The sequence below is a fragment of the Typha latifolia genome, chromosome 11, assembly GCF_019914945.1.
Source record: "Typha latifolia isolate L0001 chromosome 11, TyphaL0001v2, whole genome shotgun sequence".
Lineage (NCBI taxonomy): Eukaryota > Viridiplantae > Streptophyta > Magnoliopsida > Poales > Typhaceae > Typha > Typha latifolia.
The window spans coordinates 993,410-1,115,735 of NC_133096.1; the positions used below are offsets into that span (position 1 = coordinate 993,410).

Sequence of the window (122,326 nt, forward strand, 5' to 3'; positions counted from 1 at the left end):
TTATTTTAATGGGAGGTGAGCTCCTCCTCCCCCCTCAATTTATGCAAAATATCCACACGCTTCCTAGGCCCACCTATATATTACATAACTTTTTAAGTTTTTTTTTCCTTTTTCTCTATAACATTTGCTAAGCTTACTTGATTTCCTTAAGCAGAGGTTTCTTTCCTCCACACAGGTCCCACTTTGAGATTTCTTAATCTATCTTTCTAACCCAACAGAAAACTACATATAACAAAGATAAGGAAAACCATGTAATTATCTTTCATCGGCTATAAACTGAAAAAATTTACTTTTAAAAGAGGACAAGGACTCAATAATTCCATAGATAGTGATGCATCAGCACAAATAGCAACAAAATTAAAGCATTGGAGTAGTGCGCCAAGGTTATGGGTGTTTCTGTTGCTATTATGGTCGTTGACATATGTTACACCATGGTCTATGTCTGAGGTTAGTTAAGTCTAATATGCGCAGATAATTAGACATGTTGTTTGCTAAGGTATGTGCATGGTAAGTTATCCTTATGTAATTTTTTTTCAGCTAAAGTTGTACACTAGTCTAGATTAATAATTGATATATGTTATGATTGACATAATATAGATTGAGCCTTCGGATAGGATTGTAAGACCAAGTACTGAGTGTATACTATACACGGTGACCTAATATTGTTTTTGTTATCTAAAAGTTAGCATGATGATCGTGATGTTGTGACATGCATTGATCTTGCTCATTTTGACTCATACTCCTATGATTTCTATCAACTATTATACTGATGTGATTTCATGATTTTTTTTAGAATGAGTAGATCATGTAATTATATGGTATTTTAACGGATCATGCATCATGGTATCCATAATGCACTTATCTAATACAATATCAAATTATACCTTTTCGGAATTTAAGTAATGGAAGAGCAAATGAAAAATATGCACAATATGCATATTTTGATCACCTCTATGTCACATCTACATATTTGAAATCAACTGAGCCAATAAAATATAAACAACATGCATATCTCTAATAATCTCTAGATACTAAGGTTCTAAGTATCGGAATCGGGATCGAATGCTTGAAGAAATTATACGTATCGGCCATATCGACTATATTGACCTTCTATTTCAGATAATTTGAATTAGGGATCGGCCGTATCGAGAGATCCATTTCAGTGATACGAATTGAAATCAACCAATACTTCAATCCATGATACATACTATCAAGTATCAACATAATCATGTCAAAGGCTACCAAATGTATCAACACACAGGTTTATGGCATGTATAATAATACGATGGAGACAGCAGTTAATTAAATCACTTACTAATTTTAAGCTGTGAGAATCATAAGGGAGGGGAATAAGGATAGATGAATGAGGTAAGAAGAAAAAGAAAATGAGAAAGATAGGAAGAGAGGAAGAAATGAGCAATGAAGGGAAACAACATTAAGGACAGACGACACTATGTAGCAGTGCAGATGACACATTGCGTAGATAAAATAAGATATAGGAGAAGAGATAGGTACAATTTAGAGTGACAATGGATGAGACATGAAAGTGATCATGCGTTAAGGTGTAAATGCATACAATCATTTTTTTTATCTTTACTAACCGATAGGTAGATACCCATCAACATATTTGTATATATACACCTAAATTATATGTTACGTAGAGAGGACTTCAAAATGGAAACTTGGTGAGTATTAAGATATATAATCATGTATCATATTTGTAATGCATATTAGCATGTATGCATGTCTGGCAAATTATTATTATCACTACATAAGTGTTTATCTTGTTGCTCGATAGCCTATAAAGTTTCTTATTAGCGTTATAATGAACGACATGAATATAAATGCCCATTTAAATCCATGCAACAATCCCATATATATGTGTGTATAAATAAATAAATATAAATACGTGTGTGTGTGTGTGTGTGTGTTTATAAAAGTTTGTGTGCCTACTTATGGGGACAAATATGTATTGAATATATTCAGGTATATGTATGATAAATAGGTGTGTACAGGTATATGTATTCATGTATCTAGACATATAGCGAGACATCAATATCACTTTTAACCATATATAAGCTGCTTACATAAATCAGTAACAGGAGAGCTTATATTTATATTATTTGACTCACTCCCAACATGTATCAGTTAGTGTGCATATAAGTGTTATGCCAGAACGCTAGAAATCAAAGCAAAGCGATGCAATACGACCTTGCGAAGCAGAAGAAATTGATTTTACTTGATGACCTAGTCATCATAACTTGCAGTAAGCACATAGATGCATAGAGAGTTGTAACTACAATAAGAAAGTGGGAAGGAGGTTTGAGCTAAGTACTTAGTAGCTCATTTGGGTTGTCGGGTATAAAGTATCATTTCCAAAGCTTGTTGTCTTAGGGACTGGAATATACACAATTGGATGAAACCAACGAGGAACAAACAATTAATGGGTTCGAATTGTGTCACTAGATTCATAACATATATTGTTTTACAAGACAACTCAACTAGATGGGAGAAAGTAAGCAAATGGAGAGTAGGAAATAAAAAGGGGGGAAATAGTCTCAGCTTACTCGGTGAGTTGAAATTCTAGTCGGCGTCCACCATATCATCGTGGCATGGCTATGGGAGAGTAAGTCGTACGCAAGAAAAGTGAAGGGAAGGCCGCAGGAATGGCGGCAAATTCCGCCCATCCTCCGGTCAAGGATGGAGCGGGAAGGCATGATTTCATATATCAATTAGAAGAAAAGAGAGGAAGAGAATGCGAAACATAGAGCGAGAGAACAGAGCTTACCGGCGACGACGAGATACTCCGATGGGGTTGATTCTAGCAGCAGATCAGTTGCCGGAGCAAGGGGAAGGAGCAATTTACAAGGCCAGTCGCCGCCTCGGGAAAGCGGATCGATCCATGGGTAGTAACAAATCCAAAACTCTAGATTTTTCTTTCTTCTTTTCTCTCAGTTAAAATGGAAAACAGATTTAATAAATAAAAAAATTTAGTAGATCATTAGAAAATCCTCTGTCTCAAATACAACCATAATCTAATCTATAGTTCTCCCCTAATTAGCCAGCTAATTCATTTCTTAGTTGGTCTCACTAATTTGTAGAAGTATTAGTAACTTTATAATTATGATTATAAAATAGTATTTTGATATCATCCACAATAGCATCAGTAGACTAAGTAGCTTTAATTTTTGGCTTTTTAAATGTTGACCAGGAGGGAGTGAGTTTGACTCAATCCAGATGTTGTTGATCTCTTCATCTTTCAAATAGAGTAAAGCTTAGAGAAGTCTATTTTTGACACGTTAGCCGAAATAAATCTCAAATATTATACATATATATATATATATATGAGAAAAGTAAAAAGAGTGAGAAGATTTTATTTGTAATTATATCATTCAGAACTGGATCTAATTTTTTTCTCTAGTTTATCTAATTGTAAATATGATAAATCTTTCCAGTTTATCCACTCAACAAATAATCTTCTCACCTTTCATACTCATCTTTAATGTGAATAAAGTGCAAATAAAGTTAGATTTTTATAACTTAAATAAAACAATGGTAATTTTAGTGTTTTTCTATTAGAATTATGAGATGACATATGATATGTCCAAAATAAATCTTTTTATATCAAGTTTGAAGGGTGATCTCTCATCGTAAATAGCTCAACCACACTTAATTATGCTATGAAATAATTGAAAATTGAGAAAAAGGAGATCAATGCCATCTTAATAGGTTGCCAAAAAGTATTACTAACTATGTATCTTCACTATGACTATGTTTGGTGGTTTGGTAGCTTGGCTTGATTCGGTTGATGGCTTGACAGTGCGGTTAGTTGGAGGAACAGCGCGACGACTTAAAGTAGGTCTTAGTGGCGTTTGGTTCGGAATAATTATTCAGCAACATATATGACTTGAAGTCTACACTAGACAACTAAAAGCTTGATGTGACATAAGTGTATTTGTATCTAAGGAGGGTTGACCATTTATCTAGTCTATATCTAGTTTTCAGGCTTATGAATGATATAAAAAAAATCTATAGGTATTGAGGGATAGAATATTATCCTTCGCCGATAGGTGCTTTTCGCATTAAAATCTTGTACGTGTTTACATATTTTTCTTTGGTTCTTCAATTTTGAATAATTATTGTCTTCCACTAAACTTGTTTAAATTAACTCATGAAACTCATATTATATATTTTTATTGCATAAATCTTTTATCAATCATGCAACATTATTGGACTCGTGTTGGGTAATAGTATCACTAGTTATCTATTATTTGTGGCGTGATAATTTATAAGAGTGTATAATATGATATAATTTTAAGGCTTGGGCATGTAATATAATATATAATTTACTTTTAACATTTGACATATAAAGTCATTATTATCATTACAAGTGTGTCATGATAGTAAATTATTGGTTAGTCATGTGATTTTAAGTTACATATTTTATCATATCATTTTTATATTCATCATCTTTTTATAGAATTTTTTTTTCTGAATATCAAGCAGATCGTGGAGAAGCGACCTAGAATAGTTAGATTCCATTTTTATTTTTATTTATTTATAATCTAAATATAAGAGCTTTGATATTTGTTAGATACATAGATATGTATTTTAGAGACAAGCAATACACGGTCTAAGATTAGATATGGTTTTGGAGCAATGCTAAGTCCACCAAATGGAGGAAAGAGCAGGAGATATTTATTTAGCATTTTTGAGTTTAAAAAGGGAGAAAAGAAGGGAATTTAAGGCAAAAAGAAAACTATTTAGAGGAAAGGAGATTATTTAGACAAGAGAGGAGAAGAGGAAAGATTTAAAAAAAAAAAGGTTAAAATAGTGAAGGATGGCTAGGGTAAAAAAGAAAAAAAAAAGATACTAAAATAAGAAAGAATTAGAATGTAATTTGGGCAAGAGGGGGTAGATGGGTTGGGAAAGAATTTAATTTTCTAATATTTTATTTTTATTTTTATTTTTTTGGATGTGACTTGCCATCTTCTTTCTATCTAATATCACCCAAAAAATTATATAATCTCCCTAACATTTAATACTCGAAGATATTCTATTTTATAGTAGAAGGGTAATCTTGGTATTTAAAAATATTGGGTAAATATGCAATGGTAAGTTAAAATGTGTAGAAATAAAAATCATATTAATTAGTACAAATTTATTTTAGAGTTAGATAAAATATGCAATTTTATTTTATTCACAAATTGCTAAATATAAATATAGCACTAACTTATGTGTTTTAAAATAATATACTCAAAATTATGAAATTTGAAAAGTTTTAAATGACACCTATGGAAAGAAACCAAAAATTATATATAACCAATCTTATAACTTATTATTAGAGATTATTTTTGTGATCAAAAGTTGGTAAAAATGGTAAATGATGGTGGAGGGCTTTTACAATTTAATTGCAGTTAGTTTTTTGATTGAGCATATAAAATTGACTATATATTGTGCATATTAAAATCTATGATTATATATTAAAAAATTACATGTAATTAAATTATAAAGCCACTGTGTCAGCCATGCAAATTGAATTGACTCAAAGTTGGGATTTCTAATCTTTATTGCTATTGTTCATTATTTGTTTACTTGTGAATCTATATATTTTTATTATTATTTAAGAGCTTGAAGGTTAGATATGGGCTAGCCAAAAGGCTAACCATCTCAGAGGCACTTAGACCCCCACTAAGTTTTAGCCAATATATTAAGTCGCTTAGTTTAGGCTTTAAGCTATGTGCATCGCTGATCTATTGTTCCAAACTAAACGCCGCTGAGACAATACTCTAAGTCATCATGCTGCTGAGTTGTTTTTGAGCAAAGCCATAACATTTGTTTGTGGTCAAAGTTGATCCTTGATTATATGCACTAAGTCGTCGCACTGTCAAGCTATTTATCCAAGCTAATCACCGAGTTATTAACTGAACTAAACTATTTGGGCAAATCGTTAAATAATTTTCTTTATAATAATTTTTTGGGGTTGGAGTTAATTCCATAACTTCCTTGGTCATAAAAAATGATACCAATCAACTCTACAAGAGTTGATTAATGTACCAAGAACCCAATATTTTCTTTTGTTAATTAAGAGCTCAAAGGTTGAATCTGTGTTAGATAAAGAGTTAACTTTCTATAGATACAGAGACACTTAGGCCCCACCAAACTTTAGCCAAATAATAAGTTGCTTAGTTTAAGTTTTAAGTGTGTGCATCACCGAACTATTACTCTGAACTAAATGTTATCAACCGAGTTGCTCCTCAAAGCCAATCGCACTTTTAAGCCATTAACATAGTCAAACCGTTGAGCCAAGTCATCAAATTACCAAATAATTTTTGCTATAATAATTATTTGGAATTGAATTGATTTCATTAACTCCTTGTGTCATGGTAATAGAAAATGGTACCAGAATGGTTGGTACCAAGAACCCAATGTGGATCCAGCCCGGCCCAAATCCTGTTTCCAGTCTAATTTGATTCACTGTTATCCAATATGTGCGAACATTTTACTACTTTGTTTAACCCATCCTTCTCTCCCTCGATCTCGAGCAGCTCGAAGACATGGCGGCGTCTCTCGCTCGTCTCTCCCGCAAAACCCTCCAACCCTCTCGCCTCCTCCCACTTCGCCGCCTGCTATCTGCCGAATCCGCCGCGGCGGCCGCAGTGGCTTCGCCTCCACCGCCAACACCAACGCCGGCAGCGGCATCAGAGGATCGGGTGAGGTGGGACTACAGGGGCCAACGCCGTATCATCCCCTTGGGGCAGTGGGTCCCGAAGATCGCCGTCGATGCCTACGTGGCACCCAATGCCGTCCTAGCCGGCCAGGTCACCGTATGCGACGGCGCCTCCGTGTGGAACGGCTCCGTCCTCCGCGGCGATCTCAACAAGATCACCGTTGGTTTCCAATCCAGCGTCCAGGAGCGATGCGTCCTCCACGCTGCGTGGTCCTCGCCCACAGGTCATCGATCTCTCTTTTCTTTATATTTCTCTGGATCCACCGAAATATATCGCTTTTCTAGCTCCAAAATTTGATCTTGATACCTAGTTTGAATGATTGGGGGGACATTTCCTGGGAAAAGATTGTTTTTTTGCTACAAGGATTGTTATAAGTATGCAGTGTGGTACATCTTTTAGATCTCCGTTTTTATTTAGGTCACTGTGGTAGTTCCGTCCCTTTGAATGACCTAATTGGTTTAGATTAGATCGGTAGACTTGCCTAGAGTTAGAAATTGTGGTTGGGAAAGACAGCCATGAAGTTTTCCATATAGAACGCAAAATTGAAAGGAGGAAATTTGTTCCTCTTGAGCCAGATTATTTTTTGCTTTGTTTCAGCTATTAGAACTCTTATTAGTTCTTGGCAAATATTCCTGATTTCCCTCCCAGTTAATAATTTGACCAACATATCCCTAAGTACAGCAAAAATAGATGACTGGAATACATATTTAGATTTTCCTGACCTTACTTTACCAAAATAACCTTTAGAAAATTTGCCTAAAGATTCTATTATTCTAAACTGATGCAAGTATATTTAGGTCTCCGCTGTCTCATCCCTGAATCTAAGAGAGGCTAACATCTCTTGCCTTCTCTCATTTACTACTCAAATATAAAAATATATAATACAAAAAGAAACAACTCCAAATTTTTTTTGACAAACAGGCCGCAACCCCTGTTTTGTTGAAACTTAAAAATGTGGTAATCTTCCCGAAACAACTCCAAATTGTAGCATCCGTTTCTATTGTAAGAAGCCCCTTAGCTTTGCTTTCCAACTTGCGTCAGTTTAACATCTTCTCTTTATGTTCTCCTGCCAGCTGTATTGGCACCAACTTCAAAGATCCAAGGTTGGTAGCAGACTAGATCCTACAAGTGAGATTATAAGGATGATACCAAATGAAGCACCTTAAGTCCTTATGGTTGGTAGATAGTAATGATAAAAGTAAAGAGATTACCCACTTTAGGCTGAGAAGTCACATGTTGACAAGTTCAAGAAATCCTAAATTTATCAGTGAGATTGCAATGTTCGTGAGGTGTTGGACATACATCTGCCTAAACATAGGACCTTTCTTTGGACTTTATTTCCTAAGGATTAATGTTTAAGCCTTTAAGGCCAAGGGGCAAGGATGTCCTTACTCCTTATAATTTGAAAGTCCAACTTGTGAAAGATGCACTTCTTATTCAGTGAGGAAAGCTCTTCCATTGCAACATTTAATGATAGATAACAAAGGGTGGCAGTTTGATAACAGTAGAGGATAAGTGGTCATAAAAAGAAGTTAAAAGGCAATAATGTGTAGCTTAAAGTTGGCCAGCCTAATATTTCCAGGGGCACATGCTTATGAATTAGAGTGCTCTATGTTGTGTAAGAAATTCTCAAGAAAGTTGAGCCAGTTGCAAGGCATAGGTTGAAATTCTAATGATACAATAAGGTTAGCTTAAGAAATAAGAACAACAAAGCTCTTTAAGGTTAATGAAGGATCTTAGTGCAGGACCTGGGAACCACTTGATATGCTCCTAGTCTAGTCTGTGGCAAAAGATTCCATTTTGATGTGTGGCCCTAGTAATTCTGAAAGAAAATTTATCAAATAGAAAGGCAAGCTCTAGACAAAGAACAATATAATTCTGTTTTCCATTTTTTATTGGATCTTTTTTATCATAATTTTTACTTTTTAGCAGCCATCCAGTCATTGAAGAAGATCATTCAGAGAGTTATTACTTATTAGCATATGAAGTTTATCAATGTGGTACTTTAAACTTTAAAGTATATTAATGTGGTTATTGTTGGACAAGTACTTTCCATTTTTTATTCAAGATTTTCCCTATTTTTTGTGAATTTCTTCTTATGGAATACAAAATATAGAAACCATGTAAAAACTTCCATGTAACTTCTCCATATACTTATTTTTTATCTTTATTTTTAGAGGAAATTGTGGATTGGAAACATGGATTTTCTTAGCCATAATTATCCTTGTATTCTCTTAAGCTTATGCTAGAAAAAGATAACCTATAATATGGATAATACCTAATGAACTTTGGTTGATTGAAAAATTTATTGGCCTTTTTGTTTTAGTACTATAATGGATTAGGTTGTTAGGATTATTAAGGATTTCCTTTTCATTGGCATGTGCCATGTTAGCCGGCCGTGTTGACACAAGAAAGTGCCAAAAAACAGAGAGGGCGGAGAGTGATATTAGAGGAGAGGAGAGAGAAGACTTACCGCCTCGATCGTCATTCGCTAATACTGACCGTACCCTCATTCTTGACATGTCACTCTTTTTCCGTCATGGACTTCATCTGATTAGAAACAACACCTTAACCTTGGAATGCTTTGAAATTTCTGTTTATGATCTTTAGAACTTCAATGACGGCTTCCAGCAGTCTTTGTCTTTCTCTTAGACGATGTATACTTTTTATAGAGCCCAAAAGGAATTGAAACAACCCTGAAAACTTTTAAAGTCGAATCTAACATGTTTCCTTTCTTGCGATGCGTTCGAATGACCTGAAGACTGTTGGAACACCTAAGGGATCTATTCAAACTTGATAGGAATGCTCTTTGAATGATCAGCCTTTTTTCTCTCTAGTGGAATCCATTCAATAGCCATTCAAACGGATTTTGAATGCCTTGTCCACTTTGCTCTATGTTGGAAATTGCTCAAAGTTCGTTCAAACAGGTTTTGAACACTTAGCTCGCTTTGCACTCTGTTGAAAGACATCCAAACCACATTCAAACACATATCATACGCACCTTCGACACTTCTAGTCGGACACCTATGGGGCTATTCGAATGGCTCTAATGAACTTGATTTGATTTGCTTCCTTAGTGATTCCAGACATATTTATACCACAACTCATACAAGAAAAATCTAAACAAGAATACATAATTAACTTGGTTTGGCCATAAATTTACAAGAATACTAACAACGATAACCGTAATTGGCAAACAATACAATCTCAATATAGAAGTCGAAGAGAAAGCCTAGACTTCACTTGGTCTAGCTCTGAGGCTTTCCCTTGGCATCCAAGGGATCATGAGTTCAATTTACGGGAATAATTTCTTCGGTGATGGTGGTAAAGATGTCACTTCTTTTCTTTCTAGACCTCACATTGGCAAGAGCCTCACACATTGAGATGCCCCTTTTAAGTCCAAGAGAAAACTTAGGAAGAATTTATTGGCATGTTATCTATTAATAAAAAGGCTATTGTGTATTGATGATGGCAAGGTTGTCAGATATTCCCTTTATAAACCTCATGTCGGTAGGAATGTCATACATTGAGATGTCCCTCTATGTCCAAGAGAAAACCTATGAAGAATTTATTGTCCATGTCATTCATCAATAAATAGGCTTTTGTGTATTTTGACTGAATGATTTATGATTTCTAGTCAATGATTTGTACCAAATCTAATATTGATTTCCATTCTCGTTTTGGAATTTTGGACTTTAATTAGCCGCTTGATAGCAGGCATTATGCCTTTTCTGGTGAGAGAATTTATCCTAATATGTTAGTTAATGGATTGAAGAAAATTTATGCATGTATTTATGATTTCTTTGCTATTGATGAGTGCATCATTGATGTAGTTGTTGAGACATTAGATATGTATACATTGCTTAAACAGAAGAATCTTCACAGTTGTCCTCTATTAAGGATGTCTTGTCACAACTATGGGAGCTTGTCAATTGAGTTCTGTTTACTTGTGCTTTGAGTTTAGTGCTGTTTCAGGAGGTTGAGCCCAGTGTCAAAAAGCCTATCAAGGCCCAACTGGTACTCATTTTGACATGGCTAACTTTTGCAAGAGAGAACTTGCAAAAACATCCTGCATTGTTTTTTTTTTTATGAATATGCAGAAGTGCATTCCTCTGCCATACATTATATGCTATTTAATAGATGCTGCTGTCAAGGTCTTAAAGTTACCATGTCACTTTTTCTTTTGAGGGCCTTTCTCCATTAATTCCTGTTGATGATTGAATATTTTATTAAATTGTGACTTCCTTATGAAATCCTGTTTACAGAAGATGCATAATCTCATAAGAGGTGTTTCATACCTTTTGTTTTTTCTTGGATCCTATTACAGCTATTTTTTCCTCCTGACTTTGCACAGCTAATTCGGTATATCCAGTAAACATCTCACCCCCAGCACTCTCTTCTTTTACAGGACTTCCAGCTGAGACATTCATTGAACGATACGTGACAGTTGGTGCATACTGTCTCCTTCGGTCTTGCACAATTGAGCCCGAGTGTATCATTGGTCAGCACTCCATTCTCATGGAAGGTTCCTTAGTGGAGACCAACTCCATCCTTGAGGCCGGATCTGTGCTCCCCCCTGGACGACGGATTCCAACCGGTGAACTTTGGGCTGGTAATCCAGCTAAGTTTATTCGGAAGCTAACCCATGAAGAGATCTTGGAGATCCCAAAGCTTGCCGTCGCTATCAATGATCTGATGCAGAACCATTTCTCCGAGTTCCTTCCATATTCGACAGTTTATTTGGAGGTAGAGAAGATGAAGAAAGCTTTGTCTATTCCTCTATAAAAGCTACATTCTCGGTCGCTTTTGTTGGAAAAAAATAAGCAGATCAGGACAAAATCTTTAATTTTTGTAACTTAAATCATTATCGTTTGCTTTGTTTACGAATCTGCAACTATGAATGCTTGTGAATGCTTTTCATGAATGATGACTAGAGTTTATGCACTCAAACTGCTTGAGAAAAACATCATTGTTATTATATCGGTGATGGCCGATCTCTAGCAGAGAGCTTCTGACGTTATTTCAGTTTCTGAAGCTTCATAGGAATCTGATTACGTTGGTCTGTAGCTATATTTAGCATCCAAAAAGAGACCAGGAATGGTGAGAGAAAGAACGATATACAGATTGAGTCTCTTTTATAATCACATTACCAAACATATACTGTTTGCAAACAAGATCTATTTATTAATCATATGTTGTATAAATATGTAGTGCATACAAACACAAAGTGCCCAAATATTTCACTGCATTGGGAATGTTTAGTAGGGGAGACTACTCATGCTAATATACATATATATAATGTATGCACGATTAATTAATTCACACAAACATAATGGAATAATGCTTAGATGGTTGAATTCTTAGATTCAAATCTCAATAGTATCAGTTTAAGTGGGACATATATATATATATACCACCATTAAGTGCCTGATTGTTTAATGGTTCGACAGAGTTTATTGATTGAATTATATACCCCTTTATGCTTGTCAATATTAATTAATCTTTACCTAGATGAGCATGTTTCTTTAGATACAACATCCAGGGAAACATGTATTTTTTAATGTTCTAAAGATCCAGATTACTCAAATAATATCTATACCATTACTTGTCTTACTAAATTTTAATTTTATATGGACAATATAGAAAGGTTTTATTCAAAGTTTTGACATGTCTATCAAAGTAATAGACCCTCAATATCTTCTTCACATTTCCTTGTGGACCACAAGACTAGCATCTACCTAATATGGACCAACTTACTCTTGAATCAAATTAAATAACTAATGACGTGATCACGTCTCTTCTTTATCAAGGTGATTTTGTTCATGGTCTACCATCTCCAAGCAGTAGCAAGTCAAATAAGGGGACTAAATCTCTGAAATATATATATATATATATATATATATATATATATATATATCAAAACTTATTAGTACTATTCTTTTTAGCCTACACTCTACTATGCAAGCTCGAAGCCATGGAATAAGAAGGCATCATACGATGAACAAAGTGATGGAAATCTTCTCCCAAACTACGATCACTTTCCCAAAGCGATGCAAGTGTTCAGAAGTCAAGAAATATGGCCCAATCCTTACAGTCAAATCCTAGGCACAGGAGGCTATGCCACTGTGTGCAAGAGGACTGCCCTGATGGCGATGCAGTGGACGTCAAAATGTTGAAGGAATCCAAAGGAAACGAGCAACGAGGTCGCAACTCGCAAGTAGCAACTTAATGTCTCTTGTGGAGGCAATTTGGAGTTGTAAATAGCAAGTGGATGCTTATATTAAAATATAAAATATAAAAAGGGTTAAATATAGTTTATCACATTTTACTTACGCCTCAAATTACTTTACCGTTGTACTTTAAAAAGTATCAAATCTATCTTTGTACTTATGATTAAATTGTGACTATTAATTTTTTTTGTCAAACCTAATTGACATCGTCAAAATAACCAAAATATTTTCACGGTGTTTGTTAGATAAAATATACGAATTTTTAAGAAACTACAGCTAAAGACTAAAATAGTCATGACGCTTAGTTAAACTTAGCAGAAAAATTAACAATTTTATTTTAGTCATAAGTACATTGACTAGTTTAAAATATTTTAAAATACATAGAAATAAAATAATTTTAGACATAAATATATTTAATTTATATAAAAATTATTATTTTTTAACTACTTAAGTTTTTTGAAGTAGTTTTTGAGTTAATATATATTGTCACGGGACGGTGTTTAAATACTGTCATATCTATATTTGCTGGAAGATATAAGATATAAAAATTATCTTTTTTTAAATACTTAATTTTTTAAAGTGGTGGGTGAGTTATTAGTTTATAGTGATAATTGTGAAAGTGAGGTACGGATGTAAGGTGCCAAAGAATACTAGCAGTAGTGAAGATTATTTTCCACATGCTATATATGAACATCTTGAGCAACCTAATTTTCCCATGTCAAAATGCAAGTTTGATTCTGAGCAAATATTTTATTTTTGATACATTTTACTAAGTGTTTTTCTAAAATTAAAAGTATAAAACGTGCATGCATGAAATATAAAGGTGATTTACACCAAAAACATAGTGTGCTTTTATTTTTGTGGTCAAGCCCAATTTGGTTTTCTCTTGTATGTTATGTTTTTATTTTTCTATTTTTTTTCTTTGTCCTCACTGGGTGGTGATGATGAATATTTTATTAATCTAATCAGATTTATTTTTTCCTACTATTGATGCTTGATGATGACTTTTGGGATTCCAATGGGCATAACCCAACGTTCGAAATGCCTCAATCGTGTCTGAACGCCTGAACCGAGAGTGCAGCCCATCCAATGGTGTTCGAATGCTGAGCCAATATTGTTTGAACGCCTGACATTAAGCCACTATGTTAGGGTTAATTTGAATTATTTAAAATTTTTAGTTAGTCTCTAAATATGTGGAAATTAGCCATTTACGATTATAAAAGACTGTTAACATTTCTATCTTCTCCTACCTCATCTCTCTTAACATTCTCCTTCGATCCAAGACTAACGTTGTCAAGTTGACGCTATTCCCTTCCTTTCTAACTGTCGATGCCCCTAGTCTAGTAAGGCCGGCAATCTTCTCCCTCCTCTCTCATACCTTAGCCACTAACTAGCTCTTCCCTCCTCATCCGTTGATCCATCTTTTTCTTTAGAGCTGATCATCTTCTCTCTCTTCTTTCTTTCTAAATCATAGATCTATCTCACGCCAACATCATCTCTATTATTCATTTCGCTCTCATACTATAGATCTCACTATCTTTATTAATTCTACTACCAAATCGTCCTCACCATCACATCAAATAAACCATCTTAGCCTAGTAAATAATAATTAGTATCAAAGTAGTATATCCTCAGATTACCATGGCCACCACTAAATCTATGGCAGTAAGGCACCCTAAGGAGACGTCTATGACAGTCTTTGAAAGGAGAGAACCAAATCCCAACTCACTAATAGTAGTCACTTCCATAACGTCGAGGTTTGTAGATTTGGTTCAGATGATGAGATTGATGCAAGCCTCATTTCTGGATTCACAGGCCTGGATTCTAGCGTGGCAACAAGCTATACAAGCCTCAATTGAAGCATTGATGCAAGTCGTCATTGACTCGCGGCTTTATCACAAGGCATCAAAGATTCTTCTTCGCAATCAGACCCCACCACCACCTCCTTTAGGTGATGGAAGATTATTGAGGCATACACCGCCACCAATGAAACCCTTGCTGTCCCCACCAACAATGGGCACCAACCATAGGCCAACAATTGTGATTGCTCCAATCTGTGAAGCAATTTTCCCACTTCCACTACCATTGAAATCTTAAGAGGATCTGGTGCAGACCAAAGACCCATGTCTGGGTAGCTTTATCTTGCCCATGCCTATACTAAGCCAATTTGGATCATCCCCTTGCATCAAAGCCAAAACCTCCACCACATTGACCCAAGTTTGGATGCAAACCAACCGAGGGTCTTCTCAAACTTGGCCATATTGAAGATCGAATAACACTTACCAACAATGGATCTGCACCCATTGGCTCTCCAAGAAGTGGACGTCGTGCTTGACACCCCATGACCCTATGTTTGGGACCAGTCACTTTTTACTTTGCAGAGACGTGGCTAGACTAAAACCGGAATGGGCAGCACGTGCGGCTCGATGGGATTGGACACCAACGATGCCACCTTACAATAGATGGTACGACTGCCTAAACCACCTTGGCCAAATGAAGAAGCACTGGAGTTGCTACAACCACAGGCAGTCCACGAAGGATAACTTCTCTAATTTTTTTTTTACTTTGAGGACAAAGTGAGCAAAAGCATAGTGGAGTAATGTAATCCTGGCCTAATCAGGTTACCTCATAGGGGAGATTAGATTCAGTAAGACAAACTAGGTTATCATTGTGATTTTTATTTTGGCAATAGTAGTCTCAGGCTATGACATTCAAACGGTCACATCCCGGGGTTCAAACGTCACAGCCTTGTCGAATAATAAAGCTCTTGATTTTGGTCTTCGAACGACCACAATCTAGTATTTTGAATGACATAGTCGCTAAGTGCTTTCAAATTTTGGCATTCGAATGCTGTTAGGCCAATGTTCGAGCACCACAATCACTGATTGCTCTCCCTGAACCTAGGTTTAGCTTGTCCAATTGTGTTCGAACACTGAGCTAACGTCGTTCGAATACCTGATGTTGAAGTGGTGGTGCTAGGGTTAATTTGAATTATTTTAAATCTTAGTTAGGTTCTAAATATGTGGAAGGCAACCATTTGTGATTATGGAAGAATAATAACATTTATGACTTCTACCTCATCTCTCTCAACCTTCTCCTTCGATCCAAGGCTGACATCGTCAAACCAATGCCATTCCATTCCTTCTCGGCTGCCGATCCCCCTATTCCAATAATGTTGGCCATTTTTTCATTCCTCTTTCAAACTGTTGCTATTGGCTAGCTCCTCCTTGCTCATTCGTCGATCCCCCATCTTCTTTAGGACCGATCATTTTCTCCTAATTTTTTCATTCTAAATCACAGATCTACCTCACGCCATCATCATCTTTATTATCGTTTCCTCTCCCATTCTATGGATCTCACTATCTCTAATAATGAATAACTAAGAACAAAATTACAATACTTTAAACTTTTTATTTATAGTTTCTACTTATATCTTTCTCGTTTGAGATCCGATTAAACTCAGTTAGAATCATAATTGCCTTATTTATTTCATCTTCGAGATGGCATGTTGTATGTCCAAAATAAACTATTGATTATAAAGTTATGACCTTGTATTTGAATTGTTTAATATTTTATTTAAACACCGAGTATTTTAGCATTTTTAACAATATAAGTCACTTAATTGTATAATATTTTATTTAGAAAAAGATAATTAGAATTTTTTCAGATATATTGCTTGCCAAAATAAAAACATTAATAAAATCAGCATCTTGACTTATAAGCTAAGCATTAAACTAGTCAACATTTCATCTTCTAAGTATAACGCAGACGATGCCGACATAGCAAACCTACACCCCTCTTGTATTAAGTTTGAGGTAGATTTAATTTGGTATATTAGAAGAGTACTAATCTGGTCAAAAACTCTCGTTTGTGTTCCTATTTGGTAAAAGTAAACGCTCTGCCTTCTCTTCAACTGCCGTGCTCTCTGCTTCACGACCTCAGCTATAATTAAAGCCAAACGACGTCAACTCCTCCATACTCCATTGTTGGCCTAAAAATTAATCGACCAAAGAGTAAGACAATCCTCCTCCTCTCTTTGACTTCCAAAACATTACAATACCTCCAACGTGAAACAAAAGAAAAAGAGTGCATGATCACCAAATTATATATTAAAAAGTTTTTACTACTCCCCCAAATAGATTACATCAAATGCACTCACAAACTCTTCTCCTCCTCCTCCTAGTCCTTCTCCTCTATCTATCATCCATACCACCTTCTCTATCCCAAAGCAACTACTTAAAATGTCAACCAATCCCCTACTCATGTGGAGATATCCACTTCACCCCCCAGTATCCTTTCAAACTCCACGGCGTTGGCCAGCCGGACTGCCGCCACGGGGATTTGTACCTTACGTGCAACAACAACTCGACGTTACTCATCAACATCAACGGGTTCAGCTACCAAGTCAAGCATCTCGACGAGGCCCTCCGAATTATCACCGTCGTCGCCGTTCTCTTCGTCGACCAGGCTTGCCCTCAGCCGTACTACACCACCACCTTCAACACCTCGGAGTTAGAGTACACCTCCGAAGACGTCAACCTCACCGTGTACTTAAACTGCACCGAAAGGCCCACGTCGACGTTGCCGTCGTATAACATCACATGCTTGTCGGGCCTCGTCGAGCACCCATCGTACTACGCGATCGGCGAAAACGGCAGTTCGGGTGCGGCGAATAAGTGCAGCAAGGTGACAGTAGTTCCGATGACCCGGAAGGCAGCGGAGAAGTTAACGAAACCGAATTCGAGCTTTGGAGATGCGTTGAGCGAGGGGTTTGTGCTCAGATGGATAGCTGGTAAGTGAATGGTGCGATGTTTGTATTAATTCTGGTGGAGTTTGTGGTCGCTATTATATCTCTCCGAGTAATTTTACTTGTTTTTGCCCATATTGGTCGTTTCATCGATCATGTCCTCCAGGTAATAGATGCTTTTATCCAGAATAAACTACTTTATTCCGGTTCTTATTCCACGTACTCTTTGTTCGATCTCTACTACTAGAAGACAAAAGATCACTTCAAAATTTTCAATCTTTTAATTGTGTTTGTTGATGCCCAAGGAGGAGTCCTGCTTTAGGGGACTCTACATGTGGATTAATTTGAACATCAACAAATTAATGCTTATTCTTGCTCTTTTATAATTTAATTGCATCACTCGCTAAGTAGATTATTCATGTGATCATTGTGCCTTTTTTTAAGGTGATCCTCCTCTTCCCCCACCACCTAATGGGAGTACTACTGACAAGCCAAAGAAGAAGAAAGTAATAGGTAACAAAATTTTCTATATTCTACCATCTCAGATCATTTTCATTCATCAATTAATCAGACCCAATTACTAGCATAAGTGATTGTCTAACCTACAGTAGTTGTATACGTTTCTATTCTAATAGCTATATATATATTTTCCTCTGCTCAGGTCTCATAGTGGCCGCAGTTGGGAGCTCATTGCTTTGCATGCTATGTTTTGTGATCTATATACAAAAGAAGAGAAGAAAGCGTTCCCTCTCGTCGAAGCTCCTCGACAGGGATTCTCCCCGGGAGGTTCATCCCAGTGACGTAGAACTGGGCAGTAACCATTACCAGACCCGCCTCTTCTTCTACCCCGAGCTCGAGGAGGCCACCGATGGCTTCCACGCCTCCAGAGAACTCGGCGAGGGAGGCTTCGGCGCCGTCTACAAAGGCATGAGCGATTCTAATAGACGTCAAAGGACAATTACAGAGATAATAATGTACATATGTATAAAATATGAATATAATGAAGTAGAAAATCTTAATTAGATATAAGCTGTAGTGATTCTATAATGGAAGTAATAACTATATAAATTTTCTAAAAGATTTAACTTATTTAGTTAGTTCGAACCTCAAAGAGCTCCGTTTGTTTGTAATTGTAGGGAAGCTGCGAGATGGTCGGACGGTTGCAGTGAAACGGTTGTACGAGAACAACTACAAGCGAGTAGAGCAGTTCATGAACGAGGTGGAGATCCTCTCCCGCCTCCGCCACCAGAGCCTCGTCAGCCTGTACGGCTGCACCTCCCGCCACAGCCGCGAGCTCCTCCTCGTCTATGAGTTCGTCCCCAACGGCACCATCGCCGACCACCTCCATGGCCCCTTCTCGGTCAAACGCGCACTCACCTGGCCCATCCGCATACGCGTGGCCGTCGAGACCGCCGACGCCCTCTCCTACCTCCACGCCGTCGACCCCCCCATCGTCCATCGCGACGTCAAGACCAACAACATCCTCCTCGACGGCAGCTTCCACGTCAAAGTCGCCGATTTCGGCTTGTCGAGACTCTTCCCGACGAACGTCACGCACGTCTCTACGGCGCCGCAGGGCACGCCGGGATACGTTGATCCGGAGTACCACCAATGCTACCAGCTGACCGACAAAAGCGATGTCTATAGCTTCGGAGTGGTGCTACTCGAGCTGATCTCGTCGAAGCCGGCCGTGGACATAACGAGATCGAGAGACGAGATTAATTTAGCAAACATGGCCATGAGGAGGATTCAGAAGTGCGAGTTAGAGAAACTCGTCGACCCGGAACTCGGGTATGACTCGGACTTGGCTATAAAGAAGATGATCACCATGGTAGCAGAGCTAGCTTTCAGATGCTTGCAGCATGGCGGGGATATGAGGCCGCCTATAAGAGAAGTTCTTGAGGTGTTGAAAGGGATAGAGAGGGAGGGATATAAGGTTGAGGATGGTGAAGCCAGCGACGAGATTGAGAGAGATTGTGCGGGGTTATTGAAGAATACGGCGCAGTTTTCGCCGGATTCTGTTATTCATGAGTGGGAGAGCAGGACAACTACATCAAACAATAGCACGTAGGAATAAAATATAGCGTAAAGTGAAAAATTATGAGTAAAATGTTCGTTGTAATGAATTTCGAGATTAACCATACTTAAAAATTAATATAAATATTCACTAAAATAACACTAAAAATAAAGAATAAGGATATACTGTGCTCACACTAATACTACTTGTTATACATAACCTAACACTAGTAGTCGAAAATATTCTTACATTTCATGTGTGATATTATCTTATGAAATAAAAAAGAGATTAAAAATAATAACAATAAAATTAGAGTTTTATATGGTAAGCCTTCTTAAGAAATATAATTATGAGGTAATAAGAAATATAACATTAAATCATCTCGTATAAAAAATTCTAAAAAAATTTATATATGACATAACATCTCTATGTATCTCTCTATGAACTATTGCATATCACCAAGTACTCTCAGTGTGCAACCACAAACCTTTGTTTGCCAACTAAAAGATTAGCTCTCTATAGTTTTATTTAAGATTCCAAACTCTATGTCCTTCTCTTAATTAAATTGAGATATACTTCTAATCCTATTAGTAAACTCCTAAAGATATTTATATAAAAAAAAACTACCTATTTTTAGGGATATACATACAATCTCATCTTTAGAATAATATACTAGCAAATAAACGATTGTCTAAAAGTATATATGCACACACAAAAAAGATATTATTTTTATTATATCCATTCATGTACAATGCACTACTTGAGGTGCATCATTGCTCATTTTATATTTCCACTTGTATAACTCTCATCTCTGTGAAAAATTAAGGATAAAAATGCCAACCACTGATTTTATTTCATGGGCAGCATGCTTTTCACAAGGTATGTTAAAAATACAATGTGTTTTTGCAAGCGTAATCTCTCCGTAAGAGTTTGTTTATTGTTAGAATAATTTTATTTTCATCCCCTAAATTTATAATAATTTTCTAAACTTCTTTTAGTAGTACATGATTACCCTTTTAAACTATTAAAAATACCTCATTTGATTCATACCTTTTTTTAGTTCACGAAATTATTACGTACCAAAAAGATTTAGTGAGTCGTTATAAAAAAGAATAATAATTCAGGGGTTGAAAAAAAATTTTATCCCTATCTTTTATATAAATATTGGCATGCATTTTTACCGGCTAAAACTAGCATGACACATTATTGCATCATATTTAGGCCATCATAATTACGACATCACCTTTAGGGTATATAGCATGGGCAAAGTCACATAGCGGAGCCGCCAAGGGCCATCATGGGACTCTAAATTAAGATTTTTATTTATATTCAATATAAGAATTTTTTAAAAATATTTCTATTGATAATGGGTCCTCTCTAAATAAAATAAACACTACTTGGAATCAAACTTATCTTCAAAATAATTTCACATCAAGTTTGATTATGAGCGATTCAATAAGATTTATAAGGCTCAAATAATTTCTAACTCGGTTCGAGCTCGAGCTAAAAATAAGTCCTTTATAAGAAAAATAAGGGGTCATATTATAAAATCCTTCAAAATAGGGTTTTAGTCAAAATAATAATAAAAATGCAGTGTTATGTGAAAATTTTTTATTAAAGAATTTGATAATTGTACTTGGACCCTCTGAACTATTATTTATTCCCACATAGACCTCTACTCTTTTTTTTTCATGACATATCGACTCCATAACTATGAAGAATCTCTAAAATGCCCCCTTTTATTAGTAACTCAATAGCTTTCTCTTTTCGCAACGCATCGCCTTTCCTTAACTTGGGCGATCATGAGCTTCTTCATAGGGTTGCTACTAGAGGCATTTGAGAGTTTTAGAGTTACCCGGCAGCCTTAGTTGAAATCTGGGCTCCACTGCAGTTATTATAAAAGTAATATGTGAATGGCATGCCATTAATTTTAAGTACTACAAGCAATTATTTTACTTTTATTTTGAGAGAAAAGCAAGAGAAAAGTTTGGAGTAAAAGTATCATTTTATATTTGTTTTGTTAAGACAGGCTGCGAACCGAGAGATTTTTTATAGTTTAGGATGTGTTAAAAGAATGATGAAATGCATGCGGAATGGGCAATAATTTAAGTGAGATCTTAGTGTAAATATTTTTGAAAAGAAATGGCTGTCTAACTTTGGAGAGGTGGAGGAAATGAATTCACTTGCTCGGTTATGCCTACATTTTTAATATACACATAAACTCGTCCATATACATTATCGTTGTATATATAAAGGAACGATGACATTTATGGAATGTGAAATAATAAGCAAGACATTATCGTCAACCATTCCAAATTAAGTCCTCCATTTATTTAAATGACAGCCAGAAGGCAAATAATAGTAGTCTTAAACATAGTATATAGGTTGTCAATGCATGACGGGATATATCCTCAGAGCTCCGGTGGTTTGTGATGTCCACCACCGATGGGCGGCTGTCCTTCTCCCGGCCCATGGCCACCGCGCATCCACCCGTCTTTCTCGTACTTCTTCTGCAAGTAGTTGATAAAGTCCACACAGTAGGGAATAAGTCTCTGCGGCTGACCATTATGGGCTTTAACGAGGGGCCGGGGACCGACTTCGCAGCGCTTGAACAGCTGGTTGACATGATCGGATGTGGTCCAGTTGTAAACGGAGAAGATCATGATTTCCGGGCACACTCGAGGGAGTTTGCGGAATTCTTCGCAGGTGCGGGGTGAGGGCTGGCATCCCCACCGGAGGAAGCCCTTGAGGTCTCTAATAGTTTCCGGGTGGCCGACGTATCCCCCGCAACGGTATATGATCTGATTGCGGTCGACGCGTGGCGTCGCGTTCTCTCCGATGGCTTTTGGGTGCACCTCCACCATCGGCTGAACCGGCTTGGGGACAGAGGGACGCGGCGGAGGTGGTAGACTGCTATAGTCGGAGAAGGCGTCGCCGGCGACGTGGATATTGACAACATTGGGAGGGAGCTGGTATTTGAAATGATGGGCAACACCAGGAGGGACCTTCTTGAGACCCAGTAAGGTCCAGCCTGCGGCAAAGAGGAGTCGCCAAGATAAGCTCCACCACATTTTGACTCTCTCTCTCTCTCTCTCTCTCTCTCTCTCTCTCTCTCTCTCTCTCTCCCAATGGTATGTTGTTTAATTACAAAGGAAAGATGAAAATTACGGAATGAGAAAGAAAAAAAAACAAAACGGCAAACAGTCTCATTAACCTTCCAAATTAAGTCGTCCATTTATTTAAATGCCAGCTAAAAGAGAAACGATAGTAGTCTAAACATGGTATATATGTTGTTAACGCATGATTGGATACCCTCAGAGCTGCGGTGGTTTGTGATGCCCTTCTCCTTGCCCGTGGCCGCCGCGCCGCCGCCCGTCGTCCCCGTACTTTTTATGCAAGTAGTTGATGAAGTCGACACAGTAGGGAATAAACCTCTGTGGCTGGCCATCATGGGGAGTCGTGAAGGGCCGGGGACCGGCTCTGCAGCGCCGGAACAGGCGGTTGACGTGGTCCGGCGTGGCCCAGTTGTAGATGGAGAACATGACATCCCCGCACACTCGGGGGACTTTGCGAAATCCCTCGCAGGTGTGGGGTGAGGGCTGGCATCCCCACCGGAGAAAGCCCTTGAGGTCGCTGATCGTCTCCGAGTGGCCGAGGTATCCCCAGCAATGGTATATGATCTGCTTCCGGTCACGCGGCATCACATTCGCTCCGATGACTTTCGGGTTCACCACCATCGGCGGATCCGGCTTGGGGACAGAGGGACGCGACGCAGCTAATAGATTCCTATTGTCCGGGAAGGCGATTGATTGGTTTTGGGCTTCGTCGCCTGCAACACTGGGAGGAAGAAAGGTCCAACATACGGCAAAGAGGAGTCCCCAAGATAAGTTCCACCACATTTTGACTCTCTCTCTCTCTCTCTCTCTCTCTCTCTCTGTGTGCGAATCGATTGTAGATATTTTTCATTCTTAGAGGAGTGCTTGGAGTTATGTATATACAATCTACGTTATTTGAAATCAATTGCGGTACAAGTTTTTTGAGTTTAATTTGTCTGCAGGTATGCGTTTAGTATCGCAATGACTTCATTTAAGTCGAGTATTATAGTTGATCTGAGAGAATCCGGCGTTCTCAATTAAGCTAATCACGAAATTAAATTGCTCATGATCAAAACAAGCTTTTAATTTGTAAGTATGCGTATATAACTAGCACAATGCTAACTTAATATAGAAGGTTAACATTAACTAAGCCTATGGATATCGGTAACTAGTTTATTAATTGTTGAGAAATAATACCTACTCACTGTGCCCCTTAAAAATCCAATAATGAACATATCCTTTTATTACTTACTAAAAATCCTATTTACATATCTATGCATATACCCCCTTAACCCATAATATGACAAATCTAAACAGCTAGCCACATTTGAAGAATGTCCATATATAATCCAAGGAAAAAGGAAAAACATATACAAAGCAAATATCAGAACTTTGGAGAGGTATAAATATGCATGCAATAACCCTTCTTTTTGTTGGGTTTATTTAGCCACGTTGGTTTGGGCTAGCCCCATGAGGTGACGTACTTGGCCAATAATTGGTTGAGTGAGACTTTTATGAAGGGGTACTTTTTGCTCATGCCACTTAGTGAAAAACAAGACAAGAAAAATGAGATTTTTCTCTACATACAACAAGGGTTTGCAACTAAAAGATTTCTTGGTTGGGATCAAGACACAAAGATTTTCTTCTTCACATCTACAAGGGTTTTCTTACTTCAAGAAGGTTTGGGTTTCTCTATTGGAGGTGTTATCTAAACTTGTTAATTTGAAGCTAGGGGTTATTGGTTTCTTGTGGATGGTATTCTTGTGACTTTGATATACTTGTTGTGGTGATCTTCTTTGTACCAATTCTCTTGATAGTGGATTCAAATTCATGCTCTGTGAGTTTTCCCTTTGAGAAGGGTTTTACACATAAACATGGTGTTCTAGCTTTCTTTGAGACTTGGTGTTGTTAATTGCATATGTTTCTTAATTGGCATCAATTTTAACTTTCATTGTCATAGATCTCTTAGGTGGGAAAGAGAGCTCCTTTCCAACAAATGGTATCAGAGCCTTAGTTAGTGCACATAAGGTGTTTGATAAAATTCCCTAGAGAGCTATGGAAGTGAATACAAGTGGAATGATGAGCTTAAATGGTGCCAATTGGAGGACATGGAAGGGCAAGATGCTAGACTTGCTTTATTGCAAAGAAATGCATGCTACATTGGAAGGTGATGATGCTAAGCCAAAGGATATGTCGGAAGATAAATGGAAGCTCTTGAACCGACAATGTGTTGGTTTTATTCGGCAATGGTTGGAAGATAATGTCTACCATCATGTGGAGAATGAGATATCGGCTAGCACATTATGGAAGAAGCTAGAAGACTTGTATGAGAGAAAAAATGCAAATAACAAACTTTATGTCTTTAAGAAGTTTGTTAATTTGAAGTACAAAGAGGGCACACCAATGGCGAATCACTTGAATGAAATGCAAAGTTTAGTGAATGAGCTTGCAACCATGAAGATGGTATTGGATGATGAATTTCAACTACTTTTACTCTTAAGTTCTCTTCCGGAAAGTTATAAAACATTGGTGGTTACTCTCACAACAACGGCATTGGACGGAGTAGTGACAATGAACATGGTGAAGGCTAGATTACTTGAGAATGAAATAAGAAAGAAGAATATAGATTCTTCATACTCGCAAGTTCTTGTTTCGAAAAATAGAGGGAGGAGCAAAAGTCATTTTTCTCACAATCGTGATAAATCTAAAAGTAGATCAAAGTCAAGAAAAGGTATACATTGTTACAATTGTGGCAGACCCGGCCATATGAAGAGAGATTGCAAATTTCCAAGAAAGAAGAATGAAAAGAAAAGTGAAAGCAAACAGAGGATAATGATACCACCGCGGTTTCGGATGAAGAATTGATGATATTATCCGCTTGTGACGAAACTTGTATTGCCATTGCAAACCAAGACTTGAATTGGATTATTGATAGTGGAGCCTCATGTCATGCTACCTCAAGGTTGCATTTCTTCACTTCTTACAAAGCGGGAGACTTTGGTTTTGTGAAGATGGGCAACAATGGAGTTGCAAAAGTTGTGGGCTTGGGTGATATACATCTTGAGACTAGTTTAGGCAATAAGCTAATACTCAAGGATGTTGGGGAGATTGGATTAATTCTGAATTTAATCTCCACCGGCAAATTGGACGATGATGGTTTTGAAAATCGGTTTGTTAATGGAAATTGGAAGCTACTCAAAGGTGCACTTATCTTAACAAGGGGGAGAAAATGTTGTTCACTTTATCAGACTCAAGCTAAGGTGTACAATGGGTAAATTAATACCATAGAGAAAGAGACATCTATGGATCTATGGCACAAACGGCTTGGTCATATGAGCGAGCGAGGCCTCCAAGTACTTACAAAGAAAGCACTCATTTCCAATGTCAAAGGTATGCCATTAAACCGGTGTTCTCATTGTATTATTGGAAAGCAAAGTAGAATTTCATTTTCACATACTTCTAGTAGAAAGCATAATTTATTGGAGTTGGTACATTCCGATGTATGTGGACCCATGAGAAAACAATCTATGGGTGGTGCATTTTACTTTGTCACTTTTTGTAGATGATGCTTATAGAAAGGTGTGGGCATATACAATGAAGCACAAGAATGAAGTATTTGGCATTTTCAAGCACTTTCATGCAAAAGTTGAAAGGGAAATCGGAAAGCTTTTGAAATATATTCGGACGGATAATGGTGGAGAATATAGAGGTTCATTTGAAATCTATTGCAAAGAGCATGGTATCCGATGTGAGAAAACAGAAAGCGATACTCCTCAACATAATGGTGTGACGGAGTGGATCAATCGCACTATTTGTGAAAAAATGAGATGTATGTTGTCATATGACAAATTATCAAGATCATTTTGGGGAGAGGCAATGCGGACCGTATGCTATTTAATTAACCGGTCTCCTTCAAAGCCTTTGAATGGTGATTATCCGGAGAAAGTATGGACCGGTAAAGATGCCTCTTTCAAGCACTTGAAGGTATTTGGGTGCAAAGCTTTTGTTCATGTTCCAAAAGGTCAAAGAAGTAAACTTGATGACAAGTCAAGGCCATGTATCTTCTTGGGTTATGGAGGTGAAGAGTTTGGTTATCGACTTTGGGATCCAAAAACTAAGAAGTTAGTTAGAAGCCGAGATGTTGTGTTCTTTGAAAACCAAACTACTGAAGATGTTGACAAGGTTGAGAAGCCACAAGCTAGTGAAGGTGAACTTATTGATTTGAGGCCTATTTCTCCTCCGGTGATTCATGATGAAGGGGGAGATATTCAAGAAGATAAACATGAAATGTTTGGTGAAAATCCTCTTGAAGATTCTAGTCAACAAGGAGAACCTACACATGAGCAATTTTCTCAAGATCAACCTCCACTGGTACCGCAAGTTAGAAGATCTATAAGGGTCTCACAACCATCAAGAAAATACTCTTCTAATGAGTATGTGATGCTTAATGATGTTGGAGAGCCGAAAACATTTCAAGAAGCAAATATGCATGAACAAAAGGACAAATGGCAAAAGGCTATGCAAGAGGAGATTGATTTTTTGCATAAAAATGAGACATATGATTTGGTGAAGCTACCAAAGGGCCGAAAAGCTTTGAAGAATAAATGGGTGTTCCGATTGAAGAATGAAGGTTATAATCAAGTCAAATACAAGGCATGACTAGTTGTTAAAGGCTTTGAGCAACGGAAAGGTATTGACTTTGATGAAAAATTTTCACCGGTTGTTAAAATGTCTTCTATCCGGATTATTCTAAGTCTTGTTGCATGCCTAGACTTAGAATTGGAGCAATTAGATGTCAAAACCGCTTTCCTTCATGGTGATTTGAAGGAGGAGATCTACATGGAGCAACCCCAAGGTTTTGTTCATAAGGGCAAAGAAAACTTGGTTTGCAAACTAAAGAAGAGTTTGCATGGATTGAAGCAAGCACCTCAGCAATGGTATAAGAAGTTTGATGGTTTTATGATGAGCCACAAATATAAAAGAACAAATGCGGATCATTGTGTTTATGTTAAGAGGTTTGCAGATGGTGATTTTATTATTCTTTTGCTCTATGTAGATGATATGCTTCTAGTTAGCAAGGATGTAGAGAAGATCAAGAAATTGAAGAAAGATTTGGGTAAATCCTTTGATATGAAGGATTTGGGACCGGCAAAGAAAATTTTGGGCATGGAAATTAAACGTGATAGGAAAGCAAAGAAGTTGTGGCTATCACAAAAGAAATATATTGAGCAAATTCTAAAGAAATTCAATATGAATAATGCCAAGCTGGTTGGAACACCATTTGCGGGTCATTTCAAATTGAGCTCAAAGCAATGTCCTTCAAATGAGAAAGAGAAAAATGAAATGAAGAGTTTTCCCTACTCCTCCGCCGTAGGGAGTTTGATGTATGTGATGGTTTGCACAAGGCCGGATATAGCATATGCGGTTGGTATGGTTAGTAGGTTTCTCTCTAACCTAGGAAAAGAGCATTGGATAGCCGTGAAGTGGATAATGAGATATTTAAGATGCACTTCTAATTTATGTCTATGTTTTGGAGGTGGAAAATCTCACTTAGTGGGCTACACGGATTCCGATATGGTCGGTGATGTCGACACTAGACGGTCTACTTCGGGGTATATATTTACTTTTGGAGGGGGAGTCGTATCATGGCAATCAAGGCTTCAAAAGTGTGTTGCTCTTTCTAGTACCGAAGCGGAATATATAGCCGCTACCGAAGCTTGCAAAGAAATGTTGTGGTTGAAGAACTTTTTGCAAGAATTGGGTCTGGAGCAAGATGGATATGTCATCCATTGTGATAGTCAAAGTGTCATAGATCTTAGCAAGAATGCAACTTATCATGCTAGAACCAAACACATTGATGTCCGCTACCATTGGATCCGGGATGTTTTGGAGAAGCAATGGTTGAGGCTTGTGAAAATATCGACGGACTATAATCCATTGGATATGATGACCAAGGCTCTTACAAAGATGAAGCAAGAACTTTGTAGAGACTTGGTGCATATTGATGTTTGGTGAGTATTGGCATTTGGCATGAAATTCACTAAGAGAATGAAGACTCCCCTCATGGGTCTAGAGGGGGAGATTGTTGGGTTTATTTAGCCAAGTTGGTTTGGGCTAGCCCCATGGGGTGACTTACTTGGCTAATAATTGGTTGAGTGAGACTTTTGTGAAGGGGTACTTTTTGCTCATGCCACTTAGTGAAAAAGAAGACAAGAGAAAATGAGGTTTTTCTCTACATACAACAAGGATTTGCAACTAGAGGATTTCTTGGTTGGGATCAAGACACAAGAATTTTCTTCTTCACATCTACAAGGGTTTTCTTACTTCAAGAAGGTTTGGGTTTCTCTATTGGAGGTGTTATCTAAACTTGTTAATTTGAAGCTAGGAGTTATTGGTTTCTTGTGGATGGTATTCTTGTGACTTCGATATACTTGTTGTGGTGATCTTCTTTGTACCAATTCTCTTGATAGTGGATTCAAATTCATGCTCTGTGAGTTTTCCCTTTGAGAAGAGTTTTACACATAAATATAGTGTTCTAGCTTTCTTTGGTGCTTGGTGTTGTTAATTGCATATGTTTCTTAATTGTCATTAATTTTAGCTTTCATTGTCATAGATCTCTTGGGTAGATCTCTTGGGTGGGAAAGAGAGCTCCTTTCCAACACTTTTTTAAAAAAGTCATCCATTAATTAATACATCAAGCAAGGAGATCGATTTGTAAAGCCAAAACCTAATAACTTATAATATACAAAGAGATTCACACTACGTTGATGCTAATTAAAAACAAGAGAAAGGAACGAGAGCATGCATGCATGCAAAACTTAACGACGTCTATTAATTCCCCTCAGTCCGCCTTCTTCGCCTCATCCGGCTTCCGACTCTCCGCGGTTTGGGCGGCGGAAGTGTCAGCGTTTTTATCCTGTGAGGTCTTGGCGTGGGCTTCGTCTCTCATCTTGAAGTACTTCTCGAAGGCTCTTGGCAAGAACTGGGGGATCAAGAAGCCGAAGAGGTTGACGGAGAAGTAGATCAGATTAGCTACGGCCAGAACCCTCCCAAACCATAGCCAAGCTGCATCCTATATGCACAGCCCACCAACAAAATATCATACTTTTTTTTATAACTATATGTTCAAATCTGAACCATTTAATAGATTAACAAAAGAATGCATCATTTACCAAGTGTGATTTATATGAATATCAACTTTGGAAAAGTATACAGATAAATTAAAAAATATATTAGAGGGTTTACATGCAAGAAAAACGAAAAAAATAAATAAATAAAATGACAAGAAATCGTAATAAAGAAGAGTTATATTTTACTTGGATGAGAGCGGAAGGAGGGAGAGTCTTGTTCATGCAGACGTCGAGCACCCAATCCACGATCACGAATGTCCTCCGCACCGTGTACAGCAGCGGCACGATCGCCCGGACCGGCGGCGAGAAGACCCCGAGCCCGCTGATCACGTTCTCCGTCAGTATCTGGCAAGACAAGAGGAAGAGGTGCGGCGTAGTCGACCGGACGGCGTGGTCGTCGCCGCGCGCGAACCCGCCGAGCACGTACGCCAGCGGCAGGAACAGCCCCACAGTGGTCCCCAACACCACGTAGGCCCGGAAGAAGAGGCCGTGTTTTCCAACTCCGCCGGCGGCGTGGAAGATCTCCTCGCGGCCGTGGGAGCCGGAGGGGGAGGGGAAGGCGAGGCGGGAGAGGAGGAGGGCGTAGAGGGTGGCGAAGACCGGGAAGAGGAGGTCGAGGAGGGGGACGAGGCCGCTCGCGGAGAAGACCATGATGAAGGCCACGAGCTGGATCTCGATAACGCGGAGGGATCCCATCACGCCGCCCATCAGCGTCTGCTGCTTCTCGTCCGCCGCCGTCTGATCCGGATCCGACCGCGGAGCAACCGCTAACGAAAGACCCGACATTTCTCTTCTTCCTTCCTTGTTAATTACCTTACTCTTTCCTCCTCCTTGATTCCTTTCTTCGTCCTTGGAGACCGCCGGAGAGCGAGATTAGAGGATGGAATAGGACAGCAGAGGAAGTGGAAGAGGAAGAGGAAGATTAACGGCATGTGGAGCTAAGTCAAATTACGGAAATACCCTTATGTTTGAGGAGAATTTTCGTTTTGCACCCTATATTATTGGAGTATTTGAGATCAACGCTATCTTTTCTTATACTTTTGTTCGTTAAATTACTTTCAGAAATATGGCGGAATAAAATTATAAAAATAACTCTTTTTTTTTTGCCTTTTTTAAACACAATTTCATCATTAACCTTAGTCAATTTCAACCTGATGGAGAGACGAGTAATTAAACTCTTGAGTGTAAATAGTTACAAAATAAGATTTGAATTCCATAATCTCAATATAAAAGTCCAATAACCACACCAACGAACCATGTTAATTGATCGTAAACGTAGGACTTCTTAGAAACTAGCAAAGATATAGTGTGGTGGGTGTTTTGTAGTTACGCGAAGTTCTGAGGGCCTTTTTGGCAGGGCTGTGGTGGGTATCTTTTTGGAAGGTGTGTCGTGTCGACGCGCATAACTGACACGTGTCGACGAATGTCATACGTGGCGGTCAAACAGGGAGAGAGGACGAATAGGCGGCGTGTTCGGTAGCTTTGGTCGGCGACCGGTTAAATTCGACTTCTTTCTTTAAAGTTTGAATATAAAATTTGAAACCTAATTAGTGTGCTAATGAAAATTGAGTAAAAACTATTAGAGCTAGATATCTGAAATATGGGTAATTACTGTAAGATAATAGAGAGCTTCGAAAGTTATTTTCTTGTCACCTTTTCATATCTTTCCGAAGGAATTGAGAAGATTTTATTCGAACTTTGGAGCTTTATTCTGTTCATCTTGCAAATGATAGTGTACTCAGATTATTAAAGAGTTCTTTTATTGTACGAATATTTTCAAGTTAGAGGTCAAATTCTAGTAACAAAATTTTTTTTTACTATGTTCATCTAATTGTTATTAATCTGTTATTTTTTTGGGGTAAAAAAAGGTAATTAATTATACCGGCGTAAAAATAAATCATGTATCAATACTAATATCTTGAATATCCTTGTACATAAGTAGTTGCAATCAGCTAGGTTTGCAACTTCCACTGAGCAGGTATCAAGTGGTTCAGAGTTTGAATTAAAGCAGTCGAAATTCAAACCCTAGTAGAATTAGTTTATTTCGAACACCGCTAAGTTCTCACTTCTCTCTTTTATAAAAGAAATATCAACAACAACCATTACTCTGTTCACACATTACTATCAACAAGTTCTATAGAATGACTTTATATTGCTCAGTCCACAGAATATAGCAATTATTAGTCATTCACCAGCTTAGCTAATAGCCTAGTATTCATATTGGTAGTGTACTAGTGTGTGTAAAAATATTTCAATATATGTTCTACAGAGAATAACTGCCCTTTAATTATTAATGTTTGAATGTCAATTTGTAATTAAGCACATCCCATTCGAGTTCTAGGCATAAGCATCAAAAACTTGAGCACTGACATTGATTAAGTACTAACACTATAGTAATAAGGAAAAGCATTAAGTACATAATCTCTCATGGTTGGAGCAATTCCACTACAGAAAATTATACAACATTGGATCAGGGCAGGATTGCCTGAATGATAAAAGAAAGGGATTGTCCTCCCGGTGCTTCTGCTGCAGAGCCAACTCCAACCTGCTACAATAAAATTCTATTGTAAGTAATTTTCAAATAATAATGTGGCTTCAACCGATAACTGCTACATACTTAGAGAAGTACACTTCAGATATCGGTCGATCGTTCTTACCTGAGATCTACTTTGAAGACAAATTGAATAACTTGTCAAAGCTATTGATGATACAAGAAGGCAATGATCTAAACCAGCAGTCTTTTTCCATTAGAAATTGTATATACATAGTCTACAAAAAGTACTTCATCCTCTCATCTCTTCTCATGGCATTGTACACAGCTTGAACCTGGAAAAAGGCATACAGAGACAAGTCAAAAGACTACAATAGAGAAGCAAGCTTAACACCAAAGTTGTGAAGCATCATGATTCATGACATAGGATAACCTTTCACGCATAAATCAGCACTCTATGGTAGTGTCCTTGTGTGTGAAAAATAAGATACATACCTGTTCACTAGAAATGACACGAATGGGTCCAATGTTTACAGACACATATTTCCCCCTAGAAGAAAGTTTCTGAGACACCCGACCCTGTTTGAAACCAACCAGAAAGAAGCATAAGTTTATAAAAATAAGAGAACTATAAGAATCAAAATAAGTTTATGGCTGGACATAATTTGGAGGAATGGCAGGCTCTTTTTGGCAAACCAGAATTTGTAGCGTTGAGTCTACTCTCAATTTTTTTACTTGTAATGCCCCTTCTTTAACATATTGCGATCATACCTTCGTGCTTAGTTTATGTTTATTAATTAAAGTTCCCTAAACAAACTAGCTCCTCTTTCATAATCCAATTTTCTAGCTTATCCATATATCCTCTTTACATACTGAATAATTGAAAACACTATTAGGGTCACAAAACTGCAGTAGTATATCTCTGTAGAAAGTCAATTAGAGGCATGCACAGATGAAACAATCAACTTTTCATAAGCATATTTGTAGTAGCCCACAGACCTTTGGTATTGGTTCTTGAAGAACAGATTCAACAGCGACAACCATAGCTTGGACAAAATCATCACCTCCCGTGCCAATTGCAGTAAATCCTCTAACCATGGGATATGAATTTACCTGTAAAACCAACAATTCCCTGCCACATAAAATTTAAAAAAGCAAGAGATTTGGGCTGCACATACTTCTAAGTTGTGGGTTTTGTAGTATTATCTCACTTGACTACCTAACAAACTTAATTAAATATAAAGTGCAGCATATTTTGGAAAGCTCAAGGGTCCTTCTGACTTACATAGGATGGCCTATTAGAACCAAGATATGCAATAATATTAAGTTACAAGAATAAAACGAGGATGGTGTTGTGCTGTTCTGATATTGTTGGTAGTTAATTTCTCTTCTAATGGGTGTATCTACAAACACATGCATAACCACTAAGAAATGCAACTAGAAAGGCCCATTGCACGAAGCAGCACTTTTTATGAGAAAAGTAAAGTGCACATGTTAAAATGAAACACAAAAAAGAAGCAAAAAGCCAAAAAGCATACCTTCTGATCCAGAACAATCCATTCATCAGTAGCATCATCTGTGACAGTGCCACCAATAATAACATTTGTAGTTTGTGCAACCCTTCCTTCAGATTTTGATACTTCTGGATTTAAATGAAAAATTAGAAAGAGAAATTACAACATATAGGAAAGGCATTCATCAAAAGCTTTAACATTCTAACAAGGAAAATAGAAAACTACAGAAGCAACCCGACATTGAGTTGATGTACTAAGTTGAGACGATTTTATAAGTAAATGATCATTTCTCTATATTTGTGGTACATAACTTTGTACCATTTTATTACCCCACCAAAGCCTTTCTGCGCAAAACTTTGATTTATTAAAGAGTTGCAGTGCTGCTCAATAATAGAAACAATGTAAATGATGACAGTGATTCAATATACATATAGAATCACCACATCTACCCGAACTCTGGATTTACACAACCACATAGACGAGAAGGTTGTTCATCTAGAAGAACATATCCATGCACAATATCTAATAACTGCTACTCTATACAAAGCTTTTGGACTTGCCCTAACTATTAGAAGGCTATGCCACAATAACTTGAAGATTCCAAATTTCCAACAATATTAAGTTTCCACCATAAATATTTCTATGCACTCATATATTGGTGTATGAACAGATATTGATAACCCAAGCCATTTATGCGCAACTCACACAAGTTAATCCTTTGATAACCGTCTGCTCACTGGCAGTTTGAAGCCTTGAATCAACATATCTGCCGCATCATTGGACATCACATAATACATGAAAATACAGATCTACAGATTACAGTATCAACACCAACAGAAAAAAAAAATGCTGTGAACAAGGGATGTTCATCTATGGCCAATAGACAGAGAGGACTCCCTCATCAAATTCCAAATTATAAAAAACTTAGGATGTCTGTGCTAGTAGTATGAGCCTAAAATATGCATAACAAGGTAGATTGCCTCACCATTCAAATAAACCCATAAGTTCATTATAAGCCCTTCCATCCACAAACGGTATGATTTCAAAATTAGTCAACAAGAGGGTTGTAGTAGGATTAGTAGTGCTCATATAAATGAGCTAAAACTTTAGAAGAGGCCTTGTATATGTCAATCCATTCTCAATAACTAACCATGTATTATCAGAAAGATACGTCTGGGGAAAAAACAATATAAAAAAAATTAAATCCAAATGGCAGACAATAAAAGAGGCTGACAACATAAAGGAATGCTTCATAAAAGATAACCTCATGGAGAAACTTGATCATCTTCCGTTGACATAGAGCACGTCCAGAATTATTATAAGATAAAAGCTAGCTGCACAAGCAGACTGGACGAAAACTGATGTAGAACAACTAGTACGAATAAATAATACTACTGATCTGAACTTTGCTTCCACTGAAATCATTGTCTCAAAAACTCTTTATCTGAAGTTGTTTCCTTTGGTTCTTAGGCAACTATCATCCGAACTTATCGTTAACCTATCTAATTGATACTCATTTTTCTAGCATTTAAACACCAGTATTCTGTTTTAAATTTCATACCCAAGATTAAATAGAAGTCTAATCTGAATTGACATTTTCTTTATGCTCATGTCTTAAAGCCTCATTCATATAGAGATTAAGGGAAATCTAAAATAAAAATTCTAGATTTTTATTCCTAAAAGTTACCTCTAATCTAGAGTACGGTATTTAAATATTCAATGACGGCGGTATTGTGCCTTCGGCACGACCCTTGCAGATCTGCATGCCCCTGACAAACCTTTAACATAGTTTTAATAAAAAGTAAGGATATTCAAAAATGTTTTTAAGTCTTCGACACATCAGTCTTTGATTTTTTGTCTGATTATATGTATTAAAACTTACATTATAGTCTTTTACGTTTAGATTATTTTTATTAATGACCTATTTTATTAAAGATATAGCAATAGTTAAATATAAATATTATTCAATATATAATAATATTGAATATATTTATTAAAACTATTATTAAAGATTGAATACTCCATAATATAATTAAAAACATAATAACATTCAATACATAATATTAGTTGATAATAACTTAATAATTAAAAATAATATCTAGTTAAACGTAAAATGACGGGAAAAATCAAAGATTTTATTTGTTGGTACAAGAATAACAAGAGAATATTGCGTTAAATACTATCGATAATCTTCAATCATATTGATAACAATAACTGCCAGCACAAAAATAATATTAAAGTTGATTAATGATGATTGATGAAAATCAAAATAAGTTAAAGAAAAGGCTTTCACATTGGCATGGGGTGTGCAAGTTGCTAATGTTCACTTGAAATCTAGAATAGTGTTGTAATAATTACCTTTAATGTGACATAAAGTTGAAGTAAAGTATAAATAAGAAGTAAAAAATTAACTAATATGCCCTTGATTTGACATATGATTATAAATTAAATGTTCTCATTTATTGTATGTATGCAATGAGATATGTGGATAGCATGAGAGAGTAGATTGTTGGGAAAATTGAGCAAGAAAATACAACAGAAAAATTGAGTGAGAAAAAATAGGGTGGAAAAATTAAGTGGGAATTTTTGGTTTATAGAATGAGATAGATGGGTAATAGGAGAGGACAGGATTTTTTAAATAATTTTAGTCAAATCAGGGGTAAAATTGTAATTGATCTTACGTGTGGAATAATTTAAAATAATCTTTCTAATCTAGAATAGAGATAATTTGATGTTATCGTTCCAATCTAAAACAGAAAAAAGATAATCCCAAAGTAAACGGGGGCTAACAGATTTGAGGTTATTGTTAAACGTCTGAGTCCTTCTCCTTAAGCCCTTGGAGATAAACTTTAAAAAGTTGGAGATGGAGTCCCAACATTCAGATTTCCAATGCCATATCTCCTCCCCTTTCCTAGAATCTTGTGATTGTTGGCAGTCATCCACTAATCGAATTGCTAAAATGTCAAATATGATTAGATAACGTTGCAAGAATTGAATCATAACAGTTACCGTAAGGTTCATTTTACAGTGGCCTTGCTTGTGAAAACATTTTCACTGCTACTCTACAAATTTACAGATACCTTCTTTCCTCGTAAGTCTTAAAACTTAATACACTACTTAACAACCTCAAGAAATAGTTGTCCTATAATTACTAAAGATTCTACACACAACTTCAAGAAAGAATGGTATTTTAGTCATTTACATGTTTGTTAACTTTAACAATAATCTTCAGTTTAAAGATTGTCCATAATAGCAATTCCTAAAGACTCAAAAATTTCAATGAAAATTGTGATTTTTTAAAGACTGCAATTTAATTTTGATATTTTGAAAGTGTTCAGTAGCAATTATGCAGAAAAACTAACAACAAAAAACGCCCACATACTTTTCCTCACTTCGCATCAACCAGTTTCGACCATAAAAACACAATCTTGAAAACATAATTCATTACACAATTAAAAGATGGAACTTTATTTCTCATCCAAAGCATCTCGGATCCAATTTTATAGCTAGATAGAGAGCGAGGGGAAAAAAAAAGTCTTTCTTCAAGTGATACGATGCAAACAAACTCAAGGAATAAGGACTAACCAGAAATTGCCTTGAGGACGGCCTCCTGAGGCGGCCCCTGGTCGTCAGAAGCGGAAGACGGCGAAGGGGCTGCATCCGAACCACCAGAGCAGCGCAAAACCCTAACCCTAGATCGCGGAAGGAGGGGAAGCGAAGGGAAGGAGGCGAGGTGAGATGTAGGGCGGTGCTGAGGAGGACGCCATGGCTCAGAGAGGAGGACGGAACGCAACAGGGTTCGACACGCCATTGTTGATATTATTCTTGTTTTCTTCTTCCCTTCGAGATGATTTAGGAGCCGTTTGTTCTCAAGGACCGTATTTATACTGATTACGGAATTCCGCGGTTATTTTTTTCCCCTTCTTCCCTCTCTTTGTAATAAGGAAAGTTTTTGGATAAATGTTACTTAAACCCCTATATTTTGCGATTATTAGTGTACACGCCTGTCTTACTTGTAATAGGAAAGCTCGAAAGGGACTCAGCTAAAAATAGACATAATAATAATAAGACATATTATCAAGCAAATAACAACTATAAGTAGGGCTGTCAAAATAATCGAGAGTCGGCTCGAGCTCGGCTCGAGTTCGGCTCGATATTGCTCGATCAAGCTCGGCTCGAAAATAGGCTGAGTTGAGTTTGATCATTAAAGTTAGGCTTGAAATTAAATTTGAGCTAAGTTTGATCCTGAGCCGGGCTCGATTGATTCGGCTTGAATATATATTATCTTTATTGTTTATAATTTATATTTTGGTTGTTTGTAGTTTTTTGACATAATTATCTTTATTACTTATAATTTATATTTTAGTTGCTTGTAGTTTTTTAACCCATTTATCTTTATTGCTTGTAATTTATATTTTAGTAATATTTATATCTTTATAGTTGAATTAGGTTTTATTTCAAGCTTGATTCAAGTCTAAATTAATTCAAGCTTGCTAAAATGGTTTGAAATTGATAAGGCTTGAAATTGCTAATTGAGCAACTCGTTTAAGCTCGAAATTGGCTCGAGTTCGAAATTGGCTCGAATTGAAATTATTTTAATTCAAGCTTGATCATAAAGACATGCTCGAAATTAATTTCAATCCTTGATTAGAGCCAGGCTCGATCAAGCTCGGCTCATTTACACCCGTAACTATATGGCACAATCATGCACACAATCATGCACACTTAGAAATGAAGAAGGTAAGGTGACAGACCTTAGAAAACTTGATAGGCCTGAATAATACTAACCTTAAGTAGGACTTATGTTTGAATAAGTCCTAGTCTTTAAGGCTTCTTGTTTAGTGTTTTCCTGATTTTCCTAGCTGCACTCTTCATGTTGAGTAGTTAAAAATGTGAACTAGTTTTCCTCTTTCTATTAAGTTTGTAAAAGATTAGTTATATGTCTGAGATTGGTCAATAAGATTGTAAGTCATTTCTAGAATTGTTGAGAAATTATTATTCTTGTGTTTCCATTCTTAATACTCTGGTATCAGAGCTCCCACTGGGCCTAAAAAATCAAAGCAGCTTCAAAGATGACTACCAAAGGGAGTTTTGCGCAGCCATCGAAGTATAAGATGATAACTTATGGGGAGTGGATGCAAGATGTCATCGTGGTGGAGAAGATACTCATATCAGTGACTGAGAAGTTCAATTATGTTGTTTGTTCGATTAGAAGGTCCAAAAATATCGATAAACTCTCTATTGATGACCTGTAGAGTTCTTTGATTGTTCATGAGCAAAAGTTCTAATTATATATGGGAGAGGAACAAGCACTCAAGATCAGTTATGAAGACAGATTTGGTGCAGGAGGACGAAGACAGATTTGGTGCAGGAGGACGAGGTCGAGATGCATACAAAGGTAGAGAAAGATGATGCGATTCGAACTAGATCAGATCATCTCGAAAGATATTGGGTTCGATGAATTGAGTCTAGTTATTTTATTTATTATTTTTATGTGGTTTACTCAAAATCTTAGTATGTTAGGACTTTATTTAATTATAATTTAGATATGCGCAGTTTTGGTAATTATTCACAAGATATTCTATAGACATCTGAATAATATTAAACTAGTTGAAAAAGGTTGATGACTTCCTCATCTATAACTTTCATATTCGGAGTTTTAAGAGATTCGATATCTATTTATAGAAAAATAAAGGGTTAATCCGAGAAGATAAGGAAGACTGATTTAGTTAAGTTATTTAAGATTGTTTATATTTAATCTCTATAAATAAGGCCTTATGGCTTGTATCTTAGGCACACTTTGAATGAAAAATTAATTGGCTTTTGCCCGACATCTCTCTCAACTAGGCTATCGGTCTCTACATCTCCCTCCTCTCTCTTCACCAACTAACGCCATCTCTTCTGTTGGTAAAGTCTCGTTTAGCTTTTAATCTCTCTTTTTCGTCAATCCCCCTAGTTTTATAGGACAGGTATATTTCTTCCCCTTCGTCTCTCTATCTTAACTATCTCTATCTCTTATACGATTTTTATCTTTACTACTACCATAGCTATAGACCAACCATAGCCTTCAACTATTTATCACATCCGCATCTGCAAGCCACCACAACCATTATCTATTGCCGAGCCACCTCCATTAACTATTCGACCTCCACTCCATCATCACCTCCATCATATACCTAGGAATCCGTGCCTCCACCCACGGATTCTAAATCCCGTGCATACCTAAATCTCGTAGGTTTGACTTTCCGACCCTTGTCTACCTTTTTAAAATTATCTTCTAATCTACACATCCGATTTATGTGAAACTAAATTCATTAGAAAGTTCTCTCTTAGGGCTAACTCGTATAAATTTTACGTTGATCTAACGGCTAGATCCTTCAAAATTTCTTTTGAAAATCACATCCTCAAACCGGTCCAGAACCGTTACAGATTAGATCAAGCCCGTTCGTAACAAAAGAGGGAGATCGCAACTCTACAATAAAGTAACAGTGGAATGCTTTAAGTGCCACAAGCTTGGACATTTTAAATTTGAATGTCCATGGTGCTTGAAGGAAAGATGTCTGGTTCTTAGACTCTGGATTTAGTAATGACATGTACAATTACAAGAGTTTGTTCTCTAATCTGGATGAGGCTTAAGACAAATGGTAAAGCTAGGAAACAAAGTAAGGATAGATGTGTTGGGAAAAGGAAATGTGAGATTAAAAGTAAGTGTCTTTACACATGTTACTAGTGAAGTATTTTTTGTGCTTGAACTAAAGAACAATATGTTGAGCATTGGTCAACTACAAGAAAAAAGGTTGGTGATCCTCATCCAACAAGGAATGCTCAAGATATATCATCTAGAGAAAGGGCTTATAATGCGGATAGAGATGTCAGGAAATCAGATTTTTGCGTTGCGAGTACAAGAATTACCACGGAAGCGAGCTTGCCTCTACACCTCTACACAAGATATGATACTTTTAAGGCATTATCATTATCGGCATTTGAGCTACAAGTGGTGGAGAACTCTCCAGTTTAAGAAGATGGTGCATAGGTTACCTTAGTTCAAGACTTCAACAACCGTGTGTGCAAACTACATGATTGGGAAGCAACATAGAGACCCAATCCCAAAAAAGAGCACTTGGAGGGCTACAGAAAAGTTTTAGCTTGTTCATGCAGATCTCTGCCCGCCAATCTCTCCCACTTCTAACATCAAGAAGAGGTACGTTATATGCTTTATTGATGACTTTACTAGACAAACGTTGACTTATTTTTCAGTAGAGAAATCTGAAGCATTAAGTATGTTCAAACATTTTAAAAATTGTGTTGAGAAAGAAGTAGGAAAATATATTAAATGTTTGAGAACAGGTCAAAGAGGAGAGTTCATATCACTTGAGTTCAATGAGTTCTGCACAGAGCATGGCATCAAGAGGCAATTGACTGCAGCGAATACTCCACAGCAAAATAGAGTAGCAGAAAGGAAAAATTGAACTGCGATAAACATGGTTCCACAATTAAGTTGTCAAAAAATTCTGTGATACATGGTCGAAGCAAGCACATTAATGTGCGTTTACATCTTCATCTTCTTCGTGATCTCACACGAGAAAGAGTAGTTGAATTGGTTTATTGTCGAACACAAGATCAGCTAGCAGATGTGATGACAAAGTTCTTGATAGTGGATGCATTTCAGAAGTTTCGAAATCAGTTGGGATCTGTCAAGTTCTTGAATTAAACTAGTTGTAGTTGGTAACTAATTTAAGGGAGAGAATGAAGAGAAAATTTAGCGATTCTATTAGAATTGTTGAGAACTCATTACTCTTGTGTTTCCATTCTTAACAATGCTACTGTTGACATCGACAACTGCTACAGTGGCAAATATAGTAATTGGATTGGGTTTGAGGAGCGATGCGGTCACTAGAGCGTAGAGGGAAACATAATAGATGGAGGATGGCAATAGGTGATGGGCAGCTTAGGCTACCCTATCCCTAAACTGGGTTGGACATCCATAATCAAAAGATGTTGCCGTGGTGAAGGATGCTAGAGGCAAGATAGATGACATGAGAAATGCATGATGGGATGAGATCAACGAGGTGGTTACACACGTAGATGAGTGGGTTCTCCCAGGCAATGCAAATGAAAGAGATGAGATGAGATCAGATATCTTAGAGATGGGGAAGGGGCAAATATGAAAGATAAGAGAAAAGAGGAAGGAGAGAAAAGAAGAGGAAAATAGGACTCTAACAAAAGGAGAATAAACTTCTTTCCTTCTCCTAGCCGAAATAGCTAAGAGAGGAGAGTGGGAAGACTACTAGTGATGAGGAGAGGCCCTCGAGGAGAGAAGAAGAAGAGTCAAAAACCTTAGCAAAGCTTGCTAGAGCCAATAATCTACTTTGCATTTTTTACTTTTAAAATTTTAAAAACATCCTAAACTGAACTTAAAATATCCATTAAGAATAGGATTTTTATATAATTATAAAATCATTCAAAATTTTATAATTACTATTATATTCTTTAAAATATCATAATGGTCACTAAATGCTTTTGACTTTTTAACAATTACAATTATAATAGTTTTTAATGAAATATTTCTGACAAACACATAAATAATTAGAATATTGAAGTTTATAACACATAGAATATTTATAAATAATTTTTGTCTTGTATTAAAAAGAATTGTGATATTGCATAAAGTACTTAAATAGTTTCTGGAGCATTTTATATAATCTATATAAAGGTAAAATAGTCTTTTTTTAAAATCTAAATTTAGTTTTAATTGTGATTAGTTAAAAGTTTAAATAATATTTTTAATATCGTACAAAAATTTCAGTAGCAATTATAATATTTTAAAAAAATTTAGGGGCAATTATGTAAACATCTCTTAAAAAAATAAATACGCAGCGCGCCAAATGCAAAACGCCGCGTAATCATCCAATCATCAGAACCACGAGAGCCACTTCTCATAAAAATCCCTGGAAGAAATAAAATCCGCTAGAAGTCCAACGCCGACGGGTTTTTTTTTTAACTGTGATTCTCCCGAAGGTATCCAGGAATACGACGACGGCAGCAATGTACGGCGCCGAGACCACCACGTCGGACTCGGAGCGCACCGCCTTCCGAAGAGCGGAGAAGCAATACAAGCTCTACAAATCACAGCTCCCCAAGTCCAGGTCCGAATGCCCTTAAAACCCTAACCCTCTTAATTTCTCGTTAGGGTTTTCCAGGTAAACGTCCTTTCCTTGCCCTAATTTGTTGGGCTTAATCGCAGGAAGAAGAATGGTATCAAACCTACCGATCTCTCCGATGTCGTCGATTTCCGGGCCGTTCTCGATTCCTTCGAGCGCGGCGAAGGTCTTCCTCCCGGGATCGTGGAGTTCGATTGTCCTGGATTCGATCTTCCCGTGTTCTGTTTCAAAGATCGGCCTGGTAATGGCTGGATGCTCTGTTTGGTTGTTCTGATGATGCTTGTTGTTATGTTTGTTGAGAATTATTCGTATTTGTATAGATTGAACAATGTGGTTTGGTTGGTTAGTGTGATATTTGTGAAAGTTTTAGCAAGGATGCGTAGAAATATTCGGAATTTATGAGGATTTTCTAGTGATTTAAGCGGGGGTTCGTGTCAAGGGAATTAGGGGATATTAGGCAGGAAAGACAAATCACGGCTTCGTGTGTTTATTCTTATGCAACTAGAAATTTATTATATGTTGAGCATCTAGGTTAATCTAATCCGTACATTTGGATACTCAAATTTGGTGGAATTTTATCCCACCAAATTTTGGATGTTTTCTTTGATTTCTTTTTCTGAATTTAACATCTCTAACAATCTCTTTGAAGTTGTTGGGATTTTTGATATTAATGATATTATATGTTTGATGAAAAATTTGGTGCTGTTCGTGGGTTAAACAAGTATTGGTTTCACTATAATGTAATGTAGCTTATATATTTTGGCTTTCTTTCTTTTTTCTTTTTTCTTTTTGTAGGTTTTTTCTTCATTCCCAGCGCACTGACTATTGAGGAACAATGCCACTGGATTCAGGAAAGTTTAACAACCTTTCCTCAGCCTCCCAATAGGACCAATCTTACTGCTATATATGGCCCTATCTTGGACTTATTCAATGCTGTCCGAAGTCAGAAGGTTTTGATTGAAACAGAAAATACGGATAAACTTGTGGACCATGATCTGAAGAATAGTGAAAACATTTTACATTCTCGTAAATTCCTATTTTATGAAGGTGCTAACATGTGTGGCAAGCAGTCTTGCAAATCTGTAGCAGCATCAGTTCTCTTGCAGAAACTTCGTTGGAGCACCCTTGGGTTACAGTTTGACTGGTCACAGGTACATCTGCTAGTCTATCTTATTTTCTTTGTTAAACTAACAAGAGTTCAATGCTCCTTATTCTTTTGCTTTTGTGCACCTCTCTATTTGTTATCAGTTATATGAGTTGAATAGAAAACTTCCACTAGGGTTATTGGTATTATTTTAGGGTATTAGGCTATTAACCAAATTTAATCTCACTTTGTTGGAATAGGTCATGTGTAAAAGTTAGAGATAGCAATTTGTTGTCCAACATGTCAACGATATGAAAAGGAGGACTACATGTTTAAGTTTAGCTTAAAAGGGTTAAACCAATTGACTCATCTAACCGGACTGCTAAACAGATCATGTTCTGTACTTCTTTATTTATATTTTTGAACATGTACGTCCACATGTACAACTTAAACCGGTCGGTCAACTCTTCTATTTGATGCAACGATGGTACAATAGTAAAATATATGAAACATCATCCATTAATTTAACCATAAGCTAATGACATATAAAGCTAGAATTACTTGATAGATATTTTCGCTAAATCTCTACGCCATTCTCATGCCCGAATTTCATGTCACTGATAAATTCTTCTTCTCACAGTGTTCTCCCTATCTCACATCTCAAACTGCTCATTCTCCCTATCTGCTTGTCTTCACATTGATCTTCAACACAGTGTGAAAGAAAGATAAAGAGATTCTTGAGTCCTAAATCATTTGAAACCACCCAAAGGGACCTTCTTCTCTATCAAATACCCACAATATGAGTTCTTCTTAAGATCTAGGGCTTTGACTTTCCCCATTTGGGTCTTTTGATTATATCTTGTCCATGCACTGTTGGTCATTCGGTATGGACGGGGACCGAGCACAATCTATTCTATTTTCTCATGGCTCATGGGGCTGCTAATGTTCATGAGTCAGCAACCTAGGATCATTGCCATAATATGGCAGCTGATAACTAGCTACTTCATGAGATTTTTAATCATTTAAATTTGCATTTAGCATTCTATCTTTTCACGGATTTGTAGTTTACACCCTTTATTTTCGATATTTGCAAATCACACCTTGCATTTTATCAAATATTTGCAAAACACACCCTATGTTAGATCCACTAACTAAACTTAACAAAAGTTTTAGGTTAAGTTAACTACACTTAAGGACATTACTAAAATACGCTTACCTAGTCTAAAACCCACTTTCACACTAAAAAATCATCTCCTCTACAACATAAAACCAAAGTTACAAAAATTGGGATTGACCTTTTGAAAAAACGATATGTATTGGTAGGTCGGCCGTATCGGTCACCTGGATCAAATCGGACTTTGGTAGGGTGTTAAATGCAAATTTCCTTTTAAAAAAGTTGGATATACTTTATCGAGTTGAAGTCATGTGAACAAGTATTTATATCTTGTATGAACAGATGCGTGCTGATGTGTTATATAGTTTATTTGAACAACGGCAAAAAGAGAAAAGGATTTGCAGTTATTGGATATTAGATGAAATAAAATCATAATGTTCTGTTCTTCTGAATAGTACCTCTTGTAAGAGTTCTAGCTAGATGTCCTTCATTTGACACACCTAGAATTTTATTGCCTCTAATATTTTCTTCATACTAGGCAACTTGAACCTGCGAGGTTTTATTCTACTTTATCACAACGGTTGTCTTTTGGAAAACTGATATCCGATTACTAGTCCTATTCGATCACAATCAGTAATTACTTGCCTTTTTGGAAAGATATAGTGATATTCGATCACAATCAGTATCTGATGTCAGTTTTATTGTTTATTTACTTCACATTACTGTTCGTGATCCTTTATCCTTTTGCACTGTCTCAGCGCAACTATGATGTGTCTCTTCCGCATAACAAGATACCAGATGCTCTCTCTTTGCTAGCAAAGAAAATGGCAGTTCCTGCCTTGTCGTCTGGAGAGTTCCACCCAGAAGCTGCAATAGTCAACTATTTTGGTCCAAGTATGTAAGATATTTTCAAGTCTACTGCTTGTACTAATTTTAATACCCATAAGGCCATAACTACAAAATGTTCTTATAGTTGGTAAATCCACTATGTTTATGAGTAATCTGCTGGAATTAAGTAATACCTGTTGTTTACTTTAATTTAGTGAACCAAATGGATTCTTTTAATTTCACAGGTGATATGCTTGGGGGTCACCTTGATGACATGGAAGTAGACTGGACTAAACCAATTGTAAGCGTAAGGTATTGTGTTCTGTTCCTCCTGTATGTTAAGCTTCTATATTGACTATTCCGACACCTAAATGATTTTTTGTTTCTTCTTTCGTAGCCTGGGATGCAAAGCAATATTTCTCTTGGGAGGAAAGTCTAGAGATGATAGCCCGATAGCCATGTTCCTTCGCAGTGGTGACATTGTGCTAATGGCTGCGGAAGCAAGGGAATGCTTTCATGGTGAGTTTGATATCTAAGCAAAATAATTGAGTAAACTGTTGCTATATCCTGAATGAGTAGCTGTTTTGCTTGATCAAGAGTCTGAAATTATTCATTGTTTACCATACAGTGAACTCACATACTAAACTCTCCACCCTAACACAGATCTTTGTTGATGATGGTTTCACAACTAGCTAATAACTGCTTAAGATATTTATTGGTCAATTTAGATAATATTGAATTTACTGCTTCTTTGTGCCAGCACATTAAAATTGTCTATAAATCTATATGTGCTGATATATTTGGAATGTAAGTATTATTGTATCATTTTGATATCTAATGGAGTAAATGTGGATTCCACATTCTCTGGAATACTTTTTAGCCTTTTGTAGATTTCTACCTAGGGAATGCCGAAAATGATAGGGCGCCCTGTTCCTTGGGACCTCATACATGCCTTGGAAATGAGTTCCATTACAAGCTGCTATGAGCACAAGGGATTTACTTGTTCTAAGTAGGATTTAAATTCTAGAGCGCAATGGTTATGTTTTTGATTGAGATGTTTCACCAGAGTATACACAACTATATCCTTTAAAACTTTGGAGCTTAGAGCTTTGTTTGGGGGACAAACAACATTTCTGTGGTTTGTCCCTTGCACGTTTGGCAAGGGAAGAAATCATTATCTGGTGAGTTCCCCTTCATATCTCATTGATGGAAGCCATCATTGGTTCTTAACACCTACTTTGGTTCCTACAATAAGTCAAGCCTCTATGTAATTTCTGAGCACTTTGGTGCATTATTGTCTGAAAATAATATAAGGTTATATGTTAAAACAAGTGCATCCAACACTTTTTTTTGAGGTTCTGAGTATTGGTGTAGAAATCAAAATTGACGGCCCAAACTAACAATGCTTCTACTGTTTAGATATCAAACTACTTAATAACATAAAATTTTATTTCAAAATGCAGAAAATATTAACAATTTAGGAAAAAAAACTTAAAATATAAATTATTCACATATAAAGTCTTAAACTAAAAAGAAATAAAATAATCTCCAATTCTCTTAAACTATCCCTCTCTCTCTCTATGATGCTGCTCCTCTCTACTCTCTCTACTTTCTCCCTTCTCTCTTTCCCCGCCACTGTCTCTCTATTGCTGCCGCCACCGTCACCTTCTCTTGCTTGTCTTTCTCTCTTTCCCCGCTCTCTCTCTCTCTCTCTCACTCCCCCATTGTCTCTCTCCCAATCTCTCTCTCTTCTCTCTGTTGCTGTAGCAACATATAGAGAGAGGGAGAGAGAAAGGGAGAGAGAAGGAGGAAGAAAGGGAGCGAGAGAGAGGGCAGTAGAGAGAGAAAGAGAGGGTTTTCCAGAGTATACGACCTTGTCGGAGAGAGAGAGCAGAGAAGAAAAAAGAAGAAAGAAAAGGAGAAAGGAGGGCTCAACCTTGGGGACATCAATTTAATTGATGTCCTCGGATCAGGTCCGGGTCAGATCATCCAAATCTGGACCCATTCTTTACGGATTATTTCGTCCCGAAATGCCCGAAAGCCAAAACAACCTGATATGGGTTGGGTTTTGGCCAATCGTTCAGCAACCGACCTGAAGTGGAATTGGGATTGACCAAAACTTATATCCATGCTTTTTTGTGTTCAGTGAGTTTGATTTTCTTTACTTTTTACCATTTTCCTATTACAATATCTGTTTTGTTATGATATGGTATATCCATTGCTAATCTGGAAATCAATTGTCGGTATTAAAAGAACATAGAGTAATAAAGTTTCATATATAATTTGTTGTTTGACTGTGAAATGTGATCATGGTAAACAAAGCGGACAAATTTGAAAAGATAGATCGCATAGCTGTAAAATTGTTAATGCAATTAAGAGGAATCAGTTAAATTAAGTTGTTATTACTTTTTACTCTTGATAGCAGGCAACTTGTTATTCTATTCTTCATTGACCTAAAGGAAATAAGAAAGATGCCTTGCAATATGAGCAATGGTCCAATCTTCTTGACTACTCTCCACTGTTGTATGTAAAGAAAAAAATCTACCAGTAATTGTAGATTTATGTCAAGATCCTTTTTTCCTGTTACTATGTTAGATATAAAGTCATATCTCACTTGAAAGTACAAGCTAGAATAGGACATAAATTGGAAGGTCTGTGGAGTGGAATTTTGCTTCAAACTTATTTTATCTGATGTTTTCAAAGGTACTTAATAATTATGTGTTATAATTAAGATGATTTTATTTCACTATTGGTCCTTATGGTTTTGACTCGAATAGCATGCAAAAATTGTCCATAGATGTTTTGTCACAATTAGCTTTTACCTATGTAATCATGGAGTGGAATTCTATTTCTGCACTTGATATGAGCCTCCATATTGTTGCTTGGTTAATCTTCGGTTGGAGTAAGCAACTCCTGGGGTTTCCAAATTGTGTTGGCTTATCTAACTTTGACTTGCAAACTTGATCTAGATTAAGTCATGTGAATTGCTCTTAAATTTAGTACAATTTAATAACTTATTGTAATCAGTACGCATACCGTTTCTGATGAATTTTTATGCCCCTCCTTTCATTCTTATGTATATATATATATGTAAATATTGAGAGGCATTACTGTCATAACTCATAAGCATCTATTTGTTTATAATGGCGTATAGCCTGTCCTCTAGGATGCTGACAATTTTTCTCCTTGATGCAGTTCTTCTTTTCATTCATTATATTTCTCATTTAGTCTTTTCTTATCCCTTTTTCCCTCTTGTCTCCAGAAGTATAGAACCATGATGTCTTTGAGTTTTCTGATTGTGTCTCCATTTTATGGTTTTATTTTCTTCCTCAAAACTTTGTTAATTACTCTCCATATTCTTGTCATCTTACTTATGGTAAGTGTTGCACTGTGGTGTAGTTTCTATGTCGTTCATCTGTTGCTATCATTTGCAATTTGCAAAGTTGAGTTTATAGCATCATGAGATTGCTTATACTGTTTCCTTGATTATAACAAAAATAGGAACATTTATAAGAATCGTATATTAATCTTTATGGAAATCCTTTGATGCAGGTATATTTTGTCTTCAACTATCATTTGTTCTTACTATGGAGTAATCCTATATAATCTTTCTTTTTTTCTTTTGATGCCTACTAGGGTATTAGTCTGGTAGCCTCTTAGATAGATTTTCGCAAATCTTGATTCTACCAAGGTTTGTCGGATTGGCCAGACCCAATCCCGATCCATGGCCGATCCCAGTCAAATGATTGGAATCAGCCAGGATCGGCCGATTTTGATCAAACTGGGCCAGATCCATTATGGATCTGACTCGAATCCAACTCCGAGACATCAATTATTGATGTTCCCGAGCTCTTTCCTTTTTTCTCTTTACTCTTTTCTTCTCACTCTCTCTCTTTCACTTCTTTCTTCTTTTATTCTCACTCTCACTTTCTAACGGAGAGATCTAGCTCCAACGAACTTTGACGAACTCCGGCGATGCAAATCTCACTCCAACGAACTCTAACGAACTATGGTTCATCAAGTATTCATTGTTTAGAACAATCACATGATCCATATGCTAATTATTATCCTCCTCAGTATCCTCAGACACAAGATCTACATATTGATTATTATTCTCCTTTGGAGCACCAGATCTTAGACATCATTATTTTCAAACTTATTGTGATTATGATGACGACCACAGAGATTTATGAGAGCCAACTCGGTATTCATCGACGTTTGACTTTTGAGTAAGTTAGTACTTTTGTTTAATTTTTAAGGCTCACATGTGAATAATTATTTTTTTTTGTCATGTTTTATAAATTTTTAGAAATTTTTCTGTATTTTTAAATAATATTTAAAATTTATGTAATTAAAAAAATTCGATCCGATCCACGCGACAGATACGACCGATCCGGTTGATATTTATCGTTTTCTCGGAAGGCTGATCCCGATCCCGATCCCGATCCCGATTTTTCGAACCTTGGATTCTATAGCCTCATAGTATTCAATAATTCCATACATGATTTTTCAAGTTGATTATTTGTTTGATTAATTGTCTATTCATTATATTGTCTTTCTATAGTGAGTAGTGTTGGATGATCCCAGAAAGTTTTACCTTGGATGGTTTGGTGATTTGTTGACGGTCCTGGATTTCAGTTTTTTTTGGTTATGAGGATATGCATAACATTTTTCTTGAAACTTGTAATCATGGTTAAGGTAGAGAAGATTTGTCGAGCAAACAATTCTCTGTTATCTTTTGCTACCATGTTGACGCTTTATATATTCATTTCACATGTTTGAAACTTCTCTTTAGGGTCAAAGTCATGGTTTGAAATCTCAGCCAAAATATATCTATTTTGGCTGAAATGGATCGGGATCGGCTCAATCCCAAAAATCAGGTGATATGGATCGGGTGCACACAGTAGTTACTGGCTGAAACTTGTTAGTTTCAGTCGAAACAGATCGCATTTCACACAAAGTGGGCGAAATGAAGCTATTGTGAATTGTTTAACCTGGATCTGACCCGATTAACTTAAAAATTAAAATGCCTCGTGATGGAGTATGCTTTTGAGTTGGAGACTACCTTTTTTTTGCTTTCCTAACCGTGACCTAGCCCTATTAAAACCCACCTGTGGCCTTCTCTCCTTTTTTATTCTCTTCCTCTCCAGTGGTCTCTCTCTCTCTCTCTCTATTTTCTTCTTTTTCTTCCCCACAATCTCTATAGTTTGTGCGCTCATCTCCTCTTTTGATTTTTGCTCTTTTTTAGTTTTTTTGTCTTTTTGCTGCTCTAGAGTAAAGTGGAGAGAGGAAAGGAAGTGGGGATTGGGGAACTGCTCCTTCTCTTCCAAAACAATGTTTCCTTGTTGTCATAGTTGGTTACTTTTATAATGCAAATACAAATTGTGTGTAGGCATGTATTTATCTTACATGGGTGTTTTCTTACTTCCTATCCCACTAGTAGTGATTATTTGATTTATTTCTACATAAAATGTGAGTGCTAGATTTTTCTTATGACTTCTCTTAATTTATAGGGAAAATTACATTGTACCTCCCTGTGGTTAATTGTAAATTCATTTTATCCCTATGATTTTATTTGTGTCAATTTATTCCCTTGTAGCTTAGATTAAATTGTAACTGCCACTTTTTTTTCAACATATTTTATCAAACTATATGTTGATGTCGAATTTGATGATCATTTTCTAAGACAAAGTTAGAGAATTGAATAAGCTTTCATAGCATTTGAAATAATATCGATAGAATTTATGATAATAAGATATAACAAATATATTGAACAAATATATTTTTTTATTATATCTTTGTCATTTGGATTTTAATTGATATTATTTTTAAATGCATTGGAAAGCTTATCCAATTCCCCACAACTTTATTTCTAATAAGTATCTTTAAATTCAACTTATGATATTTTTAATATGATGAAAAAAATAAGAATTTCAGTTTAGATATAATCATATGGGGGTAAGTGACATAAATAAAACTATAGAAGGTGAAGTAAATTTAGACTTAATCAGAGGGGCGGGGGGGAGTGTGGTTAGATATAAATACCTAATTTCTATCATTTTTAGAATTTTTTGATTGTTTCCTTAAATTTCTTGCATTTTTTAGAATTTTCTATTTTCTTATATTTATTATTAACCGAAAGAAAAAAAAATGAAACTATGAAACCAACTTAAACTCTGAAAGGTTTCGTTTTCTTTGGTGCCAAAACTAATCGAAACTTCTAGAATCATCATGTGAGAATTTTGTAATGGTATGCAAGGTCTTATATTATTTTTTGAACATTGAACATTTTCTCAGTTCGGGCATGCTACCTTTTTCTCTTTGTATTTTTAAAATTTTTCTTTTGTTTTCTTTTTTGTTTGATTTTATATTTGACTGTGATCAGCTTTTTCTAATGTTGTGTCCGTACTATTTGTGAGATAGTGACGGGCGCTTCACATTTAGGTATCATTCTTTGAAACTTGATTTTCCTTATTTTCTAAAAGAATAACAGCCAAGCCTTTAATCTAGTGAGCTATATTATTGTCCTAGAAGCAGGTCATATATATTTTTATTTCTGAGCAATTTGATTGTTAAACTATATCTGATATTTTCTTGGTGCTAACTGTTAGGACTTGCAAGTTTGCAAGTTCATCCATATTATTCATTTGGTCTTAGATATTTAAAAAGGTATGCAAAATCAACAGAGCGTTATCTCTCAAAGTAGCAAATGCAGTAAAATAGAGAAGTAAATTGCATCTTGCATTACTATAACAAAGTGCGAATGACCTTTTTCCAAAGTTGTGTAGAAGTTCTGATATGAGGCCAGATCCAAACTTGCTCATATATAAGGCATTTATAGTTTGTACAGAAATATGCATTAAATAGTAGCACATTAGCACTGTATGACAATTTATTACCTTGTTTGCTTCTGTGTGCATCAAATTCAGAACTCGTTTGACATCTTCAGGATGTCACTTTAAACAGGCTATTTAGTGTTGAAAATAAATTGATAAGATTTCGTCCCATTGAATCTAGAAAATCTTATTTTAAAATTTGTTTGACATCTATGACTTTCACTATCTATTGGGAAATGGTAATCCATATTATACCTGCCATGGTTTGAATATCTGGAATTACCTGACAACTAATATCTGTCATGATCACGTCGAATAGGCTGGGGCAGAGGGAGATACTAGTCTCTTTGGCACAGGTTTCTGGACAGCTAGCTTTGTTTCTGTCTCATGGTTGTAGTCCTTTTACTCTGTTTATCTGTGCATTGAATTCAGCACTTATTTGACATCTTCATGATGTTACTGCAGACTATTTTACTGCATAAAATTTGTTTTACATCTACCACAATTACTGTGTGTTGGAGAGTAGAATAATAGTGCTGTTAGAACATCATTTATGGTGCTTTACATTCCATCTTGTAGCAGCCATGAGCTGAACATCTGGAATTAGTGCACGACCAACTTGTGCTTTGTGATCACCTGGAATAGTCTGAGGCAGAGAGAGATACTATAGTCTCTTTGGGGCAGGCTTTCTGGACAGCTAGTTTACTCAAGTCCATTTAACTATCTCATTGGCTTCTTAATTTGCAGGTGTGCCACGAATCTTCACAGACAATGACCATGCAGATATTTCAGCAGTTCTATCACAGTTTTCAAGTGAGGATGATTGCTTCTATGCAGATTACATTAGAAGTTCAAGGATAAACATCAACATCAGACAGGTCAACTAGTATATCACTTCCATCAACAAACCCAGCACGGGGCTATATTTGTGCAAAGCAAATTCTTGGGCTTCAATTTTAGCTTGAGATGCGTGGTTTTTGTTAAAGTTTGATGGAAGGAAGGAATCAAGAGGAGGCTATATTTTCTCAAGGATTCAAGCAAATGCTTTGCATTCAGAATATGAACTCCAAAGAATAACATCTAAAAACAATGCGATTGCAATTATAAGCTGCAAGTATAATTGCCATAGCAGAACTATTCAGTTTCTACTATGGAAAAAACCTTTTCATGCAGGTGTGGCAAGTAATCTCCAAGGAGTTGGAACTGATTCTTCTTGTGGCCATCTCTTTCATCCTCTCCACCTTCTCCACTTCCTCTCGTGCTTTCTTCCATAACAATCTAGCTTGCGCAAACTCCTTTTCAGCTAGTTCCAGCTCCCTCCTCGTCATCTCCCTCACTCTCTCAGCATAAGCCTTCTCCACAGCAGCTACTCTTATTTGCTCGGCAGTTTGCTGTTTCAGTACTTGCAGATTTCTTGCACTTGTCTCGGATTTCCCTTTGGATGGTGGTCGGTGTGATCCTATACTCATCGACAGATCCAGATCAAGGTAGGGATGATCAGAAGGATTGGTTGCCGCTGCTGCAAGTTCAGGTATGCTGCTGTGAAGATGACTTTGAGGTGTGGGAAGGAGTAACTGGAGTGCGCTCTCGCCCTGCTTCTCCATAGAAATGAGAAACTTAGAATGAAGATAGAACTGTGGGTTGTGGTAGTGTGGGGGCTTTATATACTGTTTACCAGTTGCTAATTTACTAGCATACCCATGTTATCTGCCAGTCCTTTGGAATTCTGACATATAGGTAAATCTTTGTCAGCATTACTAGCATACCTGTTGATTTGGATGATTTATCCAACATTTTAGGACCTGCTCTTTGTGAGATTTAATGCTTTTTTATTTTTCAAGCAAATCTTTTGAGCAGCCTCATTTGAAAAATTTGCACAACATCAACTCAAGCACTGGAAACCTTTTTCTTTTTTTTGCTCCAGTAGTACAAAATGGTATCTTTGTTCGAAACTTTTATGGACTTTGGAGCCCTGCCGGCCAAATCGGTTAGTAGGGCATGTAGATGAAAGTGTTCTTTCGTGCTTTTCTTTCCATGTTCCATGTCTGACCCTTTACAGAGTGGTAAAGGGCATGGGTGCAATTATTGCCTTGTTACATGTGTGAATTGGACCTTAAAGAACCTTAGCACTTATCATCAAACTTCATTCAAGCTATCTGTTTTTATTCTGAGGTTTCTTACTTTTGGTTGTGATAAATGACCCCATAAGATACATTTCGGGTTTAGGGTTTGGGTTATTTGCTGGGATAATTAGATTTTTCGATGCCCTTTTCTGAGGTAATATATCTTGCCTTTTCATTGAGTGTCTCATTTGTTTTATTATACTGTAGGTTTAGATTATACCATATATATACATTTTTTTATTATTCATGAGTTATAGGCTAAATATGGGTTAGACAAAGTATCAACCCTTCCTAGATATAGAGTCACTTAGATTTCACAAAGCTTTTAGCTGCTTAATTTAGACTTCAAGTTATATACGTCGTCGAACAATTGCTCTAAATTAAACGCCGTCAGAGACCTCGTGCAAAGCTATCAAACTATTAAATAATTTTTTATAATATTATTTTGGCTTAGAGTTGAACTCATGACTTTTATGATAATGAGGAAAGTACTTACCAACTCTAGTAGAGTTGGTTGATGAGATTATACCATGTTTATTATGGCACCTTATCGGATCTGCTGCTATGTTCATATCAAACAGATAATTTTACCTACTGAACTCTCTATTTCTTATTCATTTTGTATCTGGAAAAAGGAACTGTTTTCTGGAAAAGATGCCTACGGACAAGATTCCGCCACTCCCTCTTTATCTTATCTTTATCCAGTCTACTGTCATTTCTTGTTTAACTTATCAAAAAGCATTCATAGTGTTACAGGGAATGGCTTTATTTTTGTTTTTCGTTTTACGTAAGCTATAATATGATGAGCAGATTAATTTCATATACCGGAGCATTTCTGGAAGATAACAGATCAACTGGTCCAGTTCATGATAAATTTATCATGAGGATCTCAGAAGATAATTGAAGCTTGGCATGCAAATGGAAAATTTGTTATGCAATCAGAGGACAAAAAGGTTGTTTTAGGGTAAATCACCTTTCATGGTTAGCAGGGAGGTAGGTACATCCACAGCATCTTGAAATTGGAAAAATAGAAAAGCACCAAGAAATTTATCGATTGCTGGGCCATCTACACAAAGAACCAAATTTGTTTTTTGTTTTGATGGATCATCTATTTTTTTCATTTTACTTTGCAGATAAAACCAAATCCAGTTTTACTTATTATATTTATGAATTCCATATTAATTGATCTCAGGTGAAAAATCCTGTCACACAGGGTAAAGTAGAAAATTATTTACGACAAAAAGATACATATGTTTAATATATTTGTTATCTGAGATTCGATCGGTATTAATATAGATGCATCCAAACTTTATTCAATCATACTATGTAATCATAAGAGGATAAAATGATGAATTATACTATAAAAATGAATCTCTGTCTAAAATGCAGAGGGTAAATATACCTGGAAAATAAAAAGTTTTGTGAGTTTTAAGGTGACGACGTTGCAAAATCAAAAGTTGTTTTGATTTTCAGTGCAATGAGCCTTGAAATTCTTACCACCCTTTACACTTATTCCCACACAAAAACAGTGATTTCAGTTTTTGTCAGAGAACATTACATAGTGGAAACAAAAGATGAGGTGACTCTAATTCACCACTGCACTGCACTGCACTGCACTGCAACACAACTCCAGAAAGGAATCATCACATCACACCTACAATAGTAAAGCTGCCTCTTATCTCAACTCCAAACTCCCAACTCCATCTCCAACTCCAACCTCAAATTGCTTGGTTTGAGAAACAGAGCTAAGGGAGCAGAAGAGGACATGAAGCATGTGTGAGGAAATGAATTGTATCCCACCATCTGGCCCAGCTTTTTGGCTGATGCCATCCTCAAAAGTCCTTAATGTGGGTTGTGAAAAATGTCACCTCTTTTGGTCAATAATACATACATCATGGATGGCCTCCCACTCATTAGAAAACAAAAGCATCAGTAAATGGAAATCCTGGTGCTCCATTGCACCTCAATTCTCTACAGGGGCTTAGAGATCACAGTATCAGGTTGTAGTTGCAGAATGGTCAGGACGATCAATCGTGCTCAGATGGTTAAAAAGGCTCATGTTTTATAAATATTTTAGAGTTCAAATCTCAGCGGCACTTTAAATTATGACACTATTAGAATTTCACTTCTCTCTCGAGAAAGAACAGGTGTAGTTACAGAATGAATGGCCTGATTGCGATCGCGAGGATGGCCGGTCAATGTTGCTGATCAAGAACTCAAATCCATCTTGAATGATCCTACTATCAAGTGGATCTCATGGTGAGGTATTATAGCTCATAGCAGGGAAAGCACATAGACTATCTTTGGGCTGAAAAAGAATTTATTCAACCTCAGGATGTTCACTTGGATAATTTTTTCTTCTTTTTATATATCTGTCAAATATAAAATACAAAAAATTATTTATTCTTTTCTAACGAATTAAAATTTTAAAATAGTTAATGAGTATATATAGTATCAAAGTCAGAGATTATGAGTTTAAATTCTATGATAAGGCTTAGAGAATGTGGCTTATAGTATGCAATACAAAAGAAATACTTAGACAATTTTTATTCTTCTTAGATATTTGTCAACAAATCATTCACCATTCACAGTCATCATCAGATGAGTATATATATATATAAAGCACACTTCAAACCATGTCGACCTTAAGTCAAGCTTGAATTATATCAAGCTCGATAACTAAATAATCTCAATTTAATTACATCTTGATGTGTGGAGTAGATATAAACTTTTAGATTTTGATGTAATGATTTTACTCTCTCTATATATATTGTTATGATCCGACCATGAGAGTTGACACAGTTAGGTTAAGCCAAGTCGAGTACAGTTAGTTAATTTTGCTTATATTTTTAAACTAAAATTAAAATGATCATATGTGAATGTAAGCCCAATATGACAAATTGGATGCAACCCGCTATGACTCTACTTTTATAAATTTGAATGGTAATAGGTTAATTAGGAGCGTGGACTGAATATTAATTTTGCCTTTATCTTTTAATCATAGCTATTAAATTATTTTCGCTTTCTTAGAAATAGATCATAATCTTAGAAACCCTACCAAGTTACTAAAACCTAATCTACAACTCTTCTCACAAGCTACTCTTTCCCATGACCGATCTTCACCATCTCATGGTCTTCTGCCACTCTCTGAAGACCATCCAATGTCGGTATTTTTTTTTCTATCCTATTTCGACCTTTCTCTACTGTTACAGCAATATTTTTTCACTCTAACCTTAGAATCAATTTATTCGAAAACCATTAAATCTGTGACTTCAGAAGACTACTACCCGTAATAAATTTATAATTTCTTTATGAACGAATCATTTCAGATCTAGATCGAAATATATATATATATATATATATATATCTTTGGAGCCTTATTAGCTTGAGTACGAGTAAGCCTACATGCGATCATAATCAAGTTAAGCTTGGATTAAGTCTAATCGACCCGAGCACAAGCAGACTTGATGATTTCGATAGCCCTAAACATACAACTTATTTTTTCTTTTATCAAAACTTAAAAATAGAGGACTCAAATTATAAATAGTGAAAATGTAGCGTATAGAATGTTACATCCTAAAAGATTGGTACATCCTAAAGAATGGAGTTGTTGACCATATCCAAATCACCTCTATTCGGCTTTGAAGAATTTTTCTTTTTAAATAATAATATTTTAATACAAATATACTTCAAAGTTTAAAGGAGATTTTGATGGATTAATTAAACATATCATTAATTTCCCTCTAAAATTAACATATAATTTTTTATATCACAGTAAAAATAATAACTACTCTTATGGCTCTGGTCGTAACCAAACAACTCTTTTTTTTTTAAGACTAATTTAATCTTGCAATGAATCTAACTATCGGCATTTGATTCTTAGACTCAAATTGAATGGAGATTTTGCAGGATAAACCTGATATTAGTTTCATCTTGCAACTTTTCCCATTTTTAGAGAAATAATTATGCTTTTTATTTAATGCAAATTTGTTCTTTTCAAAAAGAATTCAATATTTTCGAGTTAAATATTCTTCTTCTCGTCTCTTTTTTTTTTTACTAGTATTCTATCTAAACAAATTTTTATATCAGATTCACATACCATATATGAGCTCATAAGACTGTTAATAAGAATTTTTTTAATTTAATACCATTTGATACTCAAATATTTATCTAAAGATATAACTAAAATATTGAATTCTATTTATAACAATAGATTAGATATTTAAAAAATTCATATTTATTATATAAATTCCAATCGGTTCTTTTTTAAATGTGTTAGAATTCTTATCCAATCCTCTCTATTTTTATCTCTCCGAAATATCTTCAAGTTTCATTTATTGGGTCTAAAAGTTTATTAGAAGATGGGAACTATTTAAAAAAATATATCTATTTGATATTTTCACATATCTTTTTAATATGAACTCGATCTAAATTTTTCTAAATATGTTGGAAAGTCTATCCAATCACCTTCATCGTTAAGAATAATCTTTAAATTTAACCTAATTTTATTGCTAAATGACATAATACAATGATGAATGATATTTTTTGCTACTAAATAAATTAATTATTAATTACTTCTAATTTTCAAAGGAGGCTCTCATTTTATGTTAAACTTGACTAGATTACGACACAAGCTGCAGGACGGGATGATACAATTTCCATACTCTACCTTCCTGCTCCTTTCTGTTTCTCTTACGTAAAATTTTATAATCTAATATAATTTTTAACGTCTTACAACCGTCGTGACTTTTGTATTCTTCGTCGCTTGCCTTCCATGGAATTCCATCTCCATTATAAGTCCAGATGCAGACTTTCCCTTCAATTCTATCCATAAATTCAGTGCTGTTAGGCAACAAAAATACTTTGGGCCTCCTACTATTTCCAAGGATTGTTGAGAGGATAAAGTGAAGTCCAGAAGTGATCATCTTCCAGAAGAAAAAGAAAGAAGGAAACCATGGATTTTAGATTTCATGGGTTTAAGAAAAGAATTGGGGGCTTTTGTGTGATTAACAATGGGTTACTCTTTTAAGAGGACATGAAGATCTCCTTATTTTCTAGTCAATGAGAACATATATAATGGGATCTATGTGCTATGTGCTAGTTAATGCAAAATTAGGGGAAAATATTATATTCTTTTTTGTGTTTCCTCTCCTAAAATTCTACATCAATCAAAATTTCTATAAGTCTGATCATTTTCAATGTCATGTCACATTGCAAGTCTTCATTCTAGCGAGAACTAAAATTATGAGTCACTGTGATCATTTTCTTTTGAACCAGGAGGTCATGACACAAGAGAATCTTGATGCAGAAATTCCACAACAATTAATTAACAGAATTGTCCTAATCTACCTTCTTGTTCCCTTCCTTTCATAGAAGTTCACAAATCAATACAATTTCTATTCCTTTCTTTGAGTTCCACATTCATTAAAATTTTTATAGTCTAAATTATTTTAAAAATCATGTCATATAGCAAATGTTTGTTTCTAGCTAGGACTAGGTTGCGAGATAATTTATTTTAACCATCAATGTTGTTGCAAGACTTTTATTAAGATCTTGACTCTTGACTTTAGATTAGCGAGGAAACATGGCTTAAAACTATCCTTTATCCTGCTTTGTTCCTCAACTCTTCAGATATCCGTCGACTTGCTATTATTTGTGTCAAGTCTGTTATGAATGTAAGCTAAGTTAGTCAAGTCAAATTGATTTCGTAAGTTAAATTTATCATATTATTTAAATTTTAAAAAATTAGATAATCTGTATGTAGATCTAATGCACTAGGTTTTTACTTCTATAAATAGGAGTGATCATTTGTTGATAATTATGGTGGAACGAATATGAATTTAGCCAAAATTATTCTTTCGCCTTTATCTTTTATTATAGCCATTAGATCGACTTAATCTTCGTAAGAATAATTCGGAACTCTAAATCCACCTTCGAGACTTGGTATAATTTTAATGTTGGGATTCCACAGCCATTAACAATACTCTTCTTGTTCCCTTTCCTAGAATTCCCTATCCATCAAAATTTCTATAATCCATATCATTTTCAAAGTTAACGTCACATTGTAAGTCTTCATTTCTTGCTAGTACTATAGCTAGATAAGTCATTGCGACTATCTTTGTCATTGCAGGACATTGACGACTTAGATTTGAGCAACCATACAAGTACTTTTAAAAAATATATGTATTGTGATATCTAATCATCAAGACTATCTTATGATTTGAGCAACCATACAATTTCTAGTATCGTATGACTATTCTTATTTTCTTTCTTGGAGTTCCACATTCATTAAAATTTTATAGTCTAAATTATTTTCAATATCATATCATATAGCAAATGTTTGTTTCTAGCTAGGACTAGCTCATTCGAATTATTTTAACCATCAATGTTGTTGCAAGACTTTTATTAAGATCTTGACTCTTGACTTTGGATTAGTGAGGAAACATGAATTAAAACTATCTCATCCTTTATCCTGCATTCTTCCTCAACTCTTAAGATCTCGGTCGACTTGCTATTATCCGTGTCAGGTCGGTTATGAATATAAGCTCAGTTAGTCGAGTCAAATTGATTTTGTAAGTTAGATTTATCTTATTATTTAAATTTTAGAAAATTAAATAATTTGTATGTGGACCAATGCACTAGGGTTTTTACTTCTATAAATAGGAGTGATAATTTATTGATAATTATAATAGAAGAAATATGAGTTTAGCTAAAATTATTCTTTCGCTTTATTTTTTATCATTGCCATTAAATTGACTTAATCTTCGTAAGAGTAATTCAGAACCCTAAATCCACCTTCGAGACTTGGTATAATTTTAATATTGGGATTCTCGAGACTTGGTATAATTTTAATGTTGGGATTCCACAGCCATTAACAATACTCTTCTTGTTCCCTTTCCTAGAATTCCCTATCCATCAAAATTTCTATAATCCATATCATTTTCAAAGTTAACGTCACATTGTAAGTCTTCGTTTCTTGCTAGGACTATAGCTAGATAAGTCATTGCGACTATCTTTGTCATTGCGGGACATTGACAACTTAGATTTGAGCAACCATACAAGTACTTTTAAAAAATATATGTATTATGATATCTAATAATCAAGAAAAAAATTTATATTTGCAAAGTATGTGCCCCACTAATTGTAATTTTTTTTATATAAAAAGAAGTTTAATGACTATGTTCAAATCCTTTATCCGATCGATGTTTTTAATACTTTGGCTTTTGGTCGAATTACCATTAACAGTCTCTCACAAACCTGACAGCAATTGCACTGCCAGTGAGAGGAATACACTTCTCTCCTTTAAAGAGCACATTATGATTATTGGATGTTATCTCTCCTTTAAAGGGCAAAGACTACTACAGATAGAGTGCATACCTTAAGAATAAAGTAATAATATACATCAAAGAATAAAAATCTAATCAAGTTTAGGTTCTTGTTGAAAAGAACTTCTTAATGCGTGAGAAGAATTAAAATTAGATTGATCATCATGAGATAATTTAAGAGGAAGCTGTCATTTTCTTTCAAATTCGACTTAGAGTATAGAATAAGTTTAACAAACAGAGAATCTTCCACAGCAATTAATAGAATTTTTGTACTCTTATTTTTTGTTCATTTCTCTTCTTTTTGTTTTCTTCTTTGGAATTCTACATCCATCAAAATTCTCATAGTTGGACATTAGTTTCAATGTCACCCTATTGTAAGTCTTCATTTCTAGGTAGGACTATAACTTGATAGTTCTTGTGACCGTTAATGTAGTTGCAAGACCTTGACTATTTGCATATGAATTGGAGGTTTGTGTGATAATAATATGTTACTATTAGAAGAGGACATGTAGATCTTCTTATTTTATCATCAATAAGTACATATTTACAAAAGTCACAGTAAGCTTATTTCATCTTAGAGGTTATTTTCTTTTGGAGTAACCATGGGATAATTACCCAGGAGATTGTCATTTTCCTTTGGACGATGTCATGGCACAATCTTTGTGACTAGTGAGAATTTTTATGCTGGAATTCCACACTAATTAACAAAATTGTCATAATTTATCTGGTTGTTCCATTCATTTCTATGTAATCTTACAAATTAGATTTGGACCATTTATTTGTCGAAAAATTATGATATTTTATAGCCTCATGTTAGGGATCTTTTGGCTCTAGGTTTACGTGAATCCGAGGTCGAGATGAAAAGATATAATAGAAATGGTGGAAAAATGTCAAAACGGACAGCTTGGTAATCTGTCCGTTTCGACATTTCTTAGAATTTTCACATCTATCAAAAAATTTATAGTCCAAATTTTGTTCAATGTCATATCATACACCAAGTCTATGTTTCTAGCTAGGACTAACTCGATATTTCATTTTGACCATCAATATCGTTACAAGACCTCGACGACTAGAGAGAATCTTGATGCTGGAATTCTATAACCATTGATAAAGTTTTCATCAACTAAATGTTTACAAACTGTTCCTTTTTCTTTCTTCCTTTTCTTTTTAAAAAAAAATAGTGGGAACATAGAGACATTGATTATTCCTTGTAGGTAGACCTTGACTTGGAGTTGGTCGATCCTAGTGGTAAAGAACATATGCAAATGATATTTCCCGGGATTGTATAGTACTACGTGAGGATTAAGCACATAATAAGGGAAGTTGCATGGTATTAATCCATAGAACCAAATATAAAGTATTCCACCTTATCCAATCAATCCTCAACCTGATATATAATTCATCACATTTGTGTTCATATAGGTGAATACGTTTATTACACATTTAATCCAAACTTACTATGTAGAGCATCTTTCCATGGATTATTGTGAGATTTTATAGGAATCAGTCCCAAATTTATTCTACATTTAATGATTTTGAGGGATGATTTTCTAAACCAACTTCGGCAGGAGGAGTTCACAAGAACATCATTATTACGATTGTGATTATGAAGGATATTTATTACTGTCAATGAAATATTGGGCATTGAAATATTGGAATATTAGATCTCAGCTCCAATGTCATACGAGATACCACACCGTACGTGGAAACAATCTTGACTCCAACTTTTGATTTGGATTATTTAGTGAGGAAAAATGCATGCATGATTTATAGTTTATCTTCCAATGTCATATCACACCATGGAATTGATTAATTATTTCTTATGCCGCTTCAACTACTATTCTATTGTGTTTTTCTTTCTTGGAAATTCAATTTGTCACTATTATTGCTTGACTTAGTGGACTTCATATCTTGTCACGTAGTAGCGGAAGAAAGAAGAACATCATAATAACAATGCAATGTGATATCTCTTAACACCTCTTAGTGATTGTATAACGTACTTCGGCCACTATATATGTTTGTGTGGGGTGGGAATAATAAAACAATGGCTAAGCTTACGTCCTCCACCACCCATGGAGTTTTAGTTCTACCTCTCTGCCTTCTACTCCTCTACATCTTCTCTCCCGCTCTATCTCTAGAGACCACCAAACTACGAGGAAGTTGCCTTGCAAGTGAGAGAGATGCACTTCTCACCTTTAAGGAGGGCATCAATACTCTACATGGGAGTTTATTATCTTCTTGGGAAGGCCAAGATTGCTGCAGATGGAGGGGTGTCCTGTGCAGCAACAAGACGGGGCACGTTGTCAAGCTCGACCTCCGAGTCGACCCCGACGAGTTTTCATGGGCTTCCATGAGCAGCGACATTAGCCCTTCTATTCTCGCTCTAGAGCATCTTAACTACCTCGACCTAAGCTTCAACAACTTTAGAGGTCGGCAAATACCGAAATTTATGGGCTCCTTCAAGAACTTGAAGTATCTCAACCTCTCTCATGCGGGCTTTCGTGGTAGCGTACCTCCTCAGCTTGGTAATCTAACTAAGCTGCTCCATCTCGATCTTGGTCGTAATTACTATTTGCAATCGGTTGATCTGGTAGCTTGGTTACCACGTCTCTCCTCTTTGAAGCACCTCGATATGAGGGAGGTGAACCTCAGTGCTGCTGTGGATTGGGTGCAAGCCTTGAGCATGCTTCCAACTTCTTTAAGAGTCCTTCATCTAGCAAACTGTAATCTCAACACCACACTCTCTGCTCTCCGTGTTTATTCTTCTAATCTCACATCACTTGTGACTCTTGATCTTGAAGATAACGACTTTCATGGTCCTATTCCTGATGGGCTGTTGGGAAACATGACCTCCCTTGAAGAACTTCAGCTCGGAAGCAATGATCTCGTCGGCATGATACCGGAGACTATGAAGAATCTACACAAATTGAAAGTGCTCGATCTCAGCGAGAATCAGATCAGTGGAGACATAGCAGAATTGATGGAGAGGCTGCCGCACAAGATACAATTATTGTCTTTGTGGGCAAATAATTTGAATGGAAGCCTCCCAAATTGGATCGAGAATATGACCAGTCTAAGCACTCTTTTGCTCGGTTACAACAGTCTCACCGGTTCCATACCTTCCGGGATAGGAAAGCTCACTAATCTCAATAACTTGGACTTGAGTTCCAACCAGTTGGTCGGCATGATATTAGAAGACCATTTTACAAGCCTGACGAGATTAGAGATGCTAGACTTGTCAAATAACTCCCTGACCATGGGAGTACATCCAAATTGGATCCCTCCATTCAAATTGAAGGAAGTCTATTTGAGCTATTGCAAGCTGAGACCTCATTTTCCTACATGGATTCAATCACAGACTAACATTACTTTTCTAGTTATGTCTAGTGCAGAAATCACGGACAAGTTGCCAAATTGGTTTTGGAATGTAATTTCTCAAACCTAATATCTTGACCTCTCCCTTAACCAGATCAGCGGAGTGTTACCAATGACTCTAGAATTCCTATCAACAACAGCATATATATTCCTGCATTCAAACCAGCTCAAAGGTCAGTTACCAAAGTTACCGATGGGTCTTTCGTACTTAGATCTCTCAAGAAATTATATATCAGGTCCACTTCCACTAAACCTTGGAACTGTAGAGTTGAATTACTTGCTTCTTTCAAACAACCTTATCAATGGAACCATCCCATCATCTTTGTGCAACCAATTGCAATCCTTAGAAGTTCTAGATCTATCAAACAACCACCTCTCAGGACAGCTTCCTGAATGCTGGACAAGTGGTAACTCTTTTAGAGTCAAAAATGATTGGAGAGATGTAGGTTGTTATCTCGACATGGTAAATTTCCACAACAACAGTCTCTCTGGTAAATTCCCTTTATTTTTCCGAAGTTGCCAACAGCTTTCATTTCTTGATCTCTCTTATAATAACTTCACTGAAAACTTACCGGCGTGGATAGGAACAAGACTACCAAATTTAGCCTTCCTCCTATTGAAGTCTAACATGTTTTCTGGCCATATTCCTATTAAGCTTTCAAAACTTGACCACCTTCAAGTTTTGGACCTTGCTCACAACAATCTATCAGGAACCATAGATCCGTCCCTCGTGAAGTTCAAAGCAATGACACTTACCTCCCCATATACAAGTGATCTCAATACACTTGCAGCAAATATAGTTGAGAATATTGATAGTAACAGCGATCTCTTTAGCTTATTTGTGATCACAAAAGGGCAAAGTTTAGAATACCAAAATGACAAGATCTTTCTCATGTTGAGCCTTGATTTATCAGGAAATAGTTTAACTGGAGAAATCCCTAAACAGATAGGTGCCCTTGCTGGATTAAAAAACTTGAACTTGTCATCAAATCGATTGATTGGAAATATTCCACAAACAATGAATGGTCTACGGTCATTGGAATCGCTTGACCTGTCAAATAACGAGCTCTTTGGTGAAATTCCTTCAACACTCTCAGCTTTAACTTTTTTGAGTCACTTGAACTTGTCCTACAATAATCTCTCAGGAAGAATTCCAACAGAGGGTCAACTTGAAACATTCGACGATCCAACTATCTACATCGGCAACAACAATCTTTGTGGGCCTCCTACTTCCAAGAATTGCTCAGGAAATCAAACTACTATGAGTGATCTTCCAGAACATGAAGATGGATACGATATGTCATCTTTTTATCTCAGCATGGGTCTAGGATTTGCAATGGGGTTTTGGATGATTTTTGGTACCTTGCTGTTTAAGAGGACATGGAGAACAACATATTTTCTCTTCGTTGACGACATCTGTGATAGAATGTATGTATTTATGGTTCTCAAGTGGGCTAGACTCAATGCCAGGATTAAGAAGAAATAAAGCAGAGGAGCAGTGTTGCTAGTGAAGGAGTTTGGAAGGTTCGAACTATGGAGACTGGTTCAAAGGCTTAGAACGTCAAACCCAACATATAATATATAATCTTCTATTTATACTTATGACACACATGCAGAAATTAGTATAATGTATTAACTATTCCACTTTCTTATATTATTATAGTCTTTTCTGTAATACCATGATATTACCCTACACACTTTACCTAATTTAGATGCTTGACCTTTGCTACAAATTTAATGTGCTTGCCAGCATCATTTGAGATGAATTATGCCAACAAAGAAATCATGTCGATATATATGTTTAGCTGGAGATGCTTCATAAATAGATGCCATTGACCATGCGAGATAAATGGATTGGTATTTACTTGTCATAATAGTTTCAAATAGTGGTTAAATAATCGACCTGGATGTAGATTTTATTAGCAGCTCCAATTGCATAAATTATTGTGGGAACTTTTCAAATAACACTCTACATTTATTATTTTTGAATTAACACTCTGTCTATAAAGATTTTGTAATATAAATTCTTTTCTTTCTTTATAATTTTCATTTCACCCTTTGAGTTAATTAAATTAATTATTCTCAAAATAAAAAGGTAATAAATAAAAAAAATACTAAAGATAATTCCTAAAATACCTAAATCTTTCTCTCGTTGAATAAGATGAAGGATGGTAAATGACTACTACAAACGGAGAAGATAAAAGTCTCTGACATTATATATAACAAAGGATAAAGAATTACTAAAAGTACAAGAAAAGTTAAAATTAGATTGCCATTTTCACTTAAACTTAACTTGATTATGATACAAACCATTAATAATAGAATAAATTTATTACAATGTTGCTGTTACAGTTCCTTGAGACAATTCTATGTACTTATTTCACTTGAAATGTTACGGTGAATTCGTGACCATTATAAATGCAGTATTGTTTCTGCAATCATGATGGCTTAGAATGTAACTGAGATTATTAGTAATAATAGTTTTATCTCTCATCACTTGATACATAAAAAAAAAACTATTAATCATCAACAACATTCTGAGTTTAACATATGCGAAATGTGTAAGTTATCTCTGCCACTTTATATGCACAATAAGGAGATGAAAGTTGGTACCAGTTTTGCAATGGCATTTCAAACCCAGCACTTCAGCACAATTTCAGAATAGTTTTTGTGTTAGATCGTCTTGCAAAATATAATCTCCTTTCACAATGGTTCTAAACTTCTTCTTCTGGATCTTTTCTTTCTTTTTCTTTTGTTTCTCTTTTGGAAAAAGAAACTGAAATGACCATAATTACGATGTGAATAGAAAGATCAACTAGTGCAGCACAGTGGCAAAGTCGTTACCCACATGTAGGTGCGTAAATCATAATTAAGTCGAGTTTGATCGAGCCTAGCTATGTTCAAACTTGGCTTGAACATAATTTCGAGACTAAGACGAAGAAATAAACTTGAATTGATTAATTTCAATGCAAATATATTTCGTGCAAATATATTTCGAGTTCTCACCGGACTAGAGCCTATTTTGAGTTTGAAAAAATTCCTAGACACACGTATGTATCTAAACACTAGGCAATGATATCGTTCGTTCTCTTAAATAAAACTCCGAAGAAATATTAAGAACGAAAGTAGAGATGAACGCCAAGATTTTAACGTGGAAAAACTCAAAACGGGAAAAAACCACGGATCCAAACTCGGATCAAAACCAATCACTATAATAGTAGCAGTTACAAGACTGACTCACAAAACACCCCGTCGATCCAAACGACTTTGTTTCTCTCAGTCTTGATCGCTGAAACCCACGATTCACTGCTTCTTGTGATTGAAGTCCAATCTCAGTAGCCCTCGAGATTGATCTTTCGTCTAGATCGCCCTTAAGACGAAAGATTAAATTCTTGTAGATGAGTGGAATCTTATTGGTAGAAGAACCGATGTAGCTTCAAGGAGTCACCCTCAATAATGTTTTTCTTCCACACCCTTTAGATAGGGTTTCACAGTCTTTATATATGATCTTCAAGATAAAGCCAAATCCGAGTATTATCCGTACTCATGATCTTCAAGATAGAGTCAAATCCAAGTCTTATCCTTACTCATGAAAGTCAAAGATTTTCAAACTTCGTTGGTATGACTTGATCTCAGGTGCGTTCGAACGGGCTCGAGTGCGTTCGAACGTGGCAGCTTGAATTCTTCAGGCTTGTTTCCTTCCTTGCATTTGGGTGTCTTAAAACCATTCTAAAGTATATACTCAGCTTGTTTCCTTCCTTGCATTTCCATATCCACCAAAATTTTCATAGTCCACATCAGTTTCAACATCACAAGGTCATCATTCCTAGATAGGACCAACTTGATAATTCATACCATGACATTTAGAGAGAATCTTAATGTAAGAATTTCATATAATCATTCATAGAATTTTTATACTCGTAGCATTTAGAAGTTAACGGTAGTTGCTTGTCATCGTAGCTTCAAACAACTTTTTATTAGAAATAATGGCAACAATGTTTACTAACTTGTTTACTACGTTGATCGCTGGACCTTGACTTGGACTTGGTTGATCCAAGTGGAAAAGAACTTACACAAATGCTCGACTCAGACTGGCCTGCATTACACGAATCTTGACTCCCACTTCAACTACTATTCTTCTTTTTCTTCTTAGAAATATAATTTGCTTCACTTAGTTTACTTCATATCTTGTCACTTAGTAGGTGAAGAAGAAGATGTGAATCACCCTCCTCTACAGTAAAAGTAAGGATTAAGTTTTGCAAAACTATCTCTGAAGGGCATTTAAGTTCTAAACAAAAATCTGTATATTTCCTCATAAAAGAGTACTTCGCCCATCTTATAATATGCAATATTCTCTTATGAAATATAGTTTACTACGTTTGTTGGTAGACCTTGACTTGTAGTGGAATTAAAAGAACATAATCCGCTCTAGATCGGCATGTAGTACATGAATCTTGATTCCCACTTTCGATTATTTTAGCGAGGAAATTAATATGCATGATGTATAGTTATATATATTTCCAATGTCACATCACACCATCCAATTGATTGTTACTTACGCCACTTCGTCCACTATATATATATTGGTCTGGACATTAGAGTGGGAATAACAAAACCATGGCTAAGCTTACGTCCTCCACCACCCATGGAGTTTTACTTCTACCTCTCTGCCTTCTACTCCTCCACATCTTCTCTCCCGCTTTATCTCTAGAGACTACCAAACTACGAGGGAGTTGCGTTGCGAGTGAGAGAGATGCACTTCTCACCTTTAAGGAGGGCATCAATACTCTACATGGGAGTTTATTATCTTCTTGGGAAGGCCAAGATTGCTGCAGATGGAGGGGTGTCCTGTGCAGCAACAAGACGGGGCACGTTGTCAAGCTCGACCTCCGAGTCGACCCCGACGAGTTTCCATGGGCTTCCATTAGCAGCAACATTAGCCCTTCTCTTCTCACTCTAGAGCATCTTAACTATCTCGACCTAAGCTCAAACAACTTCGGAGGTCAGCAAATACCGAAATTCATAGGCTCCTTCAAGAACTTAAAGTATCTCAGCCTCTCTGATGCGGGCTTTCGTGGTAGCGTACCTCCTCAGCTTGGTAATCTAACTAAGCTGCTCCATCTTGATCTTGGTGGTAATTACTATTTGCAATTGGTTGATCTGGTAGCTTGGTTACCACATCTCTCCTCTTTGAAGCACCTCGATATGAGCTATGTGAACCTCAGTGCTGCTGTGGATTGGGTGCAGGCCTTAAGCATGCTTCCAGCTTCTCTAAGAATCCTTGATCTATCCGATTGTAATCTCAATGCCACACTCGCTTCTCTCCCTCTTTACTCTTCTAATCTCACATCACTTGTGACCCTTTATTTATATGATAACTACTTTTATGGTCCTATTCCTGATTGGCTATTAGGAAACATGACCTCCTTAGAAGAACTTTGGCTCGGAGGCAATGATCTCGTCGGCATGATACCGGAGACTATGAAGAATCTACACAAATTGAAAGTGCTCGATCTAGGATGGAATCAGATCAATGGGGACATAGCAGAATTGATGGAGAGGCTGCCGCACAAGATACAATCATTATATTTGGGGGGAAATAATTTGAATGGAAGTCTGCCAAATTGGATTGATAATATGACCAGTCTAAGCACTCTTGATCTCGGTTACAACAGTCTCACCGGCTCCATACCTTCAGGGATGGGAAAGCTCAATAATCTAAGCTACTTGGATTTGAGTTATAACCAATTGGTCGGCATGATATTAGAAGACCATTTTACAAGCCTGACAAGATTAGAGATACTAGACTTGTCAACTAACTCCTTGACTATGGGAGTACATCCAAATTGGATCCCTCCATTCAAATTAAAGAAAGTCGACTTGAGCTATTGCAAGTTGGGACCCCATTTTCCTGCATGGATTCAATCACAGACTAACATTACTTCTCTAGTTATGTCTAGTGCAGGAATCACGGACAAGTTGCCAAATTGGTTTTGGAATATAATTTCTCAAATCCAAAATCTTGACCTCTCCCTTAACCAGATCAGCGGAGTGTTACCAATGACTCTAGAGTTCCTATCAACGGCAAAATCTATAATCCTGCATTCAAACAAGTTTGAAGGTCGGTTACCAAAGTTACCGATGGGTCTTTGGTACTTAGATCTCTCAAGAAATTATATATCAGGTCCACTTCCACTAAACCTTGGATCTATAGAGTTGAGTTACTTGCTTCTTTTAAACAACCTTATCAATGGAACCATCCCATCATTTTTGTGCAACCAACTGCAATCCTTAGAAGTTCTAGATCTATCAAACAACCACCTCTCAGGACAGCTTCCTGAATGCTGGACAAGTGGTAACTCTTTTAGAGTCAAAAATGATTGGAGAGATGTAGGTTGTTATCTCGTCATGGCAAATTTCTACAACAACAGTCTCTCCGGTAAATTCCCTTTATTTTTCCGAAGTTGCCAACAGCTTTCATTTCTTGATCTCTCTTATAATAACTTCACTGAAAACTTACCAGCGTGGATAGGAACAAGACTACCAAATTTAGTCTTCCTCCTATTGAAGTCTAACATGTTTTCTGGCTATATTCCTATTAAGCTTTCAAAACTTGACCAACTTCAAGTTTTGGACCTTTCTCACAACAATCTATCAGGAACCATAGATCCGTCCCTCCTGAAGTTCAAGGCAATGACACTTACCTCCCCATATACAAGTGATCTCAATACACTTGCAGCAAATATAGTTGAGAGTATTGATAGTAACAGCGATCCCTTTAGCTTATTTGTGATCACAAAAGGGCAAATTTTAGAATACCAAAATGATAAGATCTTTTTCTTGTTGAGCCTTGATTTATCAGGAAATAGTTTAACTGGAGAGATCCCTAAACAGATAGGTGCCCTTGCTGGATTAAAAAACTTGAACTTGTCATCAAATCGATTGATTGGAAATATTCCACAAACAATGAATGGTCTACTATCATTGGAATCGCTTGACCTGTCAAATAACGAGCTCTTTGGTGAAATTCCTCCGACTCTGTCAGTTCTAACCTTTTTGAGCCACTTGAACTTGTCCTACAATAATCTCTCAGGAAGAATTCCATCAGGAGGTCAGCTTGAAACATTCCTCGATCCAACTATCTACATCGGCAACAACAATCTTTGTGGGCCTCCTACATCCAAGAATTGCTCAGGAAATCAAACTACTATGAGTGATCTTCCAGAACATGAAGATGGATACGATATGTCATCTTTTTATCTCAGCATGGGTCTAGGATTTGCAATGGGGTTTTGGATGATTTTTGGTACCTTGCTGTTTAAGAGGACATGGAGAACAACATATTTTCTCTTCGTTGACGACATCTGTGATAGAATGTATGTATTTATGGTTCTCAAGTGGGCTAGACTCAATGCCAGGATTAAGAAGAAATAAAGCAGAGGAGCAGTGTTGCTAGTGAAGGAGTTTGGAAGGTTCGAACTATGGAGACTGGTTCAAAGGCTTAGAACGTCAAACCCAACATATAATATATAATCTTCTATTTATACTTATGATACACATGCAGAAATAATAGTCTTTTCAGTAATACTATGATATTACCCTACACACTTTACCAAATTTAGATGCTTGTTTCCTTAATTTCCGCTGATTTTGCCACAAATTTAATGCTCATGCCACCACCATTTGAAAAATGAGATGAGTTATGCATACAGAGAAATCATGTTGATATATATGTTTAGCTTAGATATGCTTCATAAATATATGCCATTGACCATGCGAGATAAATGGATTGGTATTTACTTCTCATCGTAGTTATAAATAATAGTTAAATAATCGACCTTAATGTAGATTTTACTGCAGCTCCAACTGCATAAATTATTGTTGGAACTTTTCAAATAACACTCTACATTTATTATTTTTAAATTAACATCCTGTCAAACACTATGCGATAATGTGAGGTTATAAGCATGCACTCTATATAAAATAACCATATACTAGAAGATATAAATAGACACTATAGGGTAATACGAGGTTATAAGCCCGCACTCTATGTCAAATAATCAAAAAGATCTTGATCTCTCCTTTAACCAGATCAGTGGGGTGTTACCAATGACTCTGGAGTTTTTGTCAGTAGGATTTTCCATATACCTACATTCAAACCCGTTTGAAGGATAGGTACCACAATTACCGAGCCGTCTTTTGTTCTTAGATCTCTCAAGAAATTATATATCAAGTCCACTACCACTAAACTTTGGAGCTATAGAGTTGAATTACTTGTTTCTTTCAAACGACCATATCAGTGGAACTCTCTTATCATCTATGTGCAACCAACTACGGTCCTTAAAAATGAAGAAAAAAAATGGTGACATTCACTTTCATATATAGGCTACTAAGCTTCGTGATACTTTCTTTTCTCTATATGTTTAGAAACTATTATAATTTTCAGTATCTTACAACTAGATGAATTGCATACTCTTTCGGTCTCCTTTTCACATCCATTAGAATTGCCATAATCCGCATCATTTCTAATAACAAGTCCGCATAGCAAGTCTTTGTTTCTAGTTAGGATCAGCTCGATAAGTTATTGTAACTATCAATATCATTGCGAGACCTTGAAGACTTAAATATGAGCGAGCATAGACGTGCTCTTGAATAACATATATTGTGATAGCTAATAAATAAGGGAAATTCGATATTTCCAAAGTTTGTGCCCCAATAGTAGTAAATTAAAAAGAAGAAGTTTAATAGCCATGCACAAATTCTTTATCCGATTGCTGCACCAAATTCACCACCCACTCAATCTCAAACACAACGGTAGTTAATGGATGTGAAAAGGACAATAGAACAGAAGTTTAATAGTAGTAAATTTCTTCACAGCAAGACAACTGTTTTCTTATTATCTATTTAAGCACAATAGAACAGAAACCTGTTAAGAAAAAATACCTGGAGTTAAGACAGGAACACACTCTTAATCCATCATCTGCCAGAACAAAGATAAACAAGGTGTAAAGGAGAAAAACCTAGTTACATTAGGATTTTCTTTTCCTATATTTGATAATAAACCTGTAGTAGAATTTCTAGAGTATCAGGTTTGAGAGACTTATACCTTTCATTATGCAAGCCCAAACTTACTGAAAGCCTACTGAGATGTTCCTAACATAGAGTTGGATCATTATCGAAAACTCTCGTAATTTATCAATGGTCTGATTGATCTGCATCTTGAAGTCTTTTCTAATGTCTGACGACATCCTACAGTAAGAATCATATAAGAGAATCCCATAATAAGTTACTAACAAGTAGATTTCTTTTCTATATTTCATAATGATAGCTTGCAAGAGAAAATCCAGTGCCTTTCCCAAAACAAAAATCAGCACTTTCTCACAAAGGACAACATCTTCTTAAAAGATTGTTGTTGTTGTTGTTGTTGTGAAAGAAAGTCCTTAGACCATCTTAAAATAAGTATGTATAAAACACTCTTCCTCTTCTCGTTCTTTTCATTCTAGCTTTCCATTTTAAAGATCAAGTACTGATTTCGATCGTCACCTTTACATCATGCTCACCTGTGACACTTAAAAGAACTAATCAAAGATTATGTTCTTGTTGAAAAGAACTTCTAGGACGATTCAACGTGAGGTCGTCATTTTCCTTTCAACACGGTTATGGAACAAGTTTTATGACGTGACATAATTTTTTAGGCTGAAATTGCACAATAATTTATAGAATTTTCAGACTTTTGCTTGTTGTACCTATCCCTTCTCTAGATTTCCACAAACTAATATACAGGGCTACTACGGAAAGAGTTTGAAAGGTTCAATCTATGGATATATATATATCGTTGATCAAAGAGGCATAAATTTATTAATCCTCATTTGATTATGACTTGTTATGTGCAGGCCAAACCCAACATGTATCATCGAACCCTAAGCCTAACCTCACTCGATCACCACTCCCACTATTTGTCTCTTCCTCGTGTAGTCGCCTCTCTACCCCCTCTCCCTCCCTATCACTCTTTCTCCTACGACGACAAACCCCTTCTCACCATCGATACTAGCATCCCTATCACCGGTCTTTCACTAGCCATAAGATTCTTGTCTTTATTCAGAAGATGTAATAACCATAAAAAAAAGGGGTGCACATGTGCTTGGCACGTGCACTGACTTAAGGGCACAAAAATATTATTATTTTCTCTTATTTATTTATTCTTGTAAATTAAGCTAAATAACGTGTAGCCCCTGCATAGGCAATTTCATCTGTCAATGGATATGTATTTTAGGCTTAGTGTGGCCTTGATGTTATGGACTTCTTGTCTGTATTATTTATGAAAATGTGGGTTTTTCGTTTGTATATTGTGTTGAGACATTGACCAGCAGGTCACATGGTAATCACATGGGTTCTACCCACATGAGGGGCACGTGTTTGGTGGCAGGTGTTACGGAAGAGGATGGAGGGGAGATGGAGATGTTCGAGAAGACGAGGCTTTGGGATCAAGGACGTAAGAAAGAGAGATATTGAGATTGAGATAGGGAGAGGGAGAGATCGAGCCAGAGCAAAAGGAGGGGAGCTGAGAGGATGATGCTTCATGGAGGCAGGGGGAACAAAGATGAGGGAGAAGAGAGCTCAGAGGAGAGCGCCAAAGAGGATGATGATAACAACGATGACATGTCGGTGGTCATCCGACTTCCTTCTCGTACCTTAATGGTTGGTTGAATGTAAAAACTATATTGTAATTGTCATGAAATTTTGAATTGTTAGATTGAAAAAATTAAAATTTAAAACTAAAAATTAATACTTAAATTTATTTACTTAATATTAATTGTTGGTAGTTGAATTGGTGCATGGATTTGTGTTGAATTGAATTTCTAGTTAAATGCTTATGGTTGTGACTTTTGTATTATATAATTTTTGAGTTAAAAAGAGATTATTTTATTTAAATAATATGCCATTTATTTAGGGTAAATTAGTAAATATGATTCTTAATTTTTATAAATATTATTGTATTATTCATGTCGTGTTAAATGTGTTATCGTGTGAAGTTAATGCGTCATGTCAGCATGACTTGTTTATTAAATGGGTTATATGGGTCATATCGTATTACTCATATAATAAATAGGAAGTGTTCGTGTTTATCAAATGCAACCCGTTTAATAATCGGGTTATATTCGTGTTAGAACAAATTGACCCGACTCAAACCCGCTTAAAATGACCTAATTGCCGCCCCTAATTCTATCTCTCCTATTTCATTCATCCAACTAAAATTACCTTTTCTCTTAACCTCATCCAACACTCTTCTCCTCTCTCTTAATCTCTGCCTTCGCTTTCTCATTGCACCATCACCACACCCTACCTTCTCCGATAGGGGCCCCCATTCCTCCTCTTCTCTCTCGTACCACTTTTCCCCTATCTGTGACCATGGTCAAGATAGGATTGAGAGAGGAGGAGATACTTAGGTGTGATTTTGGAGGAGAGGAGAAGAGAAGAAGAGATTGGCAAGTTGGGGGTGGAGTGGAGTAGAGTTGAACAAGAAAATGTGCGCGTGAGAGAATAAACGATTTCAATTGGATAGGCTAGATTAGAAGAGAAGAAAAATGAGAAGGGACTAGTGTAAATTATTTTTTTCAATTACTTACTTTTAATTTTCATTAGTTTAAAATATATTTTGAACTAAATTTTGATAACATATAGAGATAGAGAATTAAAAAAATTAAGTTAAACTCTATCTCGTAGTATTAAGTGATATCTCCTTCTATAATTAAGACATAATTATGTATCTATCACATTTAAAACATAAGATAGAGAAATAAAATGAAAAGGACCAAAGCCATCAGATTAGGAGAATAATTCTCCAACTAGTTTAACGAACTCGGCATTCATCACATTCGGTGGTCGCACAGATCGCCGACTTCTGAGAATAAACCAGTGAATGTAAATAAAAAAACAAAACTAATTAGTAAGCACCAAAGGCAAATGAGAAAACTCCAATCAAGTCAAATGAGGCACGCACGATTGAGAGTATCAAGTCAAATGGGGCATGCACGATTGAGATAATCTTGACTGTTATTCAACACCCTTCTTTGTTTCCCTTCCCTAGAATTCCACTGGATGACATAGTCAACTCTGACCGGCATGCATTCCCACTTTCGATTACTTTTAGTGAGGAAATATGACAAGATGTATAGTTTATCTTCCAATGTCATATCACACCAACCAAGTGATTGTTACTTACGCCACTACAGCTATTATCTTGTCACCTAGTAGGTGAAGAAGACCATTTAAATGCAATGTGATATCTTTTAATATCTCCGAGTGGTTGTATACCGTACTTCGTCTTCTCTCTCTCTCTCTCTCTCTCTCTATATATATATATATATGTGTTGGTTTGGAGTGGGAATAATAAAACCATGGCTATGCTTCAGTCCTCCACCGCCCATCTAGTTCTACTTTTGCGTCTTTGCCTGCTACTCCTCTACATGATCTCTTACGCTCTATCTATGGAGCCAGAACTAGGAGAAAGTTGTATTGCGAGTGAGCGAGATGCACTTGTCTCATTCAAGGAGCGCATCACTGATCCAGCTCGGAGTTTGTTGTCTTCTTGGGAAGGCCAAAATTGCTGTAGATGGAGGGGCGTCATGTGCAGCAACAGGACAGGGCATGTTGTCAAGCTTGACCTTCGAGTCCTAGCAGAGTTTCTACCAATTTCCATGAGCAGCGACATTAGCCCTTCTCTTCTCGCTCTAGAGCATCTCAACTATCTCAACCTAAGCTTCAACAACTTCGGAGGTCGACAGATACCAAAATTCATAGGCTCCTTCAAGAACTTGAAGTATCTCGACGTCTCTAATGCAAACTTCAGTGGTAGCGTACCTCCTCAGCTCGGTAATCTCACTAAGCTGCTCCATCTCGATCTTTCTTTCAATAATTTAAAATCCGTTGACCTGGCATCTTGGTTACCAGTCTTTGAAGCACCTCGGTATGAGTGAGGTGAACCTCAGTACTGCTGTAGATTGGGTGCAGGCCGTGGGCATGCTTCCAACTTCTCTAAGAGTCCTTTATCTATCCGGTTGCAATCTCAATGCCACACTCTCTATTCTCCCTCTTTACTCTTCTAATCTCATGGCACTTGTGACCCTTGATCTTACGGGCAACTACTTAAGTGGTCCTATTCCTGATGGTCTGCTAGGAAACACGACCTCCTTAGAAGAACTTCGGCTCGGAGGTAATGATCTCGTCGGCATGATACCAGAGACTATGAAGAATCTACACAAATTGAAAGTGCTCGATCTAAGAGGGAATCAGATCAGTGGGGACATAGCAAGATTGATGGAGAGGTTATCGCACAAGATACAATCATTGTGGTTGGGCTCAAATTATTTAACTGGCAACTTATTAGGTTGGATCACGCACAAGACTAGTCTAAGCATTCTTGATCTCAGCAACAATAATCTCACCGGTTCCATCCCTTCTGAGATGGGAAAGCTCACTAATCTGAGCTACTTGGACTTAAGTTCCAACCAGTTGGCCGGCATGATAATAGAAGATCATTTCACAAGCTTGACGAGATTAGAGACGCTACACCTGCACAACAACTCCCTAACCATAATAGTACATCCAAATTGGATCCCTCCATTCAGATTGAAAGACGTTGACTTGAGCTCCTGCAAGCTGGGACCCCATTTTCCTGCGTGGATTCAATCACAGACTAACATTACTGTTTTAAGAATGTCTAGTGCAGGAATCGCTGATAAGCTGCCAAATTGGTTTTGGAATATAATTTCTCAGATCCAACATCTTGATCTCTCCCTTAACCAGATCAGCGGAGTGTTACCAATGACTCTGGAGTTCATGTCAGCAGCAGAAACTATAGTGCTGAGTTCAAATAAGTTCCAAGGTCAGGTACCACAGTTACCGATAGGTCTTCGGTACTTAGATCTCTCAAGAAATTATATATCGGGGCCACTGCCACTAAACCTTGGAGCTATAGAGTTGTACTATTTGCTTCTTCCATATAATCGTATCAGTGGAACCATCCCACCATCTATGTGCAACCAACTCAGGTCCATACAAGTCCTAGATCTATCAAACAACCACCTCTCGGGACTACTTCCTCAATGTTGGACAAGTGGCAACTCTTCGAGAGCCAAAACTGAATTGAGAGATGTAGGTTCAAATCTCGGCTTTATAAGTTTCCGCAACAACAGTCTCTCTGGTAAATTTCCTTTGTTTATCCGAAGTTGCCAACAACTTTCGTTTCTTGATCTCTCTTATAATAACTTCTCTGGAAACTTACCGGCATGGATAGGAACAAGACTACCAAATTTAGCCTTCCTCCTATTAAAGTCAAACATGTTTTCCGGCTATATTCCTCTTGAGCTTACAAAACTTGACCGCCTTCGAATTTTGGACCTTGCTCATAATAATCTATCCGGAACTATAGCTCCATCCCTCGTGAACTTCAAAGCAATGTCTCTTATCTCCCCATATAAAGGTGATGTCAATACAATTGCAGCATATATACCTGCCAATATTAATGCTTACAACGATACCTTTAGCTTATTAGTGGACACAAAAGGGCAAACTTTGGAATACCAAAAAGACAAGATCTTTTTCATGTTGAGCCTTGATTTGTCGACAAATAGTTTAACCGGAGAAATCCCCGAAGAGATAGGTGCCCTTGCTGGATTGACGAACTTGAACTTGTCTGCAAATCGATTGACTGGAAATATTCCAAAAACAATCGGTGATCTACGATCATTGGAATCTCTTGACCTATCGAATAATGAGCTCTTTGGTGAAATTCCTTCAACTCTGTCAGCTTTAACTTTTTTGAGTCATTTGAACTTGTCCTACAATAATCTCTCAGGAAGAATTCCGTCAGGAGGTCAACTCGAAACATTCGAGAATCCAACTATATACATCGGCAACAACAATCTTTGTGGGCCTCCTACTTCCAAGAATTGTTCAAGAAATCAAACTTCTATGAGTAATCTTCCAGAACATGAAGATGGATATGATATGTCATCTTTTTATCTCAGCATGGGTATAGGATTCGCAGTGGGGTTTTGGGTGGTTTTTGGTACCTTGTTTAAGAGGACATGGAGAACAACAAATTTTCTCTTCCTTGACAACATCTGTGATAGAATTTATGTGTTTATGATTCTCAATTGGGCTAAACTCATTGCCAGCAGCAAGAAGAAATAAAGTAGAGTAGTAAGGTTGCTACCGAAGAAGTTTGTAAGGTTTGAATTATGGAGATTGGTCATTGATCAAAGGCTTTAGAAGTGATGCGTATATAATGTATTAAATTTTCCACTTCTCACAGTATTTGTTTGTATGAGTCATATAATAAATAGAGAAATAGTAATTATTCGACGACACCATTTTTATTTGCATACTTGCTTCAATTTACTGGAACTAAACCATCCTAATTTCCATTAGTACTCAGGCATTATTGTTCAATGTCAGGCCACTCTGCAAGTCCTTAATTTTGTCATTTCTTTCAATGAACGACCTTCGTTATGGCCAATCTCTGGAGGCACTTCAAGCCTTGAAGAGGATATTCAAATGCAAGCGATGCGTTGTTCACAAAGTGTTGCAGAGGATAGTTTTGGAATGCAGGATAGAAGTTGACATGGAGAAGCTTCTATTAAAAAATATCTAAATGTTAACAGTGACAGCATACAGTGCTGTATGAAGTTGAAAAAAGAAAAAGAAATATCAAATCTTCTAGCAAATTAAGCAGAATCTCCTTCCATAATGGTTCTAAACTTCTTCTTGATCTTTTCCTTTTTTTCTTATGTAAAAAAAAACACTAAAATAAACTTAACTAATAAGTCCCGCTCACTAGAAATAATTTTTTTCTTATTCTGAAATATAACTCCTTATTACAGAATAATAGCTAAACATCATAATAATACTATTCTAGGATGCAAACTTTATTCATCAAAATTATATCCTATAACACACACTAACTTAATTATTAATTTACTTTTGATATCTATCTCATTAATCTTTTTATATCAAATTAAAGGATATTTATCATAATTTTATAAAAATTAAAAATTAAATTTTTTTTACTTTGCATCACATCAAAGGTAATTATTACACCGTTATTCTAAAATAGGACTGAATAAAAAAAATAGTTATTTTTAAAATAAAAAGGAATACCTATTCTAGAATTGACTTTATTCCTAAAGTAAACGAGACTAGATAGTGACAATAAACAACTAGCCGTTGTAGCATAGCGACAGAGTCCTGACCTATATATAGGGGCATAAATCATAATTAAGTCAAGCTTGATCGAGCCGAGCTCTATTCAAGCTTGGCTTGAAATTACTCGATCTCCTCATCTCATTCCTTGCTCGCCTCGTCGATTTCTTCGATTCAAGACCTGACACCGTCGACGGCACAAGCTCGTCGGCTAGAGACCGGTGATGTTGTGGTTGATGCATCTCTTCAGATTCCTTTCCGCCGCCATAGGAGAAGAGAAAGACAAGGAGCGGGAGGGGGGGATTCTATAGGTAGGAAAAGGATTTAGTTAAATAGAGGAGAGGGTATTTTTGTCATATTATTCTCACATGACTATTACATGGATGAAAATAGGTAATAAAACCCTAATAGAAGAGGTCAGATGATATATTTCTAATAGTTCGGAGGTTATTGTGTACTTAAGAAAACTTTATAGGGTTATTATTCAGAGGGTGAAAAGTGAATTATTCCAATAAAAAATAATAAACAACTAGAAGTAACTTCATTCAGCTTTTCATTCAGCTTTTCATTCCACTGTCAGAATGTATCTTTAATTAAGGTCTAATCCAGAATCATTTCTTAGATAAACAGTAAACAGCTATAAGTTAATGTCCATTGATTCCAAATTACAACAACTGAGAGGATTCCTGTTTAAAATAAACAACCAAATCTTCAAGAACTATTTAGCCAAACATTACCAGTCATTTCCCCCAAAATTTGCACTAGAATTAGCAAGCAATTTGATTCAATTATCATTGAATCCAACTTACAGGCACCAAACCAAGGAAAGCTCATCTTTCCCCCATTAAATTGTACAAACCCGTATGCGAAATTTCAAAATCATCATGTAAATTTCCCGAAATTCAAAAATTACCAAAATCAAAATCAGGGGGATCGGCTGGATCGCATCGAGATCTGGGCGGGGAGGGGCCGGCCGGTCCCGGACCCCCCGCAGCTCCGGCACGGCATCCGACCCGACCCGGCACACGTGCGGCACCCGAGGTCGCCGTCCGACCACCGCGCGCAGAGGCACGCCACCCGCCCCGTGCCGTTACACGCGGCGCACCGCGGCCGCCACGCCCCGGAGCCGGCCATCGTCTTGCCGCCCTCCATCGCCGACTTCACCAGCATCGCCGTCGCCACCACCCCGATCCCCGTCGCGAGCTGCGAGGCCAAGACTATCGGTCCCATATCGGAATAGGGGGTGCAGAATAAGAGCTCGCTATTCGTGGATTGGATTGGATTGGATTGGAATAAGTCGAGAAGATAGATCGATAGATCGATAGATAAATATAAAGGGGGTAGTGTTTGAATGGGTTTCTGATATTATGATGAGGGTCGCTGTGGTCGTCGTTTAAAGGGTGGAGAAGGTCAAGCGATATTTCGCACATGTGTTTGATTGTGGACTAACTTAATTAAAGATTCTTCATATAATTATTATCGAAAACTTTTTAATTATTATAATTATTGTTTCGTTATGGTCCAGTTTTAACTCTAATCTAGCCTAATTTGCCCCTTAAAATCTATAAAAAATATATTATAATTATTATTAAAATTAGATTATTTCAAGCTCGTCGTTATGTAAATCAAACGTAATGACCACAATTATATAGATCTTTTGAAATGGTCGGAAAATATCTAATGCTATTTAATATCACACTCACTGATAATGAAATGTCTCTAAGAGTTATTTCTTAAGAACAACGCTTCTGGAAGGGAAGAGTAGTATGCTTAGTGGTGATTATTATGTGGTCAAATTAAAAGAGGAACTTCTATTTTTATTTATTTTTATGAAACTTAATAGATGTACTTGGAAATTCTACTTGTTCTTTTTAAATAGATTATGAGTGTGTGGCTAATTATAAAACTATATGGATAAACTAATTCTCTATGATATATATAGGTTAGATAAATAGATTAATTCTATCAAGAAACAAATTGGAATAGTACTGTAATAGAAAATTAAGATAGAGAGATAAAAGGGGAGAAGAAGGCCTGCACTACGGGACTAGGAATATCGGCGATAGAGAGAGATTAGAAGCTAGACGAGACTGTGCCAACGGAAGAGGTAGTGCTAATTGGTAAAGGAGGAGTTGGCAAGAGATAGTGATAATTGGTAAAGGAGGAGGAGAAAAATATAGAGGTCGGTGGCCTAGTTGAGAGAGATGCTAGGGTAAAAGCTAATTAATCTTTTATTTCAAGCATATCTATGATACAAGTCATAAAATCTTATTTACAGAGATTAAGTCAAAAGGTCTAAAACAAATTTAACTAAACTAGTATTTTTTATCTTCTCGTATTAACACTTCGTTTTTTCATAGATAGATTTCGTATGAAAAAGTTGTGAATATCAAAGTTGCATATCTGGATGTTAGCGATCTTATCCAACTAGTTTGATATTATTCGGATATCTATAGAATATTTTGTGAATATTTTCTCAAAACTGTAGAGTTAAATTTAGCTAATTAAATAACATCTTAACCTACTAAGATTCTAACTAAGTAAATAAGATAATTAGACTCAATCCATTAAGCGCAATGACCCCATGATGTGATCCGATCTGACCTAGATCGCATCACAGTACAACCCGACCATTGAGCTACATATCTCCTTCCATTCAAAACTGTTAACCTGTTGAAAATAATATCTGATTCCAAAAGTACACATAAATCCAATCTAAAAATAAGTAAATAAGTTTAAAGATTAAAAAATTAAATATTCTTTATAAACAAGTCTAATATTGAACAATATCTCTTTAAGAACCTGACCATTAAGCTTCATACTATTCCTTTCTTTTCTTAACTATAAAATATCTCCTTCCAATCAAAGCCATTAAACTACTTTTGCTTAAAATCTCAAAATTGAGATCATTACATAAACCTTTAAACTATTATAACTACTGCTGCATTTTTTTTAAAATATTAAAATTATCACTAAATTTTTTTGACAGTTTTAGAAATACCTAACAAATTATTATTAAAGTTGATAAACACATATAAATAACTTAAAACACCTTTCCCATTTTAAGTTTAGTTTAATAATTTATATAAGGGTAAAATAGTCTTTTTCTATATCTAAATTGTATTTTAATCCAGATTAGTTAGAATTAAGTAACGGAATGATACTTATTAATGATTTCGGTAGTTGGGTTTGTCGGGGAGGCGTGGAAGACTTGGCGTAGGGGTAATTGCTACGGCGTTAGAGATAGAGTGTGGACTGGGTCAGGACTCAGGAGTTGCTTGGCACGTGCGTGGGTGTGAGCTTTGGAAAGATCCCATGCCTTCCTGTCACCAATCCAGAGTTTTTACCAAAATAGCCTCATTTTTTTTAATTTTTACCAAAATAGGCTACCCTCAAACTTATTTACTAAATAGAGTCTAATTCAGTGTAGTCTTAATACAAACGTTAAAATAATCAGCGTTTTTATTGCTAGATAATTTTTTCCCTAAATTATTAAAAGGCTAAGTTAAAAGGATTTATATACATAAAACGCTGAAAATATCAGCATTTTAGGTCCAGATAAAAATGCTAAACTAATCAGTATTTTTGTCTAAGAAAAAAACGCTGATCAGTAAATTAGATCCTATTTAGTAAATAAATTTAGGAATAATCTATTCCGGTCAAAAAAAGTTTTGGAAGAGGGCTAGTTTGGTAAAAAAAAAACTCCAACAATCCATGCTTGCAGTGGGCTCTGCCTAAAAAGTAGTAGAAAAGTTTAGTGCATGATGTAATTGAGAAGAAAAGTTTTCAAGAGGGCGTTCATTTCTTACAAGTGCATTATCTTTTTACTCTCGTCTTCTCTTTTTCTTGTTCTCGGTCATGGCCTGGCTTCTTTAAGACTAGCTTTTCTTTTTCTTTCTCCTTCTAGACCTTAATTAGCTGCAACTCAATGTCGACGGCTCAATGTGCTCGTCTTCTACCTCCTCTCCTCTCCTCTTTTGTGGCTTCTGCTATAGGAGTGAAGGGTTTGGTGCCTCTTGTGTTATAGCTTTTTGTTTCCTAGCCGGGCTTGTTATTCTTTTTGTTTGTCTGTCCATGTTGATTACCGGTGTTCGCATCAGGTAATCTTCAGTGCAGCGGCATTTAGGTTGTCATGTAGGGTTGTGGCCTTGTGGGTGTTTGAATCTGCAGAGATTACGACGAAACTACTTTCACATTGAATCATTTGCTGCCATTTAGCTATGTGTTTTGTATAATTGTCTTTATGCACTTTGGGTTTCTCTATTTGGGGTGTCAAAATAAATGAGCTCGTGCTGAAGCTCGGGCTCGGCTCGATTTGGTTTAAGCCGAGCCTAGCCTAAGTCTTATTTTAAGGTTTGATTTTTATTTCGAATTGAGCTTGAGCAAAATATAATATTTATTAATATTATATATAAATATATTTAGAACTATTAGATTTTTTATTCAATAGCTATTATTATCTTATCGCAATCTAATTCTAACCATAAATCTAATAAAAAAAACTCCTAATATCTAATCTCCTTCCCGTTTCCTCTTCCTCCTCCTTTATCAACCCGTTCATCCAACCTCTTTCGACAGCCTCCTCCTTTATTGTCTCGGCCTTGACCACGGCGTCGGCATCCTCCTCCATCGTCGTCGACCCCGGCGTCAGCCTCCTCGTCCTCCATCAATAAGTCGCCGCCGTCTTCTCCTCTCCATCGGCCTCTTCCTCCTCCTCTAGCCTCACCAAGTCACCGCCTCCTCATTCTCTAACCAAGCTTGAGTTCAACTTGGGCTCAGGTTAGGCTCAGCTCGAGTTGAGCTGAGCTGAGCCGATTCTGAACATCTTTAGAGAGCTCGAAATTAATTTTCAAGCAAAGCTAGAGCTAGCTCATTCAAGCTCATCTCGTTTACGACCCCTGCTCTCTTTGTTATGCTGTAGATATTTATAAAGTTGGGAAGCTTGTTTATGGTTCATGGCCTAATCTCTCTATCTTTATTGTGTATTAAACATGTATCGCTTTCAGCCTAAGAGCTTTTCTTAAAAAAAAATATTACATTTTATTTTTAATATCTTAGAAACATTCCAATTAGCTTTAACTTTTCAGCCTAAGAGCTTCTCTATATCTATTTGAAATGGGTTTTGGACTTGACTGGGGCCACGCCCACATAAGCTTCTTCAAACGACGGCCCGGCCCACATTTTGAATTCTGAGTTACAAACTCGAACCAAATGTGAATTTGAGTCGAATCAAATCTGATACTACGCAACACAATCTGCGGTCCACGTTCATCGCACGGCTCAACCGCATGCTGACACGTCCTCCACCGCACGCACCTTCACGCTGTCCACCTCGTAAATCGCGCCAATTAATACCTTATCCCCCCGCCCCCACTTCTGGAATTGCGCGGTGCGGCCCACAGGCCGCGTCCTCCCGCCCCGCCGATTTTCCGGCCAAATTTTCAAATGCTTATTTTTAATTGAACATTTTAAAAATCCCACCCCCTCCATCTTCTCCCGCAAGCCTCCCATTCAAAGATTGTTTTTTTGTTTCCTTCCCTCACAAGCCTCTCCCAAAATTTTCAAATCTCCCCTCCAAAACCCTCCTCGCGCCGCTATAAATTCCCCCCATCCCGTCCCATCCAATGCCAACAACTACCCCAAAACTAACGATGCCTGCCGTCCCCTCCCTCCACCTCGCCCACGAGGCCGATGAGCCCCTCCTCGCCCCCAACCCCGACCGCTTCTCGATGTTCCCAATCCGCTACCCGAGCATCTGGGAGCTCTACAAGAAGGCCGTCGCCTCCTTCTGGACCACCGAGGAGGTCGACCTCTCCCAGGACACCCGCCACTGGGACCTCTCGCTCTCCGACGACGATCGCCATTTCATCTCCCACGTCCTCGCCTTCTTTGCCGCCTCGGACGGCATCGTCCTCGAGAACCTTGCCTCCCGCTTCATGACCGACGTCCAGCTCCCGGAGGCCCGCGCCTTCTACGGCTTCCAGATTGCCATTGAGAACATCCACTCCGAGATGTACTCTCTCCTCCTCGACACTTATATCAAGGATCCCGACGAAAAATCCCGCCTTTTTCGCGCCATCGACACCGTCCCCGCCGTCGCCAAGAAGGCTGACTGGGCACTCAAGTGGATCCACGCCTCCGACTCCTTCGCTGACCGCCTCGTCGCCTTCGCCTGCGTCGAGGGCATCTTCTTCTCCGGTTCCTTCTGCGCCATCTTCTGGCTTAAAAAGCGCGGCTTGATGCCCGGCCTCACCTTCTCCAACGAGCTCATCTCCCGCGACGAGGGCCTCCACTGCGACTTCGCCTGCCTCCTCTACGAACTTCTCGAGCACAAGCTCGACGAGGAGCGCGTCCGGTCCATCGTCGCCGATGCGGTCGTCATCGAGAGGGAATTCGTCTGCGACGCGCTCCCCGTCGCCCTCGTCGGCATGAACGGCGAACTAATGGGCCAGTACATCGAGTTCGTGGCGGATCGGCTCCTAGGAGCGTTAGGGTGCGGGAAGTTGTACGGCGTTGCCAACCCGTTCGATTGGATGGAATTGATCTCGTTGCAGGGGAAGACCAACTTCTTTGAGAAGAGGGTCGGGGAGTACCAGAAGGCTTCGGTGATGTCCAGCATTGGTGGACTTGGAGGTAACCATGTCTTCAAGATGGATGAGGATTTCTAGACTAATGCTACCACTGTTAATTTTTATATATCTTCTCTAAAAATGTAATCTTTAGATCTTGTCGTACCGGTTTGCTTCCTTTCTTTCTTTCTTTGGTGGATTGTAATATACAGCTGCTAATTAGCACCTTGCCCAGTTATTCGCATTTGTGTTTGATAATATAACGAAGATTGTTTAACATTGTTCATCTTGAGCTATGGGTGTCTGACGAAATGTCTGTGAGGTTGTACCTGGTACTTTTTCTTGCATTTCTGTTTGGTTGTACTTCAAAGAGATGATGGGTTGTTGCATTGGATTTTGTGGTTGTTACTCTGTACATTTTTCTTCCATTTGTTCGGCGATGTGCCAAAGTGGTGATAGATTATTGAATTGGATGTACTGCTTTTTCCTGTTTAATTACAGGAGAGTAGAGGAGTAACAAAAAAGTTTGGTTTTTGCTCTTTCTCACTCTCTCTCTCTCCTCAAAAGAGAAGAGTTATCTTCTCATGGCTTCTCTCTCCCTCTTTCTCTTTTCTTCTATAGGAGAAAAAGATAAGGTGCATGGTTGTCGTAGGAAAAAAAATCATCTAAAAGATAAGATAAGATAATATTTTTTGTACATTAACCGCCACAATTACAAAATGCTCCTTTTCACATGCAAATTTTGGATGGATAAAAAAAAGCGTCGATTTTGTCATATATATTTTCTTCTTTGGAGGGTATTAATGATAATATTTATAGTTCAGGAGAGTTTAAGTATAATTTAGACTTTAAGAAATAGAGCGAAATATATGAAGAAGAAAATTCTCACCTCCCTCGTACATTATTCTAGTTTTCTCATGAAAGATATCTCGACGTTCAGCTAAACTTGATAGTAGAACGTCACAGAGCTGCTTTTTATACATTAGCTAAAGTTTCGAGAAGAATGAGGAGATTTTGTGGTAGTTGATTCACTATTAATGTCGATATTCCACCTGAATATTCTCTATGATACGGCGAATTGGACCTAGTTATCTTAAGCTGAGTTTTTTTTTTTTTTTTTTTGAACTTCTGAAGGTTGGCATTCGAACGTCTGTATATGTTCGCAAATATAACATATGTGTTTAGCGCGTCCGAACGTATTCAAATGCCCCCGATCGAACGCCTATATACGTTCGCAAACACAGTGAACGCATTTAGGGCGTTTGAAGGCGTTCGATGAATAACCTTATGATTATTATTGAATAAATTAAGTTCTTTCCCCCAAATCTTCTCCTCCCCTTCTCTCATTCTCTCCCACCACAGCTACGTCGTCTCTAATCTTCTCGTCTGGCCTAGCCCCCTAGACCCATAAGAAATGCCCCCTTCCTCTTCTTCTCCTCTCCTTTATACTCAAATATTTTCCATTGACATCAAAGTCACTGTAACTCTAACTATTGTTTTTTTTCAAGTTATCACATTATAACATACATATAAAACCGATGACTTTATGGGTGAATAATTTTCACCCCAAAAGTTCAACCTGCTACTCTAAATAACTTGGAAACTCACTAATTTGTCTAATATGTTTGAAAAAAAAAGGAACTATTTTACCAAAAAAATAAACTCACAAATAGACTGCCGCATTAGTTAATAGCTTTCAAGAAGCCATGGTTTAGTAGGTCTATAAAAGCAACTAAATAGCCTAACAGAAGAAAAGGATGATGCATAAGTTGAAAGAATACATTCCCAACAATGTATACGGGTAACCCTGCCATAATATTTTGCTATTTGGGACCAATACAAGAAGTAGAAAATAGTATGAAAATTACAAATGGTAATGATAATCTGGCAATAGCAAAGAATTAGTCACAACAATCTGAACCAAAGCTTACGCCTCGCAGAATGATGCATACAAAATTGTAGTTGTGAAGAAGCCTGCAACTATTAGAACGTCAAGATGCATTGAGGGCATCAAGTTGGCGGTGCAGATCCTCGAGATTGTCAGTGATGGTGCCTGCCTGTTCCGCAACGAGTGGTTCTTGATATTTATCGGCAGTAGGAGAACAAGGCCTTCTGGAAGAGCATCTGTACATTTGGAAAGTAGATACATGAAACATAAGATGTTCCAAGAATGAAAATGGCCAAACGAAGCAAAAGCACAATAGGTAAACACTACTTTGGACTTCAATCCTGTAAAATATGTTAAATCAATTTAGGCATTGAAGACATAAAAACACACAACACGCAGACACTACTTTGGCTTCAATCCTTACTTCCGCTGCATACTGGCGTGATTTTACCTTAAAAATGAAATAAACAACCATAGGATGCTTCAAAAGTATTGTAGAGTGAGGATTTTTTTTTTAATAATGCAATGAGCACACTTGCAGCTTAAGGATTCAATAGAATTTTCTGATAATAAGCTACAAAATCTATATATTAATATCTGCCTTTGAAAACAACAAAGGTTCCATTAGTTTACCTAGATGAAATGCATATTTTAAAAAAGAAGGCTACAATACCAGTGCCTCGTTGGAAAGGTCTGAGTGAGTAGGATTTAGCTGAGAAAGGTGAATAACATGAATCCTTGTTTGCAGATAGTATATCGTCAATCAGAAAATCAAAATGAAGATGATATGACCCAGTTATTCATCTTTTTCTAAAGTGTCGTACTTGATGTTCCACTCATTATCTAGGTGAACAGGGGATTCGCTTTTCACTGATGCATCAGCTTCCATCTTAGCTTTAGTTGCCGCATCTCTAGATGGTTTTGTTTGGTTGTATGCCCTCTACAGTAATGTTTCTAGCAGTGAGATCGAAGACATAAAGCAGCAGAAAGCAGTACTACTTCAAAACCGTAAAATATGCAATTCATAGAAGCATGCTCAAATCATGTACTGGCTCAACACATGCTGCATTTGAGCATTGTGGATTTGGTCTCATATCCATAGTTGGAAAATAGTCTTCAGCAAATTATACCCCTGCGATGAGAAATTCTTGCACTGATCAAAGTTCAGCAGAGTAATCATCTAGTGTTAGCATGATCATACAAAATTATACAAATTGAGATTTTATTCTATTTTCATGTGGGGAAGAGAGAAAAAAAGAAAAGGAAAATATAGGGAACAATAAATAACTTAAAAATAAAAGATGTATATAATCACATAAAGATTCAACACTCATCCATACTGAATTAGTAATGGCAGAAGGAGAACTTACCAAGGAGAAACTTGACCAAACTTCAACATGTATTTGAAAGCATTCTGAACCAAAAGACTAGCAACAACTCCCTGGATAATCAATTTAGTATCCACTTAAAGTAAGTAGTAACTAGATCAAGACCAACTGATGTTAGAGAATGCACTCAAATTGAAAAAGGCATTCAAGAATACTAGGAGAATGAAAGCATTTTAAAGATGGAAAGTCAAGGAGTCATTTCAGCTTGTTATTTGTTTCAATGGTCCAAAACATCCAGAAGCAACTAATAATAACCAGAAAGAAACAATTCTGTTGCATTTTTACTTCCAGACGGTCATAATATTGTACTTGTTCAATAGCAGTTAAACCACTTCTGCTCACCTAAGCATAAAATGAAAACCTAGCTACCCAAACAGCACAATACCAGACTAGAAACTGCAAAATTTCTGGGAATGAATACCACAATCATCAGCAAGAGTCAAGAGATACCATAAATCTGTAATGACTGAAGTAGCATTTGATAGGTCAGCCTCATCATGTGGTTGAAGTCTGAGACCATCATAAACCACTTGATGCCACAACTAAGGCCAGACGCAGGCATCAAGAGGCCTTCTTGATCACTATTTGGATTTTAGACAATTAGTCACTGATATGACTATGTGGAATTATCATTAGAAAGCTCTCATATTAAAGTGTAATATAAGAACCATTTTTAATTTTAGCAACCTCGTCAAGGAAATTGTCAAAATCCTATAAGACTGATATAAAATTGATCAGTATGCAAATTTTAAACACTTGAATGAGACAGGAGAAGTATGTGGATACTATAGAATAAAAGACATATATCATATATATCACTCTAAGCCTGATGTAATCATATTTCAGGTTGGTTAAGAACAAAAACATGAAAATATATGCAAATCCTTAAGGGTTAAGGCTGTAGAAGAAGTTCGGTAGCAGAAAAGTACTGCCAAATAAAAGGAAATGAAATTTCCTTACCATTGTAGTTGGCAGAGAAGCAGCACATACACCTTCACGCTTGAGTGTACGTTCATCAACGCCAGATGCTACAACCTACAAGTTAGAAACTTTAACTCTTAGCTTTATGTATTGTGCTGAAGCAAAAAGGTGGTAAGCATATAGTTGAACCAACATAACACTTATCAAGATATTGTTCAGAAGAGCCTCTTACAGAAATAACAGAAAACAATTTTTACTTGGGTTAACACCTATACCCCTAAATCAAAAGTCACATGATAATTCTTTCCCCACAAGAGATGTTCCAAGAATTTGAGATGACAGATTGTTCATAACCTCGAGATTTGTAGAAGTTCACGCACAAGAAATGCACCAAGGGGATCCTATGATACAACATGAACAGCCACACTATGGACAGGAAGATAAGAAAAGTAAATTAAATGAGTAAGGTCCATACTATTTTAAAGAAGTATCAAATGCAAAAAAACAAAGCATTTGCTCTCAAGTCCCAACAAAGTACAAATATATTATGGTCATAAAATTCTACCACACATACCGGAGGAGGAGAGCGGTCTCCCCAGGAATCAGTAGTTGTATATGACCTGACACAGCATCTTCAGATACACCTGACATGAAACACTTCCATGTTACTTTATTTTGCTATCCTTGATTGTGAATTTATATACAATTTACAAAGCTCACCCACTCAAAATTTCTTTGGAATTGAGCAAGTCATATTATTGATGAAAGCATAAAGAAGGAAAATCTTTTATGGACATCAGAACAAATCCTTGATACACTAAAATCCAGAAATTATCATAATACATTTGCATGAAGAAAATTTAAGTAAAAGAAAATCACCTGTTAGAATAATAAAGGACCATCTAGAAAGAATAAGTACATTGAAGAAGAACAAGAAATCCTGAAAACCTACAACAGGATATACCGCGATTTCGTCATGCATCTAAGTCTACCCAGCCAAAGATGTATCAAATGCTTTAGTTTCAAAATCTTAGCCAATTGTACAGTGTGGACTAGGCTGGGTAAAAGTTTCCCAACATTTGGGGCAATTGGGCTCTTTCACAGGTCCTAAGTCTAGAATTGGCATTATACTCAAAAGGCTAAACATAAGAAAAACTTAAAGTTGGCATTTCCTATATGATGTTTGGTCCAGGAGAAAGTCCAAGAGACAGATCAACTGATAATATTCAGTTCTTGGAAAATGAGAGAATACAAAACACCAAGTTCACCTATAGATGCTAAATCTACAGCCAGATGTATGCTGTATACTTTCATAGTATTTGTACCCAGGTTTTGAATATCGATATCGGTTTCATTCAATTTCGGTCTATTTTTTAAATACTTAAATTCTAGAAAATGATATAAACCAGATAAATCCCAAGAGTTCATAAAAATGACGAAGATAAAAAAACAAAAATAGATTACTTGTGTAAGATAGTAATAATATAATACGAAAAGTGAAAATACTAAACACAATATCAAATTTTGAACGGATTAAGCAAATGCATGCGCTCATTGTTGTTATCAACTTAGAATAGAGGTGGCCGAAAGCCAACTTGTAGATGAGGCTAACAACCACCATTGCAACAAAGGTAAATGTAGGAGGTGGGTGTTAAAAGAAAAGGTAAAAGAGGGACAAGGTGATGTAGCTCAATGACCGCAAGTAAGTAATAAGATTAGATTGTAAATGCGAGATTGCATAAATCTAAAGGATGATAAAGATAAGCAAAGGTCAAACAAAAGAGCTAACGATGCCTGCCGTCCCCTCCCTCCACCTCGCCCATGAGGCCGACGAGCCCCTCCTTGCCCCCAACCCCGACCGCTTCTCGATGTTCCCGATCCGCTACCCGAGCATCTGGGAGCTCTACAAGAAGGCCGTCGCCTCCTTCTGGACCACCGAGGAGGTCGACCTCTCCCAGGACACCCGCCACTGGGACCTCTCCCTCTCCTCCGACGATCGCCATTTCATCTCCCACGTCCTCGCCTTCTTCGCCGCCTCTGACGGCATCGTCCTCGAGAACCTTGCCTCCCGCTTCATGACCGACGTCCAGCTCCCGGAGGCCCGCGCCTTCTACGGCTTCCAGATAGCCATTGAGAACATCCACTCCGAGATGTACTCCCTCCTCCTCGACACTTACATCAAGGATCCCGACGAAAAATCCCGCCTTTTTCGCGCCATCGACACCGTCCCTGCCGTCGCCAAGAAGGCCGACTGGGCTCTCAAGTGGATCCACGCCTCCGACTCCTTCGCCGGCCGCCTCGTCGCCTTCGCCTGCGTCGAGGGCATCTTCTTCTCCGGTTCATTCTGCGCCATCTTCTGGCTTAAAAAGCGCGGTTTGATGCCCGGCCTCACCTTCTCCAACGAGCTCATCTCCCGCGACGAGGGCCTCCACTGCGACTTCGCCTGCCTCCTCTACGAACTTCTCGAGCACAAGCTCGACGAGGAGCGCGTCCGGTCCATCGTCGCCGATGCGGTTGTCATCGAGAGGGAATTCGTCTGCGACGCGCTCCCCGTCGCCCTCGTCGGCATGAACGGCGAACTAATGGGCCAGTACATCGAGTTCGTGGCTGATCGGCTCCTACGAGCGTTAGGGTGCGGGAAGTTGTACGGCGTTGCCAACCCATTCGATTGGATGGAATTGATCTCGTTGCAGGGGAAGACCAACTTCTTCGAGAAGAGGGTCGGGGAGTACCAGAAGGCTTCGGTGATGTCCAGCATTGGTGGACTTGGAGGTAACCATGTCTTCAAGATGGATGAGGATTTCTAGACTACTGCTACCACTGTTAATTTTTATATATCTTTTCTAAAAATGTAATCTTTAGGTCTTTGTGTACATGTTGGTTTGCTTCCTTTCTTTCTTTGGTGGATTGTAATATACTGCTGCTAATTAGCACCTTGCCCAGTTATTCGCATTTGTGTTTGATAATATTCCGAAGATTGTTTGACATTTTCCATCTTGAGCTATGGGTGTTCGATGAAATGTCTGTGAGGTTGCAACTTGTACTTTTTCTTGCATTTGTGTTTAATTATGCGCCATAGAGATGATGGGTTATTGAACTGGATGCTGTGGTGGATTATATTCAAAGAGATGACGATTCACCAAAGAGAAATGTTCGAGGTTGTTGTAACTTTAGATTTTTGTTGCATTTGTTTGGCAATGTGCCAAAGTGCTGATTGATTATTGAATTATAAATTCAGATATTTTTTTTTACTGATTTAGACTAATTTATCTTTTATCTAATTTAATCTAACTATTTAATCACACATTGTTAAAAATTAAAGCGTATTTTTTACATAAAATACGTAAATTACATAGGTGTTGCAACTTTTTTGAAATCTCGATGCGCATATCGTTGAAAATTGCATCGTATATTTTGCATAAGCTATGCATATATAATATATAAGTGATGCGTGATATATTTTTTTAAAATCTTAATATGCATATTGTTGAAAATTAGATTGTACATTTTAAATAAGCAATGCATATAAATTACATAGGTGCGTGCGTGATATTTTTTTTAAATCTTGATATGTATATTGTAGAAAATTAGAGTATACTTTTTACATAAGCGATGCATATGAATTATATAAATAATATATGATGTTTTTTTTTTAATTAGAGCATATTTTTTACATAAGCGATGCGTATAAATTACATAAATGATGTGTGGTCTTGATTTTTAAAATCTTGATACATATATTGTTGAAAATTAAAACGTACATTTTGAATAACCGATGCTTAGATGTTTATTAAGGCTATGACAGTCTTTGAGATTTGTTAGAGCTAAATTAGTAAAAAATACCTAAAATTGCAATTTGATAATTGGGGGCATATTTCTTCTAATTAGAAAACTAAAAAGTTTTTTTACTGTAAATCGTCGTCAATCTATGCTTCATTGTCTTCTTTCTTTTTCTTTTAAAAAGAAAAGACAAAATGATAATTTTTTGGATTAATTACGCCGACACCCCATGTACTATACCAAGTTTTCACATAAACCCCCCTACATTTTTTAGGTTACAATATCACCCATAAACTATTTTATGGTTACAATGTCATCCCTAAACTTTGGGGCAAAGTGAAATAAAATAACAGTGACAGAAAACACATAATGACAAACTATACCCATAACTAGTTTTTTTCTTGTCATCTATTTAGCCAGGCAAAAAAATTTATTTATAAAATTACCTAAATACCCTCAACTAACTTATACAAGTTTTTAGAATAAATTACCCCACTACAACTCCTCATCTCAAACCCACTCTCATCCCCACCTTCCGTTCCCTTGCCTCATCATCGGTAGCAACAGCACCGACTGCGGCGATGGAGTCAACAGCGCGGATGAGATCTTCTCTAGGAAGCAGCATTAACGCATGAGCAGGAGGCCAACGACAGCGAGCTCACCACCGCCTCCCCGTCCCATGCGGCGCGACCCTAGTGCTACTCCTTCCACATTGATCATGCCGTGGTGGAGACCTACCAACGCCCTTGCCCGCGGGGGCGACAGGCCTCACTATGGGCTATAGCGTCATCCGGGATGGACCATGATCTGGTCAAGCCGAGCCTGTTGGGCAAGGTCCACTACAACACCATCGGCTCCGGTGAGCTCTCCACTACAACTCCCCAAATCTCGTGCCCCAGTGTCGCTACCAAATTCACAAGCGCATCTCGTCGAGGAGGTTGAGCGCATAGCGAAGACGGAGGACCCGCAGCCGGTCAAATTCCCTTAATTGCCGCTAGGGCAGTGTTGCAAGCATCAAGAAAGCTGACAATGAAGTTGAGGTGTGCAGAGAGGGCAAGGCAAGGGGAAGGAGGGAGGTTCCGATGTGGGGGAGACCCTTGCTGTGTACCTCGCTGTGGGCGGTAGCATCGTTGGGAAGGGAGAGAATAGAAGAAGGGAGGGAATGAGGAGGGAAAAAGGAAGATGAAGGTATATTCGTCATTATTGTTAGACTAAAATAAAATTATCTTCCCTCCAACAAGTGCATTTAAGTTATTTTACATCTAAATTGACTGCCACATAAACTAACTCTCCCAATTCATGTAGCAGTACAATAATAGAAGATGACATTAAAATTTTTCTATAGTTTAGAAGTGACATTATAACCTAAAAAAGTTTAAGAGGTCTTCATAAAAACTGGGTATAGTATATGGGGTATTAGTGTAGTTAACCCTAATTTTATATATTAACCTCCACAAATACAAAAAGCTCCAGTTGGATGGAGTTTTTTTTTTCTTGTGGTGACAATTTCGACACAAATGAGCTTAAAAATTCACATGCCAATGGATAAAAAATTGATCCCACTGTTATATATATATATATATATATATATATAATAATTGTTTATTAATAGGGTTGATGAAGATCTAACATTTAATATCCTAAGAATATAGTAAGAATGAAAAAAAAAAGATTTAAAATATATTAGCGGTTCAAAAAGTAATTATTTATTTTTAAATATATTACTTTGCACATTATTCTTTAACAATTATATTATCTTAACAATTTATTAAGTAAAAGACATATAACATTAATTGATAGAGAATAAGGGTATTGATGTCTCTTTATAATTAACTTGATGAAATTTAATTAAATTCTTTGATTATTTTTTAATTATTTATATATATATCTCATTAGTTTAAGATTAATTTAAACTAAAATCTATTAACAAATAGAGATAGAGAAATATATTAAAATTAAAGTTTATCTTTAAAGAATCAAATTTAAATTGTCTAGTATTAATTGATATAATCATATCTAAGAGAGAGAAATATTAAGAAAAAGAAAAGAACGTGTAAATCAGAAGTTGGGTACGCTTAATCTAATCTTGTTGACTAATTTTTTTTCTTTTCTGTAACATGATTTTGGTATGAAAATAAGTTATTATAGCATTATAAATTTTTAAGGGTATCGGAGTATTTACAGCATAATTTAGACTTTAAAAAATAGAGGAAATAATACGAAGAATAAAACTCTCACCTCCCCCAGCATTCTTCCTCCTGCTTTTCTCATCGACGATCGCCTCTCCGTCTTCTTCGGCTCCCATCGAGCTGCCTCGAGTGAAGGTCAATCACTCAATTCAAGAGTGCTTGCCTGCCTCGATTAAAGTTTAGCTGAAGCTTGAGAAGAACGATGAGCCTAAATATAAAATATTTTTGTTTCCAAATAAATATAATTTAGTATTAGATTACTATAATAGACATTATTTTTCACAAGTATTTCTAGATGATTAGCCTGGTGATTGATCTCCACTCCAGGCAGCTCGACTGGAACTGAAAGATGCTGAAGAAGACGGAGAGAAATATTGCCGCCGCTAGCCGCCGGCGATTGGTTTCTCTGGAATGGTAAGAGAGGTAACAGTTTTCTCCTCCGTGGTTTTTTTTTACCTCTATTTTATTTTAATATTTTATAGTTTTAGTATATTATTTTTTAATATTTGAACGAAATAGCTCCTTATAGATTGCCCTTGAATTTAAGTTACTTAATTCAATTTAAATTTGACAGACTGAGCTTGAGTTTAACTTAAATTTGAGTGAAGGGAATGAAGCAAGAGGACACAATAGAGAAATAAGGAGACCAATTTTTGTTGAAGTTGATTCACTATTAATGTGAGATATTCTTCACCTGAATATTGTCTAAATATTTTGTTTTTTTGGCAGTCATCATATGAGTGAATCATTTTCACCAAAGATGATTTAACCTGCTACACTAAATAACTTGGAAACTCACAATTTGTCCAATATGTTTGGGAAAACAGAACTATTTACAAAAAACTAAGGCTACCAAATTAGTTACTTGCTTTCAAGAAACCATGGTTTACTAGGTCTCACAATCTTAAAACAATATTTGTACTCCATAAAAGTAAATAAATAGCCTCCCCCAATAGTCTCAGGATCTGAGGATTGAAAAAATAGCCTACCAAAAGAAAGGATGATGCATAAGTTGAAAGAATACATTCCCAGCAATGTATACAGATAATTCTGTCATAATATTTCGCTATTTGGGATCATTACAAGAAGTAGAAAATAGTATGAAAATTACAAATGGTAATGATAATCTGGCGATAGCAAAGAATTAGTCACAACAATCTTAATGCACAACATCCTATAGTCTCCTGATCTGAACCAAAGCTTACGCCTCGCAGAATGATGCATACAAAATTTGTGAAGAAGCCGGCAACTGTTAGAATGTCAAGATGCATTGAGGGCATCAAGTTGGCGCTGCAGATCCTCGAGATCGTCAGTGATGGTGCCTGCCTGTTCCGCAACTAGTGGTTCTTGATATTTATCGGCAGTAGGAAGCTCATGAACAAGGCCTTCTGGAAGAGCATCTGTACATTTGGAAAGTAGATGGAAGAAACATAAGATGTTCCGAGAATGAAAATGGGAAAAAGAGGTAAGAAACTAAATGCAGGGCAAGCATATTACTTGATGTACTGCAACCACTTGACAAATCCACCTCACTATCATCAACGACACTGTATGGAATCAAGAATCAGTTATATATATTTGGAAGCTAAGAGTTTGCAATGTAACAAAAGCTCAGTTGTATAATATGTTGAAATCAATTTAGGCATCGAAGACATAAAAACACACAATAAGTAGACACTACTTTGGACTTCAATCCTGTAAAATATGTTAAATCAATTTAGGCATTGAAGACATAAAAACACACAACACATAGACAATACTTTGGCTTCAATCCTTACTTTCGCTGCATACTGGAGTGATTTTACCTTAAAAATAAAATAAACAACCATAGGATGCTTCAAAAGTATTGTAGAGTGAGGATTTTTTTTTTTTTAATAATGCAATGAGAACACTTGCAGCTTAAGGATTCAATAGAATTTTCTGATAACAAGCTACAAAATCTATATATTAATATATGCCTTTGAAAACAACAAAGGTTACATTAGTTTACCTAGATGAAATGCATATTTTAAAAAAGAAGGGTACAATACCAGTACCTCGCTGGAAAGGTCTGACTGAGTCGGATTTAGTTGAGAAAAGTGAATAATATAAATCCTTGTTTGTAGACACTATATCGTCAATCAGAAAATCAAAATGAGGATGATATGACCTAGTTATTCATCTCTATCAAAAAGGTTGTACCTGATGTTCCACTCATTTTCTAGGTGAACAGGGGATTCAACTTTCACTGATGCCTCAGCTTCCATCTTTGCCTTAGCTGCTGCATCTCTAGATGGTTTTGTTTGGTTGTATTCCCTCTACAGTAATGTTTCTAGCAGTGAGATCGAAGACATAAAGCAGCAGAAAGCAGTACTACTTCAAAACCGTGAAATATGGAATTCATAGAAGTATGCTCAAATCATGTACCTGCCGCTCAACACATGCCGCATTTGAGCATTGTGGATTTGGTCTCATTTCCATGGACGGAAAATAGTCCTTGAGCGAATTATATCCCTGCAACATATGTAGCATGAGAAATTCTTGTACTGATCAAAAGTTCAACAGAGTAATTACCTGACATCAGCATGATCATACAAAATTATACAAATTGAGATTTTACTCTATTTTCATGTGGGGAATAGAGAAAAAAGGAAAGAAAAATATAGAGAACAAGAAATAACTTAAAAATAGAATATGTATATAAGCACATAAAGCTCCAACACTCATCCATACTGAATTAGTATTGGCAGAAGGAAATTTACCAAGTAAGGAGAAACTTGACCAAACTTCAACATGTATTTGAGAGCATTCTGAACCAAAAGACCAGCAACGACTCCCTGGATAATCAATTTAATATCCACTTAAAGTAAGAAGTAGTAACTAGATCAAGACCAGCTGATGTTAGAGAATGCTTTCAAATAGAAAAAGACATTCAAGAATAGCAGGAGAATGAAAACATTTTAAAGATGGAAAGTAAGGGAGTCATTTTAGCTTGTTATATTGTTTCAATGGTCCGAAATATCCAAAAGCAACTAATAATAACCAGAAAGAAACAATTCTGTTGCCTCCTTACTTCCAGAAGGTCATAATATTGACCTTGTTCAATAAACCACTTCAAGTTACCCAAGCATAAAATGAAAACCTAGCTACCCAAACAGCACAATACCAGACTGAAAACTTTCAAATTTCTGGGAATGGATACCACAATCATTAGCAAGCGATACTGTAAATCTGTAATGACGGAAGTCAGCAGTCCATAAGTCAGTCTCATCATGTGGTCGAAGTCTGAGGCCATCATAAACCATTTAATGCTGCAACTAAAGGGCAGATGCAGGCATTTTAAGAGGCTATCTTGATCACTATTTGGATTTTAGACAAAAGTCACTAATATGATTATGTGGAATTATTATTAGAAAGCTCTCATATTAAAATGTATTATGAGAACCATTTTTAACTTCAGCAACCTCATCAAGGAATTTGTCAAATTCCTATAAGACTGACATAAAATTGATCAGTATGCAAATTTAAAAACTCGAATGGGACAGAAGTATGTGGATACTATAGAATAAAAGACATATATCATATATGCCACTCTAAGCCTGATGTAATCATATTTCAGGTTGGTTAAGAACAAAAACATGAAAATATCTGCAAATCCTTAAGGGTCAAAGTTGTAGAAGAAGTTAGATAGGAGAAAAGTAATGCCAAATAAAAGGAAATGAAATTTCCTTACCATTGTAGTTGGCAGAGAAGCAGCGCATACACCTTCACGCTTGAGTGTGCGTTCATCAACTCCAGACGCCACAACCTACAAGTTAGAAACTTTAACTCTAGCTTGATGCATTGTGCTGAAGCAAAAAGGTTGTAAGCCAATAGTTGAACCAACATAACACTTATCAAGATATTGTTCAGCAGAGCCTCTTACAGAAATAACGAAACACAATTTTTACTTGGTTTGACTCCTATATCTCTAAAACAAAAGTCACATGATAATTCTTTCCCCGCAAGATATGCTCCAAGAATTTGATATGACAGATTGTTCATAAGCTCCACTTTCAAAAAAATCTAAGTACAGTAACACCAAGGAGATCTTGTAGAAGTTCAAGCACAAGAAATGCACCAAGGGGATCATACGCTACAAAATGAGCAACCATAATATGGGCAAGAAGATAACAAAGACTAAACTAAACAAGTAAGGTTTAAACTGTTTTAAAGTAGTATCAATTGCAAAAAAATAAGCCTTTGCTCTCGAGTACCAACAAAGTACAAATATATTATGGTCATAAAATTTCTACCACACATACCAGAGGAGGAGCACAAGCGAAACAAGCAGTCTCCCCAGGAATCAGTAGTTGTATATGACCTGACACAGCATCTTCAGATACACCTGACATGAAACACTTCCATGTTACTTTATTTTGTTATTCATTGATTGTGAATTAATAAACAAAATTACAAACTACTCTAAATTTCTTTGGAATTGAACAAGCCATATTATTGATGAAAGCATAACGGAAAGACTTGTATGTACATCTTAGATCAACTTCGTTCTAGTTGTAGCAGAACAAATCCTTGATAGACTAAAATCAAGAAATTATCAAAACACATTTGCATGAACAAAAATATTGAGATGTAAAAGAAAACCACCTGTTAGAATAATAAAGGACCATATAGAAAGAAAAAGCACATTGAAGAAGAACAAGAAATCCTGAAAACCTACAACAGGATATACCAGCGATTTCATCATGTGTCTAAGTCTACCAAGCCAAAAATGTATCAAATGCGTTAGTTTCAAAATCTTAGCCAATTTTACAGTGTGGGCTATATTGGGTAAAAGTTTCCCAACATTTTGGGCAATTTTACAAGTCAGTCTAGAATTGGCATCATAATCAAAAGGCTAAACATAGGAAAAACTTAAAGATGGCATTTCCTATATGATTTTCGGTCCAGAAGAAAGTCCAAGAGACAAATCAACCGATAATATGGCATTTCTTATATATTTTTATCAAAGTTATATGTATATATATTTTTATCCATATATAGAGAGAGAGATAGAGACAATTTATCCTACCATTTCTTCTCTCTATATTGGGAACCCGCAACGCTTTGAAAAGAGAAGTGGTGGGTTCCCAAAATATATATATATATATATATATATATATAGAGAGAGAGAGAGAGAGAGAGAGAGAGAGAGAGAGAGAGAGAGAGAGAGAGAGAAATGGGTTCCCAAAGCAAGAAGAGAGAAAAGGAGAAAAAGAAGAGAAGTAAAACTAAAGAAGAAGAGAAACCTCTATACTCTCCATTTCTTAAGTGGGCAACAACGGCAAGCACGTGGCCTCTCCACTCTCACTCTCGTAAGCCTCTCTCCTGCCGCCAAAAGCACAAGGCGGGCTGCCAAACAAGGCAGCCTGCCAAGTAACAAATGGCGGCCAACCCACCATTAGAAGGCTGCCTAGGAGTATTGCGAGGCTGTTGTCTTGCCGCTCTGCCATGGTGGCAAAGGCGGCTGCCATGGCCACCTTTAAAAACAGTGGTCAATATTACTATGTGGATATGATGAATACTGGACTGATATAACGATACTTGACCAAAATCAAGAGAAAACTGGTTTCAATTTCTAAGCAGGAAAGTCATTTCGATCCAATCCATTCTTGGGGTCCGAAAAAGGCACTGGATATGTCAGTGACTTTGCACGACAAAGGAATTGGTATAGATGATACTAATATGTATCAATAGATACATATCAGCATCGACTAATATGAACCATGACTTCTACATAACCAATCTCTATGCTTATCATTGTGCTGCCTCATGGATTGAGAGCACACCTTCATACTTGTCACAGTGAATGTTAAAAGCATAATTATCAAAACAAGACCGAAAGTTGCCCTGGTTAGAAGTTGGGTCACTAGTTCAACCAATAGATCACCCGATCGGATTGGTGGTTTATTTAGAATTATTTTAAATATTTCAATAATTGTTTATAGTTCTAAGTAATTACAAAACTAAAAGAAATATCTATGAAAGCAATACAATTGTATTTCTTCCAGTATTTAGCCTTTTTTAACTAATAGTTAAGTTTAAGTACATCAACTCATGACTTCTACAAAATCACATCTTAATAACATTTTTGACATTTAAACATATCATCATTTTACTTTTAGAACTAAATTACCCTAAGGTAAAAAATTAGAATAGTTGAATATGAAGCATAACAAGGTAATTTTTAAAAAAAATACCCAATAAATTCAAAGAAACTTGTTTGGATTTGCATAGTTCACTGCTTGAACTGCCTTCAATAACAAAATTAAACCAGCTCAGTGATCAGTTCATCAGTCTCCATTAAACTCCAGCAACCTCGAGTATGCCATTTTTTCTCCTTATCTTTTATCATTTTCTCTTTATTCGATGAGCTCCCCCTCTCTCTCTCCCCTCTCATCTCTGCAGCACTTTCTCCCAGTCTCTTCCCTCTCTTTCTCCTTTTCTCCCTTTCTCTCCCTCTTTCCCCTTATATAGTAATAGACAGAGGGGGAGGCTAGAGAGAGAGTATAGAGAGGGATATAACTCTCTCTTTATTCTACACTAATTCTTTTGTCAGAATAACAAAAGAGAGAGAAAGAAAGAAAGACTAAGAGATATTAATTCGGATTCAATTTTTTGAATTTAAAATTATTTTCTTTCATTTATCTAAATTATATTTTGAATTTGATCTCTATTTAGGTTTAGTTTATATTGGAAATTAAAATAGCTTCAAAGATAAACCACAAGGTACTGACATTAGATGGCAACACATTGTGATACTATTAGGCAAGATAAAAGGTGCGTCAAATATAATTGATATCAAGAAAATGAGTGGCGGTGTCAGCCATATTAAAGAACATTTGGTTGGAAGATAAAAGCATTAGCAACTTGCATTCTTTAGAAGTCAGAAATGAAATATTGACTCATCTAATAGGCAAGCAAAACGATAAACAAACTATAAAATAGAGTCAATGGTTCATCGATAATTAATACATGACTCTAAAGTAGAATAGGTTAATTATATAGTGGATCTAGTGAGGAGGCTAATGAGCAAATGCAAGTGAAGAGGGTAATAAAATAGAGCAAACATATGTATAATGAAGAGAAGATGAGAAGAATGATGGTAGCCTTGATAAATCTAGATCAATTCATATGTAGAGAAAAAGAAAATACTAGACAATAGTTCTGAAACTCTTGGTGTTATAAGAAAGTCTAGGAATGTTAGGCCAATTAATGCATAGTTTTATAGAAAAATGTCACATATAGACCACTATCAAGATAACTTTCAAAGAGAAAAAATACAAGAAGTACATTGGTAGAGCTATCCCCAAATTTTCTTCTACAGTAGTATTCATTTTAATATAGCTAATAGTCTTTATTATTACACTATGGTGAATATTATACAATCAATAAGATAAAATTGGCTGAAACCAATCCAAAACAAGAACTAATATTGGAAAACTCACTAGTATTTTAGCTGAAATTGGTGCCTTTTGGCTAAAAAATTTCGATTTCAACTAAAACAAGTAATCTGGATTCAAAAACAAGTCCATTTCATATGGCAGACATGAAATATCATATGGGACCCATTTTTTTATCATTTTCCTATATTTATTAATCATCTTTATTTATTTTTTAAAATATTCCTATTCCAATATCTTTCTCACAAGAGGATGCCTCTAAAGGCCAAATCTCTCTCAAATTTTTTTATCTATTTCTTATTTCCAATCAAATCAAATAATTAACTCTCACTTTCGCATATTTTTATTTTTTTTTCTTATTTTTCACCAATCTCAAATCAACTCTCCCAGCTCTCTTTTTCCCTCTTTACGTGAGTTGAGAGCTTTAGAGACATTCATGAAAAGTTATACACATTTCTCAGCTCCTCTCAACTCATCAACCATAGTCTCTCTTCACATTTCTCTCTCTCTCTCACTTTTAGTCTTTCCCATTCTATTAATTAACAACAAATATTTGAAGTCCCATATTTTACTTTCATTAGAATAGAAGATGCATTATACTAAGTTTGCTTTTCTACATTCCATTAGTGAAGCCAATGTGTAAGTACAGATTTGATGGATCTTGGAACAATTCCTCAAGCAATTCTTGAATGCTAAAGTTATTGAATGTGTTTATTAGAATCTCTTTTGGAAAAAAATGAAGTCTTAGTTATTACGAATCATGTGCCCAGTAGCTATCTTTTAGGATATTGGAACATTTTCTGATTCATGATCTGCTGGCTAGTTAATTGTTCTTTGAATTTGCAGAATAGTTTGTCAATATTATCGACCTGAATTGATGTAGAATATGACAAAATAGTTTGGAAATAGTAGAGCATTGAAATTTATAATTCCTAACTGTGCATTGATTTCTTTGGAAACATTTGTGACACGTTAGTACCAAATAACGTTGTCATTAGGTGCCAATCAGATCATCATGGTTGCTCCTGTTCACTAATTACTGCTTTCTGAGCTTTCTGAATGTTCATAGGTCTTCAAATTTCATATGGATGTATCTATAGAAGTTTAGAACTACATCATACTTCTTATACTATAAAATTTATTCGTTACCAGTATAAATCTGATTAAGCATTACCGCATACTTTTTGCTTCCTTTTTATTATGCATAAGTCATTGTTCTGATAATTTGCTTTTTAGACTTTTGTTCATGTCATCATGATTTGAGATCATGGATCCTAATTTTGGATTATTTTTTTGACTTTTGTTCATGTGTATTGACCCATTTCGGGTTGGGATCAACCGTATCAACTTATCTTGCCTGAGACAGGTACGGGTAAGAGAGAGAGATGGGGGGGGAATAGAGAAAGAGGGAGCAAGAGAGAGGGAAAGAGGAGGAGGAAGAGAGAGTTTGTGGATTGCGGCAGTAAGCAGAGCAAGAAGTCCAATATAAATGTGTCCTCTGTGTCCTCTTCTTCATCGATAGCTTCCCAATATCCTTATAGTTTGCCCATTATCTCAGTAACCACTTGAATTATCCTATTCTTGCCAATCTCCTCCACCATATCATTCATCAATTTAAAAATGTAATCTACACATTGAAGTAACTCGTAGCATCAACTAACTTCAAAAAGGTTGTGCAAATAGAAGAATTCAATAAGAAAATAATAATATTTTATCTGTTTTGAGTTGTCCATGCATAATTATTTGATTCGATTGGAAATAAGATAATGACAAAATTGAGAGCTTTAGCCTTTAGAAGCATTAACTCACAAGAAAGCAATTGGAATAGGAATAATTTAAAAAGAGGACTAAATATGATTAATAGAAATAGGAAAAAAAATACAAAAATAAGCCCCACATGATATTTCATGTCTCCCACATGAAAGAGATGCGTTTTTTATCCAGATTACCCATTTCGACCGAAATGCACCAGTTTCAGTCAAAACTCACTGTTCAGACTTGATACTGTTGATTTTTTCAATATATGCTCATGTTTCGATCGATTTCGGCTGATTTTTCAAACCATGCTTTATGGGCATCAATCTTCACTTCAGTGCATGTTTTAGGATTTCAGAATCTACTTATGTGTTCCTCTGTTAATGAGTTCTCAAAATTCATCTTCTAAAGTGGCACCACTGTCTAATTCCCCTCGAACCCATCTCTACTAACACTGAAGTAGTCTTTGACAATTTTTGGAGGTCATTTCATTATCTATTTGAGTTCACATCTGGGTTAAATCTGAGACTATTAGGGTGATGAACCTTCATGTTCTAGAAAAACAAGAACTTTCTTATTGTAGAACAACATTTGTGTCTCTGTGTTGCAAAAGTCAAGTGGCATCTAGTTATTCATATTTTCACAGATACCAACGGCAATAAAGTTCAACTTTGATCAAATATAGATTGCAGTATAATGAGTCCATGAATATTGGTACTACAATAAACAATCAAACAATCATATGTGCAAGATAAATGACAGTTTTGAGAAGGTTGAAAGTCAAAACGTATATTACCAGACTCCATCCAAGTCTGGCCAAGCTCATTGCATGCCTGAGAAGTAACAAAAAGTAGAAAAGCATTTTGCATCGTAAGTGTAAAATTTTAGAATAATAATAATGAAGGCATTGATTTTTCTTTTTTTTGGGTATTTGAAATCTTTGTTCAAATCTTCTGATAAGGTAATGACCTTCAGAAATAATGCTGTAAGGCAAATTAATAACAACAATAATAATAATGATCATAATAATCATAATAATAATAATAATAATAATCACCTGGTTTACGACCATGCGAGCCTCATAGTTATCAACACAGCTCAACACAAGATCAACTCCACTGCTACTTCCCTGCTTCTGGGAACCTTGGCCTTTAAGACTCCCCATAAAAATTTCAAACCCTTTCACTGTAGTGATGTTAAGTGAATAACTCTGAAAAAGAAGATACAAATCACTTATTAGTTTGAAAAATAAATAAGTACAAGATATGGTCAAATATGTACAGGCTTTACAATCTAGAAAATAGAAAAATACTTCCCGAGTTTCCTCATATAGTAGTTCATACTTCATAAGTTGAAAGTCCAATCAATTACATTGATACAATTACAATGCATCATGCGAACAGAAATAAGGTGGAAACAAAACCAGACCAAAATAATGAGACTAGCTGATGATAGACCTGATCTTTTCTAAGACTACAATAGATCAATTCACACATGAAAATCATCAGTTCCTAGGTTGATCAATATTCAGATTTAAGGGAAATGACTAGAAATGATGAATTCTATTCATACAGAGTATAGGAAAGGAAATCAGGATTGGTATATAAAGTCTATGAATTAAAACAAGAGAATAAAAAGATAGGAAAACCAATTATCAGTTTTGTTAATCCAGAATATGGAAGATGTAAAATGTTCTGAGTCTCATATTTATTCAGACTTCAAGTACAAAATTTCCTCAACAATGAACATGCGGTTATTTTCTGTTGGCATAATTATTCACCAAAGCTGCATAGATGTGTCCTCAAGAGTAACATTATTTTTCTAAATCATAGATGAATGACTTGAAGATAAAGAAACTCATTATACTAGCGATGACATTGTTGAAGACACTATAACCAAGAAAGACAGCACACACTTAATTTCAATTTATTTAAACTACTGTATTGAATAGAGTTCCCACGATTGTCGAGCTGTTTGCCTAATTTTGTTTCAGGTTTGAGTAGTGATATTGAATCTTAATTATTATTAATTGTAAACAAGCTTATACGAATCCTCACGCTCAGATATATTCTTTTATTGAACTTTCCCTTCAGATTTTAGGGACTTCAGATATTTATGAGGCAACTCATTGACTTAATATATTTAAAATTTTGAAATATAGGGTACCTTCTTGCTCTGTAGGGTTGTGTCTAAGCACCCACCCAACTAGCATTTTTTTGTTCGCAAATCTACAACCTACAACTTTTAAAACCGTAACTTGGGTATACTGTGGTGTGGTTTCCTTATGCCTAAGTTCTAACAAAAAAAAAAAGCAAAGAAACGGTTAACTTGAATCTCAGTCATGCTCACTGGTATGCTCAGTTACCACAGAGAGATGATTGTACATTTCGAGCCAAAATAGTTGATACCCAGAGATGACACAAGTCCCACTGCTAAAATAGTAATTAAAGATGGATGAGAAGATAATTTGTTTCACCCTTATGGAATCCAAAGTACTCATTCTAGGGGTCAAAGATATCAAAACAGTCCGATAAAATCCAACCCAATGTGGTTCTATATCCGAGTTTTGTTGGATATTGGCCAAAAAAAATTAACCGTCTTGATATGTAAATATGGATAATCTATGTAGATAAAGATGTGAGTTAAAGAATAGTATCCGAATCAATATCCGGATATCCTTATAATTTAAAATGCTATCAAAATAGTGAGATAGAAGACTTTTTGTACTTTACATGATCTCTAATTTACTTTTCGTATATATTGAGTTATTGACTAATTGTGCTATAGATTGTAGTACTGTCATAAGTTCGTATAGATTCAAAAAACAAATACGGATATTTTTGATATCCAATCTTTATATGTGTCTGTACTTAGAGGATATAATAATTAAGTTCATTATCTATATCCGAATCCGGAACAAAAAGATATATATATCGATAGGAGATATGATTTTATCAGTATCCAGTCCATTTTCACCCCTAATTCACTACAGTAATAAATAAAAGGTTCATTCAAATACAAGAAACCTCTATACCAGGTAAGTTAAGTGAAATATTCATAATTCTCTAGAAGTAACAGCCGATTTGCTTTGTTTTTCTGCTATCCTACTAAAAGCAAAGGCAGAAAAAATCAACTCTAAGCACTGATCTTTTAAGGAGTCTTGAACTTGTGAATAAGCCTTCCAAATTTTGGGTTAGAGTTGAAAGGATTGTTTGTCTTCCACTTTTTAGAAAGAATGGAATGGCTAACTTCTATTTAATGAATTAGAAAATCCTCAAAAGTCAAAACTATTTATCAACATCTAAATGGTTTTTAAGAAGGTTTATCGTCGGGCTTTCAAGCATTTCATGAAACAACAAGATATGAATCAAAACACCATCAAGAAGAACTAGAAAAGATTGGCATAAAAGAAATAAATAATAGGAATGAGACAAGAAGGGAGAGTAACAAGAAGAAGCTGGATCTAGCCATTAAAATTTAAAACCTTCAATAGTATTTGAGATATATCTGTTAAATACATTTAAAAAATAACTTACATAGTTATCAATTATAGTGGGAATCTTGGACTTGGAAAGAAATCTCAGATAAGTTTGAGTTAGAATTGGAATCTCTCCCTTTCTGTGATACAATTCCAGTAAAAAGATGGCCTTTATGTAATCATCTTACTGTAAGCTCTATTGAAGTCTTCTATGATCATGACCTTAGAATCAAGGAGAACAGACCACTTTCATCTCAAGTTTGCAGCATAGCTAGCTACCTGTGTCGTGCTCTTTTTAATGTTGTACTTTCCTGGTCTCATTGCAAGGTACTGACAAGTGTGATTGACTTTCTATGTACTAAACCTTTAAGCACATATCAATTTCCAATTGTTTAATGGTTAAAACTAAAGAAGCATTGATGTTATTATCTGGAATCAGTTAATTACTATTTAATTAGCACTAAAATGATAAGCCATTTTGTTCAACTTATGAAAGGCGAATCACCTTGTGGTTTCTGTCAACAATTTTTACTGGCAAACATTAAAATCAATTAGGTTGGTGGAAAACAAGTTCCCCATGCATTATATAATGCATTTTCACCATTAGCTGAATCAAACAAATAAATATGTCTATTCATTTAGCAGGAAGCAAATTGAATAAGTAACTACCTGTCTTGAATGAACAACTTCAAGTATTATTCAGTATGAGTATAAGAAAGTACCATCCAGTGATTCATTAAAAGCTCAAAAACAAGAGAACCAAAGTTATACAGAAGTTGAATGGCAAATATTTAGTATATATGTAGGCATACCTCCAAAATGACATCAGGATTAATATCTGAAAGGGTCTGGACAGCAGCATCTGTCTTGGTCATTCCTACCTACAATGGAAACACGGTGAGGATTCGGAGAGCCTTACCCTCTTCTAGAACAGAAAATATTAAACTGATGAGATATCCTTGAATAATGGTGGCATGCATGATGATTGATCTCAATTACATATATCTAAAGGCACAATATGACTATATGAGCACAGATTAAACCAAAAAAAAAAAAAAAGATACAAAGTGCATCAAATGATCGAATAAGAAAAGAAAAGGTGAGGTGCTTGAAAACTAGCATACCTGGTCAGGGCGAAAGAACAGCCTGTTCATGTTAGCCAACTCCACAGTGTCATAATCATATAACAGTAAACGTCCAACACCGCACCTTGTGAGCATCTCTGCAGCAACACTACCGACACCACCTATACCCTGTGGAGATGATAGAACCAATAAGATGGGACATTTCACAAAAGTAGAGAATTTATAGCCTACATATTCAACAAAAATAAAAATCAATTCTCTAATATTGCATAGATTCTAACCCAAAAGATAGCTAACAAAAATTAGACTAAACAAGCATCTAAAGGTAGGGGAAAACAACAAAATCTCAAACCTCTTCCAAATGTCATCATCTCTTAGATTCGACAAAGATACCAACAAACACTTTAACTCCAATCTAATAAAGACCAATGAACCTCTTCTTCTTCAGCGAGTAATAGAGGACACAGAGTGAGGGAGATGCTGAGAAAGGTAGAGACTAGAGAGTCATCAGTGATGAAAACATGTCAAAACCTCAGGCTGTTCATATCATTAAAATGACCTCTCTCAAAGAACTTGGAAGGATTAACTCGGAAGACTCCTAATTCATGTTGTTACAACAACCCCAATCACCTGAGAGCTTAATGTTTTTGCTGTTCAACCAAGGAATCAGATGAGAAGCTTATGATCTTTTACTCATGTCCTCAAGGCCTGTCAATAGAACCATATTATCCAATCTGGTGTGAATATATAGAAAACCTTTTATCTCATTGCTATTAGCAATAAAAGTGGGCAAGGAGATAAAAGGTAAAAGAAACTACCCAATATAGCTTTCAGACCAAGAGACCAAAGAATTTAATATGTACTAAACCTATGAATGGATTCTTTAACGTAAATGATTTCATTCTGAAATGATGCTATACAGCTAAAAGTTACTTACTATTAGCTTACATTTTTCTATGAACAGAAACTGTGTTAACCCAACAATATTTCATGGAGATTAACATGTGGCATGAAACAGTGGCATTGTTTGCATCATCATCATAATCATCATTTAAGCCGTTTCACAATGATATGGGATTGGCTGGAGTACAACTTAAAGATGAAATGATATGAGAGGGCTCTACAAGAATTGCTAAAGTTTTACGGCCAACTATCATCTTGACATCATCCCACCAGAAATCATTGTCAAGTTACAAGATAGAGTACTATATCACAATAAAGAGTATCAGAAGAGAAAACCTCTTCTTGCTAGGACTACTACAATTCTCGTAGATCTAAAGGATGCAAAATTTGAGGTAATCGGGTATATGACAAATTTGTAATAGAGAAAATTTCATTATTACGAACTTATGCTTAACTATGACTGCTCAAGTAACAATTATCATAACTACCAGTAATTTATCCCATTTGAACAGTAACATGAGGAAATCTATCGGTCTTTCTCTAAATTAGCCTCCGTTCTACTGTTTCAACTCCATCATAATGCAGAAAAGGGAAAGAGAAAACGGACAAATACGCACGACTATCGCAATCGAGAAATCCCGTATCCTTTCGTAATTCTCCACGATCCCCATCCTCTGAAGCGCCATCAACCTACTGTACGGGTTGCTATCGACAACCTCCGCACTCATATCCTGCATCTCACATTACCACTGCTCATCAAAGATCAAATCTTTCTTCTGAAAAAAAAAAGAAGAAGAAGAAGATACCTGCACTTTAGATCGCTTCCCGCTTGCCGATTTCGCCGAGTTCATGATTCGACTCACTCTCTGCTGCATCTGCGACAAAAAAAAAATCAAGAAACGGATCGGAATAATCCTCAGATCTGGAAAAGAAGAATTGGAATATTTAAAAAAAAATTGAGATGTTTCACCTGATCGATGGAGGCTAGACGATTCGGACCGGGAAGAGAACTCTTGAGCGATTCGAGATCCTGAAGCAGAGATCGGAGCTCCTCCTCCATCGCCGATTTTCCCCTTCGATTCGCTCCTCTCTTGCGATCGGATTAAAAATTTTGCGGGGTTTAACGCTTCCAACTTTCGTAGATCGGCTTTTTGCGAGCGTTACCGTATCGGTTCGGCCGATCCGCTTCGATTAATGACGGAACCGTTCCTGCCGATACGCGTCGTGGTATGTACCGTTACCGATTTAATGGGCCTTATTGGGCTCAACCGGAATCCAACCAGCCCAATTGGTATTAGGATATTCGAAAGGCTAAAATTACATTTTGGTTTAATTACATATTCACCCTTAAACTATGATTCATTATCATATTGCACCACTGAAAAACTAATGAAAATATTACAATATATATATATATATATATATATATATATATATATATATATATATATATATATATATATATATATATATATCTTTATAGGAGGGATATTAGGTCATATTTTTGCACTTAGTAAACAGCGGAGAGGGGTTTCCATGCTGTCGAGCTAGTCTTGATCAGTCCAAACATGCCGTCAGATGCGCGCCAACATGTCGGTCATGCATATCTGATGGCTACAATTATACTCAGAATTGTATACAAAGGTCCAGTAGATTAGAGCTAGATGATTAATTAATAAGATATCCTTATGCCCTAATAGTTTGTTATCTTCCAGTTATTTTGTAGATTAAGATTCAATGAATTTTTGATGGAATGTTTTACCCTATTTTAAGGCTGCCCTCATTTGTGGGCTAAAGACTCAAAAAGGCCGAATATGTGTACATATTTGTGGGCCTTAATTTAACGTTTAGCCCCTAAGCTAAGCCAATATCTCCTATCATGGCAACCTTAAAGGCCCAACACTTCAATTGAAAAAAGTCTATACCTCAAGATAGGAAGGTAACTTTGGGAGTTAAATCTTAAGTTGTTAAAAGAAACAAAATATAAGAAAATATATATTCATTTTTATCATGTTAGTTGAATTAATAGGCAATATGTTAAGTTCTATCATCCTAGAGTTTCTACTTCTTATAATCAACACCCTAATTTTTGTGGTCATTATAGTTAACAAGATATTCTCTTATTACAACATTAAGTTAGCCAATGTCAAATTAAAACTTAACTCGGGATGCTTAGCCATTATAATATAACCTCCCGAGGTTTAGTTTAGGTCAAGTTGGAACAGTTAATCAACCATTAACATAAATATAAAAAAGACTTTACATAAATAGTCTCGTTATTCAACAATTTATTTATGGCGAAAATGGTGGAGATAGTTTAGTCGTTTGTTTGTATCATAATAAAAAAGAAAAATCTGACGGTCGTAAGCTAAAATGGAGTCAAATCAAAGGGAATAAAAAAATATAAAATGCATGCCCTAAACCCCTTGTTTTTATTAATCAAGAGAGTAGCACCGTAGGTGAACGTGGCAGAATAACACTTGTAAAGATGTCAATATAATAGTAGAGTCGTTTAGAATTATTCATTTGGCTAACTTGAAAGATACTACATGGTAGAGTAAGAGTAAGAGTAGTAGTAATAGTAATATTATTATTAGTAGTTGTAGTAGTAGTAGTAGTAGAAGTAGTAGTACTGGATCACGTGCAGGCACGTACACCCATGCATGAAACAATTGACGAGTGCGTTAAGCAACGTCTCCTTCGTTCCTTCATTCATTCCCCCCACTCCTAAGCTTCCACATCTATATCTAACTTTATTTATTCACCAATCCCTATTCATTCATGCGAGAATATATATATTATATATATATATAGAGAGAGAGAGAGAGAGAGAGAGAGAGAGAGAGAGAGATAACGACTTATTCGACCTACTCAGTTTATCCCCCGTATAAATTTATCGGAGGAATGTGGAAGAATATCAAAGGGATATCGATGGGATGCATGCATGAGAGTATGAGACAGAGAATAATAAGGAATTTACCATCAATGCTTTAAGAATCCCAAGACGTTGTAGCTTTCCTTAACTGGCACTCCCCGTGCGCGTAGTGTCATAATTTTGTATTATTTATCATCATGGTTAAATGACATTTTTGCCCTTCGTCTTTGCCTTAATTACAAGGTCTCAGTGTTTTCTTCTTCTTATCGTTGTTTATAAGCGTTTCACGTAGATGCCATTATTTATTTCTCGTATATAAAACCTCTACAATATCAATTTTATTGTTTATCCATTAAGATTTTTTTTAATTAAAAATGTCACATAATTATATTTTGGGTCTTATAAGAACTATTTCACCTCTTAATTTAGAAAAAAAAGGGTAGAAAAATTAAGGGCATGATGGTCATTTGGTATTTTGCTTAATACGGTTAGTGAAAATGAGTTCACAAAGTCTAGATATAATTAACCTTAAAAAAATACTTTATTATATATTCGACTCGAACCCTATGAGTTTTTTTTTTGATCTTTCGTTAGTCTGAAGGCTAGATATGGGCTGGACAAATAGTCAACCCTCTCTAGATACAGATACACTTAGGCCACACTAAATTTCTAACTGTCTCTGCTCCTCCAAGCTAATTACACTACCGAGAGTGATCAACCGAATTAAGTCAAGTCACCAAACCACCAAATAATTTCTCCACAATATTATTTGGAGTTGAAGTCGAACTCATGAACTCATTAGTCATGGGGAAGATAACCCTATGAGTTTTGATAGGACTCCGAACAATAACAGGAGAAAGAGAAAAATATTGAGAGAGAAGAACTAAAAGAAAAGGTCAGATACGTCATTTGAGAATTAACCTTGGAGGTCTAAAACTTTGCAGTGAAGCTACGTAGGAGTGGGAACGGAGAACGAAGCAGTTGTTCGTGGTTGTGAGCTTTGGAGGAGGGAGAATTTGATAATATTCCGTGACGAGGAAGGAATAAAAAGGAAGGAGAGAGAGAGAGAGAGAGAGAGAGAGAGAGAGAGAGAGAGAGAGAGAGAGAGAGAGACGAAGCCGTACGTTACGTGGAAGTCAGTGAATTAACCAACCCGGCCGCTCAATGTTATCCGGACCCGGTCCGACCGGTGACCCGCGCCTCCGGGAGATTGCCTTCGTCGATCGGCTCCGTTACCGTGAGGTCAACGCTGTTGACCTTTGCTCTCTCTCTTCGTTGGACCAACACGTGATAAAATAAAGAAAACCAAAAGGTTAATTACGCCTATGTCCCTCAACTGAACTCTACCTATTTTTATATACACCTTTTTCTTTATTTTACTTGACAATTTTATCCTATTTTGAGTTCCACTTCAAACATTCCTAACCTAGTTCAATAATCAAACAGTTAAATCTATCGGACTTAAATCTAATATCATTTCAAATCAATTCAAATTTTACCTGACTTAAATCTATTAATTTTATATCTCATATTACTTTTAAATTTTTAAATTTTATATTATAATAATATATCAAATCATATATAATTGAGTCTTTTTTATCTCTCTATATTATATAAACCAGCAAATATACGTTTAAGATAGCAAATAATTATTATAGACATTATATAAATTATTAAATATATAGTTAAGCTCACAAATAGCTATAATAAACATCATATAAAGTGTAGTATTATGCACTATTATGTAAAGGTGGTACGATTAGATAACGAGACTAGGTGATATTATTACATTTTAGATAGTTCAAATAGATATTTGTATGATTATTCTCTATAAGTGAATGTGTAATTATTATACCTTAAAATCTATATCACTCGAAACCTTATGCACTTACCTTAGGGTATCTAAAAAATGTGTTTAATAATGCAGGATATTCTATATAGTTGCAACTGCCAAAGTAACGTTCACTATATTAGATACTTTGATTTTCTTCAAAGCTGATAAGAATGAGATGGCAATTTTGAAGTTTCTTCTTTACTATCTTGAGAGAATCGATCACTATTGGAGAGTGGTCTTTAGCAACTAAATTCTCAATTTGTTTGATATGATACTGAGATTTGAATGTTAATGACTGCATAGGGAGCAGCCTAATTGATAGTCCGTTAGGTTGAGTCGAGTTGAGTTGAGTTTATTATTTCTATTATTTGCTTTTAAAGATTAAGTCGACCTTTCTCTACTGTTTTGTCTTATCTTTTTATTTTGATCTGAGAATTACTTTATTCTAAAATTATTAGATCCGAGATTTACGATAGTACATCTATTAAAAATCTTAGATTTTTTTTTGTGAATAGATTAGTTCAGATTTGATTCGTATCAATAGCTTACTAGCTAAGGAACAACTTTTACTTTTAAGACTCTCTGATTATTAGGTCAGGTAAGTGATTAGGACTATTATAGTTGGCATGAAGCTTCTAATCGAAAGTGTTGTTATTGTGAGGAGGATGAGAGTGTGTGTCACTTTTCTTTTGGATTGTGCAAATGCTAACTGGGTTATCAAAGAGACTCAAATCCTTTCAGGTAATTTTGATACCCCAAAAACTTTTAAGTGATTGATAAAAGAAGAAGAAGAAGAAGAAGAAGAAGAAATGGTGGAAGATATGGTGGGTGGCCTAAGGAACTTATACATAGAATTAACTCTTATCTTATATGCTGGATAGAGAGAAAAAATGTGGAGGCTCAGACAAAGGCTAAATTGATGTTACTTGGAGAGCAAAAATTAGAAAAGCTGAGGAAGTTCTCTCCTACCTTTGACTATTTTCTATTTCTTTGTTCAGCTTCTGAGTAGCAGTGTGGTTGTATTTTATTTTGTTGAACTCCTAGTTAGACTATAGTGTTGTTTAAGCTGGCCTGTTGTTGTTGTTTAGTATTCTGTAACTCTTTGAGCAGATTTAGAAGTATTGAATCTTGTTGCTTGTAGCTATTTTTATTTATTTCATAGTGAACCTGATTCCAGTTATGGACTTTTGTTTTAAAATATAAAACATTCACTATATTAACATATACTAAATTTTTAATCCTAACTAACGCGAAATATTTTCCAATGTATTACACTTTTATCTGTATATCGAGAAAATTCTACGCGTCAATATAATTAATTTAACACATTCTTAGTTATATGTAGTATTACTCTATCCATAAAAACCATTGGCTACTATAGTTTCCTACTCATCTATCATATGCTGAATAATATTAGTAAAAATTAACTTCTCATATTTCTTCTAAGAATAAAAAATAATCATCCGCAAATGATGCAGATAATTAAAGTGACTCATATTAAATTATTGTTCTCGAATTCAAATTTCAGCAACACTGATTTAATTGATACTATTAAGTTTTCACAAATTAGAGAAAAAAAATACTTAGTCAAAGTTAGGCTTGTAATATTAATTAGATAAATATTAGTCATTAGTATTAATATTAGTGAATTAATCTCTATGGTTAAATCAATGATAGGATTTCAAGAATCCTAGATGCCCAAATGGGGTTCATATAAATAAAGTATGAGGGAGAATAAAAGATCTTTTTGTATGAATGAGAATAAGGGGATAGCGTAAGGACTCAACCAATTAATGGCAGTGGAAGTGGGATATTTGGGTCTTGTCCATGAGTGGGATAACATTGATTAGAAGCTGATAGCATTTGATGTTAACCCTAGATGGAAGAGATAATATGTGGAATAGGTGAAAGCCTATTCCAGTCTTTATCAAGGATAAGAATAAGACAAGGAACAAAATCTGGGCAAGATCTTAGCCTGATGGTGAACAAAGCAATTGACAATATATTGCTGCAAGCCTTTGACTCTACTTAGTTAACCTTTAATTAACACTTCTTTTTTTAATTAACTGAGATGCTTATCTAACTTATAACATGAGATTGGGGTCTAAAAAACTTGAGCTAATTCCATACTACTTGTAGCTTCTAAATTCTAGAGGCGTAATTTATAAACCCTAATCCGAGCTTATTTCAAGCGAGTTCGAGCTCTAAACGACTAGATTCGCCAATCTCGTGCCTATCCATTGCTTCGAAAAATTATTTCAAATGGATCAAAAGATTTGACATCATTACAAACACAAAAAACAACTAATTGGAAAAGTTGTAAGATCTTAACTAATTTATGTGAACATAATTAATTCTAAAAGAGTAGGCTTTGGATAAGGTTTGTTGGCTAATAGTGTGGCCATTAATTGCCACATCTACAAAGAGGGCCCCACTATGGACCCATGTGGCAGGTAAGGAGTGGTTGGTCTTCACCTAGAATGCCACATTATCCACCCTATCCACAACTCCATTGCTGCCCTATGCTTCATAGATGCAATATATATATATTTATTTTTCTACCATTTTTAAGCAATAAAATAACTTTTAGAAACAAAAACTCAAATGGGTATCACATAAAATATGTCTATATATAATATATGCATGGTAAATAAATATCTAAATATAATTATAAAAATAGAGGGATAATATTTTTCTCTCTTATATCTTTCTTTTATAATATAATTATAAATATGTCATATAACTATTCATGTGACGACTTAAAAAGTAACTAAAATCTATCGAAAAAAAATGTTTGATATATTTTTAATAGTTTCACAAAAGAAAACATCTTATTGCAAAAATTTTATCTAATAGATTTATTGTCGCACTAAGTGACGCACTATGCAAAGTAGAGCTTATCATCTCCTCTAAAATAATTGAGACGTGACTTAACCTAATGTTTTAGTACTTACGCAAGACCTAATTAACAATAATTAATCATGAGTGTCATGTTTAGACCTAATCCTCTTGTTAATTTACTCCGATGTGAAAATGAATCGGTCATTATATGTTGAAATTTCTTGTAGGCATATCATTGCTCATAAACTAAAGTTCATTAGAAAGAATAGTCCAACTTAGTAGGAGTTAATTAATCAATTATTAAGTCTCCATCAAATTGGCCATTAACTCCTCGACGTAAACTCTCTAATTAGAGATTACTTTACTTCCTAATCATCATAGTGTATAATAAAGTCAATTTCAGCTTGATCTCATTATAAGTGATAGAAAATGAGATGCATATACGTAGTGAACTTTGACAAAAGATTTGATAGTGAAAACCACGAGACAAAACAAGTAAACTATCTAATCAACATATTAATCATCAAATTAGTATGATAAGCAAATATCCATAATAGTTTGAGGTTGATACATATGATTATTATTCTTTTCGCCTTTATAATAGTTTGAATAATAAGAGAGTTTTATTCATGGATTAAGAATCCCTTATTTATAGTAGCCAACGGATAGATAAAATTAGTACATCAGCGTGCTAAGACCAACTCATATAAATCTAATGCATTGATTCTGAATCCGAATCCGAATCCAAATCCGAATTAGATTAAGGCCTGTTTATTTGTGCAAGAAATCTCCTTAACTAGTGAAATTAAATCACCAGAAAAAACATTAATCCTTTCCTTGTTGGGCTTGTCTTCCATAATTCAAGTGGGCCTCAATTTTAGCTGTCTTGATAAAGAAAACATTCTCCAAATAAAGACACCACCTCACAATAAATACACCAAATTAACATGTAGGCCAGATCTGGCCCTCCATTTGCCTACCAATCCCAAGCGATCATCTCCGCCGCCCGTTTCTATAACCCTAGATCGGACGGTGCAATATTGAGTACATGACTTTATTTAGAGAGTTTGGCCAAATCCTTAGAAACTAATTTTGTTCTATTTTGGTCCAATAACTGTAGTTAGTTGAGGGTATTCTTTTTCAAACTAACTATTAATAATCGCAATAAGTATTGGAGGTCACGAAGTCACCATTCGAGGGGGTAATCTACTCGCAGCTACTAGTTAACGGACCAACAATATATACTTATTTATTTGGTACTTTTTTTTAGGAACTATTGCTTTAATAACAAGAACATATATAGTTGATAAATTTTGTAAAAAAAATGAGAAAAAAAAAGAATTTGATAAGAGTTATTAGTGTAAAAGAAGAGTGTTTCTTGGGGAAGTGATGCTA

General features: G+C 36.1%; 15 protein-coding genes and 1 long non-coding RNA gene across 25 annotated transcripts in view; 9 read left to right on the top strand and 7 right to left on the bottom strand.

The window, feature by feature from the left end:
• Positions 1 to 3,159, bottom strand: part of LOC140798113 (uncharacterized) — a 22,269-nt gene extending 19,110 nt beyond the window's left edge. For 4 of the 7 annotated variants that reach the window (XR_012110782.1, XR_012110784.1, XM_073151853.1 and 1 more), the window contains exon 1: positions 2,568 to 2,781. The gene's annotated coding sequence lies outside the window, so the exon portion shown is untranslated. The other 3 variants (XR_012110785.1, XR_012110783.1, XM_073151854.1) reach the window with 3 other exon arrangements.
• Positions 3,160 to 6,418: 3,259 nt separating this feature from the next.
• On the top strand, positions 6,419 to 11,695 carry LOC140798116 (gamma carbonic anhydrase-like 2, mitochondrial). Its single transcript, XM_073151857.1, has 2 exons — positions 6,419 to 6,954; positions 11,140 to 11,695. Exons 1-2 carry the CDS (start codon positions 6,558 to 6,560, stop codon positions 11,514 to 11,516), a joined length of 774 nt encoding a protein of 257 aa, XP_073007958.1. The 5' UTR covers positions 6,419 to 6,557; the 3' UTR covers positions 11,517 to 11,695.
• A 6,680-nt stretch (positions 11,696 to 18,375) lies between these two features.
• Positions 18,376 to 19,818, top strand: LOC140798018 (LEAF RUST 10 DISEASE-RESISTANCE LOCUS RECEPTOR-LIKE PROTEIN KINASE-like 1.1). Its single transcript, XM_073151736.1, has 2 exons — positions 18,376 to 18,633; positions 18,845 to 19,818. Exons 1-2 carry the CDS (start codon positions 18,408 to 18,410, stop codon positions 19,777 to 19,779), a joined length of 1,161 nt encoding a protein of 386 aa, XP_073007837.1. The 5' UTR covers positions 18,376 to 18,407; the 3' UTR covers positions 19,780 to 19,818.
• Positions 19,819 to 29,661: 9,843 nt separating this feature from the next.
• Positions 29,662 to 30,785, bottom strand: LOC140797689 (uncharacterized). Its single transcript, XM_073151324.1, has 2 exons — positions 30,137 to 30,785; positions 29,662 to 29,892 (listed from the first exon to the last, which is right to left on the bottom strand). The coding sequence occupies exons 1-2, from the start codon at positions 30,734 to 30,736 to the stop codon at positions 29,662 to 29,664; spliced, it is 831 nt and encodes a 276-aa protein (XP_073007425.1). The 5' UTR covers positions 30,737 to 30,785.
• Positions 30,786 to 32,321: 1,536 nt separating this feature from the next.
• On the bottom strand, positions 32,322 to 37,859 carry LOC140797831 (uncharacterized). Of its 3 annotated transcripts, none has more exons than XM_073151508.1 (6): positions 37,541 to 37,859; positions 33,980 to 34,083; positions 33,441 to 33,554; positions 32,937 to 33,020; positions 32,608 to 32,776; positions 32,322 to 32,495 (listed from the first exon to the last, which is right to left on the bottom strand). In XM_073151508.1, exons 1-5 carry the CDS (start codon positions 37,764 to 37,766, stop codon positions 32,720 to 32,722), a joined length of 585 nt encoding a protein of 194 aa, XP_073007609.1. In that variant the 5' UTR covers positions 37,767 to 37,859; the 3' UTR covers positions 32,322 to 32,495; positions 32,608 to 32,719. The 3 variants fall into 3 exon arrangements, with proteins under 3 accessions (XP_073007609.1, XP_073007610.1, XP_073007611.1); XM_073151509.1 differs by having other exon boundaries at positions 32,322 to 32,498; XM_073151510.1 differs by having other exon boundaries at positions 33,980 to 34,080; positions 37,541 to 37,821.
• A 5,045-nt stretch (positions 37,860 to 42,904) lies between these two features.
• LOC140797555 (DNA N(6)-methyladenine demethylase ALKBH1A) lies at positions 42,905 to 54,823 on the top strand. Its single transcript, XM_073151107.1, has 7 exons — positions 42,905 to 43,101; positions 43,200 to 43,357; positions 43,912 to 44,267; positions 46,073 to 46,208; positions 46,388 to 46,454; positions 46,540 to 46,661; positions 53,726 to 54,823. The coding sequence occupies exons 1-7, from the start codon at positions 43,001 to 43,003 to the stop codon at positions 53,863 to 53,865; spliced, it is 1,080 nt and encodes a 359-aa protein (XP_073007208.1). The 5' UTR covers positions 42,905 to 43,000; the 3' UTR covers positions 53,866 to 54,823.
• Positions 54,031 to 54,582, bottom strand: LOC140797691 (protein indeterminate-domain 14-like). The gene is made up of 2 exons (XM_073151326.1): positions 54,140 to 54,582; positions 54,031 to 54,058 (listed from the first exon to the last, which is right to left on the bottom strand). The coding sequence occupies exons 1-2, from the start codon at positions 54,580 to 54,582 to the stop codon at positions 54,031 to 54,033; spliced, it is 471 nt and encodes a 156-aa protein (XP_073007427.1).
• Positions 54,824 to 64,440: 9,617 nt separating the features above from the next.
• Positions 64,441 to 65,894, top strand: LOC140797127 (receptor-like protein EIX1). Its single transcript, XM_073150391.1, has 2 exons — positions 64,441 to 65,149; positions 65,228 to 65,894. Exons 1-2 carry the CDS (start codon positions 64,441 to 64,443, stop codon positions 65,869 to 65,871), a joined length of 1,353 nt encoding a protein of 450 aa, XP_073006492.1. The 3' UTR covers positions 65,872 to 65,894.
• A 19-nt stretch (positions 65,895 to 65,913) lies between these two features.
• LOC140797126 (receptor-like protein EIX2) lies at positions 65,914 to 67,534 on the top strand. Its single transcript, XM_073150390.1, has one exon. It carries the CDS (start codon positions 65,914 to 65,916, stop codon positions 67,285 to 67,287), a length of 1,374 nt encoding a protein of 457 aa, XP_073006491.1. The 3' UTR covers positions 67,288 to 67,534.
• Positions 67,535 to 70,418: 2,884 nt separating this feature from the next.
• On the top strand, positions 70,419 to 73,235 carry LOC140797692 (receptor-like protein EIX1). The gene has a single exon (XM_073151327.1). The coding sequence runs from the start codon at positions 70,419 to 70,421 to the stop codon at positions 73,233 to 73,235; it is 2,817 nt and encodes a 938-aa protein (XP_073007428.1).
• Positions 73,236 to 78,108: 4,873 nt separating this feature from the next.
• Positions 78,109 to 81,172, top strand: LOC140798021 (receptor-like protein EIX2). Its single transcript, XM_073151740.1, has 2 exons — positions 78,109 to 78,674; positions 78,979 to 81,172. The coding sequence occupies exons 1-2, from the start codon at positions 78,200 to 78,202 to the stop codon at positions 80,994 to 80,996; spliced, it is 2,493 nt and encodes an 830-aa protein (XP_073007841.1). The 5' UTR covers positions 78,109 to 78,199; the 3' UTR covers positions 80,997 to 81,172.
• A 1,462-nt stretch (positions 81,173 to 82,634) lies between these two features.
• On the bottom strand, positions 82,635 to 83,374 carry LOC140798023 (uncharacterized). The gene has a single exon (XM_073151742.1). It carries the CDS (start codon positions 83,232 to 83,234, stop codon positions 82,929 to 82,931), a length of 306 nt encoding a protein of 101 aa, XP_073007843.1. The 5' UTR covers positions 83,235 to 83,374; the 3' UTR covers positions 82,635 to 82,928.
• A 4,020-nt stretch (positions 83,375 to 87,394) lies between these two features.
• On the top strand, positions 87,395 to 88,859 carry LOC140798022 (ribonucleoside-diphosphate reductase small chain-like). Its single transcript, XM_073151741.1, has one exon. The coding sequence runs from the start codon at positions 87,629 to 87,631 to the stop codon at positions 88,670 to 88,672; it is 1,044 nt and encodes a 347-aa protein (XP_073007842.1). The 5' UTR covers positions 87,395 to 87,628; the 3' UTR covers positions 88,673 to 88,859.
• A 1,475-nt stretch (positions 88,860 to 90,334) lies between these two features.
• Positions 90,335 to 93,482, bottom strand: LOC140798066 (uncharacterized). Its single transcript, XR_012110771.1, has 6 exons — positions 93,345 to 93,482; positions 93,125 to 93,196; positions 92,810 to 92,884; positions 91,832 to 91,902; positions 91,286 to 91,593; positions 90,335 to 90,697 (listed from the first exon to the last, which is right to left on the bottom strand). It is a non-coding gene; the product is annotated as an uncharacterized lncRNA (long non-coding RNA).
• Positions 93,483 to 94,279: 797 nt separating this feature from the next.
• Positions 94,280 to 95,736, top strand: LOC140798065 (ribonucleoside-diphosphate reductase small chain-like). Its single transcript, XM_073151796.1, has one exon. It carries the CDS (start codon positions 94,522 to 94,524, stop codon positions 95,575 to 95,577), a length of 1,056 nt encoding a protein of 351 aa, XP_073007897.1. The 5' UTR covers positions 94,280 to 94,521; the 3' UTR covers positions 95,578 to 95,736.
• Positions 95,737 to 99,740: 4,004 nt separating this feature from the next.
• On the bottom strand, positions 99,741 to 114,583 carry LOC140797992 (ubiquitin-like modifier-activating enzyme 5). 2 transcript variants are annotated; one of them, XM_073151708.1, is made up of 14 exons: positions 114,352 to 114,583; positions 114,188 to 114,256; positions 113,999 to 114,112; positions 112,518 to 112,646; positions 112,206 to 112,274; positions 108,973 to 109,125; positions 108,712 to 108,748; positions 103,023 to 103,105; positions 102,452 to 102,526; positions 101,481 to 101,555; positions 101,146 to 101,232; positions 100,921 to 101,036; positions 100,237 to 100,286; positions 99,741 to 100,139 (listed from the first exon to the last, which is right to left on the bottom strand). In XM_073151708.1, exons 1-14 carry the CDS (start codon positions 114,439 to 114,441, stop codon positions 100,000 to 100,002), a joined length of 1,287 nt encoding a protein of 428 aa, XP_073007809.1. In that variant the 5' UTR covers positions 114,442 to 114,583; the 3' UTR covers positions 99,741 to 99,999. The 2 variants fall into 2 exon arrangements, with proteins under 2 accessions (XP_073007809.1, XP_073007810.1); XM_073151709.1 differs by having other exon boundaries at positions 113,999 to 114,130; positions 114,352 to 114,503.
• Positions 114,584 to 122,326: the final 7,743 nt, after the last annotated feature.

Excerpts from the sequence above, each read along its gene's own strand:
- LOC140797691 (XM_073151326.1), bottom strand. The coding sequence starts at position 54,582 with ATGGAGAAGCAGGGCGAGAGCGCACTCCAGTTACTCCTTCCCACACCT. Across the intron at positions 54,059-54,139 it reads TGCCACACCTGCATGAAAAG|ATGTTATTCTTTGGAGTTCA; the intron begins GTTTTTTCCATA and ends CATTGTTTTTAG.
- LOC140798018 (XM_073151736.1), top strand. The coding sequence starts at position 18,408 with ATGCTATGTTTTGTGATCTATATACAAAAGAAGAGAAGAAAGCGTTCC. Across the intron at positions 18,634-18,844 it reads CTTCGGCGCCGTCTACAAAG|GGAAGCTGCGAGATGGTCGG; the intron begins GCATGAGCGATT and ends TTGTAATTGTAG.
- LOC140798065 (XM_073151796.1), top strand. The coding sequence starts at position 94,522 with ATGATAAAGATAAGCAAAGGTCAAACAAAAGAGCTAACGATGCCTGCC.
- LOC140797692 (XM_073151327.1), top strand. The coding sequence starts at position 70,419 with ATGGCTAAGCTTACGTCCTCCACCACCCATGGAGTTTTACTTCTACCT.
- LOC140797689 (XM_073151324.1), bottom strand. The coding sequence starts at position 30,736 with ATGTCGGGTCTTTCGTTAGCGGTTGCTCCGCGGTCGGATCCGGATCAG. Across the intron at positions 29,893-30,136 it reads CTCCTTCCGCTCTCATCCAA|GATGCAGCTTGGCTATGGTT; the intron begins GTAAAATATAAC and ends CTGTGCATATAG.
- LOC140797992 (XM_073151708.1), bottom strand. The coding sequence starts at position 114,441 with ATGGAGGAGGAGCTCCGATCTCTGCTTCAGGATCTCGAATCGCTCAAG. Across the intron at positions 109,126-112,205 it reads ATCCTGATGTCATTTTGGAG|AGTTATTCACTTAACATCAC; the intron begins GTATGCCTACAT and ends CTTCTTTTTCAG. Across the intron at positions 101,556-102,451 it reads CTTCTCTGCCAACTACAATG|GGAGTCGTTGCTGGTCTTTT; the intron begins GTAAGGAAATTT and ends TTGATTATCCAG.
- LOC140798021 (XM_073151740.1), top strand. The coding sequence starts at position 78,200 with ATGGCTATGCTTCAGTCCTCCACCGCCCATCTAGTTCTACTTTTGCGT. Across the intron at positions 78,675-78,978 it reads TAGCGTACCTCCTCAGCTCG|GAAACACGACCTCCTTAGAA; the intron begins GTAATCTCACTA and ends ATGGTCTGCTAG.
- LOC140797831 (XM_073151508.1), bottom strand. The coding sequence starts at position 37,766 with ATGGCGTGTCGAACCCTGTTGCGTTCCGTCCTCCTCTCTGAGCCATGG. Across the intron at positions 33,555-33,979 it reads GGATTGTTCTGGATCAGAAG|GTAAATTCATATCCCATGGT; the intron begins GTATGCTTTTTG and ends TTGGTTTTACAG. Across the intron at positions 32,777-32,936 it reads GTGTCATTTCTAGTGAACAG|GTTCAAGCTGTGTACAATGC; the intron begins GTATGTATCTTA and ends GCCTTTTTCCAG.
- LOC140798116 (XM_073151857.1), top strand. The coding sequence starts at position 6,558 with ATGGCGGCGTCTCTCGCTCGTCTCTCCCGCAAAACCCTCCAACCCTCT. Across the intron at positions 6,955-11,139 it reads TGCGTGGTCCTCGCCCACAG|GACTTCCAGCTGAGACATTC; the intron begins GTCATCGATCTC and ends CTTCTTTTACAG.
- LOC140797555 (XM_073151107.1), top strand. The coding sequence starts at position 43,001 with ATGTACGGCGCCGAGACCACCACGTCGGACTCGGAGCGCACCGCCTTC. Across the intron at positions 46,455-46,539 it reads AAACCAATTGTAAGCGTAAG|CCTGGGATGCAAAGCAATAT; the intron begins GTATTGTGTTCT and ends CTTCTTTCGTAG. Across the intron at positions 46,662-53,725 it reads AGCAAGGGAATGCTTTCATG|GTGTGCCACGAATCTTCACA; the intron begins GTGAGTTTGATA and ends CTTAATTTGCAG.
- LOC140798022 (XM_073151741.1), top strand. The coding sequence starts at position 87,629 with ATGCCAACAACTACCCCAAAACTAACGATGCCTGCCGTCCCCTCCCTC.
- LOC140797126 (XM_073150390.1), top strand. The coding sequence starts at position 65,914 with ATGACTCTAGAATTCCTATCAACAACAGCATATATATTCCTGCATTCA.
- LOC140798023 (XM_073151742.1), bottom strand. The coding sequence starts at position 83,234 with ATGGGACCGATAGTCTTGGCCTCGCAGCTCGCGACGGGGATCGGGGTG.
- LOC140797127 (XM_073150391.1), top strand. The coding sequence starts at position 64,441 with ATGTTTGTGTGGGGTGGGAATAATAAAACAATGGCTAAGCTTACGTCC. Across the intron at positions 65,150-65,227 it reads AGTCCTTCATCTAGCAAACT|ATAACGACTTTCATGGTCCT; the intron begins GTAATCTCAACA and ends TTGATCTTGAAG.